Here is a 144179-nt window from a genome sequence, read left to right as displayed (position 1 = left end):
CAAGGTGTGCAATGTTTAAGTGAAGGGAGAGGGTCTTCTTTATTTGTCGTTTTATTGCATTTCAAAATGCGTTTCAAGAAACACGCTCTGTAATAGATGATGCTTTAAAATGCTTCGTTGAACACAAATTACAGAAACATGAAATGAATGTGGGAAAGACACAATGAATCAATAAATACGGTTGACAAATGTATCGTTTTTGCATTATTTGTTTTACACCTTAAGCAACACTGTCAAAGCGGTAAAGAAATGTCTACATGGCGGGGACCGTAAATGTGTGAGATATTTTAAGGAACAAACGGGCTGTTTGGAAAAGTCCAGAAAAATGTGGATCGACAACTGTTTAACCAGTTGGTGTTCCGTGAATCAAGACTAAATCATTTGTTAAATAAATTTGCACCATTCGTTACTCAGAGACTAAGTTATTTTCTTTTCTGGTCTATTGCAAAATGAAGCTTCGTTGCAAATCGCACTCATATTTCCTGCTGAATGTGAAATTCATTTCCCATTAGAGCTATTCAATCAACTCTTAGAATGGCGATCTACTGAGTGTGGTAAATATCGAAATGTAAATGACCTTAATAAACCAATTGCAATTGAAAACTTTGATAAAAACTGAACCACAACACATTTCCTTCTCGTTTAAAATGTGCATGGCTTTAAGGACCAGCTCAGTAATATCTGAAATGTCTATTTACTGTATTCAAGTGTCAATAAGTACAGCTATACTGTATTCCCAGCGAATCTATTCCCTTCATATTACGAGAAAAGCGAGTTGTTTGGGACTGGTTGGGGGTGGTGGTGGGGGGGGGGGAAACAATCTCTTGATTTTTAAAAAAATCCTTAGCAGAGTTACATTACTTCAGTAAAACTTGAGAGCAAAGCCAAAACCTCGCCACTTTAAGCAAGTGAATCGCTTGCTAAATATTTTTTCGCTCCAGAATCCCAGTCTAGCAAATTGAAGCAATGAGAGCATTCGCGATTTAACCCCTTTATTATTTAAATCAAGCGCCAAGCGTTTCAAGGTGGGTTTGAAAATAAAATGCTTTGATTCTCTTGGATGCAAAGTGACAGCTGTTCTTAAACATTTTTGAAGTAGAAACAAATGCAACGCCTTTATATCTTCGAACTACATTGCGCTCTGACTTCTTCACACGTCAGCACAATAAGCTTGGGAAAGTATTGGACAGGTTAAATTATCAGCCACTGCTTTATTTTTCTGTACCTCAAACTAATAGTGCTTGGGTCAGTGAATGCTTAGATGAGCAAATCATATGCTGAGCGTTTTTTTTTGGAAACTGATTTATATGAAAAAAAAGGATCAATTTCAAAAGGAGGGTCAGTCAGGGCAGAATCGTTTGGTCAGCAGTGTGAATGCACTCGGGCGATCTGGAGATGCTGTGCTCTTTCTGCTGCATATCACCCAGCGATTATGTCCTGTGTCTGTCTGCACATGTACTGGATCATAACTTCATGCACTGACATGTCAACCAGTTCAAAATATTCGGGGGGTGGGTGGGGTGGGTGGGGGGAGGGGGAATCACATTGATTTGGGGAAATAAAATCAAATCAAACCGAACTTCTTTTTGTTGACCTGTCTCATCCTCAGATGAACGTGAAACAGAAGAATAGCGTTCTTTTGTCTAAAATATTGGATAAGTAAGTGCGCTCTCACCTCCTTAAAATGCAGTTACTAACATACCAACATTACTTATTGTTATTGTACCAACATATTGTTATTGTATTGTATAATTAATAGCACCGCCTGTCATTCTGCAGCGATCACGATGATAAATGTTTCCATCAAATGTAAATCTCAGCAATGGTCCACCACAGCCCAAACCGAACAGCCTGTCAAGCATCAATTGAATATATTTTTTTCGTTGTTTTATTTGCAATCTTTTCATACCTTTTCTTTTGTTTTCTATCAAGATAAACTATTGTTTGACTGATGCGTGGAGCACAATCCAGAAGGTTATTATTAGCCAACATTATGGAATCCAGCTCGGGGAAAAAATCAGCTATTGATAATTGCAAGAACTATACAGCAGCTACTGTATCGATCGGCTTGTCCCTTATTCCCCTGGTATAGGAGAGATAAGAAGACACACTCTTTAGTGGAATATAATTTCTTTTGACCTATCTGCTTCGTACAGACTTATGATGAATAGCCAGAATGGCTGTAGTGCTTTATCATGAAACTTACTCCCTTTCTATTGCTGCCCCCACCACAAAAATGTCGACTATCCCAACATCATCAATATCATCACAAAGACGCCAGAATAAAGATCTACGTGAGATTAACGTGCTTCTTTATAATCTGGCCAGCTAATCTTTATTGGCCGATGATGGAGAAACTGTCATTTAAAGCAAAAAAAAGAAGAAAGAAAACGCCATTCAGACCCCCCCCCCCACCCCACCCCAACGCAAAATGAAGCAGTTATCAAAGTTATCGATCAGTTTCTAAAACCATTTGAGTAAGATATACCAGGCACAACAACAACGATTCGGTACTGTTCCAGGCTTTTCCCTTTTCTGACTGCAATAAAAAAACATTTGTCCCCTTTCACTTCACTTGTGATGTGAGCTTCTGGTAATAAACAAAAGTTCTCGTGTGTGGGGCTGAATTTTCGGTTGCCTCTCTAAAGCATTTCATCAGAAAAATTCAATGATGTCATTTTATATGTATTAATCGAAACTTCACCTTGCATTGTTAGCGCCCAGCATCGTTTTAATGTCATTGTGTTATTCCATCCATTAGTAATTACTGTACTAGTTTCCTGAGATTATGAATGTGAAAGATGGAATTGTAATAATCCCCATTGGAGCAATCGTGACCGGGGAAGGTTTGATATCAATGAACACAGTGCATACAGTATGTTTCCTGGTCACTGCTAAAGGATGTCTTAGCAGATAGTTACACTGACATGGGTCTGAAACGTAATTTTGCCGCGAATTGTGTTTTACAGAAAAAAAAGTTGCTTTGTACCATGATCAGATGCACGATAAGACAAAACCAGAATAATTATTATAGGTGACACGAAATAACAGGGTCTTCTTCTGGCTGGAACAGATAGATGTCTCTTTGTTACACACCAAAACATCGTTTTGTCCATTGCACAAATAAATCCCTGAATTCAGTCGGCAAAACATGATCAACTTTTTAATGTTGTACCAGACCAGCATTAACTGTGCCACTGTACTGCTACGTTAAGCTGCAGTTTGAATTCTGCAGCCTTACAGTTAGGCAGTTTTGTTGGTGTTAATGGCACACTGATACTCCAGAAACAAATGTTTCATTTACACAGTGAAACAAAGTCCGTCCTTGTGATACAGGACTTCACATCCCTTGAAGCAACAGACCACCGGGTATTTACACAAAATAATTTCAAGAAAATTAGACTTTCTGAAAGTAGATGGCAATTCCAAAAAAAATAGCCCGAAGAGCAAAGCTAAATGGCAAGTGCATTCATTCTCCTGAACCCTCTCCTCATATATTTCTCTAACTTTAGAACACATTTTTTCCCCCCGTGGGTGTGGGGTGGAGGGGGGGGGGGGGGGGGAACACACACTTATTATTTTGTTCAGTGTTAGAACATCGCAGCGATTCATGAGGCTACTCAATGCCTTATATTTCTGAGGAATTTAATTTGCTTCAGGAAATAGTGTGTCGGTTTTTCTTCCACTCCCTCTCACTCGTTTTTTTTTGGGGGGGTGGGGGGGTTAAAAAAAACACATAACCCAAGAGTTGGGAATAACTGAGGCCACCCTAATTACGTTTGTTTTCTTGATGTTCGTTACCAGGAGATGCAGGCAGCTCAGAGTGATACAGCCAGAGCACCGAGGACACAATCTGTCTGCTTCTGCAAGGTACTGTAAACTGTTATGGCAGGAGAAACGCTTTCGCTCTCAGAAGTATTGCAAATGATGCAACAAAAAAGGGTTCGTATGCACTGTGTAGTTTGGTCTAATGTGTTAACCATAGAGGGGAAAAGGCGATTATGAGTTGCATAAGCAGGCTGCATTATTAATGTCCAGATTGCAAGGTACAGTAGCAAGTGATACAGACAAAAGGATATTATGATGCTCTTTAGCAGGAAAAGTCACATTTGGAGCACAGATCAGTCTCCCTCAATCTATTCAGCCTACACGTTAAACATCTACTCAAGAATATGAATAGATGCAGTAGATTGCTGCTGTGAACAGACCTTAATAATCTTTTCATGGTTACAGTTATTCAGGCAAATATTTTACCAAAAAAAATCGAAATATGTATTGAATGTTACAGATTGGTTTCTGTTCAAATTACAGTTTTGCATTAAAGCATGTTTAGGCTAATTAAACTCATAATGAACATTTCACCCATAAAATATACAGTCAATTCACTTTACAGTATATTCCGTGAAGCGCTTTGAGATGTCACGAAGATGTGATAAATCGCTATATCAAAGGCAAGGATTATTATTATTATAAAAATAATGAATTGAGAATGAATTTTCAATTGTTTACATAACATTTACATGATAATAAAGGATTATTCCCTTTCACAAATCATCAGACTTTTAAAATCTATATGCCATTTAGGTAATAAAAAAATTCAGTAAAATTTCTCAGTTCTCTTTTTGAAGGTTGAACAGCAATGTTAAGTTACAAAAATAGAGGTGGAGTCCTGTAGCTTAGTGGTTAGAGCACTCGCCTCGCAAGTGAGAGGAGTTGGATTCGATTCCCAGGCAGGGTGAAACGTTAGGCAAGTTTCCTTACTCCACATGCCTCTGTTTATCTACCAGTAATAGGAATCCGTTTGTTAATCGATTGGTGGATCGGTTTTCCGTGGGTGATAATCCCTTCAAAATAAATAAATAATAATTGTTTTAAAAATGGTCACCCAATCCACGACTGTTTGTGGGACACTGCTGTGTGCAATTGGCTGCCACGATTTTCCCACAAAATACAGTCAATTCACTTTAGAATATATTCTGTGAAGCGCTTTGAGACATCTCGAAGACATGATAAGGCGCTATATAAAATGCAAGGATTATTACAGAGTTGCTTAATGTCAAGTAACTTTTCAATCATCTGGAAATTGCCTGTTGCCTGTGATATCAGACTACTTGTTATTCTGGAAGTGCAGATTACTTTCAATTGAAAGTATTTAGAAGTGATGAAAATATGATTAAATTCTGAGGTTCCTTTTTGCGTAAGTATGGAGTAATCTTAACAACGTACAAGATCCACAGCTGAAAGCTGAAAGTATTAAAGTAAATCTATCAAGAAACCATTTGCAACCCCTGTACTTGACAGCAAATCTCCCCCATCAAAAAAAGATAATATTTGAATGAAACTCCCCCTGAAAGAAATTAAAGATATTCTTTGAATGAAATTTTGTCAGCAAAGTATATATGGGTTAAAATTCAAATACATAAATTGTCACTCAAGGTTCATCCTCGGGTTTAAAGGCAGTCATCTGAACATTGTGCTGACCAAAACTAATCAGTTTTCCAGCATTCATAATGGAAATTATAAGTTAAAATTTAAATGGAAGCACTTAAACCTAATAACATGACAATGTGTTATACTCTATTATAATTTTGATTTGAACTGAATTTGAATTGCAATATTATTATTAGCATCATCACAATATCCATATTGTTGTCACAGACATTTTTATAATCACAGCCTTTATTTTGTTCCTATACTAAATTTAGACACATTAGATCATTCCCATTAATTTTCATTTGTACAAATAGCTTTCACATGGGTGTAGTTTTCATACTTGAACATGGATGTCATCTTTTGGCTCAGCAGCATTTGTAGTTTATCATAAATGGGAATACAATGATTCCACTTGTGAAATTAAATGTAAAATTAATTTTGGAAATTGGCCAAAAATTGATAATCAGAAAGTGCATACTTTTTTAGATTGAGTTTTGGTTGAGTGCAGCGGAAGTTCATTTGTAGTAAATTGATTGAATCATTGTAACACCTTGATTTGAAATATTACCTATATAGTTTGAAAACAAAAGAAATGTTTGAGCTTGCATTTGATTAATCATTTCAGATATTTAACAAGTTCCTTCCTCCTTTTGTATGTGTGTGCGCTTCGATTGAAAGTGCTGCTTGTGGTGGCAGAAAGCCTGTCACAGGCAGTTGCCACTCAGTGAAGTTTCACAAACATTCCTTCATTATTCATGCATGCTGTGCTTTATTACAGACACCAGGTGTGAGCTCTGAACACTCCACTACACACAGGCAGTTAAAAAAGGTCAAATGTCACTGTTAGAGTAATAACAATAAAAACGCAACAACAGAGGTGTGTTTTCACGTGACTGACCACATGTTTGTCACACAAATGTCCTCAAACTACCCTACATGTTTTATAGCAAAGACGAACATCCACCACTTCACCCAGGACCATGTTGTAATACATGAACGCATAACACTGAGATGTGGGCAAAGCCAAATTTTTGTGCACAATAAAAGTAAAAATGATTAGATTTAAAGAACTTTCCCATTCCTGCATTATCTTATGTTTAGTACATTTTATGATCAATTAACGTTGGACTTCACATACACATTTTGTTTGGCTAAAAACAAGTGAATAAAATGCCACTGTATGATAATTAGAAAACTAATCTTTGTGTTTCAGATGGGAAAATTATTCTTATGCTTTCATAAATAAATATAATTAATACTTGATAAAGCAGTTTAAGACAGTGCTTTATTGAAATGTGAGAGCATCTCATACAATGAGTTATCAAGAAGTGTAGTGACTTATTATTTGGGGAAAATGCAACAGCTAATCTTCACCAGCAATAAATCACAAGCAGCAATGAGATGAATGAACAAAGTTAATCTGTGTTTTGGTGAATTTGAAGTAAATCTAGTAATTAATCCTGTTGTTTACTAGATTGATATACAATGCTAGAAATAGAATACATATATTGTTGACCTATGTATGACCTTAAAGCATACACATTTTTCTTTTACGAAATAAACCCCTACATGTGCATGACAATCTCTCATTCTTTCGTCAAAGTTGGACCCAATTCCTCTTGAAACCACCATAGCAATTATTCATATAATTAGCCAGCGTCTTCTAGTGTGTTGTGTTTCTTCTGTGGATTTTGGCATGTTCTCAGGAATTAAGCTAGACAGGAGTTTACTTCTCCTTGAATATCCATTGTTGTTATGTCTCAGTTAATTTTGATAAATTCCCACAACAAACACCCATTTTAAGAGCACGATGCAGAGAAGATCATCCCACTTAAAATCAGATTTCAATACCTAAAGAGAATCCTCAGCCAATTTACTACCACAGTTCTGCCCTTCCGTTGGTTTCTAAATCCCCACTCACAATGAATAAGCTCATTCATAACTATTCAGTTGTTCTTTCACTCGTGTTGTGATAATTTGAAGTTATTACTATAATCTCCATTAAGACTTTGTTTTAAAGTCAGGAGACCAGGAAATTAGTAAAATGGGAGCCAAATGCTCTGTGCAGTTCAGCAGTGTTCTATGGTGTACAAGCCTGAAATATTGTCTCTTCTTAATAATGTAATAGTATAATATTGCCTGCACCTTTGGGCAGATAGTGCAGACTGCCCTGTTCAAATCTATACAAACTGTTTTACTCATGTATGTTCCTCCAGTATGTTTCCACACTGAGGGTATTAGGCTAGGGCTAACACACATGGCTAGTGGCAATTTTGCCCACAAAATACACATTAAATCCACTTTACAATATATCCTGTGAAACGCTTTGAGACATCTAGACAATGTGATAAGGCACTATATCAAAAGTGAGGATTATTATTATTTCTTCAGAGATTTTATCTCTCATGCACTCCAAATAAATTTCTTTAGTTTGTAAATGGATAAAATTTGTATTTTCAATATGTGAAACATTTCAATACTTTCTGAGTCACTTATATCTTATTATTATACAATTATACAATATAATTATGCAATATAATTGTATTATACAATTACTGTACATGTACTAGTTGGTAAATTTACTCCTTGATGGAGTCACACCCTTATTATTTTCTGGAAAATCTTATTGCTAACAAACAGTTATAATCTTAACAAAAAATCCATCTTTGCTCACTGTTGGCCTAGTGGGTAAAATATGTTACAGTACAGCACTAAGCCCCACTGAACCTGAAAGCTGCAGGTTTGAAACCTGTCCTGTGCCGAGTTAATTGATCCCAGATAGGGTGAAGGTAGGCGTGCTTAGTGTTCCTGGTTTAGGAAAGAGAATATCAGATATTGTTACCCTGATCCCGAGCTAGCAAACCGTGCTCAAGGTGTGAATATAAGGTGTCAGGTGAGGACAGGATCAGGCTCACTGATGAAATCCCTGACTGTTAAATAAACTGCCGACACTCGCTGTTTATATTTGCACATGAAGAATGGCCATTGAATTAGATGGCAATTGGCCCACTGTAATAGAATTCCAGAAAGGAATCATGCTTTAATGAGAGGGGAGAATTGGTGGTGAAAAATTCCTGAGGAATATAAAATCCATCTTTAATTTAAAGTCAAAGTGGTCAAACATCAGTTGGATGCTTAAAATACACTATCTTGTTAAATGTCTAGATATTAAATATCACAGTTTTCACACACCAAAGAGGCAGTTTTACTATTGGAACACTTTTGTAAAAAAAATTTGTAAAGAATTACAGTTGTCATCGTTATTTTGTTCCATCCATTTTTGTTGCTCATCTGAATGTTTTTGATTGAACAGTGAATAACGATGGGGTCATCGAGAGTTGGAGGAGATTTGGCTTCAAAGGGTTACTGAGGGTGAGAGAGCGAGAGCTGTAAATTAACACATGTAGTTGATGTGGATGAGTTAATAGTTGTACAATATTTTTAATGCTTCAACTTGTCTCAGTTAGTACCAATTTTGCCCATAGATCTGAAGGTTGTGATTTAAGCCTCAATTTGGGGACTCAAAATTTGCAGTCTAGGCTGACAATTCAGTACAGTGTTGGAAGATTTTCAGAGCTGCTGTCCTTCAGATGAGATCTTAAACTAAGGTTCTGTTTATTCAGGTGGTCGCTAAAGAGCCCATGACACTGTATGAAAAGAGTTTCCCTTGGTGTCCTGGCCAACAGTTCTCCAAATAATAAATTGGCGTTGACCTTCTTCTGTTTGTGGGATATTGCTGTGTGTAAAGTGGCTGTCATGTTCACCTACAAATACACTTAGTAGTAATTATAATTGTAATTGTAATTACTATTAAAGATATTGTAAAGTGCTTTGAGATTTTTCAATATTATAGGTACTTGAAATGCAAGATTATTATATTATTATAATGTTATTTATGTGCTTAACAATGTTGGGTAGTACATGCTCAAATCAGTACCTCCAATGATGAAATTTGCACTCAATGCTTATTCAAGTAATTTTTAAAATACACAGCAATTATTGAAATAAAACAAAATACAAATATTTCAGAATTCTTTGTCTGCATTTAGTTTCCTGTTATGAACTAAATGCATATAAATTTAGTATGATAATTGAAGCTTTTTTCCTTTTTTAAAAAAACTAGCATCTGGACCTCATTCATACTCCATTTATATTGGAGCTCTGAAGGAACTTAGCTTTCAGTAGCAGTACTGCAGCATAACAATGAGTTAATGATGCTCTGGAGTGTGATCCCACTGAAGCAAGTTATTTACATTATATTTACGCTGCAAAGACACTTTGGAACGTGATCTAATATTTGGAGGTTATCTTTCCTATAAGTGACTGTGGGGTAGGATCACCAACAGGCAACGTAAACATAGATATGACTACTTACTTCCCTTCTGCTTTGAGATGTTTCAATCTCTCCAAAGTAGTAAAAAGATAGGACCATTGCCCTTCTAGCCCCTGCCTTAACATTTTCAATGCTGCTACCCTTCAAATTGTATTTTGGGATCTATCTATGATTTGGTTCCTAGTGTAAATCTGTTTTCAAGTCAATGCACTTGTGTATGTGTGCCAGTCTGGCTCAGTTGGTAGCACTCTCACCTCTGAATCACAAGGTTGCGGGTTCAAGCCCCGTGTTGGGACTTTGAACTCATATAGTCATAGACACTCCAATGCAGCACTGGGAGGATGGTGGGTCATCTGAGGTGCTGTCCTTCGGATAAGACGTTAAACAGAGGCCCCGTTGAGATGTCTCAATGGCGTGAAAAGGTGCTATATCAAATACAAGTATTATTATTGGGTCATGGAGCCTGATGCTGGAAAGGACATGGGCTGCAGCGTTCTGGATAGTTTGCAGCCTGTGTAGGAAAGAAATGGGGAATCTGGTGAATGGAGCACATGAATAGTCAAGCCTGGACTTGATGAGTTCACAGCTGAGGGTCTCAACTGTCCAGAGAGAAGGATGCATGTTTCGGAGGTGGGGAATTCATAGTGATACAGTATGGTCACGTCATCTAATTTCAATCCCGTTTCCCAATATTTGGTATTATTTTATTTTTTACCACCCTGCACTCAGTACTCTGCGTGTTTATGTGCGTGTGTGTGTGTGTGTGTGTATATGTGTGTATGAGAGAGAAAAAGAGATTGATTGTGTTCCCGAGGAAGAGGATTAAGTTTAGGTATCAACAGAAAGGAATAAAATAAGCAGAACTAATTTGAGAAGAAAAACAAAGATGCTTGTAAACTGTATATTGTACATTTTAATCAAAATAAGACAACGAATTCTTCTGTAATTCAGTGTGAAAAATCCCTGGAAACACTACTATATGGCTTATGCCATAAATTCAATATACCTTCAGGATCCAGTTCACAAATTCAATAGTCATTCAGATCCGGTGCTACAAAATTCAGGTTCAATACGTTGCTGCATTTTGAAACAGCAACACTCAGAAAATAGCTGGATAGAAAATTCACTCTCTTTATTGTATACACATTATAAAAGGAAATAAATATTTCCTGGTGAATTTCAGGCAAACCCAATCTCATAGTTCAGTTGACTAACACAAAGCACTCAGGCTTTGCTCTTTCCTCTCCTGGTTTATGATGTCACCTGAACTCCTTAGTGTACTGCTTTGTCATCCATGGTCCTCTAGATATTCCATTCAGAGAGAAATAAAATATGTACATGCTTGAAGGAACTATCATAGATCATAATACCAGTGAGAGATTTACCAGTGTAGTGATTTTGCTACAACCGATGTATTAAATTACACACTTAAACTTACAAATTCAAAATTTTAAGTAAACTCAGGGGAGAACCTACTTATTTCCTCTCCCAAATAAAAATTTGGATTTGTACTTGTTTTACATGTATATTCCCACCCTTTTCTCCTACCCTCCCTACAATACAATCAATATGTTATGTGGGATGGCGCACATTCAATAGACTCAACAACATCTACAACAACAACTTGCATTTATATAGCACTCTTCACCAGGGTAGCGTCTTAGAGCGCTTGAAGTGTACTCACAGTGTAACTGAAGCTAGAGGAAGTTAGATATACACATGAGGGAGTAGGGTATGGAGGGAGTAAAGGAATGCGTGTAGACTCATGTGGAGTATAAACACTGGCATGGACTATTTGGGCCGAGTGGCCGGTTTCCATGCTGTACAATCCATGTAAATTGTATTTAATGGTGTGTCTTTTAACATAATATTATATCACATACTAAAGGGTAACCAATATATAATTTTAATGTACAGTGATATTTCCTACTGTGTAATTTTTGGAACAAATTGACTCCAATGAAATCCATTTTCTGTATTAGAAAATCTGTACCTTGAGGACAAAAAGAGCACAGAACACACCAGAGCATTCCATGCAATGATAATGTTGGACTATCTTACATGATAGATATTCCTGTTAGGGTTTTGCAAACATTTTGTAGGGTCAACAAATACACTGCAGTGGGGGTGTGATGTTGAGGGAAAGTGGAGCAGGATTAGAACTCAAAGGTGATAGCTAAAATATACTGCCTTTAATACTATAAAATTATTTTCAGTGAAATCAAATTGGGTGGAGGAGGATGGGATAGGAAGGAAATGTCCATTGGTCGGTAAAGATACTGATTTTGCAGGCGCCTGCTAAAAATGTGAAAATCTCTTACCAATGCACAATGCCAAGATTGATAACTTCACTGACCAGAGGAAATATGCTCCCAAAACGTCTAGTTCAAAAAACACTCATTAGTCCAATAGGTGTCAATATTTCCTTAGCGAATATGCCTGCTTCAGATAGAGGAGCTTGCTTTGTGTTCAGGATTTACATTTTATTTTGCTCACATAGTGTCAAGAGATTACATTGACGGGCTGGATTGCAATTGCTCTGTGGGCTTGACAGCAGTAAATGTCTTTGATGTCATGGGAAGCAGAACTGGACCCAAGTGTCAAAAGCTATCTGGGAGGTTTATAACCGAGAACTGTGGCATAAGTTCTTTAGTTCTGCTCTGGTTCGAATGGAATTATCTTCAACCAGGGTACTGCAGCCTTAGAGAATTATATCGTCTTCGGATGGAGGAAAGGAGAAAGGATTCTGTGAAGATCCTAGAAGAAAGAACACAGTAACATGCTCGTTGAAAGGGACTGTGGGTCTTACCCGTCTGCTGAAAGTTAGCATGTGTGGTTTAATTGGGGCAAAATGCATCTCAACCCTTTCTCTACCTTCTTTGAATCCCACTTTACAGTCTTCGATCACACCTATGTTCTGCTCCCCTCCCCCCTCCCTTCTCCCTTACACAGTGCCTGACCCTGTCATTGTAAAGTACCCCAAGATGTTCAGGACACTATATAAATGGAAGTTGTTGCTGAAATACCTTTGACAGTTCATAATAAATTCAATATAATCACATTAAATCTTTTATGAAATGTTACCCTTTTCACGCAAATTCTGTTTATTTGTAGCTGTCTCCAGTAAATGTTTCTTTGTTGCAATTGCCAGTAAATAAATATATAGTATTTAGTGTAGAATACCACCTGCTGCTCCCTGTTGTAGCTTCTTCCTTGCAAGAGACCTGACCAGATGTGGAGTGTGCAATTGTTCCAATAGCACAAGGCTTACCACTTAACTGGGTGACAAGATGGATGGTTTGGTCAAAGCACCAACATAAAGCAATGACGGAGATAGTTGGGGACATAGAAGTCCTTACACACAGCCAACTGAAGAATTGTTGGAAGAGAAATAATAACAATAATAAAATATGAAATAATAACTGGTTATCTGGATCAAAGACAAAAGACTGAATAGAAAAATAGTGACAATCATTTGATGAATGTCTTTATTTAACTACTGTAATATAAAAATAATTACTGTAATATGAAAATAATGGTCTTTTTTCAGGTTTGTTCCTTGCTCAATCTGACCCTTTTTAAAAAAAAGTTAAAATTCTTCCTGATGAAAATTCTCCCCCCAGCAAAAACTTTGTCACGATGCTTCGACCAAACTGCCCTATTGCGCCACTGAGCAATCCTCTCTGTAGAATACGGTCTTTCATTGCCATGTTCCAGGATATCATATCAACTCAACTTTAAAAACTAGACATTGACTGAAACTCTGACACAGATGAAAATTTCTATGATCACGGGTCACCCTCATATCAAATTATCAATATTAATAAATGATCATATCACATACCACAAATTCCCCTCCTTTCCACATCAAAGATGACCCCTTTTTTTATTTTTATAAACAAACGTATTTTGCTACGAGTTGGCATAAATGGAACTCACGCACTGAAACCAAGAACACATAAATAACATGATGTCATGAAAACCTAGGTCTAATTTGCATTATTTCTTAGTGGGATTGCATTGGAATGAAGGCTTCACACGACAGATGTCCACTTCACGGAACAAATCCTTGATTGGTCACTCAAATTCCTTTTGGAGGAATACCATAAAGTAGTGCCACAAATTAGATTCTAATATTAAGGCAGCAAATTATGAATTAACACTGTGAAGCCTAGTGAAAGGAAATTAGGAAAGACAACCAGTTGAAACACGTAAGCTTCATGATGATTTAGGATGACGTTGTGTTGATCCAAGTAACCACAGAAGATCAAGATAGGAGAGGCACGATGATTTATTTAGAAAGGGAAAAAGACATTTTACCACATGACACCGACAGCAGCTCTGGCAACCGAAATGTTCAAAATAAATAAAAGAGCGTCTTCTTGTTTATGAATCAGAATAACATTCTCAATTTTTATTTTGGTCAGCTGGTTATCTGACATGTGGAAACCCATCATCATGCTTATCATGCTTAACAAGCTAAACTGAGCGTTCCATGTATGCCACCTTTACAGTTAGAAATTTTTGTGTCTGGAATGGAATGCACACTATTAGTAGAGTACAAAAACAAAAACAGTTTACATTTATATAGCACCTTTTACATTGGGAGGATGTCTCAAATGGTTCAAGTACTATTGTCAACAGATCTTGACTTAAGTCATGTTTGTGCTTTACCCTCCAATGGTCTAATCCCGTGAAGGGGTTTCTGCAGGGTTTCATGTGGGAAGTGTGTTTATTTTCCCCTCCCTATCCCAGGGGCTCTCAGGCCAATTGTAGTGGCTCAAGTAAGGGCCCAAGACATACCTATGACTTTTGGGACTTTTTGGTTTGTATGGCTCAATCCTATGCTGCCCTCATCCACTATCGTAGTTCATTTATATTGAAACAGCAATGTTGGTGGGTTAAATGGAAAATTTTGCACTTACCATCAGCAGTAACCATAGTTCTAACACCTATATTTAGGTAACATTCATGGATTTGTTTGGAGGAATGATGCTATTAAAATGACAGATGTGAGAGGTGTAAATTGGAATGTCCTCATTTCTGGCATTGGATACATCGAGGTCAGATCTAATGGTTAGATGTAGTCAAAGCCTCCCTTACTTGCCTTCAACAATGTTCCATCCACCTAACCTCAAAAGAGCATCAAAGTGGAGTCCTGTAGCTCAGTGGTTAGAGCACTCGCTTTGCAAGCGAGAGACCTGAGTTCAATTCCAGGTAGGGCGAAACCTTGGGCAAGTTTCCTTACTCCACACGCCTCATAATAATCCCTCCAAAATCAAAAACAATAATAAATTGGTCATCTTCAATCTACGACTGTTTGTGGGACATTGCTGTGCGCAATTGGCTGCCGCGTTCGCCCACAAATATACAGTCAATTCATGTTACAGTGTGTTCTGTGAAGCGCTTTGGGACGTCCTCCTGACGTGAAAAGCGCTATATCAAATGCAAGGATTATTTTATTATTACTTGCTGCACCATTGTGATATTTTCCATTTTTCACACTAGCTACCTGTGAGCCCTTGAGAGAGAGATTGGGTCAATTTAGTGCTGAATTAGAGGCAGTTCAGTGCTGGGGCTGACACCCTCTGGCCCAAGGCTGGGAGTGTCCAGACCAATTTCACGTAGGACCCATTAAAGCCAGCAGACAGAGAAGACTTTCAGCCCAAAAATCTGGCCTGACTTGAGATATTTTGATTGAGCAGTTGCAGGCAAGAGTGAACAATACACAAAGTAGTGCATGGATGGATTTACCACAGGCAGTAACCTGATAACCCAATACTGAAAGAAAGTCCAAGCTTATGTTTCAGCCCCCAAACACTATTATTTGCATCAGAGAATTGCAGCTGGTGGATGAATATGTAGCTTTGTAGCTTGATATATAAAAGACTGAAATATATTTTCAAATTTGGTGTTGGATGATGTGCATTTTTGCCACTTGGATCTCACTGAACAGATTAAAATGACTGAAGCAAGACTGCTGCTGCAGAGGATTTTTTTTTGGTCAGTCGGGTATCTGATGGATGTAGAAACCCATCACCATACCAAACCAAGTGTCCAAGCCAAACTGAGATTTCCATGCAGCCCACCTACACATGCAAATTCCAGACATAGATTGTTGGAATGGAATGCGCACTCTCTCCCTGCAGTGATGAATCCTGTTTACCTAATTCCAGAAAGTAATTGGTACAGGTTGGCAAGAACCAATGCTTGCGGACCCCAGAAGGTGAGTTGGGGTACTGCTGGCGTCTAACCAGCTAAAACATTTAGCTTGCCATTGACATTGCTGTCTGGCAAGCTTTCCTGCTGCTTGTCCAGCTAGGAACACCCTACCCATTTAGGGCTTTGGCTTGCAGGATTAGCAGGAGCTGAGTGGGATGACTCCCTGTCCCCTGTGACTGGTCTGCTCTTCCAAGTCCTGCAGATGAGCCAGACCTGCTGTGCTGTCAGCAGCAGTGCCCTGGAATACTGCGGTCCTACCTGGCTCAGGAACTGGACTACCAAGACCACCACAGAGGGCCGGCTCGATTCCAACATTCCGTTACTAGGCATGTCACCTTGGAGCCAGTTCAGCTCCAAGGACACCCTGCTTACCTTCCCCCAAGGGGGAGATGATTGAATCCAAGCGAGCTATTGGCTATTTGTATGGGATATTTTTTGAGCCGCCCTTGTTTGGAGTAACCAGTTCATATCATTTAGAGTGTACAATAATCTGCCATTTTTTAAAAGATCTGTTTTTTTCTTTGTCACTTACCATTTGCTGACATTGATCATGGGTGTGGAAGAGGCTGCTAGACTATACAGCATTGAGGCTGTAACAAACTACAAGTCATTGGGTAACTTGCCCTTTAATCTTACCTTTGCCCCTCCCTGAGTAGATGTGTCTTGGCTTCCACATAGATTAAAAATTGAGTGTTTGCATGAGCCAGCTCTGAGTGTTCCCCTAGTGTATGGTCAATGCGTGCTAACACATGGTGGCACCAGGCTGCCCTGTGATAACTTGATTGAAGGGGTTTTGTGGACTGATTTATGTCATTAGTATTGTAAATAGGAGTCAGTCACTTGCAATTATTTAATCAGTTAAAGGGGCACTGTCTTGATGAAAAAACATTGGCTAACTTTTTATCATTTATCAATGGCAGACCAAAAGGTGATGATGTAACTCATGTTAAAACTCGCAATCATTGTAGATACAACGATGTAATTCATGTTAAAACACACAAGTTTTTTTCTAGAGGATGAACCTTACCAATCTTCTTTAGTCATCTTTTAAAAAAAAGGTAAAACTTACCAAGAATTTTCTCCCTTGCACCAGCAACATTAGTTAGCTGGACCAAAGAGGTTCACTGAAAGCATCTGTACAGATAACCCGACACATGTTAAGGATGCAGAACGTTAGCATGAATGTTGTGAAAGCAAACAAAATGGTGATTGTTTTTAAATGTACAGTATTTAGTTGTAACCTGTCTACTGTAATTCCCTACTCTTCAAACACTGAGCAAAACAAACTTTTTTGTCTGAGCTACTTTTTAAAAAAATCTTGTTCAAGCTACAAAATGTAATATAACAATCATACATTTACACACAAACACATAGACACACCTATGTGTACATACACACGCGGACAGAAGAATACCGGCAACATGTCTGCATCAACATACAGGCACATATACATGCTCAACATACTCACAAATCAAAAGAATGTGATAGTCTCACACCACTCCATTTTGCAATGAACAGAGACCTGTCTGAAATGAATTAAATTTAATTTTTCCAATGTTTCTAGACAATTATTCAACGATTGCAGAAAGGAAGAAATGGAGAAGTGGGGAGGGAATATACACCATAAGATGGTTTGCTGGAATTTAGCTGGCTATAGAATAAGCTCTGAGATTTAGCTGGGGACCCTGGTCACTACAGTAATACTATTTCTCGACTTCAGAACAATGAGTAAAATGGACTAAAACCCCTGCACTGAGGTTTAATCTCATTAGAATTCCTTGTCTGAGCTGACCTTGGAAAGACACTAACCACTGTGAGTGACATTGTTTGTTGGAACCTGGGTGCCAGGGGACCTTTACTATCACTGTGATGGTGATACCTGCTGTATGCTGGGCACAGAAGCAGTTTTACACACAAATACAAACACACAGCAAATGCAAGGAACAAAACCGGACATAACATCTAAGATTTATTTTTACAGAGTCTTGTGGCACGCGTAAAGAATTAAAGAAGATGATTTTTGTGATTATACTATTTACGTATTTGAAATGATCTGCAAAAATATATTTTAATTTATCAATCTCCATTAGATGCATATCAAGGACTTTCATCAACGGCTGCTTTGTTAAGTAATATACAGTTGTTTTAAAATATCAACCTATTGCTCGAAAACAGCTTTTTAATTTAGAGGCAAATGTAATGACCCACAGTATTTGTAATTGCGATTTTCTTAGTTTAAAAAAAATCATAATGACTTTTAAAATAAAAATTATATCAAACAAAATTGTGCAACATCACCATCTATGAGGAGCCTTTGAATGTTGGTGTTGCTTTTAAGTATACATTTCCTAAAGGCTGCAAAATAGCAAAGAGGTGTACAATTCAATTCCTTTATGATATTATTTAAATCAATATTTGCTAATAACTGTAGAAAATTTTTAGATGTTGGTGTCATACCATCTGTTAATCCATGTTCTGATTAAGAAAGTAATCCTAAAACCCATTATTCCTAATGACAAGACCATGATCCTTTGGCTATACAGGCTTAAAGCATTAGCTGTCGGAAGGAAAGGAGAAGAAATGGTGGTAGATATCAGTGATCTCGGCCACAATTGAGGAATTGGCTCGTCCTCCACACAACAAAAGTGATACAAAAGAATTACACCCTCCCTAAAGTCTATTTCCTCTGTATAATCACAAAATGATTTTTCTTAAATATGATAATAAATCACAGCAAAAATCAATGTGGCAGGGTCCAACTGCTATGGCCTGATAACACATCAATCAATATTTAGTATTTAGATTTTAATTAATACATAGCAGAGAGGATGCCTCTTAAGAGAGAAATATTATCTCAGATAAAAAATCCTGCACCAGTAGCATACAAAAGTTGTTTCCCGTATCTGTCATTGATCAATAAGCCGACACTCTGATTAAAAACCCTTTGAAAATATCAGGCGAGAGTATAAACAGATTGAGCTGGGTGTTCGTCTTAGACATCACTGTCTGCTTAGGATACTGGGTAAATTCAGATCCAGTAATCCAGTACAGGAGACTCTCAGTGCCAAAGTCCATCTGGCTTCAAGCATTTGGCATTTACCCAGCCTAGAGAAATCAATATATTTCAAGGTTTTCTTTACAGTAAAGAGTAAATATAATTAATTTCAAAATAAAGGTGAAAAACTAATAATATGTAGACAAAAGATGTATTCAAAAATAACGTGGATGGAAACAGTCAATAGGGAGGGTGTATGGAAAGTTAAGTCAGATATTTATAGTGAGAATGAATGAAATAGACATAAGAAAGCAGTAAAAGCCAGACATTGTTTATATCAAAATATCAGCAGATTTTATTCACAAGTAGATTTGATGCAACTCAAAAATTAACCTTTCTATATAAGACATGCCACACTTACAAGGTCTTGGATCAGCACAAAATTGATTCTATTTTATATCTGTTCTGCAAGAGGAAAAGAAACAACACAAAAGAATTGCGCAGACAGACACAGAGGAATTCCCTACCTCCTGGAGTACACTGAAATCTTGTGCGTGCAGCATGTGAGTCACAGTTCAAGAGTGACTCGTGTCCATTGAAACCTCTGATTGTAACATAAATGTTATCTGTGGTTTTTGGATCATTTGTCTAAAGGATGGCAGAGGTTTTTCGGATTTTAACTTGAGTAAAGCAGCACTTAAATATGCAATCATCAACTGTTGCACTGTGTGCCAGCCCAGAACACTAACAAGATTTTCTGCTCTTTTATTTTAAATAAAAGGATAAATGGAGATTGTCATTGAATGTTTCTTACAAGAAAGTTTAACGTAGATTTTAACAGGCTGTAAGATTCCAAAATGAACAGCAATGCTTATTTTCTTCAGATTAGCGGTAAAACATTTTCGATTTTTAATAATGATGGTCACCTTTTTTTATATAACAATAAAAATAATAATTCTTGCATTTGATATAGGCCCTTATCACGTTTCGAGACATCTCAAAGCGCTTCACAAAATATACTGTAAGGTATGTTGTATATTTTGTGGATCGAAAATAAATAAAATAAAAAAGGCTCTAATTTATGTTAACAGCAGCTAAATTATATTAACATGAGAGTATCTCTCGGTAAAAATAATAATTTTAAGGACGATAGAGCAGACGATACGCTGAGAAAATCAGTAAAACATCAGTAGATTTTTACCAAGTGTATACAGGAATACATGTGCGAACGTTTTGATGTTGGGATAGTTACTCTGGTAAACATGACTTGAGCTTTTAATGCTAATCTCATTGGCGTGTACAGTAATAATGTTTAAACCTCTAGCATGTTAAGAAAACACAGACTATTGTGAATTAATAAAACAACTCAATAATACCCAATATTTGGTGGGAACGCAAATCCCACAGATCTGCTGATCAAGGTTTTTTTTTAAATCTTAGAGAGCGCAAACACATTTTTGATTACAAAAGGCTTTTTTTTGTTGTTTTAAAATAAAAGTGTTTGCGTCTGGAGAAAAACGGCTAGAAGCACATCTGCTTGCAATATTTTCTTTCCAAGAATGAACACTTAACAAAATGTATCTGTTCACCTTCATGGATCTGGCTCTATATTGTTTTAAATTTAAAAAGGTGGAGATTTATCTGCTAGCACGGCATCTTTTGTGAGCGATCTATTCCCAGGCTTTTTTGTTGTGGACTAGTGAGCATCAGTATGAAGCCCTGCAGCTCACAAAACTCCAGATCAGTTTGTCTCCGTACCTCTCAAAAGAAACCCACTATTAACATCGCCTTTGACGAGCATATTTTCCCCTTTGTTCACCTTTGCTCATTTTTAACAAAAAGAGACCATGTTAATTCTCTTCCTCTTACCACTGAATTTAAAACCCATCAGTGATTTGAATAATTTAATAATTTAATAATGAGTATTTGAACTACTTCTCACCACAAATACATTTACAAAACTCTTCGATTTGCAAATAAAAATAAGGTCAAACGGATGTGTTTTACTTAAAACATGCTTTTTTAAATTTAAAAAAATAAATAAATGCAGTCAACATCACAGATTTGGTGATGTGTGTTTATTTACTGTCCCCCCTCCCCCCACCCTTAGATACAGTATCATGAAATCAGAATGAAAAATTCAGACAGATTTTTTTAACAAAAAAGACATGTAGAAGCATGACGGGCATTTGGGAGACAGGGTTGTTAGTTTATGTAGGCTGTAGGCTGAGTCAACTGGAAAATTTTGATCACTTTAATTTACTATATCCAGCGTGCCTGCTCTACTTGTCCACTACTTTTATCAAGCCTTGTGAGGCGGTATTGATTTTTTTATTTTCTATGTAGGATAAGAAGACAGAGAGTTAGTAGCAAGAGTGAATGAAGAACTTTCCTCAGATTACTGCTATTCTCCAGCTTATTGCATCCTGTCGTTTGTAGTTTCAGATGATGTCCAGTATGTCAGGATTACTTCAAGCAGGAAATAGGGTGAATAACAATAGAAGATGCTAGAAGAGAAAGATTGAAAAATAGGCAAGAGCAGAAAGTAAAGGGGGCACAGAAAAGAAGAGAATATGTGGTAGGAATGAATAACAGAGAATGCTACTAAATTGTCTCTGTAGCTCACTAGGATCTTCGTAGCTTTCCATGTAATCGAAAATCTTACATTCTAAAATTGGAAGATGTGCTTTGTGCAGTATTTTCATTCTGTTTTTGTCTTTAAACTAACTACTAAATTAGACCAAAGTCATTAACAGCTTAAAATGTAATTAGCAAAAGTATTTGCATATGTTCTGTTCTGACACTTCGGATTAGATTAAACTGCTTAAATGACGGGAATGATTCTGGGTGTATGTTTGTTGAAGCTCATAACATAATGTGTTTCACTCAAGGTAATCAACTGTGCTTAATACTTAGCTTTGCAAATGAAAAATAAGGTCAAGCGCAGGGATAGATGAATTTTAAATAAACACTCTTCAAATATAAAGCATGAAATACAATCAACTGTGTAACAGGTATGGAGGGACAATTATGAATCTAATTCACAGACAGTAAAAGAGTAAACTTTATTTTTCGTCTCCTTTGTAAAATAATTCTGTCAATATCTCTTGCTATTTGAATTGCTGAAATTTATTTAGAAGATGCAATTTCCTCCAATATTGCTATTTGATTGCTTTGCTATCTATTCTGCATGGATAGTTGTGTACTGTACGGTTATAAAAATTACTTGTAAAGAAAAATAGTTTCTTCTTGTATTAAGTTCACCTACAAAATACATAGTCAACAAATCCAGCGAAGCACTGTGAGACATCTTCCTGACATGAAAGGCACTAGACCAAATGCACAGATTCTTAATATATTAAGTGCACAATGTAGATTGACCCATCATTCAAAAATTCAAATAATTGCAGAGTTCTATTTAATTTACTTTTATTTCATGCTGAAATATTTGCCTAAATCACTGTTTAAACTAAGATCTCCTCTGCCTGTTCGGATAAAAGTTAAAAATCCCAAGGCACTATTTGAAAAGGGAAGGCAGTTTTTCCTGGTGTCCTAACCAACAACCCACAAATAAAATAGATTATTCACTTCATGGCTGTTTTTGGACATTGCTATGAGCAAATTGGCTGCTGAATTTACAAAAGCACTACACTTCATAATAAAATCCTGTGAAGTGCTTTGAGACAGCTCAATGTTGTGATAAGGTGCTGTATCAAAAATGCAAGGATTATAAATTGAGTGTACAGGGGTTTAATTGAATTGATATTCACAAATCAAATGACAAGATACCCAAAACACCCTTTACTCTGGGGTCTAATTTGCAGTATTTCATAACCGGATTAATTCATAAGGAATATCAGTCGTGTAAAGGGAGACAACTGCATCATGCAGACCGACAGGAACTCTGCTCCGATGCAATCAACCTGCGCAGCCAAATTCCCTTCAAATATCCTTATGATTTTACTTAACCCATGGGAACTGCTCTCTAGAAGCAGCTCAAGTTGAAACAGAACTCCTGCGGCTCAGTGTAATGTAACCCCAGTTCCTAGTAGTCCCTATTCACATGACACAAATCCTTATTAATGAACCTCTTTAAAATGTCGCAAATTAAACTTTTATTTATATCTCGTGATACAAATTTGCTTCCCTCACTGTTAGGCCCACACTTTGCTTATAGAAACAAACACAAGCTGAGTAAACAAAAAAAATATGAATAACTTGGGTTCCTGATTGCCATTATAAATCTAACGTTAACAAAACGTTGAAATCCACCCTTTTGATGGGAGTCAGAACTTCCAACAAGAGGCAGTGTGCCGATGACATTGCTTCCTCACCATCCCAGGTTGTGGCTGTGGTGGAGTGAAAGGTGAGTTTGAGGTGAGCAGAAAGCAAGGCCATTGTCAGTGCTAGCAACAGCTGGCTGACTGGAGGATGCTGCCTGGACTCAGTTGAGATTTTTATATGCAGCCAATCTTGGTCCACGAATTATGTGTCTATGAATCGAAGAAAAAATGATCTTGCTAAACTCAGTGCAAAAATAAAACAATTTTAATTTGGTTTTGGGGGTAGCAGCTGGACTGAATGTTTCAATGGTCCGACCGAGTCTCCTTTTGCCAAGCAGCATCTTGGAAAAGAGGGTGGTTTCTCAGGTCTCTCTAAGTACTGGTTTGAATCTGATTATGAGCAAAGTTAGGTGTCAGTCCTGGCAGATGACTCTCATTCAAATTCTGTCTTTTTCCTTTTCAAAGTGAAGCAACGAAAATGAGGAGAATCGCAGGAACCACACCACATGCAACTGTACTTTGTGCAGGTGCCGAAGCCTATTTCGACACCACAACACAATCAATGTCTTTAAATAATGAAGGGTATATTGCTTACCCAGTATTCACGTGACACGCACGCAGATTATGAAATTCATTTGCGTGCAAACTCTTTTCCTTGCTCATTACATTTTATTTATTGATTTCATATGTGGATACATGAGTGAAACTGAATAGTTTACTTGTTTCTATCTTATATTTACAGAGACAGAATAAAAGGCATAGAACTGGTTTCAAGTGCTTTCCTAACACTATTACAAACTTACAAGACAATGTTCAACAGCTATATAAATCGGCTCTAATTCTGCAGCAATCCTTAACAAATTTTGAATACGAAATGGTCAATTGTTAAATTTCTGAGCTAATTTGATGTTTTAGAAATTGAATAATGTTCTTTCTATTACGAAATAGTTAAGAAATGTTGCAAATTTGTAAACAACGTACGGAGAGAAATTTCACCTGGGTCTAGATTTACCCTTTTTCATTGTGAAATTCTGAACAATCTAAAACAGAGTAAATCTAGATGTAAAAGAGATTTGCCCCCATAGTGTCAAGTCCCTCCGTAATGTCAACTACAACTGCAACCTTTTAAAGTGCACGGATTGTGGATTGTCTCACTGAGCATCAAGCTTGTCTACTAACATGCTCTGAGCAGATGTTTATGAAGGCTCAGCATATTTTTGGCTTACCCATTGTTCTCTCGTTACATTGATGTAACATGTTTGTAATACTTGTATTAAATTCCAGAATATAAATAATAATTCTTATTATTATCAAGATCTATGCTGAAGAGTGATTTACATAATAATAATGATCCTTACATTTGATATAGTACCTTTCACGTCAGGAGGATGTTTCAAAGTGCTTCACAGAATATACCGTAAAGTGTAGTGACTTTATGTTTGGTAGACACGTGCATAAATGTACATAGAGTGAAAGGAATCATTCACCCCTGCAGGACTTTGGGATTATTATCTATTGTTTATGATCTTGGAATACAGAGGACAAAAAGAAACGACAGGAGAAAGACATTGCTTGATAAAAAAAAATTAAAATAGGTGAATGACAGATTCCCTCCGCGCCACTCCACCCCGCCCCCCCCCACCCCAGGGACTGTAAGAAGTGTAACAGCAGAAATATATTTGGGAGGGTATTTTGTTGCTGTTAGAGAATACCACGTGGAACAGTTAGCATGGTGATAATCCTGCTTTAAATTCTGTAGGAAAGTAATAAATAAACCTGCTGCAATCGCATATTTATTTGCATCAAAATGATTTTGAGAAAAAGGCCCAAACATGATTTGTAGGAAAATACACAAAAGAGGTTACGAGATCTGCGAACGTTTTCAGCATGCAACCCGCCAGCTCCCAAGTACTGGCACAAAGCATTCTTGTTAAATGCAACTCTGATTACAAGCAACTTGTTTACGGCCTCCGGCACATCTCTCTTGTATCAAGTGTACAAACCTAACAATATTACAGCTACCAGTTTTGAGTTTCAAACTAATATGATTCTTTTCATGTTTATAATCTTGTTTTCTAAATTAAACCTGTGTGATGAATTTATTTGATAATATTAATTAATTCAGGAAGCTTGCAATACAGGCTAAAATGTAAAGTAAATAACGTTGACAAAATGTTATGTTACACATCAATAAAAATAAGCCTTGCATTTTGATACAATGCCTTTCTCGTCGGGAGGATGTATCAAAGTGCTTTACGGGTTTTACTGTAAAGCGTAGTGGCTGTGCAGTTGTAGGCAAATGCAACAGCCAATTTGCGTATTCAATGTTCCCCCAAACAGCCATGATGTGAATGGCCAATTCAACCGAGGGATTGTTGCAAAAGCACATTTAAGTCAAAGGACATTAACTAAAAGCATGCAATAAGATCCAAAGTTTCAAAATAATTTTTCCCAGTCTCTAGGGTAATCCAAGGCTTATTTTAAGGGGACTCTGTATAAATTGAGAATAAAGGAACTTCAATGCACAATTTTTATTACTTTTTAAAACTACTTGTTTGCAATGAACACAAAATATCCTTAAAGATTTTTGTTTTATATACATTATGCTGCCAAAATCAGACTCTGGATAGCTTACATTTAATATAAAAACAAACCTATATCAGGGTAATGATTAAGATTTTATAGGTTTAAATAAACTGTCTGTAGAAAAACAGGAAAATAAATCTGACATGAAGTAAACATTTGTGTGCATGCCTGTTTTGTCTTTACGATTGGTAATAAAATAACCCCCACTCTTTGTTAAGAATTGTGTAAGATTTAGGACATTTTGTATCTGTTTTATGACTAACACTTTTTATTAAGTACAGAATGCTTATTATTCTCAACTTTGTAATTCCATGCAACTTAATATTCAGAACTTGTGTTGATTTTCGGAGGAGGTCTGCTTCTTGGTTGATATAAATTGGTGCATAAAGTGTTAATGTATTTAAATAACGCTGTTCTGTGGCACTGAAGACAAACCTGAAAACGAAGTGTGCACACTCCATGTGGGGAGGAAATAGCACTGTGCTATTGCCTGAGTGAATACTAGTAACGGTGTTACATATTTCATCTGCCCTTCCTTCCTTGGGACTATTTTTCCATTCAAGAAATGTTAGTTAATGGAAAGTTTACAGAAATGTTTAAACCATTTGAACCCAAGACATTACTTTGTGCTGAGACATTTAAAAATTAATCAAAGCATTAAAATGCAGTGTGGTATAATTTAATTTTGAAATATAGCCTGTGTCTTTTCAGATTTTTTTTAACACAATACAGTTATATTTAGTATTTTGAATAACTGTGAACATGTGCTGAATGCCATGGTATTTTCAGATGACTAAATATTTGTGTTTCAGAGGCCTGGAATTTCATCCAGTCTTTACCTGTGAGACCGTTTTGTCTTAACACTTAAGATTGCACAGAAATGTGGAAAATACTTAAATTCTTAAATTCAGTCTGAAATTAGAAGCTTTTTTTTTATAGTTCTTAAAAGGGTCGGGCCTCAAATGAAAATTTTCCAGAGGATGGAGTTGGAAAGTCCTACACTTCTCAAATGTGACCTTCTTTTTTTTATTTTTAAGATATAATAATACTCATTACATTTGGTATAGTGGCTTTCATTGTCAGGTCATCCAAAGGAGTTTACAGGATATACTGTGAAGTGCAGTGACTGTATTTTGTGGGAGATATGAAATGAGTTTTAAACAGTGCACTTATACTTGTGATGTTGGATACACCGTGGAGACTAGGAAAAGCTATATCTTTTTTCATATTTTGATAATTTCCATGAAGTGTAAACAACACATTCGTCCGATTACAAAAAACTGGTACTTGAGTTTATTGCACCAGTGTCTAGAAAACATTTCTACAAAGGTTCAATCGGGAAACAATTTCCACAGATCGGTCCACTCATACCTATTCATTACACATAACCTCAGTGTTACACAACCCATCAGATAGGGCGAATTCTGAAAACAAGATGGAACTAAAATATTATGCACATATTTGCACAATAATTGGCAATTCTTTCTTGTAAATGTTTAACCATCATCTTGAGAAACATATTTTGCAGTTATCGTAAAATAATATATTTGATAGCACACTAACAAATTGCAAGAATGAATTTCACAGAAAGAGCCAACCACGCAATAATTGTCCTTAATGACAAATAGCATGAATTAAACCCTAATCTACAGAAGCAATGTTTGTAGGAGATCAATTATGTCCTCAGTGTTTAGGGTGAATCTTGTTTCAAAATGAGCCAGTCATTTATCTGACACACTCAGCTTGTAAGGATGGGCCAATATATCAGATTATTCAAGGTACAAACAGTTTTACATAATTAAAATAAATATTTCACCCCAAAGTAATATCAAACAAATGTCCTCTTATTTATTGACATTTTCCACTGTATTTTTACTTTATTTTTGGCTGTTGAAAAAGTAAAAGATTTGAAAATATTTTTTACATTTTTTACAAAGAAACAGAATAATAAACATAATAATGAGCTTTTACTCAATAAATGGTAGGTTTATTGAGGGTTTATTGGATAGGTTTGCACAGATTTTTGAAAATAGAAATCTCATCTCTTGTTAAGTCATTTCCATTTTATTAACAAATGATATTTAACAGCCAAAACATACTTTTATTTAAATTGTTTCCACATCAAACACAAAAGAACAGGAAAAAACTATCACAGTGGTTCATTTTGCAAGTCTGTAAAACACGCCTGTCTTTATGGAATTTTACAGTGCAGAAGGAGGCCATTCGGCCCATCGAGTCTGCACTGCCCCTGATTTTGTTCCCTTCATTAATAAAGTTCAGATAACTCAGAAAAACAGATTGCTTTATATTTTACTCACCCTTTTATCATGGTCTTGCATCATAACATCGATAATATTCTCTGGCTGAGTTTTTTATTTTCGCTCAGAAGTGGATCAGGAAAAAATAGTGCATATAAACAGAGCATGTGGCTGCCAGCTGTAGTCAATGATGATTTTCTAACATTCAAATTTTATTAATAGCTTTACTTTTCTTCTTTCTTTTTCTCCTGAGGTTGGTGACTAATGCTGCTGGCCCACAGTTGCTGTAGCAGAGGCCTGTATCTCACCCTAGCCGTCATTTTTCATGGATTAGCCTGGGCAGTGAATGTTGGTGGATTATTTGCTCATAGATCACACAACAGTTAGACCTGATCCTTCCCTCACCCATTGTGTTAAAATCAGAACCAAGACAACAACAACAACAACGACATGCACTTATATAGCGAGCACCCTTCACCCTGGATAGCGCTTCGGAGCGCTTAAACAAGACCATTAGAACTGAGGTCAGGAAATATTTCTTTCACACAGAAGGTTGCGAATATATGGAGTCCTCTGTACCAGAAAGCTGTAGAGATGAAAACAATAGGGATTTTATAAGAGAAACAGCAGATACCAGGGTAGTGGACGTTTTAAGGAGTATGGCAAAAGGGTAGGGCGTTGGGATTAAATAAAACTGCTCAAATTTACTAAACTGGTAGAACAGGCTCGATGGGCTGAATAGTGTTGTCTTGTTCCTGTTTTATCAATATAATAAAATTTCTAATTCCCACCAACATAGTGATCACAAGTAAGAGCAGATGCCAATTTTTCCCACTCCCCAGTCCAGGGATGCTGAGGCCAATTGTAAAGCTGGAAATTTTGAGCTGTGTTACACTACACAATAAATTTACCTGCTGAGCTGTTGGCTTTCATATTGCTTGTGATCCAAACCATTATAGCACACTCAAATGTTGAAGGCTCATTGGCATAAAACGTGTACACTGCATTTGGCAGTCATGTATAACTTCATAACATCAGTAACAATTTAGTTCTCTAATGACATGAAATAATTTAATATCTGGCAGTTTCTGCATGACTACACTGATAATACAAAGCATTAAACGGTGAGATTTCTTATCAAGTGTGCAGCATTGAAATCTCTATGCTGATTCATGAATAAGAGTAACAGAATAAATGTTTGCTTGCCTACTTGCATGTGTTGGCCCTACTGAATAATGTAATTGTTTTAGAATACACTTGCATTTATATCATAAACTTTTGTGATACTAAAAAGCTTTGTTTGACCATTGATCCACTTCACTGTTATTCTGATAGCTTTGCTCATATTTTAATCAGAAGCTTTGTATAACGGCATTAAAATATGAAATGACTAGGTTAATCTAATTCAAGTAAAATTGCTAACTAAATTGCTATGGTGTAAAGATTGCTTCTCACAGTGGGAGAGTGTAAATCAGAGCAGAGACCAAGCGATCGGAGTTTGCTCTATGTTTTGTTGGTGACCAATTGCAGAATTGTCTTGATCTGGTCTGGAAGCACATGTCTATTCTGGTCGTTCCAAGGCCCACCAAGATCTAAGTAAAATCTAATACAAAAGAAAATTAATATTTTTTGTACATTTCATTTAAAAATTTAAAAGCATTTCAACATAAATTGGCGAAGCCATAGTTAGTTGTGACTATCCTCCTGGGGGTGTGGTAGGTAAGTGGGATCCCCTTTGAGATGAACTGGCTCCAAGGTGACATGTTTGCCGATGGAATATCAGAAGCAAGCCTACCCTTTGTAGCGGTCTCGGTAGTCAAGTTCCTGAGCCAGGCAGGTCCACAGTACTCCAGGGCACTGCTGATGACAGCACAGGCAGCCTGCTTCATCGGCAGGACTTGGAAGTGTAGACTAGTCACTAGGGGCAGGGACTCTTCCCACTTAGCTCCTGTTAACCCTGCAAGCGCTCTGGGACACTATCCTGCGTGAGGGGCACTACATAAATGCAAGCAGTTGTTGTTTTTGCAAGCCAAAGTTGGGTGGTCCTAGCTGGACAAGCAGCGGCAAAGCTTGCCAGACAATGCTATCAATGGCAAGCTATGTGGTTTTAGCTGATTAGATTCCAGTGGTAACCCAACACACATTCTGGGGTCCCGAAGCTTTGGCTCTTACCAACCCATTGCTCTCCAGAATTATGTAAGTAAGATGCCTCCCTCCAGTGCATTCCACTCCAATAAATATCTCAGAAATTTCCATGTGTAGGTGGGAAGCATAGAACTCTCAGTTTGGTTTGGATACTCTTAAGCATGGTGATGGGTTTCCACATGTGTCAGACACCTGGCTGACCAGAAAATAATAAATTCCTACAAGAACTTGCAGAAAAGTGGCTTCACAATTTAAAGCTGTGTTTAAGAATTTGACGAATTCTGAATGTCCTGAAATTGTAAGTGAATAGAGTCAATCTAGAGCCAAGTGAAATTTTTACCCATCTATTGTAAAAGCAAATTCAATTTTCAATTGTTAAGCACAATGATGATGAGTTCTGAATTCTTGCTTATGACAAAAGCATAGTTCAGTCTGCAGAGGGTTAAACATCCCACAAATCAATAACACTTTATCATACTACTAATTATTTTATATTATGCCATATGAATAATCATGATCATTTTGAACAATGATTTCTTGCTATTGCAGCCCAATCCATTACTTGCTTCAGTGAACCGTCCTGTAGCTTATGTGCAGTACTTTCACCCCTAGGTGATGGAAATACCTGCACTCACTCCAGTCCCCATTAATTATGGTTATCATTAATATGTATAATTCATGAGAAATTTTATTTGTCAAGCATTCCAGACCGGTCACTTAAATCCTAGATCAATTGATAATGTTCACACCAACGTGGCTGTGAATTAAAATGTACCTTCTCAAAACTTTCTATCCGTATTTAATCAACTTTCTTTTCCTCTTTTGGGCTGAAAGAATCAGCTTATTTATTGCAAAATAAATTCAAAGCAAAATTATGCATTACCTCCCTCAGTGCTGTGTATATTGTAGGACCTTCAGAAACTGATTTTAATGGAAATGACTATTGCATGATCAGTAATTAAAAATTCCAGTTGGAATTGCTGCAGCACACAGTGAATACTGATCATTGGTGATGGAATGTATTTAACAAGGTTACTGTACTGGAGCATTAGGTCAAACTGACCTGTATTTATCAATGTTTGTTTTTTAATTCATTTTTCAAACTGAGCTATAGAAGTTATCAATACAATGTCCTTGGAATAAGGAGACAAGGACAAACAACAATTGGACTTTGCCCCCTGGGATCACATTTGTTTAATAATGGCTTATGGACTGTTTTGAGCTGTTAAATTGTAGCTGTGTGTGTGGATGTGATTGTGTATTGGTGGTGGGGTGGTGGGGAGGAGTATGTGTATATATGTATGTCTGTGTGGCTGTGTGTATGTGTGTGTGTATGCATTTGGGGGTGGGGGGGTGTGGAGGAGGATTCTGTTTCTCACATAATGATTTAATGTGTGGATTTGCACAGTATTTTGGAATGCTGCAAACTAAGTATTTGTTATGACTATGGATATTTGAGGTAAAAGATATTCGAAAAAAGAAGGGAGTTTCTCCTGGTATCCTGGCCTCAGATAAAATTTGTCATTTACTTCATAATAGTTTGCAAATTGGCTGCTAGGTTCACTTACAAAATTCAGTCACTTTACAGTAAATTCTGTGAGGCACTTTGAGTTGTTTCACAACGTGATAAAACACTATAATAAATGCAAAGATTATTATTATGATTAAAAGCAGGTGGAATTTTGAGCCCCCAGTTTACAATATTGTACATTGGATCAGTAAAGCCCTTTTCACTGATCATCCCATGTTCCTGTTGCAAAATTAAGTTATCTTTTGAAGTGGACTTGTTTTCACTACAGCTCAAATGTTAAACACTCATAATAAAATATCAGTGTGGAGCCTTCATCACCGAGCCTGTGCACAATTCCCAACAAAGGAGTTTAATTTAGGTCAAAGAGTTAGACTAAAGCTTTAGGATCTGACTCCCAGATATTCAAGCTGGTGTAGCTCTATAATTATTGGGGTATATTTATAATCTTTCCTCCCCCCAAACACATAGTGAATAAACATAAAACTGTTATTGATATGGAAATCACACTAAGATATATAAGGGCCTGCCATGTAGGAGATATATCACAGCCAGGAAACAAAAGTGTCAACTTGATTTTACTAGGAGTTGGGAGCACTGCACCCAGTGTTCGTAAATGTGTGAAGGACACTGTATTGAGGCGAGATGGAATGGCCTGGCCTGATAAATCTCACAGGAGATTAAATCTTGAATGAGTTACAGTCATCCCATATGCAAACAATTTTTATCCATTAGCCAGTATTCAGCTTATGTCATAGCATCTCCGCTTTATTTTAATTAGCGAGAGTTTCTTACTAAATAAATTATAGAAAGGGACTCATATGCAACACCTTTGAATCAAATCTTTGTTATGTCACCTGAGCCATCTTGCATCTCTGTGCAGACATCTTAAAATCCTTTCAGTGGGTAGCTCAGGTGAAAGAGCATTTCCTACAACATATTGGGGGCGATAAATGCAGTGTTCCCTAACTGATTTGATGTGATAATTATTACCAGTGATGATTATCATATCAAGTCAGTTCTCATGCATATATTTCACCTTCTTGTGTCCTAGTTCAGATTTCTGTTCTGTTGTGCTGACCGTACCAGTGTAGTTTGCTGCTCCCTCTACAGCTCAGGATCATAGCAACTCACTGAGTGGTTTGGAGCATGTTTAACCTTCCAGTTCTGTGACTCGTTACTCCCTTAAGTAAATGACTGGTACTGCTCGATTCTTCATTTCTGCTTCATGCCAGTTCAACAAAGAGCAATTACTATGTAAACATATTGTATCTAAAAGCTTTCAGTGAGCTGCTGAAACATGACACTAAAGTAAGAATGGTGCTTCTCAAATTTAACATAAGTTTTACACACTTTTCAATATATAATCATATTAGACAGTATTGAGGCAACTTTTCTGTTAGTTTCTGTTGGAAATATGATATGAAACATTTTGGTTTGGTAACAGTACAGAAGATTTTAAGTCCTGTATTGTGTCAACATATTGCATATAATGTGCATTATTTATAGCATGCAACACAAAGTTTTCTTATGAAAGAACACAATTATCATGAGGAACACAATATAAAATGCCACAAATTCCAGCCTAGTGTTATAGGGCAGAGAGAGCATAGTTACTTAGTAGACGAGGTACATACTACAAAGTGTTCCTGGGCCTCGAGGCTTACGATATGAGAACTAGAAAAATGTTTTCCCTATTTATCCTTATGTACACATTCCACTGATATATGGAAAATATTTGCAGGGCTTACTTTCTAATACCTGTGCTATAAATACCCATCTCACATAAGCTAACTACTGTATTCCAGTGGGCTACCAGGCCCTTTTCCCAGATTCTGACTTGGTGATCTGGGATTGAGCTGCTGGAGCTGTATGCCCATCTCCTTGAACGGCTCACATAATTTTGCATTTGTTTTACTGGCTTTGAATTGAAACTCATTTGAATTAAACACAAAAACACTCATTTGAATTCTTGGTTTGCTCAATAGCTAACGTAAGTCACTGGGAGTAATGCAATCCTGTCATATTATGGCTGGTAACGTTTACTCACTGACAATGAAAGGAGGAAAGTCAGAGGTTCAGCGGTTGCAGGGAAATCAATTGTTTTAAAGTTAAAAGTTGCAAGTTTCTTAGCTGTTTCAACCGAGATACCAAAAGCAAGACTATAAACAGCATTTACGGCACTTAATTGATGCTGAAAGTTAAATAAATCTGGAAATCTACATGTACCTCTGAGGTTTACTGAACATGAGTGTATTTAATCATGAATACTTTACTTTGTGTCTGCTAACAGTTTCTCTTCTTGCCCCCGCACCATCATATGCAGCATTCCTCAGGACTCTGTACTCGATCCTCTCCTCTTTAATATCTACATGCTCCCATTCAGTGATGTCACCCCCATGCATGGGGTTAACTTCCACATATATACAAATGGCACCCAATTCTATCTCTCTGTCTCCACCTTCGATTCCAGAACCATTGCTGTTGTGACTGATTGTCAGTCAGACATCAAGTTGGTGGATGAGAGCTAACTCTGTCCAATTGAATGTCAACACGACAGAGGCTCTCCTGCTTGGCTCCCATCAGTGCTTTCTTACCTCAGGTGATGACAGCATCAATCTACAGGGATGCACACTTCATCTCATTGGGTCAGTGTGGAACCTTGGTTTCCTGTTCGGCTCTCAACAATCCTTTAAATAATAATAATAATAATCCTTACATTTGATATAGCATTTTTCACGTCTTCTAGACGTCTCAAAGCACTTCACAGAATATACTGTAAAGTGAATTGACTGTATATTTGTGGGAAAAAGCGGCAGCCAATTGCACACAGTAGTGTCCCACAAACACTCTTGGATTGAAGTGACCAATTTATTATTGTTTTTTTTTCTTGAGGGATTATTATCAGGAGTGTGGAGTAAGGAAACTTGCCCAAGGTTTCGCCCTGCTGGGAATCGAACCCAGGTCTCTTGCTTGTGAGTCGAGTGCTCTAACTACTGAGCTACAGGACTCCTCGTAGCTCCTTGTAACCCTTAATTAAACCCTTAATCGACTCCAAAATGCAAGGATTATTATTAGTAGTATAATAGTAGTCGTAGTAGTATAATACTCTCTGGAATTAAGTAATCATAGTGCAGTCCTCCAGGGAGAGAGTACACATTCCATTGCAGACATAGGGAAATTTCCATGTGTAGGTATGTAAACACTATCTTGTTAGAATACTATTAAGCATTGAGATAGGTTTCCGCATGTGTCAGACCTATCTCAATGCTGAAGAGCATTGACCAAAAAATAAACTTTGTGACATGCATATTCTTAAAATCCCTACAGTTGCTACTGCATATTCTTTATAACCCCCTAAATTAATTTAGTAAACTGAAACAAAATAGAGCAAAAAACAAAAGTAAATACTAAATACTTTAGCCTCAGTGAAATGTGTTTGCCTTTCCCACAAAAAAACTCCAGTTTGGTCACATTTTGTTTGTTATATGAACCAATAATATCATTAGCTGCTCACTATGAGGTAGTTAAGTGCTTCACACTGACTTTCCTGATTTTGTTAATTAAATTTTATGAACTGCAGAGGGCATGGACCTAGTCAATGGAAATTTGCAACTTTCCTGTATTTGGGAATCATGAAGGATTTTTAATGAATCAGGGTGGATTTTAATTCTAAAGACCTCAGCTATCAATCAAAGAAAATATCCCTTTGGTTTTCTTCATCCCTCCCCAATTTTCATCTGTAACCTGCTGTGTCCTGCTCTGCTGAAGGAGTTTGATCCTTTGGACTTCAATTCAATGGGTGCCAGTTGCTCTACTGCCTTGCCCAAAATGCCTTTTTTTATGTGTGAGCCTCAATGGTGACTATTTACAGGCTGTTTTACTGTTGATAGTGATTTTTCACAGATAGTCCTTATCCTGTCCTGATCTGACATGCACACCACTTTCCAAGAAAAATCAACAAAGCACTCAGAAACAGGAATCTTAGCTATTTTTCTTCTTGTTAACTCAGGTCTATTTAGGCCAATTGTAGGTTCTCAACCTCCAACCCAACTGAGATGAGCTGCCTTAGCACAGACCAGGATTTGAACATGTACCTTTTTGGGTCTGTAATACTTAGTACTGGACTTGAACAAAGCCTTTACTCACAAGGTTATCAGGGAAATCTTGATTTTCATTCCAAAATGTTGAGTGTAAGCCTGGCTCAGTTGGTAGCACTGTTGCCTCTGAGTCATAGGTTATTGGTTCAAGTCCCGCATCGAGAGTTTGAATTAAAAGTCTAAGCTGACATTCCAATGCAGTGTACAGCAAACCCTGCATTGTCAGAGACGCCATCATTCAGATGAGACATTAAACCACATTAAAAGGTCTATCTATTCTGGTAGATGTTTAAGATCTCATGGCACGACTCTAAAAGAGAAGAAAATTTCTTCCGACTTCTTGGTCAATATTCCTTCAGATAAAAATGATAACTCACTTCATAGCTGTTTATGGTACATTGATGTGGGCAAATTGCTGCCCCATTCCCCTGCTAATACAGAGTCATTGCACTTTATGTGAATCTTGTAAAGGGCATTTCAATCATGTGATAAGGTGCTCTATCAAATATAAGGATTATTAATATCTTGAGTTATGTTCAATACAAGGTTTGATACTCAAAGTAGTCGCGGTTTGGTTTTGGTGGTGATCTGAAGGGATTGGTGAGGGTGATTCCAGCAGTGGCCAGAGCATAGTGCCCAGCTATTGACTTTATTTCAGTCATCACAATCCTGACCAGACAAATCATTTTGATGTACTCCCTTTTTAGTTCTCTACACATGCGGAACAGATTGCCATCAAAAGCAGATCATGCTACTTTGATTAATCTTTTTTTATTAAAGTACTGGATGAATAATAACCTAAAATTTGATTGGAAGTTACAAAGATCAAATGCGACATGAGTTCTTGTGAAGGGTCACATCAAACATTAGCTGATTTTCAGCATTTGTAGTTTCTTTCAGTTGTTCCATGAAACATTAGAATTCTAATTCTGTTAGGATCCTGAAAGTATTATTTGCAGAGTATAACTGCCTGTTAAATTCAGTACTGCTTTTCATATCCTGACATTTTGCTTGACTATGTCTTAGTATTAGGAAGACATTTTTCAAGAGCTTTGCCTGGTAGGCGGGGATTCTTTGGAGTTGAACTAGCTCCAGGGTGACATATTTGGCAATAAACTGTCTGAATCAAGCCCACCCCAATCTTGGTAGTCCAGTTCCTGAGCCAGTATTACTGATGCCACTGCTGATGATAGCACAGACAGATTGGCTCATCAGCAGGACTTGGAAGGTCTAGCCAGTCCCTGGGAGGCAAGTGTTCTTCCCAATTAGTTCCTGTTAACCCTCCAAGCCAAAGAAGGATACATCACTCCAGTGAGAGAGTTATATTCCATGCCAAAAAATATCTCTGGAATTTCCATGTATAGATGGGATGCATAGAACTATGTTTGGTTTGGATACTCTTAAGCATGATGATAGGTTTCTGCATGTGTCAGACACCCGGCTGATCAAACAAAAACGTGTAGCACAATAGTGATATAAAGATAACCAGGTTATGGTTGCAGGGCACAATGGCCCTGACTAACAAAGAGATGTAAATAAACATCAAGGCTCCCAGCTCCTGATCAGTCTTTTACAAACACATTCTAACTTTAATCAGCTTGCCAAGTGTTAATAAGGACTAAACACTGAATATGTGGGAACATTTTCAAGTGCCTTGCAATTTTCTGAAATAATAAATAAAAACAGACTACTTCATGTGCTAGCTGGTTAGGATTAGTTGATGTCGGCTGGAGCAGCACTGCCCTCCCTTGTTGGTGCACATTGCTTCCCTGCTCACTGTTCATGTCCACCAGGAGAGCACAGGCCTGAAACAATGGTGTGGGGGAGGGCAGGAGCAAAGCAAATTCTAACATACAGGGATCCCTCAGTTATCTGTGATCCTGACTAAACTAACCATATAGAAATGCCATAAATTTGGCAGACAGATGCTATTTTGAATGAAAAGCTGTATGTCGTAGAATTGCAATGTGGCTCAACTAATCCTTGCTGGTGTTTATATTCCACATGAGCCACCCCATCCCCCCAAGTCCCTGTCTTACATACCTCTGTTCCCTTCTCCTTCATGTAGGTATTAAATTTCCTTTCAGGTCCAGCTATAAGGCCAGAATGTTTCTGTTCCCACTCTCTCTTACCCCCCACCCCACCACCCTCCCCTAATTCCCTCCACCTCAGGTTTTGAGCAGAAGGAAAAAGAAAGCTATGTTTATACGGGCAGATTCATGATGGGGCGATGGAACAAAGAAGATGGGCAAAGAATAAAAACGATCTGAGATTTTAATCAGTGCAAAAAGCAACGAGTTCTGCTGGTGGACAATATCACGAATAATGAAAAAAATCAACATCATAATGTAATGCTGTTAATTTGTAAGCCACATGTTTAACATTTTAAAAAAAGCTTGTGTTGGAATGGAATGAAAGGGATCATTGTGAGTGTGGATATTAGGCTGTGTAGTATTCTCCTTTCATCTATTTTACTTCATAATGAGGTCAAGTAAGATATCAATAGCTATTTTTTGTTTTAATGAACAGTCTTAACACACAAGGGCTTACTATCATAATTCAATTGTTTCAATACTTTAAATATGACATTACATTGTACTGTACATTGATTCAAATAATTATTAAACAAGACTTTTTTGTGACCATCAAATATTGTGAATGAAAGGAGACTAGCTTGCTAGATTAAACACATTGGGATTTGTGTGATTCTGGTGCTGTTGTTTTTACTCTGTAGCTTAGACTTGGAAATGTATTTAATTTCGTTTGCAACTTTTAAATGATGTGAATTGTTTCATTACATAATTTGTGCAAAATGTTCCATAAAGGTGTTAGTCAGGCTCAGTTGGGTAGCACTCTCACCTCTGGATCAGTAGGTTGTGGGTTCAAGTGAATTGTTGGTACTTCAATCATAGTCTAGGCTGACAGGTCAGTGCAGTATTGTGGATTGCTGAATTGTCAGTCAGTATAGTCTTTTGGGTGAGATGTTAAACCAACGACCTTCTCCCTGTGCAGATGAACATTAATGATCCTGTGGTATTATTTAAAAAGAGAAGGGAGTGTTTCCTGGACAATGATCCTCCAAATGAATTGATCATTCGCCTCACGGCTCTTACTGAGACTTTGCTGGCACAAATTGCCGACCAGGTTTGCCTCCAAAAATAGTCTGCTAACTCAGAAATTCCTAATGAAGCACTTTGAGACATTTCAATGTAATAAATTGCTATAAAAATGCAAGGTCTTTCTTACATGCCATAGATTTGCAGGTCTCAATATTATTAGGTAAGACAGACGAGGATAGGAAGTCACAAAATCTTTGATGATCAGCAATGTTCTCTGAATGAACTAAACTTTTGTAAAGTTGTAGCTCCTTTTTTTAAAAAAAATGAATGTGACCAATATCTGACTCGAACATTTCTGGAAAATCTACAAAGTTTATGTTTGGTGTCAGCCTGGAAGCTTCTGATGACATTTCAGATTGATGGGTAGAGCTGCTGAATGTGCCAGTTGCTTTTGAATTTATAAATGATGTATGATCTTGCCTATGAATGTGGTATATAGTTTGTTCTGTGACTCCTCGGCTTCATAACCTGTTTAAGGCAACATTGAAAAGACAAGCTAGAAAATGCAAAATAAATACTGCCCTTTTTTAATTTCCTGTCACTCCTTTATTTCTCCTCTTATTTTTAGGTCTTTCGGCAGCTGGTATAACTCCTCAGTCTTGTCAATGGGGAGCAGGTTGGTTCTTGGCCTTTCTACACAGGAGCATTTCAAGGTGAGTTATACTCTCTTCCTTCCTGCAGGGAAGCACATAGAGTGAGAAATTCTCTTAGATCATAAAGTTAGTGATGGTAACAAAGTCCTATTCTAAGTGTATGGCGCCAAGATGGTAACTTTACTGGTCTCACCCCCATTAGGTTCTGCGCTCATTTCCTCCTCAACAGGATGGTTTAGACTAGGAATTTGCTACAAACAGAATTCCTGGTCAACCCTGGTTCAGACTAGTTACATTTAACACCAGCTGCGGTGCAAAAAGTTATTTCTAACCAGTGTTCTATTCATACTTATCAATAGCGATAAGTATCTTTGTGCGCAATTGGCTACCAATTTTGCCCACAAAATATACAGTCACTACACTTCACAGTAAATTCTATGAAGCACTTTGAGACGTCTCAACGACATGATAGGGCTCTATATCAAATACAAGGATTATTATTGTTATTAAGTAGAGGAATTGTGCTTAAACAATTCCTAAATAGCCCAATTTTAAGCACTCTGAGATGTCCTTTTAACATGACAGGAACTAAATAAATGCAAATTGTGTTGTAATCTGAGGCAGAACATACCCTGACTTCATGAAAATTGATTAAAGAGAACAAGGATTTCTGACAGATTTTGGCAGAAAACTAATTTTAAAAGTAAAACTAATTTCAAAAGCCTTTATAGCAGGTGCCTCACTGAATTAACATAATGGTGGCATTGTTGCAATTTTTAAGAATTCACTTTATAGTATATTCTGTGAAGCGCTTTGAAGTGTCTCAACATCATGATAAGGTACTATATAAAATAATAATAATCCTTGTATTTGATAGAGAGCCTTATCACGGCTTCAAGACATCTCAAAGCGCTTCATAGAATATACTATAAAGTGAATTGATTGTGTATTCTGTGGGCAAAACATGGCAGCCAATTGTGCACAGCAGTGTCCCACAAATGGTCATGGATTGAGTGACCAATTTATTATTATTATTATTGTTTTTGAAAGAATTATTACCCCTGGCAAAGCGATCTGCCAATTGACTAACAACCAGGTTCCTACTTACTGCAAGGTAAACAGAGGTGTGTGGGGTAAGGTAACTAGCCCAACATTTCGCCCTGCAGGAAATCAAATCCAGATCTCTTGCTTGCGATGTGAGTGCTCATAACCACTGAGCTACAGGACTCCACGTACATCAAACACAAGGATTATTATTATTACGATCTGGAGAGAGATAGGGAGAAAAAATTCTCCTAAAGTCAGGGGACAGGGGGTGGTTCTGTCCCGAAGAACTTTCAGTTAATAAAGTGCTCCTCGTTTTATCATTATCAATAATTAAGATATCAGAATCCATTTAAGAACACTGCGGCCTGGATCCCGTATCTTTTTTAAAAAGAAATTCAGCATTTATCATATTTAATATTTTACATTTTATTTAATGGAATACAATTCTCTCAGATAATTGCTTCTACTTTGAGACCATTTTCTTTCCACTTCCTCCTTTGTAATAAAGACCCATCTGCCTAACTGTTCCTGTAAACAGCAGGAAATCTTGAGAAAACAGTCTTAAGCAAGAAGTAAGCACCCAGGAATGATATTACAGTATGATGCCCTACCGTAATAGAAATTTGAGAACACAAAGTTATCGTTGCACAGTTTCTAAGAAGGTACAGAGACATAAGTGGGGGAAAATTCCACCTAGGTTATTCTTATTGTTTTAGCTTTTCAGCACACCCAAAATTTGGCAAATTATTGAATTCAGTCTGATTTTCTGTGGGTTCTGGAGAATGTATGGAAAACTGGCTTTAACATTTTAAAACCATATGAAAATATGTCAAATTTGCCAAACAGCATGCTTAGAAATGCTAAGGAAATAGAATAAATCTAGGCCCGGGTGGAATATCGTCTGCCTCAAAAGTATTGTAAATAAATGTTGCATGTGAGGCGATGGCGGTGGGGAGGGGCGTGAGGCGTGAGGCAGAGGGCTGGATTTGAAGATATAAATATCTTAAAAAAACCTCTGTTGGTAACTAGCTAAAAGGCTATCAGGAAATGACGTTACTATCTGATATTTTAGCTGCAAGGGACTGATTTCTCCTTTCTCTAAAGCCATTTCTCTTAGTGAACCTGCAGGCAGCACTCTTGCAGGAGTGATCGAGGACAAACACTTCACAGTTTTACTGACAATCAATGCGTCATTCTTTGACAGACTATTAACAATCTGTTGACCTGTGTGAAATCCAGTATTTTGGCCATGCTAAAAAAAAGCCATCTTGTGTTCGTTATCAATAAGATGCTCACACTGCGTGGACACACAAATATTGAAGGGTTTGCAGTTAGCACACTCGAGAACCTGTTTATTGTCGATATCTGACCCAAAACTAATGACTTATTTTCCATGAAAAATGCTGCTTTTATATTTTCCGTCAGCCTGTACTCTCAGCCTCTGCAATTGATGCAGACCCAGTTGTCCTCCATTCTGCTCTACATCTGGGTGACATGAAAGATAATCACAGCACAGTTATAGTCCTGATAAACTATAGTTTCCTTTGCTCTAGAGCCCTTTGAAGTTGCAGTCAGTTCTGTGATACTTGATAATCTAATCTCTGCCCAGCATGGCTTTTTATGCTGCTTCAGAAGAAAAGAGTGGAAATATTACAGTATATGTATTGATTGCCATATGCATAGTTACATTGTGGTGATTACGTTTAACATTCAAAGGTGCCTGTCAGAGATTAAGAATCAGTGGCATTCTAATCATAACACCAGAATGTTAGTTTAATTTAAAGGGTGGAGGGGGTGGGTGGGGGAGAGGAGTGAGTGTTGGGAGCAGGAATGATTCCTGGTCTTGAGTAGCTGTAGGCTCTACCCTGTAATTACCAATGTAACAGCAATAAAAAAAGTTGTTAATTATGGGTTGTACATCTTTGTAGCCCAAAGAGGTGGAAAATAGGACTAATGGTTAAACAGCTTTTCATGGTAACCCCTGCGGAATATAGAACAAGACACGATTTTAACATTTTGATCAGGTTTATATAAAATTAGATGAAACCATTTGTGGATTATAAATAGAAGTTGTTTGCCTCAACTGCACTTTCCTTGCCATTCACATTTTATCAATAGTGCACTTAAGAAAAGGAAAAGTGCTAATGACTTTTGATCCTAATTTTGATATTTGCTGAGCAGCAGTATAATGAATGGTTGGGTGATGGTACATGAATAGCATTGTATTATGGGATTGTTTCACAAATTGCTTTACGCAAATTGGCTGCTACGCCACAAAATACACAGTCACTGCACTTTATAGTATATCCCATGAAGCTCTTTTGGATATCCTCCAGACATGAAAGGGGCTATCCCAATTGGAAGAATTATTATTAATACGTGTGTAGCCAATTTAAACAAGTTTATAGCAGTACAGTACAGGCTAGGATAAGTGTGGCAGTTCCCTACCAACCTGCCCACTTCCTCCGTTCAGCCTGCTCCATGTCTCCCTCCCGACCTGCCCTACCATTGGTGGCCGAGCTTTTAGCCTCTCTGCCCCCACACTCTGGAACTCCATCCCACAGTTCCTTCGCCTCACTTCCTCCCTTGCCTCCTTCAAGGCCGGTCTCAAGACCCTCCTCTTCAATCGTGCCTTTGGTCTCCCTCCCACCTCTCTGCCTTCCCTTACCCCTACACCACCTCTCCCCCATGCTCGTGTCCTGATCCCTGACTGCCCAGTGCCTTGGGACGTCCTCCCGACGTGAGACGCGCTCTTTCAATGTAATTTTGTTGTTGTTCTTGTTGGATTCTCCTCAGTCTATAAATGCTAATGTCATTTTAGAAACAAAGTTAGCAAATTTTATTGAGTACTTTTCTGTACCATCTTATTCATAATGATAGGACACATAATTGATTTGGGGATTATTACTATACCAATGACATAATAGAGTACATTTTACTTTTATGCTTGGTATATGTCACTTGTGTTTCATGGTGGCATGTTAACAATGAATATTACAATCAAGATATTTGTTGCCCACAAATTATAGAGACTGAGACTTGGGTGCCTCCAAGTGTGGAATCATTGTTCCGCACGGTTCAAGAAAAGATATCAAGGGTATTTATTGGAAGGTAGAAGGGACTTCAGTCCCAATTGTTGATTCTTATCGGTCCCTGGGGGTTGTGGCAGACAGCAACTTTTGCCTGGACACTGAGTTGGTGGCTGTGAGCTGCATGATTAAGAGTAGATGTTTTGTGTGTTGTAGAAGGAGAATGATTGAAAAGATCAATGGACTATTTCAGTGCCATGGTTAAATAATAATGATCCTTGCATTTGATATAGCGCCTATAACATCATAAATGTCTCAAATTGCTTTGTAATAATTATTGTCAAATGTTGTAATTTGTAAGTGAATTTGGTGGCCAACACGGCAAGGAGATGAATGACCAATTTATCTGGAGGATTGTGACTAGGACACCAGAAAAAATTCCCTTTGCATTTTCAAATAGAGTCATAGGAGCTTGAATGTCCACCTGAACAGGGAGCTAAGTTAATGTTTCATCTGAGGGATGGCATCTCCAGAAATAGAGCAGTTGCCCCATCACCGGCATGGAGCACCAACTCAGACTATTTCCTTATATTCTCTGAGAAAAACATCATGTTATTTGGTGACCAATCTGGGTAACAATAATTCAACCAGACTTTCTACATTAAAGAAGTTTTTGGTATGTTCAGTTCCAGGAATAGCCCCGTGCAATGTAACTAGATTTACTCCGTTCCATATTTTGTGACAGATGAGCTCAGCTTGATAATTGAGACAAATTGAAGGCAGGAAGCATTTGGAATAGAGTGTAGGCAACAAACAGATGCCTGATGAAGAAGATGTAATGAACAGCATGCAGAATGTTTCTCAGCTGGAGCTGTTTTAAACAGAAATGTGTAATGTGCTTTTTTTATTCACTGCAGCCAGGAAGTGCTGTACTGAATCCTTAGTGGCAGAGATTGGAGGCCTTGGCGGGTTGGAGCTCCAGTCAGTGCTGTGATGCAAACTTTTTTTAATATGAGTCCTGGATTACACCTGTTCTTAGATGCTAAGACTATGTTGTTTTAAATGTTAAGACGGGAAACAATTGTGCTTAGCTCTTACATTCAGTCTTCATTTAGAGGTTGATTTACCACATGGGAGTCAAAATGCAGCTCATTCTTACTTTTTCTTAATTTTGTGATGTGCCTCCAACTATTTGAATCCTTTATATCTGGCCTTCTTATATCTCTAACATTACCTGCTGGTGTACCGATCTCACCCCTTCTGCAGCCAAAATACTCATTCATACTTTTATCAAATATGTTCGGTTTCTGTACAATGATGGTTTCTTATCATCTTTCATAACGTCCATTTTCATAGGAGGTGAAAGGGTTAAACTATCCAGTAAATGTAATTATTTCTTATTTCTTCTGATTTATTTGAACATGTTCAACACAATATTTATGCTGCAGGAGATAGAATGTGTTAGAAATTCTTAAAGGACACATATATTGCCAACAAAATTAATGCTGAAACTGTTCAGGAAAGAATTAACATAAAACTGCTTTCCAACCAGAGGAGCTCAGTCCACTAAATAAATAAGATCATAGTAGGTTACAGAATTGAAGTTTTGCTCATTGGTTGTGGATGCAAATAGAAAGGAACAACTAATTAAAAGAAAGAGTCCAAGTCACCAGGAATACAGAGATTTGAAAGAAAAATTCTAGGAACCTTGGATGATGCGATTTTGAAAATTGTTGCAGGGCAAATTAGGAGGCTGGTCTGTGGCACCTTTGAAGAAGTGTTTAATCTGTAGTGCAGCGGTATGCTAAGCCTCTTTGCTTTTCTTCTTTTGATTTGCAGACTAATGCTGCTCCACAGAGCAAAGATGATCTCAACTCAGTGGGTGAGATGAGAGAACAATTAGGTGCAGTGATATTAAGGCAGCATTGTGAGAAGCAGAGTTGTGAAATAATTCCTTGATCATCCTGGTAGAAGATTTGTTCTGGAACCGACGAACACTCAGGGATCCCCAAGACCTGGCTCTTACCAAACTGCAACTAATACTCTGGAATTAAGTAAGCAGGATGGGTCCCTCCAGGAAGAGAAAGCCTATTTCATTCTAGACTGAGGGAAATTTCCATGTGTAGCTGGTTTATATGTGTGGAACTCTGTCTAGTTTGGATATTCTCAACTCTTAAACATGGTGATGTCAGACAAATACTTGAGAGATATTGAGAGGAAATTCCAGAGAACTCCCAAAATTCCATAGGGACTGAAAGCTATAACTGGCTATTATTATTCGGCCAAGAAAAAAGCAGCAGAATTGCAACATTTCCACAGTTCTTATGGTGTACTCCATTTTTGACTGCCCATTGAAGATGTTTAAAGCTACAGGAATATCTTGTGAAGAAAAACAGGAACTGAGAATTTGCTGTTTATTGTACATTCTTTGGTATGATGTTTTGCCACTCCAAATTGAAATACAATACAAGAAGAGAGGAATATGAGAACATTATTTGTACCATCCAGCTCACCCAAATGGAATAGGCTGTGTCTTTTCAGATCAATTCTCAGTTAACCATCAGCTTTGAGTGTCTAACAGTGTCATGTGGATTTCACGTAAAAAAATCCCAAAGTGGTTTAATCTGACAGTATTTCATACGCTACCATTTTTCATTTTTCCCCATCAGGAATCTAGATTGCTGTCAAAGGCCTAATCCTCACAGCTTGCCACCAAAGAACACTTGGAGACATCTGTCAGGAACATAAATGACACAGGAGGCAAAGGGTGTAAACGAAAATGGGGAATTAATAAAATTCAACAAGACATAAAGCATGGGTTAACCAGTGAATACTGATTTTCTTTTAACACTCAGCTCCTGGTTACTTTTATAGTTCTACACTCCAACCTTTTATCTTCGTCTGCATGTATCAAAAAAAAACTTTTTATGAGAATGTTGACTGAGGGTGGTCACCATCTGTGCAAACTGTCTGAAACAGTAACTTCCTCTAAGGCTTACACAAAGTCGGAGAACAGAGGAAATGTCTTAGAAAAAACTGGTACCAGTTTGATAGGAACAGGTTTATTATGTGCTTTCAGTAAGCATTTAGGTGAAACAAATTGAGATTTATTAACAAATTTGCTGATGTGCACCACAGTGAGTTTTAAAGTTAATGATATCTTCTAGTTAACGCTATAGAGATTCACAATTTCACACTTCTTTAAAAGGTATTTTCGGTTGCAGCCTGCTACAGACTAAACGTGAAAACACAAATTTAAGGAAACTGCAAATATTGAAACTTCATATATAAACAGTGAAAATATTGAAGTCCTAAAAGGAAAGAGATCAGTTACATTGTGTCGCAACGATTACGAGGCAGGGGAATCAGAATAGTTTCATTGGATGCAGTTGGTGACACTACTTTTAATGACCCATCTTATAAAGATGTACATAGATACTGCATGATAGGGACTACTGTGGGAACGTTCTCCTATAAGGCCTTTAGAAACAAATGGAAAAACTTGATTATTGCACCAACGTTTTGATACTTCTGCTGCTATACTTTAAAACAAAAAAACAAACAAAACAAACAGTTCACTCTGATCTGTTTTATGTGGAAAAAAGAAGGCAGCAATAGTCAATCATTAGTGTTCTTTTGCAGTAATAAAATGTCTAGACAGCAATTAACATCCATTTCCCCCAAGAATTTAACTGTGTCATCAGACTCTTCACAGCTTGCAGTGACCAATTCGAAGACGCTTCTTCATCAATCAATTTCCAAAATTGAACATTATTTGGTTCAAGAAAGCTTTGCCTCTGACATCTTCTTCCTGCCTTGACAAAAGTGCACAAAAAAATAAGGCCAGATACTTTTTAAGCCAGCTTCGATGATCATGCCCATATCAGATAAACTGTGAATTCCAAACACAAGGTGATACACCCAAGATGTAACTAGTTGCTATAAAACTTAATATAGTTTGATGCCAAAAGTGAGAAAATGATAATGTTCTCATTTGGTATAGCGTATTTCATGTTAGGAGGGAGTCTCAAAGCGCTTTACAGGATTTTTACTGTGAAGTGACGTGATTACGAATTTTATAAGTATTTGAAAATTCTCTTTATCTGCTGATTTTTGTTCTTTAAGTACCTTTGCATGGTGCTAATCCATTGGAACTATGATTCTATGAATGGCTGGTAATTCCACAATTCATTTCTAGGTGATGTTATTGAAATTACAAGTAAATGGCACAACATCACTACCAAAATCAACTTGCATTTATATAGCACCCCTCATGAAGGGTATCGTTCCAAGGTGCTTGAATGATAGACAAGACAAAACCATTTAGATCTTGAAGCTGACTACAAAGTTGTGATTACTTCAGAATTATCTGAGGTGAGAACTTTACGTTGGCAAATTTAATTTTCATCTCTTTTGTGCTATTTAAGATGTTTTTCATATATTTTATAGGGGCATTTAAGATCTACTGGCCCATTTGATAACTAGTGGAATCCTGTAGCTCAGTGTTAAAACACTCACCTCGTAGGCGAGAGACCTGGGTTTGATTCCAGGCAGGGCGAATTGTTGGGCAAGTTTCCCTACTTTATATGCCTCTGTTTACCTAGCAGTAAGTAGGAATCCGATTGTTAGTTGATCGGTAGATTGCTTTTCCAGGGGTAATAATTCCTTCAAAAAAATTGGTCACTTCAATCCATGCTGCTTGTGAGACACTGCTGTGGCTACCGCATTTCGCCCACAAAATAGACAGTCAATTCACTTTACAATATATTCTGTGAAGTCCTTTGAGATGTCTCGAAGACGTGATAAGGAGCTATATCAATTGCATTATTATTATTAGTGCCAGAAAAGAATTCAGAGATGGTTAATCATTAGACATAAATCCTGTTTCCATGTGAGTGCAATATTCTGTCTCCGTGAAAATGAATGTCAGATTCTATTAACTATATTAAACGTAATCACAGACAAGATAAGCCATTTTAATCATATGATGGCAACAACATGTTCTAGTTCAGCATTAACTTAATAAAACTCGTTCATTAAAATTGATGCCTCAAGGGGTAGACATTGTGTATATCTTGTATATGTTTTGCAATTGGTTTCTTATAGCACACAAACATCTCCACATAAGCTACACATTGATCATATTTCGACTACAAAACATACAACAACAAATTACATCTGTATAGCGCCTTTCATGTCAGGGGGACATACCGAGGCAACTCACTTTACATATATTCTGTGAAGCGCTTTGAGACAGCTAGAAGGTGTAATAAGGTGTTATATCAAACCAAGGATTATTATTATTATCATTAGTTGCTGAATAAAACCAGAACCAACTGTTCCAGTGACAGTGGTTGAAATCACGTTGGTTGCGGTTTAACTCACTTGATATAAATAGTCTGCCACTTGTTCGCTAAAATTGGACATAAAAGCAACATTTCCAAAACAAATGCTAACACGATCGCATAAGCCCTAAGAAAGTGTGATTTTGTTCAGTTTGAACAAAATAGCAGAAACTAATAATGATGCATCTACAACAAGGTGTTATTTACACTTCTAAAATAAGTAGTGAGACAACTGAATGGCATAACATGCAAAATGTCCTCAAAACAGCTGTGGAGTGCAGAATGCTTCAAGGAAACTGACTCAACCTCAAATGTGTAGAAGACAATTTTCTTAAGAATCACTGTGTGTGCTCATGCACACAATTATTGAGAGGTGCTCTGACATTTTGGTGTAGGAGGTCAGCCTTTTGACATGCAAACAAGGTGGGAAGTGTGGTAGTATGTGATGGATAGCATCAGTGGTGTTTAAGATACTCGGAGCACCTGCCAGCAGGTCCACAGGCAAATGTCTCTTCAGGTCACTGCTTGAAGAGAAGCACTGGAGTAAAGTATACTAATTGTGAAAATAATAGGCAAACGCAAAGAACATGTTAAAAGGGCAAAGTTGATGAGGTATAGTAGGCATTGGTCAACTCACAGTGCTTCATCACTACCCTTTCTGTGCAAAAGTAAAATTGTCCCGTATGCAAACTGAGCGATTGAACAGGGTTCACTGTTAATTTTGGAGTATTGGTACAACAACTTATGTTTATTTAGTCTTTCATTTAAAATGACATATTTTACCTCTTTTACACAGATCAAGCTCAGGAAGCAACTCAAAATGGCAGCTTTTCCCAGTGCCAAATGACAGATTGCAATGCAGCAACCCCGCCTCCCCCCCCCCCACCATGAATAAGATCTCCTGTTTGCCTCTGCATGCAGGAGAGATCCTGCTTTCTGATGAAACCTTAAAGTGTCAGAGTGACCAGAACCAGTGATTTATAGATATCAAAACATCATCAAGTATGTCCGGAGATGATGTCAACTTATTAGTGCATGTACAAACAGACAACCAATTTGTTTGCAACCTCCTTCAAGCAAACATCAGTCGTGAAATTGTGGATTAATCTTCCCTGGCTTCTACCAACATTATTTCAGTAGTGGAAGTCACAAAAAAATTCTAAAGGTGGTTCACGCATATGTAATACGATGCAATGTATTAATGTCAAGACCTCCTCGTGTGCATCACTGTGGGACGAGAAGCAAGGTAAAGTATTTGTGTAGGAAGAAAGATAAGATCATTTTGTTACTGCAGTCTATAGCGTTCGAAGGTTGTGTAAAGACTGCAGTGGCTTGAAAAGCACCAACGCCTGCAGATTGGTGGCAAAGTTGGGATGTTCTCCCGACATGAAAGGCGCTATACAAATGTAATTTTGTATTGTATTGTAAAGTTAGTACCTCTGGAGACTCAGAGTAAAAAACATATAAAAGCGTTTGACAAAAATTATGGTGCAGGGATGTATGACTTGGTTTCAAAAGATATGCTATCAGGATGTTTCGGAAGGCAGGAAGACAGGTAGCAAGATTGAATGGTTTATCATTAAAGAGATCAATCTGAAAAATATTTATATCCCTGCTACAATTTTCCGTAGATTATTCTGATGCAGTGTATTGTTTCGGCGCTTAACCAGGAAGAGGTGGGTTGCTGCATTGCTGTTTCAACTTCTTACATTTGAGTATTCCTGGTGCAGATGCAAAGTGGGTGGGATGCAGAGTAAAACTTTCCTTTCACTGCCACATTGGTGAGCTGATATTACTTGTGGAAATACTTACTCTAGATGAATTTGTCAAAGCTGTCAGAAATTGTAGCAGAAATGACCATGTGTTAAATTGAGCGTCCCACAGTGGCCGTTGCTCTTATACACAGAGAACAATACTGCTGGTGTTTCCTGACTAAAGCTCATTTTGTCCTGTGCAGGGACTTGTCATCAAATTGGGGGAGCAATTCCTGTCTTTCTTAACCTGTTCCCTGTTAAAATAGTATAAGAAACAGGTTAAGCAACACCACAAATATTACCCAAAATTCCATCTAGTCTTAAAGTCTACTTTGTCTTAAAAGTTAGAATTGCACAGAACTGTGAAAAAAAATTTCAATTCAGTACTAATTTAGATACAGTTTTATTTTAAGAACTAAGGAAAAGCAACTTCCAAATTAGGACATAAGTTTAAATAAATGGTCTTGCACACTAAGACTAGGTGGAAATTCAGGCCTCTAGACAAGGTATAAGAACAGTTATATTGTCCTTCTGTGCTGTAAATTTCTATGGTTTTATGGTTCTATGGTCTGATAGGTTGATAGGTGATCATTCCCTTACCTTTAGTTGCCATCCGGTCTCTCTTCATTGCAACCTTTTGAATCTTTATTTTCTTGTGAGTCTTATGGTTTTTTTGCTCCTTCAAAGATTTCCTTCTTTGCTTCTCCAAAGCTTTTTCATCTATTTGCTTTTTCTTCTCCCTGAGTTGTAATCAAGACTCATTCCACTTGTCTCTGACTCAAACTCATTTTTTCCACGGACCTATAGACTGATAACTTCTTCAATCGTTCCATTGCCATAAAATTTAATGAGTCAAACTGACTCAGTTGGTAGCACTCTCACCTCTGAGTCAGAAGATTGTAGGTTCAAACCCCAAATCAGAACTTGGAGTCCATATAGTCATTGAATTACCTTACTGTCCCTGATCTCTGAGGCATGGAGATTTCATCCACTCCCCCTTCATTCAATTAATTGTTTTAATGGAGACTTGAAGGTTGAATATCTCCAAATTGTGGACCCTTGTCCAGGCCAACTTTACTCTTCTGGGAAATCTGAAGGCATTCTGGTGACATGAGTCGAAGTTTAATGTTAAAATAAAATCATAAAACATTGAATGAAATGAAGATAGAATTCCAGCTTATTATTTATGCCTAATTATGAGGTATAGACTCTTACACTTTAACTATCAGCTGTTTGTCTTACAGACATCATGGTGGCTCCTTCTTATACATTGGTGAGAAGGCAATTTCAGTGTCAGAACAGGAGCCTCCCTTTGATGCCTGAATAAACAAACAATTTGAGGGTTCCACTTCTCTTGCCTCTTCACAACTCTGGATCACCTTTCCGAAACTAATTTGAAATGCGGTCAGCTCTGCAGGTTCAGAGCTACTGGCATACTATTAGCATGTTATTACATGCTATTAACATGGAGGTGGGGGTAAAGAGAGTGGATACAAAAAACAAGCGAGTTATCCTTTGTGGATACGTTTGCAACTCTGCAGTTTCCAACTATCAATGGCTCTTCTTCCTCCATAACCCCTCTCCCCACTCCCCCCCCCCACCACCCCCACCACCCCGGTCACCCACAGACAGCTGGCCCAGCAAGAAGGTTTATCATGATTATTAATTCTGCAGGAAGCATTCATTAGTTGTAACAATGAATGTATGTGTTTGCTGGGGAGGGGCCCAAGCAGTAACATCTCTTTGAAGTGGCATCCAGTGAACTTCCCAGTGACTAATTCCTTGCCAGAAAGGATGGGGGGATGGGGAGGGGAGCATCACATGGAAAGGAAATGTAATAAAGGCTTCCTTATGACACCAATTTGCACATTTACTGTGCTTTGATATGCTAAAGAGGTTTAATAAAACCCAACGCTAAATTACTACAAGGCCAGTAACAGTATATTTCTCAGGAAAGGCTATTACTCAAATGACCACAAAATGTGTATTGTCATTCAGCACCATATAGCTTCAAAACTGCAATATAGTCTCAGCCTATAGACCACTTTATCTTAAAATTTTAAAATTGCTCAGGATTGTAGAAAATTCTTAAATTGTGTCTTAATATGGAAGCCAGTTCTTTTTAAGGACTGCATAAAAACGATTTAAACTTTAACACTGAATGTAAGAATTTTCCGCAGTTCTGAGCGGTGTTAAATTGTAAGACAAATGTTGCTTGGCACCTAACCCCACCACCGTGAGACCCCATCCTGCTACTGGAAGTGTGTCTGTGTGCCTGTCTATAGGGAGGCGGATGTTAAATGAGGACATGGTTTGGTTTAGCTATGATAGCCCCCAAGCTTTATCACCCACTGGCACTTACTGATCAGAAGACAGGCTACTGTTTTGGGTAAACTGTTTGTGGAACTAACCCTTTCTCCTCAACCAACCCGAGTAGCTACCTTACCTTGATACTGGAAAAATATAATTGTGCTTTTCTCACGATTTGTTGCCAATTGATGTTTTCTGCACTGTGGTTCTATTATTGTGGAAATAGTACAAACCCTGATATCATAAAGTAGTTTAGTTAAGCTAAGTGTTGAGTTTTTAGGCAATAAATGTCTTCTCTGTGCTGATAAAAGATAAGGTTGGCCAAGTTGTTCGTGAATGGGCATGAACGATTTTTGCCAAGCAAACCGGTTGGCTTGTAACACATTTTGCGGTTTCCTGTCTATATTTTAGATGTTTTTGAGGAGGCATTTGCCTAACTGTAGAATTGCACGTGTCAGGCAGAGAACTTATAAATTGTCAAGGCAGTCATGATGAACACAGTTTCCTATAATGATTTTGGATAATACAGTATTTTAAAGTAGACTTAGATGAAAAGTAGATTTTTTTCTTCAAGTAAATACTATTACTACTAATAATAAGCCTTGTATTTGATGTGATGCTTATAATATTTAGTATATATTTTCATTTTAAGCTGTTTTTCAGCTTAAACATAAAACATTTGTGAATTTCTTGAACTTTGATCATATTTAAAGATCAATGGAAGCACAGAAATAAAGCCCAAAAATCTACCTTTAGCTTTGTCCTCAATTATACTTGAATCACCAACTTTTCCCACTGTCTGGAAACACAATGGCATCCCCATCATTACAGACAGCGGCATATTCAATTAAAAATTGCCTTAATATATATGAATATAGAATGTTGATCATTTAGTTGTAAACATCTATGTATGCTATTATCCTCCTCATTGTGAATCTGTGATGATGTTCAGTAAATACTTTGTATAAATGTTATTTTAACATTTTGCTCTTGGTTTGTAATAATTGTAACATTTCTTAACTTTTTTTAAAGCATTTTTAACATTTTGCTTTTGTAATTAATGGTGCAGGCCAGATCTCTCCAAGCTGAAACCCTTGATCCACTTCTGGGGCGTGATGCAAGTCAAAAGTAAATAAAAGTCTTAAAGCTTTGACATTCAGTGCTGTTTCCTCTTTCATGACACAATTCCAAACTCTGGATGATTATACAAAAGGGATATTATATCTTAAGTATTTAGATAAATTGTAGAAAGTTTTATTTTATTAATTTCTTCTGGGGTTAGTGTAACATAATTTATCCTCTTTATACAGCTTTTTTAAAATAACTTTATCCATTGATCAGCAATGTATATTTAAGGGAGTATGAACGATGGTGGAGCACACAAATAAAATCCATTCATTCTGGCAAATGATGTTTGATATTTATAATATTGCTTTCCGAGTTTTTTCTTTTTGAGTGTTCTGTCTCTGGCAGATTGAAAATTAGACATGGCTGGAGAGAATAGCAAATCAAAGATCTTTTCAGAACAAGGCTGTGACCCCGGATGAAGAAGCACTGAAGGTAATAATCACATTTGGGACATGTCTGCCCTTCATTATAGGGTGACCATATTTATAAACCAAATTCAAAGACACACGTAAAAAAATTGAACTCACAACAATTCCTGATGCAGTACTAGAGAAGCACATTGGATTAAGGGCTGTATTTCTCTGATGAGTGTATCTGTTTTGGAATGTTATTGTTCTTGCTCAGTTTGCTGCTGAACTCAAGACTGAGCAAATTTTGCTTGGGTCACAATATCTCATCCAGGGACTGTCCCCATAAATTGGGGACGTACAGTTACCCTACTTTATAAAGACTGAAATATAATCTTAAAAATAATGTGAATGGAAGGAAGGGTGTGGTGAAGGAGGAGGAGAAGAAGGAGGAGGAGGAAATGTCAACTCACTATTTTAACTGAAGGTCTTATGGAGTTCTGTAGCACTGTGTTTGGGTGCACAGTCAGCATTGCATAGTGCTGCCAAAGAAAGACTCAAGGGAGTGGCCGGTGCCTTCATAGTGTCCTGCCTGCAGCTGACGAGGGCTTTGAAGATCTGAAGACAAGTGCCAAGGTGAGATCAACACAATATAATGCTGTAAACAGAACCAATTTCAAGTAAACAAAGTATAACAACAACAACTTGCATTTATACAGTGCCCTTCACGCCAGACAGTGTCTTGGAGCTCTAGTAATTGTATGCCTTCCAAGAAATGGGGCACAGTACCATGTGGAACCATTCTAAAATCCTCATTTTCTTCCCAGTGGACAATCCTGCACAGGACTAGATGCAGGGGCCATGATTTGATGGTGGTAGAGGTTGTATAGAATCTCTAATCCCCACTCCGGAGAAAGAAGAGCAGTTGGGGTTGGAAGAGGCCAGGGAGCAGCAAGTAATCTGGTAATAAATAGCATGTACCTGTAACTGGTTGAATGCATGCAGTCTGTGTTCTGACTAATGGGATTCAAGAGGCAACATCTGCTTTGTTGCTCAATCTTGTACTTGTGATGCTCTTTTGTTTGATGCAGCCTCCCCGTCTTCCATTCCATTAGTTCCTGTGTATCTCCGTATGACAAACAGCAGCACGAGTAGTCTGAGTGAGATATTTGAGCTGGGTGTTATCGCCATTTTCCCTCTAGACAAGAAGGAGGAGCAGCTTGAGGAGAAGAAGGATAGAGAGGCAGAAGACCTGGGATGAGGAGATGGGAGAGCTATGGGAAGGGTGGCCTGATGACATTCACCAGTTCAACTCACCAACTCAGCAACAAGCTCTGCAACTGTATTTCACCACTTAGATAAAAGTACCACAGTGGATAAGGTAGTGTGGCTGCCCAGTGAGACATCTTCCAAAGAGGGAGTATTGAGGTGTAGCAGAAACGTGTTCCTGGGGAAATTGGAGGTCATTAACCTTGAGACACACACCATCTTTCAGCAGTTAATAGATACACAAATATGCCCACAACATATAGACAATTCATGTTACAGTATATTGTGTGAAGCGCTTTGAGATATCTCGACGACGTGATAAGGCGCTATATCAAATGCAAGGATTATTATTATCTAGGCTTGTGATATCAAATAAAAACAGACTCAAACACCTCTTGCGAATTTTCCATGTAAAATTAACACATATATTTTAGTTTATTTCCCCAAATTATGGCAAACATCTTAGTTTACATCATGAATGTTTGTACCTAATTTCAACCCTTACACGTTGAGATTGTAAAATTATATGTTCATACAAAAAAGACTCCTTACATAACATAAGAGAATAAGAAATGCTAGACGAAAAAAGAACAAAGTCCACCTAGTTCGCATTCCACCTTCCAGGTGGTCGCATGCACATATGTCCCAAACTACCTATGTTCTATATCCGACAATGTTATTTCCTAAAAGCAAACTATCTAATCTGTGTTTGAAAGAATCAACACCTCCTACTTCAAACTGAGGAGCCTATTCCACAGGTTCACTATTCACTCACTGAAATAGTATTTGAGTAGATTCGTTCTGAATTTAACCCCCTTCAATTGAGTTTCACAGAAATGAACAGAGGGATATTTTGTCTTGGCAAGTTCCAGCCTACAATGGGATTGAATGGAGGATGAACGTGCTGATGAGATGAACTCTCTTTCAAAAATAGATTTACAAAACAGCTTGCTAAAAGATTATTGTGAACTAACTTAAATATGAGAATTAATACTTCTTGTGGTCTCTCTCTCTTTATGTTACAGATCTTTAGTCTCAATTTTCTTTTCCCCCAAGTTGCTTCCTGGCCTCTTGCAGTTCTCGTGATTACAGGCAAAAAAAAAGGGGGAATACGGAGCATTTAGATTCAATAAAAATAACAGAAAAAAAACCTAGTAAATGGTTATCAGAGTGAACTTTACATCATGACTAATGTTGACATATTCAATATTCAAAGTCCAATTAGGAATACCATTTGTAACTGTAGCATTTAAAGCTACATTCCTGACTTGACTTTTACAATAAATTGAACCATTTCACTTATTTTTTGGCTAATTTTTTACTTCTGCAAGCATGTTCAAAGTGTGAGGATATGGAGTGAACAGACTAGAGTGCTATAAGCGAGAATAGACATTGTGCTTTGTTGTATCTATTACATGAGGTAAAAATTTTGATTTTCCTACCTGTATTCACGTAAAATTTGTAAATACATTAGAGCCCTGTTATAATGGTTGGTTGGGGGAATCGATCATTTCCCAACTAGCACTATAACGGGGTGCGATCTCCAGTCAGTGCTTCCACATTCACTGTACATACATGCAGAAAGATGACCAGTTCTATTGGTGCTTTAAAAGATTAGCCGGTGCACGCAAAGACAAAATAGTCAACTTTCGGATAATCAGGTGGCCTCTGACATCACTTCTTGTGCACTGCTTTATGACAGAGTTCTATCGTATTTATTGTGAGTAGTAATCAGAGGAATTTCGAGCCCCAATGTCCACACACACACATTATCCAGCAGGGCTGACAAGCATTGACAAGGAACAAGGACCCTGGCTGAGTTTGTCCTCCAGCCCAAGGGCATCAAGCCCAATTTTAGCAGCTCAAACATTACTCTGGCCTGAGCTCAGCTAATTCAGCATAGGCCAGGAATTGAACCTGCAAAATCTGGTGTGTGCACTACAGTGCTAGACCAGGAAGTATATTTTCTGGTTAGGCCATCAGCCAAGTCACTGTGATTCCTTTTTTATTGAAAACAATTACTGCAGTTGAAGGGCCAGAGCATATATAGTCCAGGAAACTGCCATGGTGAAATGAGTAGGAGAGAAGATGAGATAAATCAAGAATAGTTAGTGTTTAGGTAGTGCCAACCTTGGGGTTAAAAGCCTGAAGAATGTAGAAGGAAGGGGGAAATAAGGGAGGTATGGAGTTTTTCAGATTTGTGGAACATGTTCCCAATGTGAAAGGTGCTTTATATATATTAATTGTATTGTAAATTGCATTGTATCAGGAAGAATGACTTACAGCAGAAAACAGTGTGATGAATCTTGATTTTCATACAATGAAACAGGAAATGTGTATAATGCTTGTATAATCTGAAAAACATTTTTTTTTGGTCAGCTGGGTGTCTGACACTTGCGGAAATCCATCACCATGTTTAAAAGTATACAAATCAAGCTGAGATTTTCATGCTTCCCACATGGAAATCCCAAAGATAGATTGTTGGAATGGAATGCAACTCTCTCCTTGGAGGGATGCATCCTGCTTACCTAATTCCGGAAAGTATTAGGCTCAACTTGGCAAAAGCCAAGGCTTAGGGACACCGGAGTGTGCGTTGGGATACTGCTGAAGTCTAACCAGCTAAAAACGCATAGCTTGCCATTGATATTGCTGTCTGGCAAGCTTTCCCACACCTAGGACCACCCTATCCGTTAAGGCTTCAGCTTGCAGGGTTAACAGGAGCTGAGTGGGATGACTCCCTGACACAGTCACTGGTTTGCCCTTCCAGATCATTCCGATGAGACAGAATGGCTGTGTTCTCATCAGCTGTGCCCTGGAATACTGCGGCTCAGGAAACAGACTACTGCCACCGCCACAGAGGGCTGGCTCAATTCCGACATCACCTTGGAGCCAGTTCAGCTCCATGGACAACAATAACAATATGCATTTAATATAACACTCTTCACAAAGGATAACATCTCAGTGCTGCACAGTACTGAGGTTTGAGTGCAAGGGCGATGGGGAGGTTACCATAGGGGCGGCCGAAGAGGTAGATTTTCAGGTGGGATTTAAAGATAGATAAAGATCGGGCGAGGCAAAAGGACTTGAGTTAGAGAGTTCCAGAGCTTGGGGATGTAGAGGCTGAAGGTGCAACCACTGATACTGGCACAAAGGGCCATGGGGGATGTGCAGCTGGCTTATGTTAGCTCAACATAGTGGGCAGGCAGAGGAGTGCGGTACAAGTAGATCAGAGAGATAGGTGGATGCAAGGACGTAAACAACAACCACAACTTGCATTTATACAGGCAGAGGGATTGAAGGAGAGAGTTCCAGAGCTTTGGGGCATAGTGGCTGAAAGCATGACCTCTGATGGTGGGATGGAGGGTGTGAGGGATGAGCAGGAGGCCGGTGCCAGTAGAGCGGAGGCGCCAGGTACTGTATTGGGGAGTGAGGAGGTCAGAGAGATAAGAAGATGCCAGGGAGTGAATGGATTTGAACACGAATGTGAAGTCGATCCATTCGGTGATGGGGAGCCAGTGGAGCCAGAACTGGTGTGGTGTGGGTATGGAGTTTGGTCCGGGTCAGCATGTCGGTGGCAGAGTTCTGAATGAGATGAATCTTTTGAATGGTGGAGATGGGGAGACCGTTGAGGAGTGAGTTGGAATAATCCAAGCGGGAGGGACAAACACATGCACAAGATTTTTCGGGCTGCATTTATGGTAAGGTACGGTTGGAGGTAGGCAATGTGGTGGAGGTGGAAGAAGGTGGTCCTGGTCAGAGACCGGATGTGGGGGAGGAAGGACAGCTGGGGATTGAACTGGATGCCTAGAATGCGCACTGGTTCGGTGAGTTTGAGGGAAAGCCCAGGGAGATTGATGAGTTTAGATCTACAGGAGTGAAAATGTTGACGGGAAACAAAGCTTCCATCTTGTCTTTATTCAGCTGCAAGAAAAACACCACCACCACCAAAATTACATTTGTATAGCGCCTTTTAGGTCAGGAGGATGTCCCAAGGTGCTGGACAGACATAGTTACAGAACCAAGCTGAGGGTCAGGGTGGGGGAGGGGGTAGGTCATGGGGGGAAGCAGGGAAATCGAAAACACGGTCAAAGAGGAGGGTCTTGAGGTGGGTCTTGAAGGTGGCGAGGGAGGGGGCAAGACAGAGGGACTGCGGGATGGAGTTCCAGAGGATGGGTGCAAAGTGGCAGAAGGCCCGCCTGCTGATAGGGGGGCAAGCAAGGCAGGGGACATGAAGCAGGCCTGCTGAGCGGAGGGAGTGAACAGGGTGGTAGGGGGTTAGGAGGTCAGAGAGGTAGGGGGGAGCAAGACCGTGGATGGCTTTGAAGGTGAGGACTAGGATCTCGAACTGTATCCTCTATGTAATGGGAAGCCAGTGGAGTTGGGCAAGGATGGGAGTGATAGGGTCGCGGAGCCTAGAGCGGGAGAGGACACGGGCTGCAGAGTTCTGGTAGAGGGAGGATTTGGGGAGGCTGACCAACAGTGAGTTGCATAGTCGAGCCTCAATATAATGATGGCATGTATAAGGGTTTCGGCGGCCTGCGGTGTGAGCGAGTATCAGAGCCGGGCAACATTGTGGAGATGGAATAAGGCAGAGCAGGTCATGGTGCAGATATGGGGTAGAAAGGAGAGTTGAGGGTCAAACAAGACCCCAAGGTTCGGGACTGGCTTAGCAAGGTGGAGTGTGCAACCATGGATAGTGATGCTGTCGGCACCTGAGGTGAGGAGGCGCTGACGGGAGCCAATCAGGAGAGCCTCGGTCTTTTTGACGTTCAACTGAAGAAAGTTAGCTCTCATTCAGGACTTGATGTCTGACAGACATTCTGTCAGCACAGCAGTGGTCCTGGAGTCAAGGGTGGAGGCAGAGAGGAAGAGTTGGGTGTCGTCGCATACATGTGGAAGTTGACCCCATGTCTGTGGATGATGTCACCAAGAGGGAGCATATAGATGTTGAAGAGGAAGGGACCAAGGACAGAGCCCTGAGGAATGCCACACAAGATGGTCTGGGGGCTAAAAGAGAAGCCATTCTAGGAGATAAAGTGCAGGCGGTGTGAGAGGTACAATCTGAACCAGTCAAAGACAGCACCGTGGAGGTTGAGGTAAGAGGAGAGGTGGTGGATGAGGATATAGCGGTTGACGGTGTCGAAAGCAGCAGAGATCAAGGAGGACAAGGAAGCAGCGGGCGCCCGGGTTGCAGATGGACAGAATGTCATTTGTCACTTTTACCAGGGTGGTTTCTGTGCTGTGGGCAGCATGGAAACCCGATTGGAGGGATTCGAGAAGGGAGTGGTGGGAGAGGAAGGAGCGAAGCTGAGAAGCAACTCGTTCCAGGACCTTGGAGAGGAAGTGGAGGTTAGAGATGGGGCAGTAGCTCGGGAGTAGAGAGGGGCGAGGGAGAGTTTTTTAAGGATAGGAATGATGACAGGAAGTTTACATCATCCAGGCCCTGATGTCTATCAGACAAGCTGATAGAACATTGGCGGACCTGGAGTTGTTACTGGAGGAGGCAAAGTTTCTGTGTTATCCGCATACATGTGGAAGTTTACCCCATGTCTGGGGATGACATCACCCAGAGGGAGCATATAGATAAGGAAAAGTAGAGGGCCAAAGATGGAGCCCTGGGGTGAACATGCAAGTGTGGGAGGAGAAACCATTTGCTGAGATGAAATGGAGGTAGTTGGTTTCACTAGGAATCGAACCATACGGGTGCCATCCGATTTAAGTGGATAAGGAAGGAGAGGCGGTGGAGGAGGATGGCATGGTTGACTGTGTGGAATACTGCAGAGAGATCAGGAGAACGAGGAGGCAGAGGGAGTCCTGGTCACAGATAAAGAGAATGTCATTTGTCACTTTGACAAGTGGTGTCTCTGTGCTGTGGGCAGGGCAAAAACCAGACTGCAGGGGCTTGAGGAGGGAGTGGAGGGAAAGGGCCAAAGGAGTGTAAGGATGGCAGGAGTCATGATGGAGGGAGAAGGTGGTGTGGATGGTCTGCGTGGGGTAGAAGGAGACATGGTGGGGGAGGACGATGCATCCACGTGGATATTTTTAATTTTTGTGGTGAAGAAGTCTAGGAACCCTTCGCATTTGGCGTTTGATGTGAGGATAGAGGAGGCTTGAGGTGGTGTACGTGGGAGGTGATAGACGGTGGAAAACAGTATGTTTGGATTGTTGTTGGCCTCCAGGATAACTTTGGAGAAAAAGTCAGTTTGGGCTTGTTAAAGGGAGAGGTGGTAGGTGTGAAGGTGCTCGAACTACATCTGGTGGTGAATCATGAGGCTGGATTTCTGCCAACTGCACTCGAGCATCTGGGTTTGAATGAGTGGAGATGACTGTTGTACCAGGAAGAGTGGGTGGGTTTGGAAACAACCCTGGATTTCAGGGGAGCCAGGGAATTGAAGGTTGTGGAGATTCAGTCATTCAGCAGCTTGATGGCTGCATCAGGATTGCTGCGGGTGGTGGGCCAGAGGGAGAGGAGGTCCAAGGAAGAGAGAGCATTTGTGAGGGACTCAGGGGGAAGCTATTTCCAAGGGCGGAAAAAAATCTTGGAGGGTTTGGAAGAGGGGAGGGTTATTGGGAGGAGAGGGAGATGAGGAAGTGGTCCGAGATTGCCTTGTCCATGATAGACAGGTCGGAAATGTCAAGGCCATGTGTGATGTTGAGGTCGAGAGAGTGGCCACGATTGTGGGTTGGTGAGTTGATGTGGAGGTTGAGGTTTAGGGAGGAGAGGAGGGCAGTGAAATCCAAGGAAGTGGTGCAAGGGGAGTTTAGGTAGAGGTTGAAATCATCCATTATGAGCAGGTGCTCAGTTGCAGAGGGACAGGGATGAGAGGAGTGAGGCAATATCAGTGAGAAGGAACCAGGAGTTTTGAGGGGGCAGTAAACTAGGAGGATTTTGAGTGAGAGAGAGGAGGGATGGTAGAAGGTGAGATGCACAAAGGAGGAGGAACAGCCAGAGGAATAGGGGGATAGACCAAGGGAAGCTTGGGAGATAAGGGCCACCCCGCGCCATGTTGGTTGGGACCAGGGTAGTGGTGAAAACTCTAGCCAGGAGAGGAGGCTTCAACGAGGGGAACGGGGTCACTGGGGAAGCGACAGGTTTCTGTAAGCCCAAGAATATCAATATGCCCATCCAGGATGAGGTCATGGATAGTAAGGGCTTTATTTGAGAGGGAGCAGACATTTTGGAGGGAAATGCGGATAGGTTTGGTGGTGGGGGCAGTGATGGAAAAATGGTATAGAGAGGATTTGGGGTCATGAGGGAGAAATGACCGTGGAGTTTGAGGAGTAGGGAGAGTTGGAGAGGGTATGGCTGAGTGAGGGGGAAGGGGTGATTGCCTCTTGGAGGCGGTTGGTGCGGAGAGAGTGAGTGATGGGACAGTTGGGGTGGCTGCTCTGGGACAATCAACACTGGGAGCCAAGATGGGCCTGACGGAGGATGCCCACTCTGGAGCAGAGGGAGGTAATGGTGGGATCCAGGAGAGTGAGAAGGCGGGGAGGGTGGTGGGAGAGAAGGACAGAATGGGAGTAGCGGAGTGTGAGGGGTGGGAGCAGGAACATTTTCAGGGGGAGCGGCTCAGGTCGGGGCGGCAGCCGAAACGTGCACACAGAGACTGGGAACGAGCAATCAGTGGGGCAGCATCAACCTGTGGGCTACGGGATACAGCTGGGGGTTGGGGGCGGGGGGGAGAGACGGGACGGTGGTCATGGCTTAGGTGCCAGAGACCGGGAGGAAGGGAGGACAAGGTAGCAGAAGGTTAGTAAAATATTCACTATACTTACCCTACTTTGGCAGATTTTCGGAACACAAGGACTGTGTTTGAGAAACTAGACAGGAAGTGGTAAAAGAGTAGATGAAGATTTTGGAGTATTTGGCATGAGAAAGACAATATGGTGGAGATGGAGGAAAGCAATCTTGATCAGGGACAGAAGGTGGGATAGAAAGGACAGCTGAGGATTGAACCGGATGCTGAGGTTGTGCACTGGTTCAGTGAGTTTGAGGGATAGGCCGGGGCGGGTGAGGAGGTTGGAGCACAGGTCAGGAGGCATTGGTGCCAGCTGAGGAAGATGACTTCTGTCTTGTCCATATTAAGCTGCAGAAAGTTAGTGCTTATCCAGGCCTTGATGTTTGACAGCCAGATGGACAGAACATCAGTGGACCTGGGATCGTGACTTAAAAGGGAAAAGTAAATTTTGGTGTCCTCCACATGTGAAAGTTGACACCATGTCAGTGGATAATATTACCAAGAGGAAGCATGTTGTAGGTAAGGTAAAGGAGGGGCTGAGGATAGAGCCCTGAGGTACACCACAAGTTTATATGGGGTTAACAGGTCAAAGAGGTAGAAAGGGGCAATGCCGTGCAGGGCCTTGAAGGCGAGGACAAGGATTTTGAACTCTCAGTCAGTCAAGGTCTCACTCCTGATCACGATCCAGTGTTCCCTTGTTGGAGAAGTGTACATATCTGGACAGAATTGAGTTTGATGTTGATGTCCTCCATGGTTGAACAGCTTGCCAATACTCACTGTCTAGGCTCATACATTAAAATTGGCTACTTGGCTGAGATATTAGAGGTCTGTGCCCTGTGCAACTTGAGTATGTAAATGTGACCCAATTTTCAGTCTGACTTACAGACTTACTGATCTACAGAGTAAACAGTTTAGTTCATTTCAAAGCACACAATTAAATAGTGTAAATTTGAAAGGAGCAAACAGTAATGTAATTTTGTTGTTGTATTCCTTTTGCACCTAGTTCTCAATGCTACTGTAATATGAGTCTTGAAGAGAATATAAAGTTCGAATGTGGCAGAATTCTGAGTTATAGACTGACATCTTCTCACTGAAAGTGTTACATTTCAACAAAAAAGACCATTGATTCACAATGTCATCTGAATTATCTTTTGCCTTCCCCCCCCTACCAATCCCTGAATGATTTCAACATGTGACATAGTAAATGAAATGAATATAAATGGGATTTCAAAAGGAGATGCATGCCATAAGTTATTTAAAAAAACTAGTATTCTAACCTTTTCTGACATAACAACCTCAGCAAATATTCTTAAAAACTGTTCAAGTAATTTATGACCTTTACAGAGTGTAATCAATGGAACTAGTGCAGTTGGCTAGACTGTAGTTCCTGGAACAAGTAAACTTCTTCTCTCTGTTATGTTTGCATTCTGTCTGCCTTCATGTAATTATTGGACTGACTGCCTGTAATATCACATCCATCATCACTTTGCCCAAGCTTTTTCAGTGCACAGTTCAAGCGAACCCTGGTCATTTTCATACATCTACTTCTCTTCCTCAGCATTATGACTAAAGTTTCAAACAGATTGTATATGATAATTGCAGGGGCAGCAAAATTAATTCTTGAAAGTACTGCAAGCAAAACTGAGTTAACAATGACAAAAGGGTATTTTATTTTAATTCAGAATTACTGCTGGCACCATCAGAAACAGATTGTTAGAAGTACAGAAACTAAATAGAGGTGAGCCGAGAACAAAATGGGAAAAGAAGAGCGACAAAGGGTTTATTTTGCCTACAAAATACTTCAACAGTGTTAAATCCTGTGACGTGCTATGAGCCGTTTTGACAGCTTGATAATGCAAGGATTATTTTATTAATATAAAATGTACATTTTTTTAATCTATCATTTATTATTAACGTAGGTGGAGGGGGGAAATTTCACTCCTGGTGGAGTTTTTTTTCCATCTCTATTCACAGAAGTCACACCACTGCTCCTTCTCAGAGCTCATTCCTAATGTAGAAATATATGCTGGTTAATCTGCATTACCGAAGCTATGGTAGAAATGTGACCTGACTATGGTGGTGATTAACTGAGTCAAATATCCTCACATTAACAAGTGATCTTGGCAATCAGGCAGGATTATTGTTACATTCTATTAAAATTACAGTGGCAAGACAGCTTCCAAGGTATTTAGTAACAGATTTCACAGCAAAGATATGGCTCATGTAAAATGTATAGCAAATCTTGGGTTGAGGGGAAAAAGGGAGGAGGAAAAAGAAAGCATTTCAAGATCATTATGGAAAATTTATGGAGTGCAGCTGGCATAAAATAAATACTATTAACATAAAAGAATAAAATGAAGCTGGATCGGACTGGTTTGCCAAGAATCCATGAAAGTTCTGCCTGATGTTTATGAATTATTACTTTGTTATAAACTGTTTACTCTCTGACATGAGTCAGGTCATGAAATTTTGATTTGAAGGTGATTTTATTAGTAATTACCACTTAACTTCTTGCTCAGGAAGCTTAGCAACCAAATTGAGATAACATTAGGAGTGAAACATTAGGAGTGGTGCCCAGCTTCCGCTACTGCAGTGAGAATAATCACATAGATCAAGAGTTAAATATGTCCAACTGTACTGCACCATGTAGGCTGCAGGTGCCAATAAACCTTGAAAGAGCAAAATCAACTTCATTTAAATCTGGCTGTAACAACAATCATCTGAAAATGTTGCCACGGGAAGAAACTTGAAACAAAGTCTCAAAACATAGTTAAACTTGAATGCTTGTTTTTGTGTATGTATGGGGGGAGGGGGGAGAGGAACAACTTTCAATGAGTGGCTTAGACTTATGTGTTGAAAAAAAATACAATGTTCTTTGATATATTTTAGTTTACCCGGAATGTGATTCGACTTTTTCTTGCTCTGTAGACTATTTGTTTCTGTATTCCTGTAATTTAAAAGCAGAACAAAGCATGGAGGAAGAAAATTACTTTTGTTCCTCAAGCCCACACATTTCTACCTATTGTGGAGGTCATCCCATCCTCTGGCCACAGTATCTCCTAGGCAATGCTTATAATAGATAGTCCTTAATCCCTAAACATAATCAAGCTGCTGCACTACTCTCGTCTACCTATTTTCTCCTATAGCTACAACAAAACATTATGTGAACAATGAAACTATTCTGATATATTCTAAATAATAAAGAAACATACCTGGCCGTGGCTGCTGTACCTCATTAACCCACAAGTACCAATGGGTGTGATTCATTAAAAATTACTACATCCTGTTCTGTTTCATGTACCCTGTAACATCTCACTGCAATCTGTTTATGGGCTATTAATTCGACACTGGACACACCTTCTCTCTCTCCCTCGTATCCTTGTAGATTGCCAAATGTCCTTATTTTCCTGTCTGTGTTTTATACAGGAAACTTTGAAGTAAAATGCAAGAATGTGAGTTTCTGGTTTTAATGAAATATATCTGCAACCACAACAACAACCTGCATTCACATAGGATAATATCTTTGAGCACTTCATAGAGGTGTGGGGGGGGGGGGGGGGGGGGGGGGGGGGCAGATGCTGAGCAAGGGAGGAGGGGATGGAGGATGAAGGTGACATAAAATAACATAACATGTAGGAGCAGGAGTAGGCCATTCGGCCCTTCGAGCCTGCCCCGCCATTCAATCATGGCTGATCTTCTAATCTAACTCCAGATAATACTATAACCCTGCCTTATCCCCATATCCCTTAATCCCTTTTGCAATAAGAAATATATCTATCTCAGTCTTGAATATGTTCAAGGACTGAGCGTCAATAGCCCTTTGGGGTAGTGAGTTCCATACATTCACCACCCTTTAAGTGAAGAAGTTCTTCCTCAACTCAGCACGAAAGGGCTGGCCTCTGATTTTAAGGTTGTGACCCCTGGTTTAGTTTCTCCAACCAGGGGAAACAATCTCCCACTATCTACTATATCATGCCCTTTGATGATCCTATAGGTTTCTATAAGATCCCCTCTAATTCTTCTATATTCTAGAGAATATAGGCCCAAATTGGTCAGCCTATCCTCGTAACTCATCCCCTTCATCCCTGGTACTAACCTAGTAAATCTACGCTTGCACCCCCTCCAAGGCAAGTACATCCTTCTTTAAATAAGGAAACCAAAACTGCACACAGTATTCCAGGTGCGGTCTCACCAGCGCCCTATACAGTTGCAGCAAGACTTCCCTACTTTTATAATAATAATAATCCTTGCATTTGATATAGTGCTTTTCACGTCTTCTAGACGTCCCAAAGCACTTCACAGAATATACTGTAAAGTGAATTGACTGTATATTTGTGGGCGAATGTGGCAGCCAATTGTGCACAGCAATGTCCCACAGACAGTCGTGGATTGAAAATGACCAATTTATCATTGTTTTTGTTTTTTTGGAGAGATTATTATAAGGCGTGTGGAGTAAGGAAACTTGCCCAAGGTTTCGCCCTGCCTGGAATTGAACACAGGTCTCTCACTTGCAAAGCGAGTGCTCTAACCACTGAGCTACAGGACTCCACTTATACTCTAATCCTTTCATAATGAATGCTAACATACCCTTCGCCTTCCTAATTGCTGCTGCACCTGCAGACTAACTTTCTGTGATTGGTGTACAGGGACACCCACGTCCCTCTGGACACGAACACATTCCAATCTCTCCCCTTCTAAAAAATAACCCGCTTTACTGTTTTTGCTACCTAGGTGGATGACTTCGCACTTCCCTACATTATACTTCATCTGCCACCTACCTGCCCAATCACCTAACCTATCTATGTCGCGCTGCATTTTTTTAATATCATCCTCTGTGTTGACACTTCCTCCTAGTTTTGTGTCATCTGCGAATTTAAATATATTAACTTCAATGTCCTCATCTAGATCGTTGATGTAGGACTGATCCTTGTGGCACTCCACTAGTCACATCCCGCCAATCTGAAAAGAACCTGTTTATCTCTATTCTTTGCTTTCCTACACGTTAACCATTCCCCAATCCACGTTAATATGCTCCCTCCAATTCCATGGGCCCCTATCTTTTGGACTAACCTTTTATGCAGCACCTTATCGAATGCCTTCTGTAAGTCCAAACAGACCACATCCACTGATTCACCCTTATCTAGTTTACTCAAAGTGACCAAAGGCATGGTTGAAGAGATGATGGAACTAGGGAAAGCGGGGAATAATGCCTTTGAGAATGAGGGTTTGGTGCCATTTAGTATTAGATGGGGATGTGGGCAAAGTGGCAAAGATGAAGTAAAGGAATCTTGATCAATGATTAATAATAATAAAATAATAATAATAATCCTTGCATTTTGATATAGCGCTTTTCACGTCGGGAGGACGTCCCAAAGCGCTTCACAGAATATACTGTAAAGTGAATTGACTGTATATTTGAGGGCGAACGCAGCAGCCAATTGCGCACAGCAATGACCCACAAACAGTCGTAGATTGAAAATGACCATTTATTATTGTATTTAGTTTTGGAGGGATTATTATTAGGCATGTGGAGTAAGGAAACTTGCCCAAGGTTTCGCCCTGCCTGGAATTGAACTCAGGTCTCTCGCTTGCAAAGCGAGTGCTCTAACCACTGAGCTACAGGACTCCACTAAGAATTCTCCACTGAGAATGTGAGGAGGGAAGGTGTACACTGGTTTGGTCAGTTTGCAAGGCAGGCCGGAGATGTTAATGAAGTCAGAACCAGGAGAAGATATTGGTGTGAGCCAAGGAGGATGGCTTCTGTCTTGTCCATATTGAGTTGCAAGAAATTGAGGCTTGTCTAGGTTTTGCGGTCTGGCAATCAAGTGGACAGAACATCAGTGGACCTGGAATCAAGAAAAGTGGAATTTGGGTGTCATTTACATATATGTGGAGGTGAAAACCTTATAACATTTGACATAAACCAATGAGACCAGATTGTGTCAGCAAATTTAACAGACGATTAGACACCTTTGGTGAATAATTCAATTGAGGAGTGCGAGAATTATTTATTACATTTTACAACTGACACATTTTTCAGTTTGCGACTTGCCAGGTGGCCTGCAATGCATCTAGACTTGTAAATTCCTATGGTTCCTATGTTCTTCACTTTCATTTTCTTAATAATATCGATTTGCTAGTCCATTAAAAATTATCAATAAAGCGTAGCTGTGTGTGTATTCAGAGAGAATTTCTGGATTGATTTTTTTGATAGTATTTATTGATATTTATTTATTGGTGCCAAAATTACAATATTGATTTGTAGCCCTCAAACCTATTACAATATTGCCCAGCCTTTTGCCAGCAAATGTTCAGAAATATTGAAAGTATTTTTGATAAATATTGAAATGTATTCATTTATGTTGTTATTATTCCTCTGTTTCCCCCACACTAAGTTCCTCTTTTGTTCCCAGCAAGCTTGAAATATGTCTTCCCATAGACTCCATTTCTTCTGTAAATCTTGGGCAAGTTTCCTTGATCAGTGTCACATAAATCAGTGTTCAATAACTCTTTGCATTGTCTCCTCATACGATCGCAGGAGAGGTCTGGGTAAACAAGAATTCACAGTGCCATCCTCCCATTACAGCATCAAGCTGTCTTTTAAATGAGTCCAAATCCTGGGCTCAAACACCCTTCCTGGTAAACTATTCCAGTCATTAATTATCCATTGTCTCCTACTTTTTGCCTGCAAAATACACATACTTTACAGTAAATTCTAGGAAATGCTTAAGACTTCCTCCCTATTTGAAAGGCACTGGATCAAATGCAAGGATTATTATTATTGTTTGCCTCCCTCAGTTTTCCCTTCCTCACACGATTTGTAGTCTTTTAAAGTCCAAGCCTGGTGCTACCTAACCACTTTTAGCTAAAATCTCTGCTACACTTTTCAACTTTTTTTGTACGACTCTATGGACTATGAATGTTGTCCAAGGAGAATCAAAACTGATTTAAAAAAACCTATTGCTTGCTCTTCATTCTTTTCACTGCACATTGGTGACTGAGCCTTCAGCCTCTGTGCCCCTGACCTCAGGAACTCTCTTTCAAAACCAATTCACTTTGGTATGACTCTTCCTGCTTTGAAATACCTTCTACAAAAAAATAGCTTTGACCATGTCTCTAGATGACATCGTAACATCTCTTATTTTCCAGCATGGTGTTCACCACTATATTTATCAAACTCTTTGAGATGTTCCTTGGCATGAAATGCAGTGTTGCAATGCAAGTTGATGTTGTTGCAGTAGGACAGGGATCCACACCTACCTTTGCCACCCGATGAGTTCTTGGACTCAGCTAAGAATGAGGGAAAATGAGAAAAAAATCAGAACCAAGTCAATCTTGGCTGCTTTCACAGACTCCAGGCAGCTGATCATGGAGAAACTCAGAAGCAGACCCAGGAGTCAGTCACATGCCTTCCAACTAAGCAGAGAATGATCCATGGGATGGGTGGGATCTTAATTGGTGGGTGGAACAAAACAGATGTTTGGGGTTTTCACAGCAAATAGTTTAGATTTCACAAGATTCAAATGTTAGAATCAAGAACACCGAAGAAAATAACACAGGCAAAAACACAAAGCTGACACTTTACAAATTTGAGAAAAGTTTAAAAGGAAAAATACAAGTGGATTATGAATGTCTTCCATTATTCTGTACAAAGCCTGTATTAAACACAGGAGTTTTAACAAAACAATGCACCTATTCAGTTCACTGAACTTGACTCGCTCAGGTGACTCATCTAGCTAAACAAATTGTTAAGCAAATATTATGAGAAATAAAACAAGTGCATTAAATTTCAAAAACACATAAATTTTCAGGGCAGTTCACAGAGCTGTCTGGCGACATCACTAACATTGCTTTTAACCATATTAATGATTAAAATGCTGAACTCATGAAATGTTGAAAATTATATGGGGAACTTTGTAGCTATTTTGTCAATGATTCAGGTTAATAGGTTCTCCTCCCTCCCCTGCATTGCCATGTGCAATGTTCCTCAGTACTCTATCCTCAGTCCTCTCCTTTTTAATATCTAGATACTCCCACTCAGCGAAGTCATCCGCAGACATGGGGTTAACTTCCGCATGTTTGTAGATGAGACTATCTCTGCCTCCACCCTTGATTCCAGGACCACTGCTGTTCTAACGGACTGCCTGTTGGATATCCAGTCCTGGATGAGAGCCAACTTTCTTCAGTTAAACGTGGGCAAGACGGAGGCTCTCCTGCTTGGCTCCCATCAGCACCACCACAAGTGCTGATAACATCAAACTACTTGGATGCGCACTCCAAATTGCGTAGCCTGTGTGAAACTTTGATGTCTTATTCAACTCTCAACTGTCCTTTACAAGAGTAACAACAAAATTATATTTGTATAGTGCCTTTCACGTCGGGAGGATGTCTCAAGACACTTGAAACTTCACATTCATTCTCTGATCTGCCTTTCCCCACTACATAACATTCACCAACTTCACCACTACATCACCCCTCGGGCTGCCAAGACCCTAAATCATACTTGTATTATGTTCAGGCTAGATTACGCCAAACCTCTTGTCACCAGACTATAAGTAAATATAATCCTTGCATTTGATATAGCGCTTTTCACGTCTTCTCGATGTCTCAAAGCGCTTCATAGAATAGATTGTAAAGTGAATTGACCATATATTTGTGGGTGAAATATACAGTCAATTGACTACAGGACTACCCACTTCTATTCACAAGCTTTCCAGCAGACTATACTAAGCTCTGCAGCTTGTGTCCTTCTTGTGTTGTGATAGGCTCTATGATCCTTCCCCATTCTCCCTAGACTCCATTGGCTCACCAACCCCCAGTGGATGATGTTCATCTTCACGTCCTTCCGATTATAAATGTAATCCATTGTTGTTCAAAGTGCGTCCAGATTTATTTTAGCGTATCATGATCGTGCAGTTTCTCGGCAAACAATGGGATATTTAATGTCCATCTGAGCAAACATACCAGACCTTGGTTTAACATCTCATCAGAAAGACGGCATCCTCAACCATGCAGTATACCCCAAGCATCAAAATTTCAGCCTAGATTAGATGAGTTCATAGTCCTGACGAGGGAAACAACAGACTGGCTAAAACGTATTAGTCCTATCAACTGAGCAGGTCTAACAAACTAACAATCTTCTGCTTAAAAAAGGTTTTTCAAATCTTCTTCCAACCACCTGCTCCCTTGACCCCATCCCCACTCCACTCCTTATCTCCCAGCTCCATTTTCTTGCCCCACACATTACTGACATCATAAACCTGTCCCTCTCCTCTGGCTCTGTCCCCATTCCATTAAAAACTGCCATCATCACGCCCACCCTGAAAAAACCCTCCCTTGATGCGTCGCAGCTATCAAGCTACCGGCCCATCTCCAACCTCCCCTTTCTCTCCAAGGTCTTGGAAAGAGTTGTCGCCTCCCAACTGCGCTCTTTCCTCTCCACCCATTCTCTTTTTGAACCCCTTCAGTCAGGTTTCCGTGCTGCTCATAGCACAGAAACTGCCCTGGTCAAGGTCACCAATGATATCCTGACTATCTGTGACCAGGGCTCCCTCTGTCTCCTCGTCCTCCTCGACCTATCGGCAGCATTCGATACGGTCGACCACGCTATCCTACTCCACCGCTTGTCCTCCCACCTCAACCTTCAAGGCACTGTCCTTGAATGGTTTAGCTCTTACCTTTCCCACCGTCTTCACTTCGTCTCAACGAATGGCTTCTCCTCCACCCCCCGTACTGTCTCATGTGGTGTCCCTCAGGGCTCTGTCCTCGGTCCCCTCCTCTTCACCCTCTATATGCTCCCCCTCGGTGACATCATCCGCAAACATGGGGTTAACTTCCACATGTATGCGGATGACACCCAACTCTACCTTTCCTCCTCTACTCTCAACTCCACGACCACCGATGTCCTGACAGCCTGCCTGTCCGACATCGAGTCCTGGACGAGAGACAACTTTCTTCAGCTCAACGTGCGAAAAACCGAGGCCCTCCTGATTGGCTCACGTCAGCGCCTCCGCACCTCAGGCGCTGACACCATCAGCATCCAAGGCTGCACTCTCCACCTCTCAAAGCCAGTCAGGAACCTCGGCGTTTTGTTCGACCCTGAGCTGTCCTTTCTCCCTCACATCCGCACCACAACTGGCACCGCCTTCCATCACCTCCGGAATATCGCCAGATTACGGCACTACCTCACCCCTCACGCTGCTGAAACCCTGGTTCACGCCTTTGTCACCTCAAGGCTGGACTATGGGAACTCTCTCCTCGCCGGCCTTCCCGCCACCTCCCTCCACAAGCTGCAGGTCATTCAGAACTCTGCAGCTCGTGTACTGTCCCGCACCAGGCTTCGGGACCACATCACTCCCACCCTCGCTCGCCTCCACTGGCTCCCCATCCCCCAGAGGATTGATTTCAAGATCCTCATCCTCACCTACAAGGCCATTCACGGCCTTGCTCCCTCCTACCTCTCCAACCTACTATCCCCCTACCTACCTGCCCGTACCCTCCGTTCCTCTGGCTCCGGTCTGCTCCACGTCCCCCGCCCCAACCGCCCTACTATCGGTGGTCGGGCCTTCAGCCTCTCAGCCCCGAGGCTCTGGAACTCCATCCCCCAGTGCCTTCGCCTTGCTTCCTCCCTTTCCTCCTTCAAGGCCGGTCTCAAAACCTTTCTCTTTGACCGTGCCTTCAGCTCCCCTCTCGACTCTCTTCCTCCTCCTCGCTCCCTCCCTTCCCTCCCCTCACCCTGACCATTTCCCCCCTCCTCTCTCCCTCCCTTCCCTCCCCTCACCCTGACCATTTCCCCCCTGCTCGGGTCATGACCCAACTGTGCAGCGCCTTGGGACGTCCTCCTGACGTGAAGGGCGCTCTATAAATGGAATCTTGTTGTTGTTGTTGTTGTTGTTGTCAACTTTTCTGGTAACACCCATTTTAACATAGAGCAGGAAAAATATGTGTTTTTTTTTGCAATGTTCTTCACTCCGGGGGCCTGATCAAGAAATACATAGATGTGAACTTATTGCGAAGAAAGATTCATTGAAAGATTCAGACATCATAAGGACTGAGAACAAGCCTCAAACTGGAGGCTTGATCTGAACCTAACATGTATTGAATCCCTCAAGCACATTTCATTAGGAATTGATAAAGCTCTTGGTGGAAAACTGAGGTGTAAATGGTTTGAGAGATACAAATGTAAAGAATGTAAAGCTCTGCTCTGAGGTGAACTCAGCTTGGAGTAGAGTTATAATAAGTGGACGTGATGTGCATGGAGTTCTCTGTGCAAGATGCACTGTACGTTTCTCATTTACGTTGCAATTTTCATGTAAATGTGCTTCTTCATCCCCATCCTGTTGGGGTGCAGAGTGGTAATTTTATTCACTTTACTACAATCTTTTCTTTTACTGAGGTTGGATGTCATGGTGGAGAGTGATGGATTTCAGCCTCCTGTGACTGAATCCAGTCATTTGAACTGAAGTGCTGAGGTACTTACTCCAGGATTTGAACTGCACTGGGATAGGGATTATTTCACTGGTTGTCAAAGGGAATAGTCTACCCTGTACATATTGTAGGAGTGTAATGCTGCAACAAACCAGCCTGAATGTAGTGTAGATAAGAATCACTGTAATACTAATGTCTGTGAAGACGTCAGAATGTGACATTACATTTTGAAAGTAGTGAGCAAAGATCAGCAGGGTTCCCTTGCTTTCATTCTGCAAGACTTTCTCAAGGCAAGGAGAAGTCTTCTGTCAAGGAACTGTCAATGCAAATAATATGCTCGACAAAAATAGCAGAGATGCATCTCCTTACCGGATGTTCGCCTACAAAATATACACAGTCGGTACACTTTGCAATAATTCTTGTGATAGCGCTTTAAGACTTCACAACAATATGATAATGTATCATATCAAAAACAAGGATTATTATTATTATGTTGTTATACTTGTTAAGTATTCCAACATAATAATAAGCTATGTGTTTTAGATTTGTTCTCTTTCACTAATAATAATTTTGTGTAGATTTAATTAAGATTGAGGGAATTACAAAGTGTAATTTGCTTTTCAGTTCAAGCACTTTTGACCTTTGTGAATAATTTCATATCCTGATTCAGTTGATAGCACTCTCGCCCTAAGTCAGATGGTTGTGGGTTTAAGATCCATGTTGGAACTCATACTCTAGAGTCTAGACTGATAGTCCAGTGCAGTATGTGTAGTACCTGGAGGGGTGGGTGCTGCATTGTCAGATTTACCGTTCTCTGGATGAAATCTTCAAGTGGATGTCAATGACCCCATGGGACTATTTGAAAAGAGAAGTGTCTTACTCCTGTTCAACAATCTGCCAGATAAAAATAAATTGATCAATTGCTTCATAGGTGTTTGTGGGCATGATTGTTTGTGGTTGTTTGCCAATTGACTACTGCATTTGCTAGAAATACAGTAAACAGAAAAAATTCTATGAAGAGTTTTGAGATGATTTGCGCTACATCAAATGTAAGGATTATAAATATTTATTACTATCTTCCAAAGCTTAGCATTCTTGCTTGTAAACCAGAAAATGGGAAGAGAGATACACCACTAACCTTCCTGATCGAATGTACTGTGCTATTGATAAGCTCGCTGATGTGAAATCACAGATAATGTTTGCCTTGATGTATAATCACGATATCATAACTGATCGGTTGAGAGTGCAAGATCAGGTCTCAAATCACTGCGGCACTTGCGGAGCACACGTTCCTAAAAATATTATATTACAACTGCTTAGCCTATTCTATTGTTGAACAACCAGCAATCATGTCCATGTGAAAGTCAATTTACCGACCTTGGCAGGTAAGCTTATACAGTAAAGGGAAAATCCAACTATAATATCACGGGAACACAACACTTTACAGATAAGCCGAGAATCCCCCACCTCTGTATTTTGAGCCAGAGAGACAGACTAGATTGGTTCTCATTAATGCTTCTGCAGTGTGGTCTACAATGGGTGTATTTTACTGCTGTTAGAATTGACTGACTTTAATAAACAGATTTGTTTTGTTCATCTCGTTCTAGATAAGGAGAAAAACAAATATAGCATCTGATATCATCACCTGTGATTCCACTGATGATATTATGCAAAAGTGCAGTCAAAAGCAATCAATTGGCTTTACCCTCGTACCTCCCTCACCCCAAGCCAGTGGAACCAATTGAGTGGTTTTGCCTGTACTTTTGGTTGATGTGATAATTATCATTGATGATATTATCGCATGCTGCATTTCCCATTCCATGGTTTCAGTATTCGGCCTGGAGCGAGTCATCAAATACACATTCTGTTCAGCTGAAGTCACAGACTTGATAGTGATAGCTGTGGAACATTCCAGCTGCTCCAGGCGCATGGGACCAAGCATGATGCTTTGATTTTGGTCTAATAGTTGTCTCTCGCTCTTTGTGATTGCAGTCTCTATGCTCCCCCCACCTCCCCAACCCGGAATCTTAATAAGGAATCCCATTAAGAAATACCACACGTTACACCCCATCATTTCACAACAAGATGTGTGATCTTGTGATAGTTTAAAGCCTTGGAACTGACTTAGTTTTTCTATATCTTTTTTTTCACTTCCTTTTCTCCTGAAGTTGCAGAATAATTTCACAGCTACAGGTCACCATATATGTACATCACCCAGCTGGCCATTTACCATGAAACCAATCCAGGCCATAGAACTGTAGTATAAGTCAATGGGAGACACTTCTGTCTATTTTATCGTGTCGTTGTTTGTTCCTCCAAGAAGCCACCCATCCTAATCCCAATTCCCTGCTCTGTACCTGCAGCCTTCAATATCCTTCCTCTCCATGTGATTTTCCAATGTTTTAAATCAGCCAAACGACTGATCTAACAGCCTCCTCTGGCAAATCATTTCATGCTCTGAATTCTGGGAGAAGAAATTCCTTTCCATCTGAACCAATCTTGAATGGCCACAAAGATAATTTGCAGTGACCTTACAGCTGCCTGTCTAGAGATCATCTAACTCTGTACACTACTGGAATTAGGCCCCTGATCTGATCTGTTCTGTATGGTTTAGCAGTCCATCAAATGGAAGGATCATTATAGCAGTGGCCACTTTACCACCTGCAAAGCCCAGTGGAAGAAACTTTCTCTACCATAACTACCGTTCTTGTAACCTAACTGCACTTCTCCGTGGCACATTTAAAGGTCTATGAAAAAAAATCATTGCTGCAAGAAATTATATTCATTTTATACTGCACCTAATACAGAGATTCAGATCTGTCTGACAAGAGATTCAGTATTATCCATAAACTAGTACTTCCACACAAGTACTTGGGCTCATTGTTCTGTTCTGCCATGTAGAAAAGAGCATGAATCAAGAAGCGCAGAAGCCAAACAGAAATTATTATTGATTTAATCACATAATCAGCAGCAAACACTTCAGGCTAAGATAGTAAATCCATAACAGCCTGCCCACATAACCACCCTTACAAATTTTCCAGCAAACCACCGTGTACACTTAGCAAACAGGAGATCAAGGGTCACCTTCACTTGGCGGGGAAATATTGACATTCCTAATGCTTAAATATGTTTTGAGTTAAGTGTTATCAATCAGTGATAAGAGTTGACTGTCTGTTAAACATAAATACATTGGCAAAAGGATTATAGAATGCTTTCTTGTCATAATCTCGGCCAGATAGGTGCATCTATCAGACAAAACTCTGCATGAAATCAATTGCGTACAAGATGCTGCCTGCTGTGACTGTCCAGTACAATGAGGGGGGAAAAAAGGAGCTCTGTGATCTTTAAGCATAACTGGTTATCTAATGGGAATAAAGCTTTAATTTTTATGTTGAACATGCAATCGATGTACTGGGATCTGTAATGTCTCGGTAAACAGGCCGTTTAACTGTCCTTTCAGAGGACAGGCAATTCAGTCTTCATTTACAGGCCCCATTAACAGCAGCAAAGTGCTAGATCCCATCCCCGCATACTAATTCTGATTAAAGGCTGATGGGGGCCATTGTTTGAACACTCCACCAGCAATAACTGATTACCAGTCTAATGTTTTTAACTCTTTGCTCTCTCTGGGAGAACAGGACGTCAGAGAAGCTTTGACTGAAGTGAATATTTTTCTTTGCGAAAAGAGAAGGGATTTTCTCTTGGTGTCCTGGCCAACAATCCTCCTGATAAAAATTGGTCATGCTCCTCGTGATTGTCTGTGTGCAAAAATGGCTGACGTGTTGGCTTACAAAAATAGTCGCTACATTGTACAGTATTTATTGTAAAACGCTTTGAAAGGTTTTGATGTGATCAGGCGCCATAAAATGCAAGTTTTATTTCCTTCTCTCTTCTCAATAACAACAAATGATTGTAGCAAATATAGCTAACCTCTCTTTTCTCACCCCTCCTAACTCTGTACTATTTGAATAACTAGTAATAAAGTATTAAGTTGCCGTCAAGCAGAAGTGATATTGTAAAAGAACTGGCTGTACAACATTTGAAAATAGACAACTTTATACAGTGTGGGTGACTGGGAGGCATCTGTTCTTATTTTGAGTATAGGTGGAACGACTGTTTGTGAGTTGTGCTGAATGGGAGAATGCAAAGTCAGGGATAATGCACTGGATTCCACTTGTCACTTGTGTTACTGCCACTTCCTGCTTGTTGTTCCTATTTTCAAAAGTCCTATTTCTTTTCAGCTGATCTCCATTCATATCGTAATCCGAAAAAGCCACTTCTCATTGCCAATTTCTGCCCAGTGTCACTTTGTCACTCAAAGTCTTGCGCACACTTTATTACCATTTACCTGTCACATCTGTCAAACCTTAGCGTTAAGAGTGCCCACTAATTGGCCATTATAAACAAAATCTCCATAGAATTGTAATGGCAGAAAATGACCCACTCAATTTGCAGTAACTTTGTTATTTTTTCCCCAATTTTCTCTCATAATCCTTCCTCTTCTGAAGGCAGTGTCGCACGTTGAGGTTCATTTCCATAGTCTTCCAGGACTTTGCTCAAGTGCCCAGTCTTCATGTCTGAACCTAGGCAGGTTGTGACAGTAGGTTATTCAACCAGGGCGGGAAGGGAGTTTGGGGCAAAGAAGGGTCACCCAGTCCAGTTTGATCCTATCCTCACTTGAGATGTTAAATGGAGTCCTTGGCTGCCTGTTCAGGTGTACATTAAAGTTCCCATGACACTACTCAAAAACAGAAAGGCGTTTGCTCTTCCCTTCCCTTTCCCCTCGATAAAATTCACTTTGTGGTTGTTTGTGGGACACTGCACAAATTGTCTATTGCTTTTGCCCAAAACTACCCAGTCTCACCACTTTATAATATTTCCTGTGAAGCATTTTGAGATGTTTTGCTGACATTATAAGATCCTAGATCAAAAGTAAGGATTATTATGTGGAGACCTGTAGCTCAGTGGTTAGAGCTCTCGCTTTGCAAGCGAGAGATCTGAGTTCAATTCCAGGCAGGGCGAAACCTTGGGCAAGTTTCCTTACTCCACACGCCTAATAATAATCCCTCCAAAACAAAAAACAATAATGAATTGGTCATTTTCAATCTACGACTGTTTGTGGACATTGCTGTGCGCAATTGGCTGCCGGGTTCGCCCACAAATACACAGTCAATTCACTTTACAGTCTATTCTGTGAAGCGCTTTGGGACGTCCTCCCGACGTGAAAAGCGCTATATCAAATGCAAGGATCATTATTATTATTATTATTATTTTTATTGTGCAACACCAACTGTTAACTTGTGTCCCCTCTCTCCAACCCCCACCACACACATACATACACACACACACACTTCACCTTATTTCATATTAGGGAACTGGCAGTTTTCATGTCCCAACAGTAATAATCCTCCTGCAGTACGTGCAAGTCAGCCGAAAATAGAATTGCAACAGTTGTTTAAAGATTCCTATAGTTGGAATCTTTAAACAACAGATTTAAAGATTTGTCTTTAAACAGATGCTGTTGGCTATAATAACTTTAAAAAATGGAAGGAGTAAAAGTTACAGAATAGGGAGAGAAACGATGCTTACAAAACTGCAGCAAATGCTCACTCGAGTGTGTGCCGCAGCTCTCAAAAGAGTGTAACTGAGGTAGTCAGAGAATAAGCTCAGTGCCACAGTGTTTACTTATGGTTTGATGAAAAAAAAGCACCAACAATTGCAATTACCCTCTAACACTTGAGGTTACGCTCAGTCTAAACAGTGCATGGGAATATGTTTTAAACTTCACAGGAATGTTTTGCTAAAACAGAAATGAGGAGGTGGAACTCCTGATGGCCTTGAAACTAATTCTTTATTTACAATATGTTCTGAATAATACTCCTGCATAGCTGTACGACACGCAATTTAAAGGTTCAGAATGGCCTCCAAGAAAAAAGTCTGGCCATTGCACAACCAGTATGGACCCAACTCTGCAGGAATATTATCATCCAATAGGGAATATGTGTGTTGCCTCAACCGTTTTCTGAATCCTGGGTAGACTTTTAACAGTTTCATTAGAGGAGATAATATTGGAAAGAATTAATAAGAAATCATTTTGATAAATGTTCAGAAATTACATTGAATGTTAATGAAGTGTGAATAAACTAATTATTTTCTGAAAGAACACAGACTTGATTGAAAAAAACTGGAATTAAATGGGGGAAAGAAGGCCTATTGTAGACTAGTTAGCATTAATTAGGCAAAATGTAACATATCAAATGAGTTACAAACCTCTGTCCACATCCATGCACCATCAGCTTTGGCAAGGCTTTATGAGAGGTGTGGTTTATAACTGGTAGGCCAGAGAACGCAAGAACTAAACGCAGGGGTTAATTCTATAGGTGCCAGGCTGATTTAGTTTAGATCACTCTCGCCTCTGAGTTAGAAGATTGTGGGTTCAAGCCCCATATCGAGACTTTGAGCTCACAGTCTAGACTGAAACTCCATTGTGATGCTGGGATGCATTGTATAATAATAATAATAAATAATCCTTGCATTTGATATAGCGCTATTCACGTCTTCTTGATGTCTCAAAGCGCTTCACAGAATAGACTGTAAAGTGAATTGACTCTATAGTTGTGGGCGAAACTCGGCAGCCAATTGCACACAGCAGTGTCCTACAAACAGTTGTGGATTGAAAATAACCAATTTATTATTGTTTTGGTTTTTTGGAGGGATTATTATTAGGCGTGTGGAGTAAGGAAACTTGCCCAAGGTTTCGCCCTGCCTGGAATTGAACCCAGGTCTCTCGCTTGCAAGGCGAGTGCTCTCACCACTGAGCTACAGGACTCCACTGTATTATAGTGGGTACCATCGTTTGAATGAGGCATTAAATAAAGGTGACCAAAACTTGGTCGAAAAGTGCTTCAGGTGGGTTTTCATAGAGGAGAAGGAATTGGTGAAATGGAGGGACTGCTGGATGGATTCCAGAGAGTGGGGTAGAATGGCTGAAAGCTGTCAGCTTCTTCTTAATTCTTGCTGCTGGATTTCATTGCTAGAGTCCTGCAGCTCAGTGGATAGAGTGCTTGCATCGCAAGCAAGAGACCTGGGTGCTCCCCAGCAGGAAGAAATGTTGGGCAAGTTTCCTTACTCCACGCGTTTCTCTTTACCTAGCAGTAAGCAGGAACCCGGTTGTTAGTCGATTGGTGGATTACTTTTCCGGGAGTAATAATTCCTTAAAAAAATAGTAAATTGGTCATTCAATCCATGACTGTTTGTGGGACACTGCAGGATGCAATTGGCTGCTGCGTTTCGCCCATAAAATATACAGTCATTTCACTTTGCAGTATATTCCATAAAGCGCTTTGAGATGTCTCAAAGACGTGATAGGGCGCTATATCAAATGCAAATATTATTATTATTATTCAAGTTAAAACATTTATTGTTTCAATGTGAATATTTTTGAACTGGCTAAACCTCTCCCGACAGAGCAAAGGGATTTGCATTGGTCAGCTTCCCATGTGCTAAAAGATGGCCAACCTCCAGGTCATCAGATTACCTTTGACATTATTTTTGCGTGGGTTTGTCTTGAATTTCAGAGACACTGAATAGTGAACACACCCTGTTATAACACTGGTTGTGATTTTGTGTACCCCAATTATCATTCTATAACTTTTTTGTGCATTCCAACCTGTTAGAATTCCCGCTCTGGAACACTACCCCACACGAAGGGTACAATATAAATACAAGATATTGTCGTACTTAGATTTGTGGGGGGTCTCGGTAGTCCAGCTCCTGAGTCACGTAGGTTCGCATTATTTCAGGGCACCCATGATGACAGCACAGCCAGATTGGCTCATTAGCAGAACTTGGAAGAGTGGACCAGTTACTGGGGGCAGGGACTCTTTCCACTCAGCTCTTGTTAATCCTGCAAATCAAAGCCTAACAGGTAAGACCAGCAGCGGGAACCCTGTGCAGACAGTGCTCTCAATGACAACCCTATATGTTTTTAGCTGATTAGACTTCCGCAGTACCCTAACGCACAATTTGGGGTCCTCAAACCTTAGCTCTTGCCAGCCTACACCTAAGAAGGTAAGCAGGATGCGTCTCTCATTCCATTCCAATGTACAGAAATTTCCACATGCAGGTGGAATGCATGGAACTCTCTGTTTGGTTTGGATGCTCTTAAGCATGGTGAAGGGTTTCTGCATGTGTCAGTCACCCGGCTAACCCCCAAAAATTCTATTACATTCTATTTCTCGCTAGCTGTTATTTGGTAAAATTGTGATTCATATTCCTGAAATTTGTAATTGGTTGTTTTGGCCAGCATGTTCCAGGCAAATTGATCATTTTCCTCCAGGCTGTGGGATATTACTGTGAGGGAATTAACTGCTGTGTTAGCCTATGAACACACAGTTACTACACATAACAGTGATTGTTCTAAATTTGACATATTTCAATGTTATCAGTGGTATATCAAATGCAAGGATTATTATTAATATTGTTTTTATTATTATTTTTATGGTAGCACATTTGGCATTGAATGTGGTACAGTTTTGTGACATGGTTGCTTTTTCATTTACGTAATTTAAGAAGAATGAAGTTTCCTCTTTCAATGTGCGTTATGCCAGAATGTTTTATGTTGTTAAATAAATAGCAGGATTTATTATGCCAAGAGACAAATTTAAGTGTCTAAAATAATCCTGAGATTCATAATTCACCCTTTCGTCTCTTATTGCTTTTACATAATGCTTTTGCCCATTCAACAGCAATTCATTGGGAAATAAATGAAGCTTTCCAATGAAGTGTGATATGAAGTACATTCATGCACACCCACTTAGCTCACTTTGGAAATTATCTCCAGCATTATGAATGTCAGTGAAAAATAAATGCAATGTCATTAAAATTATAATGGTCTCTTTATTAAAATTCAGTGTGGTATGCAATTGATTTTTCATTTTCTATTATTTATTACTTTATGAACTGTATGATGCAGATGAGATTCTGCAATGAAGAGATCAAAGAGGAGTGGATTAACTCAGCTTTTCACGCAAAGCTGACAGTAAGACCCTCAATGGTTCACAGAATATTGGCCATTGCTTTTTTTGTAGCAGTCATAATATTCTAGAAAGAGAGATCAAAGAGGCAGAAACTGATAAATCTTGGAATTATGATCGTGTAGGTGTGATTGTGTTTTTCTTATTGATTTTAGTGGGAGAGTTTTATGATGTAGAGGCCAATTTAGAGTAACATTCAATATTCACCACAGTGAATGTTTTCTGGATTGGTTGAAGGGGAATCCCAGTACTATTCTCAATGGTGACATCTATGATGCGGGATTGGACGTCTGGCTCATTGATTGCAGCCTTTGACATCCGGCTGGTGGGACACTAGCCACTCTGAGATTCTATTCAGTAAAAAATTAGTGAGGAGTAAACTCCAGGGGTAATGAGAAAGGGTAGGTAAATGACACTGAAAGGACTGCTCTTTAAAAAGGCCAAAGCAGACACTATAATAATCCTTGCATTTGATTTATTACCTTATCACGTCTTCTAGCTATCTCAAAGAGCTTCACAGGATATACTGTAAAGTGAATTGACTGTACATTTTGTAGGTATGGGCCGAATGGCCTTCTTCTATGTTGTAAAAAATGATTCTGTGCTTCGGATGAGGTGTTAAACTGAGGTCCCGTCTGCCTGTTCAGGTGGCCATCAAAGACCCCTTAACGCTATTTGAAAAGAGAAGGGAGTTTCTCCCAATGTCCTGGCCAACAATCTCACAACATAAAATTGGTCACTCACTCCATGGCTGTTTGTGGGACAGTGTTGTGCACAATTGTGCTGCTAAGTTTACCTAAACATATTCCACTTCCCAGTAAAATCCTGTGAAGCATTTTGAAATGTCTTTCTAACGTAATAATGCAATATACCAAATGCAAGGATTATTATTATTATATTGCAATGTGGGGCTAGAACCTTCTGACTCAGTGGTGAGAATGTTATGAATTGAAGCAGGCTGATACCTTGTAAAAGAAAACCACAAGGAGTCATTTTGATATCAGTAATAGTATATTGTTCATAGTATATGACAATGCAAACCTTGAATATCTGATTGTCAGAAATAATAATGCTGTTATTGAGTGTCGAGCACAGTAGCCACTTACATGCTTGAATATAAGTGCACCAATGAATAGCTGTAAACATTATTGTGTGTCATCATTAATATTGTCAAGAAGGCAGAAAGCTAACAGAGTAGGTCCTAGAGTACTGCTTCATTATTAAAATGTAGTCATAGAGCTGAAGAGAAAGATTAAAATTATATTTTGTAGCAGCATCAAATCATTAGTAATGATCTTTATTTGCTGCTGTTTTTTCCTCTTATTTGTTGAAATAAAGAACATAGATCAGACTCAGTTGAGTATCATCTATGCAAATAATAGGAAAGGTCTGCATTAACTTGTGGAACCGAGAAGATTGATGGAGACCTGGTAGAATTGTTAAAAATTCTGGGAGGTTTTATAGACTGATTATTTTGTCTCAACAAAGGGAAGTATGGATATTACGCCCTGATATGCAGGAAGGGCGCTATATAAATGTGAGGTGTGGTAGTTGGATCTTGAAAGTCACCCTGAATAGGCAATTGCAACCTCAGTTTACTGGATCAACTAAAGAATGTCACTTCCAGTACTGCACTGGAGTGGCAGCCTGGACTGGGAGATCAATGCTGACTGGCTTGACCTCACAACCACCAGAGGCGACATTGCTAACAACTGATCCAAATGGTGATTGGATGTCTTTTTATTATAAAATAATAATAATAATAATCCTTACATTTGATATAGCACTTTTTACGTATTCTAGACGTCTCAAAGCGTTTCACAGAATATACTGTAAAGAGAATTGACTATATATTTGTGGGCAAAGTGTGGCACCCAATTGCGCACAGCTGGGTCCCAAAAACAATCGTGGATTGTATTGACCAATTGTTTTTTAGTTTATTTAGAACACATAGTCCTCCAAGGGTGTGGACTATAGTTTTCAATCTGTTCCTTGACAAACTCCGCTGTTTGAATTTTAAATGTAATTTTGTTGTTGTTGTTATTGTTGTTGTCTTCATCTGCAACAGAATAGGGATCAAATTTAGGATCTTTCTGGTCTTCAAACTGAGTGCCACAATGTGCAATATACACTACTTACTCACTCAGCCATGGGAAAATAATTTTTTAACATTCGTCACCCACTGACCATGTTAAGACAATACTGCACGTACCTGCACTCTACATGATGTTTGACCCTTAGTGTCTAGTACAGTAGTAGCATTTGGGATGAGTCAAGAGAATAAATACACCTGTAAACTTTGCTCACCTGAATACTTCAAAGCAAACTGATCAAATTGCACACAGAATTAATTTACTATGGAGTTCAATCACACTTACCATTTCTTTCCAGAATATGTTGCACGGAGAGCAGTGCTCTGATTTTTCGAGATTTTAACTGCAGATCAAATCTGGGACCTTTTTGGTATGCATGTCTCAGTCCAACAATAAAGTTGATATCAGATAGTCAAAATAATTCCATTACAACATTTGCTCGACTTGCAGAAAGAAAGGATCACATTGAAATTAATATCTCCTCTCAACAAAGGGAAGATTTGTTTCAGGGAGCTGATTTCACTCCGATAGAAGTAGTGCAGAATAAAATGACAAGGTTAATTCCCAGTGTCAGAGGGATGTGCTTAGAGGACCACCTAGATAAGCTTAAACCTCAAAAAGAAACATCTCAGGGGACACATCATAGAGGGAAAAAAAGGCTAAATGCGACTGAAACAGTAAACCCAGACCAATACTATGAAATTTGCTAAGGAAGCAAGACATGGAGGCACAGGGTCAGGATTGTGAAGGTCAATTTTAAAACAGACACCAAGAAGTATTTCTTTTCACAGAGGGTGGATAATACTATACAATACAATTTATACTTACGTAGCGCCTATTACGTCCAGAGAATGTCTCAAAGCACTTTACACTGCTGGAGCTGAGGGGTGGAAGCTGAAGCAGGTGGGGAGAGAAAAGATAACCCTAAATGCAGTCAAGAGGCAAGTCTTGAAAACATATATTGAAAAGTCTTGAAATAACAACTGGTACGCGTTACCATGAAATAGGATAGAGGCGAGAATGTTGGATATATTTGAGAAACAGCTTGATGCCGTAAGAGAAAATGGTGGGTATTCTGCAAGGATGAGATCAAATGCACTGAAGAGCCTTCTTCATCCAAACCTCTTGTGATTTGTGATCTTATGATCGTCCACTAAATTTATCTTCACAGCCACCTAGTTTCTTCTCCATCTAAACCATAGGGAATCCAGCATACTTAAATACTTTGTTAGACTCCTAGGAATAAAAAAATGGCTCCATGACTCAGTATGCTGCAGCCATTGTACCTGAAGGAGCTCTGTTCCTGAACTAGATCATGCAGAGCGGAGTTCCCATTTGCATGACTTGGATTCCTTATTCCTTAGTTCATGAATCCATGTTAAGAAACATAACAGCAGCTTGGACTTACATAATACTGTCCACATAAATATAAATGCCAAACTGCTATGCAAAATATAATTGATAAGAAACAAAGTGAATGTTGTTAAATAGACAAATGCAGGAACTAATCTGCACTAGTCCAATGAAATAACAATGAGATGAGCAGCAAAATAATTAGAATTGAGGTAAATGTGAGATTAGAAGGTGAATGTAAGCTTTTTCTTTGAAATAGCAATAGCAGAGCTGTCACTTTACATCCACCTGAATCACAAGCTAGATGAGAATTAAGAGCACATTAAACAATGGGAGGATGATCTGGAAAAATAATAAAATTGCATATAGAATATTGTTATGTCAGTAAATGAGCAGCGAATCTGTGCCAGTACAAACAACATGTATTACTTAGTATTGGGAAAGAAGAACAGGTGTCAGTCTGGCTCAATTAGTAGCATATTTGCTTCTGTGTTACAAGGTTATTGGTCCAGCTCCACGTCAGGAAATTGAGATCATAATCTAGCCTGAAACTCCAGTGCAATGCTGGGGGTGTGTTGCATTGATGAAGATATCATCCTTCATATGAGATGCCAAACAATAGTCCAACCTGCTTGTGGAGGTGGTTGTTAATGACCGAATAATAGAATTGCATTATTCGAAAAAAGGGAGTTTTTCCCAGTGTTTTGGCCGAGAAGCTATCCTGAGTGATGGGCACTATATAAATGCAAGTTGTTGGCCAATACATGGTGGCCAACACTTTCTGTATTGAAATTGGCTACCCCACTTACCTACAAAAACATTCACTGCACCTTACAGCGAAATTTTGTAAAGTGTTTTGTTGATGTGAAGGCACTCTGTCAAATACAAGAATTGCTATTTCCTAGCATATGAAGAAACTATGGATAACCCCAAGTATCACTGCTTAGGTATCCAGAAATTTGGCTGACAGATCTTCATAGAGAAAGACATGGATTTATAAATAGCGCCATTGAAAATGTGATACGCTATATCCTTTGAAATGAATGAGATTTAAGATGCTAAATTAGGATGAATGAAGTTTTTTATTTTGACTTGCTGGCTGAGTGCTTTGATGTGGCTACTTTGATGTTTCCATTTTGGGGGTGATAAAATGAAAATACAGTATTACTATTGTAATCTTCATAAAATAGATTACACGATCTGATGAAAATGCTACAGTGAAGGATTATTTTTTTGCAAAGTAGATTAAAAAATGTTTTAAAGAGGAAACAATCTAAGGTCATCAGGGATTGTGGTTGCTCAACTGCTTGTGCTTCTGAGCATATGCTGACAATTCACACACTTTAATGTCAACCTTCACTTGACAGAAGATGTTCACCATTAGGTCCTCAATGGATTTATTTGTCCCATTATGTTCCAGCAAACAACAACTACAACAAATTCCATTTCACCTTTCACATTGGGAAGACATCCCAAGGTGCTGGATAATCAAGGAATTGAATGTCACAAAGTGGAGGTTCTGTTCACCACAGAACCTATGCAGTGAATTAAACATTCACCAATTTGAGTCTTGTGTTAGTTGCAGGTGCTTAAATTTGTGAGACTCCTTAATGGGACTCCTGTAAGGAACGTCCATTTTGGCGGTAGGTTGTGTTGGATGTGAAATTTGCAGGTTGCAGTGATGCAGTTCTGCTTATCAGAAGGAACCCATTTGTATAATTTAGATTAGTTTTAAGCAATCCCATTATGAAACATTGCAAATTATGGCCTATTGAGCATCACTTTAAGGTACCCCCAATAGCTCAGATGATGGAATAGGGTTTAATTTGCACAATCCACAAACCACACCGATTATGCAGACCAGGAAAGTCCCACATTTGATCCATTATCTGTGCTTAATTAGCCTATGTCAGGTTGGGTGCTAAAATCTGCTTCAGTATTCTTGGCCAATATAAGACATCCATAACTATACTCATGGTGAAATATTCATATTGCACTTGCTGTCTAGTCTCACATATGAAAAAAACATCTCTTGATCAAGGTATTGTAATGCCAGTGCCTGTTGAACTCATCATCAGTGACCACCTGAGTGGGATTGATGGTTACTAGGGAATAATGGATTAAGGTAAATGAATAGAGAAAAATAATGGATCAATTTTGAAGTGATTACATGTAGAATAAAGGATCCCTGGGAGTAGTATGTAAAAATAATGCATCACTGGGTGTGATTACATATGGAATAATGGATATCTTAAAGGGATGATCTCATGTATCATGAATCGCTTGTGTTATAATGGGATAATGGATCACTATGAGAGATTGCATAGACATCCATGGTAACTGGTAATAATTACAGCAGGAATGGCTGAGAGGGAGTGATTACAAGTTAGTAAATCTAATGAAAGAATTCAAATGATGTCACAAACCATGAAAGCAGATTCTAACACAAAACTTCCAAAAACATTACATTACTGCCTTCAAATCACTTCAGTTTATTTTAATATTACATACAGTGACCCCCTGATAACTTGACTCTGTCTTAACTTCTCACTATACTTAAATCATCATGCTGTCCATATCCCAGCTGCGTTAATTGATGTAGGTATATTCTTCCTCCCTGACCCCAGCTCGGGTCTGAAACGCTGTACACTGTCCAGCGCCTTGGGATGTTCTCCCGATGTGAAAGGCACGATACAAATGTAATCTTGTTGTTGTTGTTCTACATATGTCTAATTCACCATTCCTTGTCACTGAGCTCTTTTCCCTTGGAGCAATAAGTTATCAGCTTACTGTTAATTTTAGGAAGGTTCAGTCTTGTCCAACAGTGACTATGGAAATTAACTCGCTGTAAATGTGTGGTTGGTGTTCACACTGAAACATCGTCAATTATAGCACCATTACTGTAAGTGTATGGAGAAATAATTGGGATGAGTCAGTGTTATATGAGTTCATTTAAATAATGTTGAACGTTAGTAATTTGACCTTTTATTTTGAAATTGCCAAACACAACCAGTGCACTGGAGGATCATTTTCCAGCTATGTTTAGCTTTGCTGCCTCTACAACAATGATTCTCAAACAATTTTTTTTTGATGGCCTCAGTGTGCGGCCAGGGAGCAGCTGTAGTCACAAAAAGCCACCTGGGTGGCACATGTAGCGATCGTGGGCGTAATTGAGAAACACTACTTTGGAGGCAGGTAGAAGAACTGTGGGCATAGATGCTCCGGAGTCAGAAGTCCCATTTTACTTATATTGCAGTGCAGCTGCCAAACGAAGGATTGCAATATAAAAGTCTGCATCATTTGAATTGTACACTAACACGTTGATCCTTCAGGGCAGCTAAGCATTTTAGTTGTACAGTATTTAAAGTTTTGTTACCATCCTCTGATAGTAAAAGTACTGTTGTGATACACTGTAGTTAAATCATTAATTTTTTAGTGTATGGAACCAATAGGCTGAAAACCATGACATTTCATAACAGATCCAATGTGATAATTGTTTGTTGCTACATGTCACATTGATTGATTTAGGATCTGAATCATAGAATTTTTCCACCTGTTTTTGGCCCACTATTGCTGGATGGATATTCAAAAACAACAACAACTTGCACGAATGTAGCTCCCTTCAGACAGATTAGAGTCTCAGGGCTATTTAAGATGATGACTGGAAGATGGAACAATTTTGAAAATCAGTTTTGGACCAAACCATTGTGCATTTTTAAAAGATTCAATGGGGATTATTATCACATTGAACCTATTATTAACGTTGAATTTCCATGCCCCAAGCACTTTGAATACTAAAGAAGTATGCCAGTTATTATAGTGTATGCCAATTTAAACATTGGAAATAGTGGAATTCAGTTTTAAAAATAGACAGGATTGTAAATGTTCCCCTCTGTTACCAGGGATCAAATCCAATCCTTGTTGATGGGATTAAATGCTCTGTTGACTGCTAACATCTAGAATCAAATGTGAAGTCTCAACCAAGCCCTATTGGTGATGAGTTAACAGCATAAAATCGCTTGTAATTTAGTGCAAATGGTAATTAAAGTGTCTGCATCTCTCACTTGGCCTGAATTTTCACCAAGTCTTAGGTTGTAACACCAATTTGTCTTAAAATTTAAGATTGTGCAGAATTGTGCAAAAATTCTCAAATTCAATCTTAATTTGGAAGCCTACTTCCTGCAGGTTTTAAGAAGAGCTAACTTATACATTAAGACTCAATTTAAGAATTTTCCACAATTCTGTGTGAAATTAAATTTTAAGACTAAATGGTCTTACATATGGGATTGCAGGCAGAGAATTGTTGGAAGGACAATCAGGATTTTGCAGCTGAATTTTGTTTCAAGATTTCAAGATTTTCAAGCTGTCAAGAGGATGCAGTATAAGTTCACAAATGTGATACAAGAAATAAAAAGCTACATATATGAGGAGAGAAGAGAGATCATGACTCTTCCCTTTGGAGCAGAGAAGGTTGAGGGGTGATACGAGAGAAGTGTTGAAGATAATGAAAGGTTCTGAGAGAATTACTGTAAAAAAAAACCTTTTTCTGCTGGAGTAGGGAATTCAAGAACAAGAAGATATGAATTGAAGATTGTGACTAGAGGAGTAAGAGCAGAGAGTTATCAGAGTATTGAATGATTTGCCAGAGATAGCTGTTAGAGCCATATTGATTGAAACAATACAAAAAGTATAGGATGAGCACAAGAACGGGAATCTTATTGGTGTAATAGTAATCTTTGTATGTCAGGGGAATGTCTCAAAATAAGGTTACTGTAAAGTATAATGACTGTATCTTTGTGGGCAAACAAGGTGTACACTGCAACATCCCACAGACAGCCATGAAGTGAATGACCAATTTTTATTTCTGGAATTGTTGGCAGTGATACAGAATAGGGCCATGGGATCTTTAACATCTTTAATATCCACCAGGACAGGTTGACGGGACCTTACTTTAACATTTTATCTGAAGTTCCCCCAGCATCATGTTGAATCCACATTCTTCTTGACTTGGAAGTGAGAGCACTACCAACTGAGCCAGGCTGGCACACATGAAGATGGCAGAGAAAGGGCAAAGAATTGGGATTGGCTTCTTGGAGAAGCAAGAAGGTAGATCTTTTAATCCCAATGCTCCACCCATTTGCCATATCCCTTAATAACTCTACCATCTAAACATGAGTCTATTCATTTTAAACAGCCCTACTGATTCCACTTCTAAATAATTCTGGCTCAGAGCATTCCATATCTTCACAACCCTGTGTGGGAAACCAAAACTTCTTGACCTCAGTTTTGACTGTCTTACTCCTGATATTAAAGCTATTTCCCCTTGCCATGTGTCTGACTTCCAAAGAGAATAAATCACAGCTTGGCTGGTCTCATATCTTCTAAAGGTCTGGGAGAAACTTGGTTATCACTGTAAGAAGCACTGTGGGCAATCTTGTGGATGTTAAAATTTACTGAAAAATTTAATGTTCTTATTCAGGTTCCTACACGTTTGCAATTTTTCCGCATGTTTGTGAAAAGTTAGACATTATTTACACAAGTGTGTATTTTAGGTTGTATGATATCTTGTGAAACAATTATCTGGGTGAGAGCACACTCCAATATGGTGGATCACCAAAGCTCCTTCACCCTATTGGGGCACTTTATAATATATTCTGCTTCTCTTGAAGGTGGTCTTTCAACCAGAGGTGAGATGAGGAAATGAGAAATATCGATTTATTTTGCCAGATTTTCAATAGTTTTAATAACATACACTCTGATTTTTACATGAAAATGCTGTATTATTGCATTGTAAGCATGGAGGCTGAACAATGCAATTACTTTAATTTAAAAATTGATTGTAACCTATGGCAGTCTGTAACATAGTGAGTGAGTAAGGCAATTGCTTCATAACTCTGACCCCATTTACACTGGGAGATCGAATTCAGTTTAATCTCTTATCTGAAATGAATCCGATCTCCCTGGCGCTTACACTCACCTTTGCCCCCAAAACAATACATGCGGGGGATGGGATCACAGCAGAAGAGCTCTTTCACAGAAGAATTCTGTTATGAGCGACTGAGATGAATATCTATGATCATTCGTTTTCTACAAAACAGCCATTGCACAATCCCAGCATTCAAAGAGAGGATCATGGGGGTTACACAATATGTTTGTTTGTTATTAGGATGATCTCCCATCCATTTAAGTTATTTTCTCAATATCTATATCCTTTTTCTTGGGTTTTCCTGCATCGCACACCTTCCCAGGCTCACGACTTACTTACAGGTCTCTGCCCAATATTGCTCTGAGGTTGGTCATTATGTGACTTTTCTTTTTGTTTTACCTGCTCATCAGAAATAGTTGATGTCTGCCTGGTGTTTCCCATACCTAATAATGACAATTCACTACCTGGAGGATTTTACATAGTAAACTGCATCCAAGCACTCTTTTGTGCATTACAAAAGGTCTCTGATGCACTGTGTGTCCTCCCACTGTCTATGCTACATTGTGTTTTACCAATTTTCTTCCCTATTTTCTCCTCCTCCTGATCATTGACTCTTTCTGGACTATTGTCTCTTGTTTAGGACAAGCCAGGTTGTCATCAATGTTCTTTTTAGTCCTGTACATAATAATAATAACAATAATAATAATTATTATTATTATGTTATTACAGTTTAAATCACTTTTTAGAGGTAATTTCTAAATATTTTTCAGTGATGGTCCACAGACCAATAACACTGCCATTTTACATATGAATGGATGTTACTTTTCTTAATATATTTGTGCTTCCTAAAATAGTTACTTTTTGCAAGAGGTTGATATATTGTTCACCAGGAATTTGGGAAGTCACCTTTGCATAGTCTTATTAACAGTCCCAGTTGCACAGATGACTATAGGAACTATGTTTGTTTTACATTGCCACATACAATTTGTAGATTAATATATTTCCTTTTATTATTATTGATATTATTATTATTATTATGCATACTGGAAGCACTTGCAAGAGCAGTTGCAGTTGACCACTGGCTTCCCGTGTAGGAAACTGGGCAGTCCTTGCCGGAGGTGATGTCAGCGTCAAAGTCATGATCCCAAAAGCAGGATTTGTGGCCAATTTTTTTTGGAAGATCTATTATAACCATCCATTAGGAGTCCTGTAGCTCAGTGGTTAGAGCGCTCGCCTCGCAAGGGAGAGACCTGGGTTCGAGTCCCGGCTGTGCGAAACCTTGGGCAAGTTTCCATACTCCACTGCTGTGCGCAATTGGCTGCCACGTTTCGCCCACAAATATACGGTCAATTCACTTTACAGTATATTCTGTGAAGCGCTTTGAGATGTCTAGAAGATGTGAAAAGTGCTATATTAAATGCAAGGATTATTATTATTATAGCATGATGTCTAATTTTATGGACCCAAAACACTGTGTTTTGACTAGGACACACTATACGTTGTGGATCGTCTGCTGCCTTGCCAAGTTATCGTTCTTTATGGATGAACATGAACTGGGAATAACTACTGGTTATTGGACTCTGAAGACCATCACAGTCAAGCCTGATCCTGTTTTCAATCAATGCCAACACAAGCATGTGTTCAAATAGGAGGTCACCGGAGACCAGGAAATCTGGCTGATTTCTTGTCTTTTTAATACAATGGGCATAGGCCAATTCCAGTGCCCAATTGCCACCCAATTAACTTCAAATTAAAATTAGGACTTTCTAAATTTCTGTGGCATTTCACTGTATTAGTACCTTTAACAACCTGGATGTAATTCCCAAGTCTAATATGCAGAATTAGAACTACATACCAGAAAGAATTGGTCAATTACATAATGTGAAACCAATCATCAAGCATCTACTGCCTCTTTTTGATTTGCTGGAAATAGGCTGATTCTTCTAAATGTGTGTGGGATCTATATATTGATCCTTCAGGACAAATCCAACACTAACCGGATTGAAATCCACTACCTTTGGATGAAGAAGCTTGTGTCATTTATATTTACAGAAGGAAGATATATATTTTCCAATGTCTGACCTCAGCTTCTAAGTTGGCTTTGGAGTCACCTCATAGGTAAGTCTCAGCCTGGAATTTATTTGGACGCATGTCAATACAAACAGGGACACACCAGATAGACAACAATGTGTACCTTGTGACTTGCCATCAGGATCCTTGTCACTCCTGGTCTCTTGTTTGCCATTCCGCTTCTTCCCTTCCTTACTGCCACGATCCCTTACAGGCCTAAACTTGCAAGAACAAAACAAAATATAGCTGAACACATTAGCTTTAGATGAGAAACTAACCATTCCAAAACTAAACAAAAGAAAGCAAGACAACAAACGCCCATATATTTAGCACATTAAGTACAATCTCATGAATTAGGGAATTAAGAACCCAATGCAGTTAGTATCCACATATATGATCCACTCTTGGCTGCAGACTCAAATCTCAGGCAATAATCTGCTGTTGCTGTTTGAATTTTTTCAGTGAGAGATAGGGAAAGTTAAAGTGAGATGGAAAGTTAGAGGGAAAGATGCTCATAGAGAAAGAAAAACAATCAGGGAGAGAAAGAGAGAAGAACTGGCACATTTCGGCAGAAGTTTTTTTTATTGAGTACTGCAGCCAATTTGTATTTTGCCTTATAAACTGTTATCTACATTGTTTCCATATCCACAACTTGGGCAAGGCTCAAGTAATGTGAATAAAGGGTTCTCTACTGTACTGTAATTTCATAATAACATGAATTAAAGAAATCTGCCTCGGGGATACCATCATATTTTAACTTGGCAACCGATGTAACAACCTTTCGAATGATCCTTTGAATCCAGGAAAATGTTTCTTGGAGCCGATAAATTGCAATCATTGTTTTGCTTTACTCATCTCAATCTGGTCGTTCCATTAGTGGTCTTTATTTTTGTTTTAAATCAAAGTGGAGGAAACATTTAGTGTTATCTGTTCTGCGACAGCTGTGGAGTGTCGTGCCAGTGTAAAGGTACAGTTGGCAGAATAGATGGTTCCACTCCACTCCACATCAAATCTCAACATCTCAAAGCGCTTCACAGTTTACACTATAAAAAGATACACTGTAAAATAGAGTCACTGTGTAATTTGTAGGCAAATGAGAAATGAGACTGCAACACTGTGATGGTGAATGAGGTGGGGAGTGGGGGGGTAGATGGAATGTGTACCCTGGTAAGGCAGCCTCAATTGAGTAAGAAGCTATTGCTGGGGAGGAGGGAAGGCGGGAGTGAGGTGTCAATAAGGCCCTTGATATCAATGCGTTCATTGAGCCTAAGATTGTGGATTGGGAGAGATTTGTTTGTGAGGGAGTGGCCAATTTTGGAGGGTGATGTGTAGGGAGATGGACAGTGGGGGAATCTGTGGGGAAAATTAGGAGAGGTAACAATGGGGATGAGTGAGGAGAGAGTCACTCCTGGATTGGGATGGATTGATAATTCAGATCAATACTTGGATGCCAATTAAGAATGGGATTGATTCTAATTTCTGATTCTGAATTAAATTTTTTTCCGAATTCTGTTTGACTCTGAATCATAACACTTGAGTTCATCTCAAATCCAGTATTAGCTGTTCAAAAACACTCAATTAAACTGGCCTGCTATCAGCTGAGGTAAGGTGATGAGATTCATTTATTTAAGTCACCTGAATCATTGGACCAAGCACTGTTTCACATAACCCCTCCCCTCAAAAAACATTTTAAAAAAACCTGACATTTCCACAGACAATATTTCAATAAATGTCTGCCTTTCTAAAAAAAACATAAAATCATTTAAAACATGGGAGGGAGGTGTTTGTTCAAGGCGTGTATTACCTTTGACCATGTTGGTTTTTAATGGGATTTCCCATTATAACTATGAACTTTGTGCAATTAGTGCAAAATGCAAAATGGTGCATTATGTAAGAAGAAACTTTTTGCTTCTTTATTACTTTCCTAAAATGCTTGTCATCCTAAACTGCAGCATTGAGCAGTCTGCTCCAATGAATATGCATTTTAACAGTTAAGAAATGTAGCGATACCTGTGGACTGTTTTAACGTCAAACTATGCAAAGCTTCAGCTACTTGTGGAAAGTCTAGTGTTGCTGTGTGTGTGTGTATGTGTTTGTGTCTGTGTATGGGGAGGGGGGAGAAGAGAAGATAGAGTCCAAAAAATAACCTTGGGAAAAAAATCTTAAAAAGCCTGAGATTATACAACGCATCTATTCTAAACTAAATTTTTTTTAACAATCCGGTGTTGTGTTCAAAACACAAATCTGAGAAAACTTCTCAGAGGAGAAAACAAAGAGCAGCTCTAGCCATACATCTGTGAGTTTTTTAAACAAAGGTTTGTTTGTACGCCTCAATCACTCTTGCCCATGAAAGTAGACACTTACTTGAAAAACTTTTCAGGGAAACACTCTAAACCAACATCCTGGTATAAATTTGCAAAACGCAATACAGACTTGATTGTCTTTGGAGTGGATGCAGCTCGCATACGAATAGTCCCTTCTGAAACGTAATGTTCTTTGCATGGCTCAGTGGCTAATGTACAATAAATCAACAAAGAAAGCTTCAATACTGCTATTGGGCAGCAGTAAGGGCCACTGTTATTTTATCTTTTTACTGTATTTAATTGGAAGGTGCTTTCCCCCCTGAAACTTAACCCAGCATTCAAATTGCTAGTTCCTCTCTAAGAAGAGATTGATAAGGTGATCTCCCTCCCCACTCCCCCCACGCTCTCCACCACACACATTTTTTTCGTCTTTACGAGAGGACAAGTATTTTTTTCACAGTGAGAATAAAGTTACAAGTGTCTAGCTTTCTGCTGAAGGAGATTGAAATTAGATGCTGAATGGAGCATACAGGAAAGGCTGGGAAAATGCGAATTTGGCAGTCTTACTGGGTCAATCTGGAGCTCCCACTGCCCTCCTTACTGCACCAGGTGTCCTCTGGCATTCAAATGATACCATTATTCATACCACTCTGAGAACCCGAGTATTAAAACTGCAAAAAATAATTTGCAACTGAATAAAGATATAATCCTGGAAATATAACTCACAATTTAAAGTCGCCGCTGAGCAAGACAAGTGCCCTATTGTTAGGGAGTTATGTATATTTATCAACCTTTTTTTNCTCGGCTTCCAGACTGTTTACATGTTAATGGAAAACTTTTACAGCCATGGCCTAGGAACTAGTTATGCATAAAACGCAGCTCAAGTCTACAATTCTTCTGCAGACTGCTTAGTTATGCTAACACATGCATGCCATGCTGGCACAGACTTTTATTATGTGATAACCATTATTTAATTATTAGATTATGGATGGTCAGGTAGGAGCATTCAGATTGACAGAGCACTGTGCCCAGTGCCAAAATATATGCGTAACTTGGGATGGCACACAAATACTAAAACGGAACCAGATAACTGTGTAAAACAAGATTATTTTTAAAAATAATGAACCCAAAATATGCACTCACTTCAGTGCACTGGAAGCCAATTTGGTCTTGTACCTCATGTCAAGATGGAACCAGGCATTCTGAAACAGGCAAATACATTTATACAATTATTGATTCACTATTTGACTATTTTAATTACCAATTTTGTGTGTTTTTCATCTGAATAATATTTAAGTACCATTCTCAGAATGATGTCGATCAAAATCATCTTTTTTTTGAAAAAGAGCTTCTGAGTGTGAAACAAGATGATATGATTTTTTCAGAACTTAATCTGGATATGAAAACACGGCATCGATGGCCAGAAATCAAATGACATGATATGGACCTGAGCTGATCATTCCCTACTTGTTGCATCCCCAATTTTGGCTGTGCCATAAAAGCTGGAAGGAATAGGCAGAGTGAAAGCTTTTATTTGTTCAATTTAATTAATATACATCCTTGCATTTTATATAGTGCCTTTATGTTAGGTGGACGTCCCAAACCCCTCATAAGATTTACTGTGAAGAACAGTGAGTGGGTATTTTGTAGGTGAATAACCAAGTTGCGCAAAGCAATATCCTACAAATAGCCATGAAGTGAATGATCAATTTTATATGGGGGCTGTTGGCCAAGACACTGGGAGAAACTCTTTATTTTGAATAGTACTATGAGGTCTTTCATGCCCACCTGAACAGGCAGACAGGATTTTGGTTTAACGTTGTATCCGAAAGACTTGAAACTTGGTGTCTTCCCAGAAAAAAAAAGGGGAAAATCAGTAGAAACATTAACTTGGACCTCTCCCTGTGCACTTCCAAGCAGTCAGTTCAATGCAGTGTTGCCAGGAGCAGATAGTCTGACCACCCTGTTATGCAGGATTTGTACTGCTAGGCCTCTTCGTCATCACTTCCAATAGTAAAGCGATTTGGAGCGAGAAACAGGATTTATATTTCCTGCTCCCAAATCATTCTCTTTGGAGAGCTTTGTGCAGAAAGCGACACAACATGTTTGCAGTGTTCTGCGGTTGCCAAGCCACATCTAATTTTTTAATGTTATTAAACAGTTGGTTACACAACAAGAGTAGCTCCTTCTGTGGCCCATTGAGTAAAGGCCCTGGCCAGTATAGCACAAGACCATATATATCTGAAAAGTTGCGGATTTGAATCCCAATCTGTGCTGAGTTAGCTGATCTGAGCTCAGTGCAACAGTTGGGGCTTCACACTTGTCAAAGAGCCTCTAAGTTACAAATTCCCAAAGTTTCCTGCTGGAAGACACATATTTGTTAAGATCTGAGGAGAAAATTGTATCGCTAACTAGAGCTTGTGGAATTGTGCCCCAATAGAAGGAAAATTAGTCCAAAACACTTTCAGTAGGAAAATGGCGAAATGGAGGGTAGGGGTGCGGGTGTGGGAGGGGGGAATCTCAATTGTGATTTAACTACTTTTAAACTTTCTTTTTCAAAATAGTTTTAAATGTCTTTGAAAATGGCTGCAATTGAATGAAGGAAACTGGGAGAGGGATTTGGAATTAATTCAGCGGCTTTTTAAACTGGGATGTATGCTGCATTTTAGCATTGATTCAATGTAAAAACAGCATTGCAGCTTGGCTAACTGTATGAACAGGGCATTAAACATGTGGACAAACTTGGCATCTAAAGAGGTGTGTAAAAAAAATCAATTTGAAACAAACTAAGGCATCACTGCCCTCAAAATGATGGACTGTGAAGAAAATACACAAAGTGAATTATTCATACAGCTGACTGATGAAATGTATTATATGATGCCATCTACAAGGGTACAGATGGAATCATTTTACAGCAAAAGATGCCTCAATTTAAGTAACTCCTTGGCTGTTTATCAGCGATTGTCTCTGATTATTTCAATGGAAGAAACCCAAAACATTTCAGGAATAGCTTCAAGAACTTCTCATCAAGCAGACCATTGTGTTTTTTCTCACTTGCTCTTTTGATTTTTCTGAAGAAGGTCAAGGTGGGGCGGGGGGCAAGAGGAGAAGGAGACATGGGGGAGTGGGGGCTGACTTAATCTACCTGCTTGGACAAATTAAATTCACACTGTTGTGTGAGCACACGGCAAGTAGTATAAAATTATGAAATCTTGTTGCCTGTACCATGGCAACTGAACAAACAGCTCCTGCAAAGAAAGCAGCTCATAGAAAATAGCAATATTTCTCTTTGTGTTCCCACACTTGACATTTTTATCCCTTCATCTGTTTACCGCTCGCTGCATGATAGGCTTACTCAATTTCTAAAGTGCTCTCCTCTTGTAGATGACTGTTTTTTTTGAGAAATCCTGAGTTTCAGTCCACTACATCTGTGATACATTAATAAATGTTTAAGAAGTAAATGATGTATGATTTTCCAATTGATGACAAGATACAAAGGGTTTCTTTCCTCTGCTCAACACGAAACAAACTTTTTATAACATTTGCAAGTTAATTTAAATTTTCTTTCCTTTTTCTCATGGTGACTCACTGTGTCATTTATCAGAGTTGCAACAGAATGAGAAGCCAACCTACTCATAAGCTTAGTCTGTGACATTTTATGCCAGTTGCTAGCAGGTGTGTGATACAGGATGCAGGCCTGACCTGCTCCTTTGCGCTTTCTTCACTCTTTCCCTGGGAAAGAGAGAAGAAAGTGCCTTGTATGTTTTGAGGTTTATTTTTGTTACTAGACACAACTCTCACTGAAATCTCTGACTCAGTGCACACTCGCTGCCACTGATGTGTGGAGACTCTCGCTGTACATGAACAATGGCAGTGATTACTGCAACTTGACTGCAAAGCTATTTGCAGTTATTTAGGATCTGGCTTCACAAGGATATACAATATCGGAAACATCACATGGCTGGTCACAAAATGATTTTTTAAAAAAAATCCTAGGCTGCTCTTATGCTTATTTCATTCAATTGAATTATTTGCCTAATACCTATCTAATTTCCTCTTGAGTCTGCTCACACAGTTGACTGCTAGGAAATTTTATGAGCAGTTTATGTATCAATTAACAATTGAATATTAAGCATCAATTTTAGGATTCATTAATTTGAAACGGTGAACAGTTTTTGAATGTTTCTTTATAACATTAACATGTCGAGTTTTCATCTGGGGGAGGGGGAGGTTAACCTAGTACAGTGTTAGGTTGTTCAAAAAAGCAATTCAACATGGCAGTTTTAGAGAAAAATGGTTGGTAAATATAAACAACGTGGACTGGTTATTTGTCTCAACAGTAAGTCTAGCAACGAGTCTCGGGTTCTTTTAAAATTGATACTAAGGAAGACTAGTTGAGTACTTGTGTTAACTACCTGTAAGGCCTTATTGATGAAGGGATGTGAAGCTTTAATTGGAGTCAATACAATGGAAAAATCAACCTGGTAAGGCTATAACAATTGATCTCAAGATCCCAAAGCTATGGAAGTGAATCTCAGTCTGAAGCCCGTACCGGAAATTGTAAATTGTGGGTTCAAGATCTGAGGCTGACACTCCAATCCAGTGCTGCATTGTCAAAGGTGCTGACTTTCAGATGAAATGTTAAACCAAGATCCCATTTGCATGTTCAGGTGGATATTAAGCATCCCTTGGCACTATTCAAAAAGAAAGGAAATATTTCCTGGTGCCCTGGCCAACAATTACCCAGAAAAAATTGGTTGTTCAGTTCAATGGCTGTTCATGTACAAATATCGAACATTGCTGTGCACACACTGGCTGCAGAAATCACCTACAACAACAACAAGATTACAGTTGTATAGTCCCTTTCATGTTGGGAGGACGTCCCAAGGTGCTGGACAGACAGAGTTACGGACCCGAGCTGAAGATCGGTGTGGGGGAGGGTGGAGTGCAGGGGAGAAGCAGGGAGATCAAAAGCACGATCGAAGAGGAGAGTCTTGAGGTGGATCTTGACGGTGACGAGGGAGGAGGTGAGATGGAGGGACTGTGGGATGGAGTTCCAGAGGGTGCAGAGTAGCCGATAGTGGGGCGAGCAAGGCGGGGGACGTGAAGCCCGCTGAGTGGAAGGAGCGAACAGGGTGGTAGGGGGTTAGGAGGTCGGAGAGGTGGTGGGGAGAAAGACTGTGGAGGGCTTTGAAGGTGAGGACCAGGATCTTGAACTATATCCTCTGTGTGATGGAAAGTCAGTGGAGTTGGGCAAGGATGGGGGTGATAGAGTCGCGGAGCCTAATGTGGGAGAGGATGCGGGCTGCGGAGTTGGGGAGGCCGACAAACAGTGAGTTTGCATAGTCGAGCCTCGATGTAATGAAGGCGTGTATGAGGGTACAATAATAATAATAATAATCCTTGCATTTGATATAGCGCTTTTCACGTCTTCTAGAAGTCCCAAAGTGCTTCACAGAATATACTGTAAAGTGAATTGACCGTACATTTGTGGGCGAAACGCGGCAGCCAATTGCGTACAACGGTGTCCCACAAACAGTCATGGATTGAAAATGACCAATTTATTATTGTTTTTTTTTGGAGGGATTATTATTAGGCGTGTGGAGTAAGGAAACTTGCCCAAGATTTCGCCCTGCCTGGAATTGAACTCAGGTCTCTCACTTGCAAAGGGAGTGCTCTAACTACTGAGTTACAGGACTCCACACAAATACAGTCACTGCATTGTACAGAAAGAAACTGAAATGCATTGATGTTTTGATGTGATGAGCATCTATATCAAATGCTAGGATTATTTTTGGGTGGGGACAGGATCAAGCTCACTACTGGTGAACTTCCAAGGTTAAATAGTTTGTTATTACTCACTGCAGGCTCACATATTGAAGAATAGGCTTTTGGGTGGGTTACTGGAGAGAAAACAGCAGCCCATGGAGAGGGGTCAGAAAGGGGATTGGGAAGAGAAATGTATTTCATTCTTGTAACTTTCTTGGGTGGAGACTGAAACTGTACCTCAGGTGTAAATCTTGGTAGAACACCAGTGGGCAATAATTTACCGATTTTGCTCTGCCAGCATTAATGAAGCGTATAAAGCAGTCAGCAATTGGATGTACTGCTGGCATCAATCTATCAACATCTGCCTTGAGGAGCATCTGGGCTAGGATCTGGCTTCATTGTTAAGTCACCAGTGCTGCAGCTCAAAAGGAATCATACAGTAATTCTTTCACAATTGCCTCAGACCGCAAAACAGACAGTGATTTATTACGATATCACTGTGGAAAACAAAGTAATCATTAAGTAAGCATAAAATAATCATCTGTAATGAAATAATAGACAGTTCCTTTTAAAGTATAAAGTCTTCTTACGCTGGCATTTTAGCTCAGAGAATAACAACAACAACTTGCGCTTATATTGCGCCCTCCACGCAGGGTAGCTTCTCAGAGCGCTTAACTGTGGCGGAGCCTGACTCCGAGCCGGGGAGAGGGGGTAGGTGGCCATAAGAACAGTCGAAGAGGAAACTTTTCAGGTGTGACTTGAAGGAGGGGAGAGAGGGGGCAAGGCAATGGGATTGATGGACAGTGTTTCAGAGTTTTGGGGCATAGTGGCTGAAAGCACGACCTCCGATGGTGGGGTGGAGGGTGTGAGGGACATGCAGGAGGCCGGTGCTGGTCGAGCGGACGTGGTGGATTGGGGAGTGAGGAGGTCGGAGAGGTAGGGAGATGCCAGGGAGTGAATGGATTTGAACATGAGAGTGAAGATCTTGAATTCGATCCGTTTGGTGATGGGGAGCCAGTGGAGCTTGGCCAGAACTGGTGAGATTTGGGTACGGAGTTTGGTCCGAGTCAGTATGCGGGCAGCAGAATTCTGAATGAGCTGGATCTTGTGAATGGTGGAACTGGGGAGACCAGCGAGGAGTGCATTGGAATAATCCAAACAGGAAGTGACAAACGCATGAACGAGGGTTTTGGCTGCATTTGGGGTAAGGTACGTTAGGAGGCGGGCAATGTGGCAGATGTGGAAGTAGGCAGCTTTGTTCAGGGACCAGATGTGGGGGAAGAAGGTCAGCTGGAGATCGAACTGGACGCCTACGTTGTGCATTGGTTCGGTGAGTCTGAGGGAAAGCCCAGGGAGGTTGAAGAGTTTAGATCCGCAGGAGTGAAGACGTTGACAGGAGCCAAGGAGTATGGCTTCTGTCTTGTCCATGTTCAACTGCAGGAAGTTACATTTTATCATGCGGGTTGGGGGTGGGAGGGTAGTGAAGGAAGGAAGCATTTATCTATTAAGCAATTGCAGAATTGTTTTAAAGTACAACAACTATCATGGCAACTCTTTTCCCCTTTTGAATGTTGCTGTACCTCATGGCAAGTCCTTCAAATAATTTAGTAATTGTAAAGAGAAGAGTTATAAACACGTCACATGCAAATATAAACTAGAAAGCTAGTGTTGTTCACAGCTCCGAGATTGAACATTGCTGACAGCTGGGGGTGCTGCAGCAGTCCTGAATTAAATGCTAAAATTATGATGCTGATTCTTTCTGTCAGATTAATATATCACATAAATAGATTACTGTAACAAATGGTATTATCAATATACTATTTTGTAGATGCCAGTGACTTGATAAACTAACTGAGTTTGACATAGGCAGTCCAACGTATTAATAAAACTATTTGATATAAAATAATCTGAGAGATTGATTGCTAAACTCCTATAGTATAATATTTTAGCTCTTTTTCATATTTTTGTTATATTTGTTGTTTACATGCTTCACACATAAAATAACTTTGCCTACAAATATACAGTCATGCCACTTTACAGGAAATCCTATGTATCAAATATGCAATAAGGTGCTATGCTTCAAATGCAAGGATACATAAATGTAGTTGAACTCTCAAAATGATATTTGTAAGTTTCTAAGCACTAGCCTAATAAATGATGATAACTCAAGAGGTACATCAACATTCAAAGGGGTTTCCATGCCCTGAAGCTTTGGAACTACCTCCCTCAATCCCTCTGCCTTGCACCCTCCCTCCCCACTTTCAAATCCTGCCTAAAGACCTTCCTTTTTGATCGTGCTTATGGTTACCTCCTGTGGAGGTACCTCCTATGGTTGTCCTGTGGACCAATGGTTGCATCTAATGTGAAATAGCCAGGTTTCAGCACATTAAAAGACTTCTGGGTTGTCAGGTTACTGCCAATTTCACTTCCTGCAATGTGTTGGAAGTGCCACTGACTCTAGTTTGAACAGAAAGTGAAATCAGTGGCACTTATTGTGCTTAGCATACATGCAGCAATATGCAGGAAATGACATTGATGGCAACCTGACATACGGAAGGCAGCTATTTTTCCACACATTGGTATATCATGGGAAACGACATTGACTCTGAAATAATAGGGTTGTTCTATAAATATTGACAATAATCCTTGCATTTGATAGAGCACCTTATCACATTGTTGAGACATCTTAAAAGTGCTTCCCTACTGTAAAGCGAATTGACTGTATATTTTTGTGGGATAAACGCAGCAGACAAATGCACACAGAAGTGCCCACAAAGAGTCGTGGATTGAGTGACCACATTTTTCTAAAAAGAGATTAGTACCCCTGGATAACAATCCACCAATTGACTAACTGTTTCTTTCTCCTTGGTAAACAGAGGCATGTGGAGTAAGGAAACTTGTCTAACATTTCGCCCTGCCTGGAATTGAACCCGGGTCCTCTCATTTGCGAGATGAGTACACTAACCAATACACTAAGAGATTCCAGACTAATTACAACAAATCTAAATAAGAACAGAATACTGTAGAGGTTTAGTGGGTCTCAACCTTCTCCTTTCAGCTCTTAGGATTGGATTTGTATCCAGCCGAAAGTGATGGAATGAAAGTCTCCTCTTTTTTGATGGCTGAAGGAACCAAACTCAAATTAGCTAGCAGTCTCCATCAAGCTCTGAGCAGCAGCTAGGGTTAATAGGTACTAAATTGACAGATTCATTCAGAGCGCCTGCCAGTAATGGCTGATATGGGAAATGGAAATGTCACAATGGCGCAGTTGGGAATATTTGTTTTCGGTTGGATGTATATCCTGTAGCTCAGTGGTTAGAGCACTTGCCTCGCAAGCGAGAGACCTGGGTTTAATTCCCAGCAGGGCAAAACGATGGACAAGTTTCCTTACTCCACACATCTCTGTTTACATAGAGTAAGTAGGAACCTGGTTGCTAGTCGATTGGTGGATCGCGTTTCCAGGTATAATAATTCCTTAAAAAATATAATAATAAATTGGTCACCCAATCCATGACTGTTTGTGGGACACTGCTGTGCACAATTGGCTGTTGTGTTTTGCCCACAAAATATACAGTCAATTCACTTTACAGTATATTCTGTGAAGCTATTTGAGATAAGACACAGAAAGGCACTCCAAGACCCTTTTTAAATGTCATTGAACCTAAGGTTTATCACCATTTCTTGGGCTAGTGCTAAGGAACTTACAAATATGATTATGAGCCCAGTTACATTTATGATATTAAATAATTGTTTTATGTGTGAGGCGCGCAACTATATAGAAAAAAAGTTAAATTGAAAGATATTCCATCCACTACAATTAACATTGATCCAAAAATTGAACATGGAAAATCTTTGCATTTGATATGATGCCTGCACTTAAGGAAGTCATATAAAAACGCTTCACAGGATTTACTATAATATGTAATTATTATTTTGTAAGGAAAACTTTTGTTATCTCTCCTCAGAGTCTGTTATATTCCTCTATACAGTCATTTCACATTGGTTTTGTACTCATCACTTTCCATTAGTTCTACCTGCCAAATAAGTCAGTCATCTGTGTGTCTGTGCAGTCATATGGAGCTTCATTTGGAGCTCTGAGAAACTAACCAAATTTTAGTGAAGAAAAAAAATACATCCTATCACTTAAATAACAAATGCTTTTGGCAGGAATGATATTCAAGGAATTAATATTCAGAGAAGCAAGGTACCTAAAATCGAACTAAAATGGTAACTAACATTAAAGCAATGGTGCGTGCGAACTATTATCTTTACTCTACCAAACTTTTGTCTAGATTTACTTTTTCTGGAATAACATGTTACTTTGCAATATGTCACAAACGACAATTTTGCAACATTTTATAAAGCATAATTTTTAAAATTTTACATAGTTCTCAAAATCTTCTGCCAGTACACCATCTATAATAATTGTATTTGTGAGGGCCAATTTGTTCTACTTCACCCAAGTGACTAATCTACTAGCATGAGCCCTAAGATTGTGTTTCTCAGTCACATCGCCTGTCACAGCCTTGTGTACACTTGGAAAAATGTTGAGAGTGTTCCAAACCCAATTCCATTTTGGCCTCCTATAAAAGGAGAAAATTTTCATCCTTTCAGTCTGGGTGCACTCAATCTCAAATCCTAGAGTCAAACAGACAATAACAACCCCTCCTTGTTTCTGTTATTTTTTTCCACCAAATGTGTTAGATTCTGATCTTTTATTCCTTGAGATAAATTGTATCACACCCCCCCAACTTGAATATATAAAAGATCTGTTGAAATACCTCGATGGGGATGAGTGAATAGACAAGGAGAATGGCTTGGTTTGATTCAATCTCTAGTACCATTGAAACTGAACATACCTCAATTCGATTGAAAGTACCTTCCCCTCACCATGGCTCAACTCTAAGGATCCTTTCACATCGTCATCTGAGAATAAATTAATCCAAAATTCTTCCTGCTTAAACTGAGGAAAGCTTGGGCAGAATATATTTTCACTGTAAGACACTCGTGTGAGATTCTCCTCCTTCCATTCCCTCACCCAGCACCTTCTCCATCAACGGTAAGGTAACCTGCTCCCAGACCTCTATCAATGTGGCTCTGTAATAGACCTCTAGGGTGAGCATAATTTAAGGCCATCTGCTGACTCTTCCTTCCTCACTGAGGAGACATGCTTGCTTGCGTCCTTTTGTTACCTCATTAAGATAGCAATGGTGAAGGTGATAATTCACTATGTTGAGCATCTCTCCATTAATCAGCTTTCATTGGTCTTGTAACTCCTTTTGTTAACCTCAAATTTTTCTTCTGATTTTCTCCCCTTGACTTCCCTTTCCTCTCCGATAAGTTCAGGCTCATTACTGGCTCTCCAGGACTCTGGGCAAGTGGCCATTCTTCATGTGTGAATCTGGGCAGTGGGACTTGGTGGGCTATTGCATCACGGGAACTATCACAAGTAAACATGATTCTGTTTTCACTTGCTGTCCACACTTCTAACAGGTCACTGGATAATGATCTGAAAAAGGAACCCTAGAGAATTTTCTCTCTCTCTAACCCAGGTACCAAGAATTGACTTTTAGCATTCACTTGTCTTGCTGATCAGCAGTTAATTAGTTAGTTAAACTCAACCAGAGATTGAGCCTGAAGTATTACTGCTCAAACCATGCCACACACCATAAAGTTACCATACAGCCTACAAAATACACTAGCACTACCTTTCACAGTGTAGTGTTTTGAGATGTCCTTGCAATATTAAGAGCACTAGATCAAATGGAAGGATTATTATTTACACACTGAGCCTTTGGTGGAGCAATTGTAACTTTTCTCTTCATAGTTTTCAGATTATTTCTACACGTTAAATAGGAAATATAATCATTGTTTTACGATGTTGCACAGAGCAATTTATTTCTTAAGAAAATATGGTTCTCTGAGGTGCATAAATCCCTAGCAGATATGCATGGAAATACCTTCACCCATAAGGAGTTTCTTCCTCTCTTTCAGGCCAATGATCCTCCAGAATAATTGGTATCCATAGCTGTTTGTGAGGCCTTGCTGTGTACAAAATGTCTTCCATGTTTACCTATTAATTAAATAATAACCCTTGCATTTTATTTGGGAACCATAATCTTCACCACACTTGACAGCAATTACCTGTCAAGCACTTTGAGACATTTTTAAATCATAGACACAATACCAAATGTAAGGGATATTTATTGTTCTTTACTTGATAGTACAGAATACAACTTCATGCCCACAAATGAAATATCACTCTAAGCCTCAGCAGCGGACCATAAAACTCAATAATCTGGTCATGCCATGCTGCTCACTTCTATGTGATTTATTTGTATGATCGCTCTTGCCAAGCTCCGAAGGGGCTGGAGTGAGGTAGGAGGGGGAGAGGCTGGGGCAGTTGGAATTAAAAAACATACAATTTACAGTTCCGAAACAGGCAATTTCACTTGTACAGTTTGTGCCGATGTATATGCTCCACATGAGCTTCTACCCATCCTAATCCCCCTTCCCTAAGTTCCCCCACATCTCTCTATTTCCATTCTCTTTCATGTAAGCAAAAAATGTTTGTTCTTTGTTCTCCAGATCAGTAACTGGTTTCACTGGGGGAAGAGATGGTGAGGCCTAATGCTACATGGCATCTGCAGATTCAGCAAAACTACTCCAAAAGACAAATGTGTATTAAAGGACGTGATACATAAATTAAATAAAGCTTTGCAAACATGCAATCACATACATTTAACTAATTCTCTCTTTTTCTGTTTGGTCACTTTACCACTGCACATTTGGGAGAATGGGATGATCCATTCTAATCTTCCATTGACCCATTCCATTCCATTGCTGCTCAACCTTAACATTTAATGAGCAAATCATTCAACAGTTAATGAGCATGTTAATAATAACAATCCTTATATTTGATATCGCATTTTTCACATCGGGAGGATGTCCCAAAGAGCTCACAGAATAGACTGAAAAGTGAAGTGACTGTATTTTGTGGGCGTACCTGGTAGCCAATTTGTGCACAGCAGTGTCCCACAAACAGCTGTGAAGTGAGTGACCAATTTTATTTATTGGGGGATTGTTGACTAGGACGCTAGGAGAAACTCCTTCACTTTTTGTATAGTGCCATGGGATCTTCAACGTCCACCTGAACAGGCAGACAGGTTTATTTGAAGGACGCACCTCCATCAATGCAACACTGTCCCCAGTACTGCATTGGAGTGTCAACCTTTAGTGTAGGTCTGAGTGAAGGTTCTCAAGTGCTGCTAGTGTGGGTCAGTCCAAAAGTAATTAAAGAGATGATGGTAAGCCAGACTGAGTTAAGGATTGTGTTTTTAAATGAAGCATTGAAGAGTTGTTGCCGTTCACATCAACACAATAATTTGACTTATTCAATAAAAATGTTTATAACACTGAGCCAACGTTAATGGTTTATTGCAATGAGCTTGGGTATATCTGGGGGGATGATCTAATTATTCCAGAACTGCTGGTTTTATTTCTCACTGTTGTTTTTTGAATACAGTGTTTATTTCCGTTAATGGTGAATACAATCCGATTACAACTGAACTGAATTAACTCTCTGAGGCATGAAAATACTTCTATAAAATATGGACCTCCAATTCAAGATTTCTCAAAATGATATTCTTGTCTATATTAATGGAAAATCTTTAAGAGTCAAAATTACAGAAACATACTCACTCGCCATCTGTGCCCTACTCAGGGCGGACATTAAAGATCTCCCGTGGCACTGTCGGGCCGTCGGGGGTGGTGGGGGGAGAGAGCAGGGTAACATACAGAATCACTAATTATTCCTATGCAATGTTCTGAGAATAATTCTGGTCCTGTTTACTCATAATTTGACCACTGAGCACAAAGCTAAGCTTGATCCTGCTCTCTCCCAACCTCAACACATTTGGACTTTGCAGCTGGAACCTCTGGATCATGATGATGAATAACCACTGATGAATGGCTGATTTTTTTCCTCATTAAGAGACACGGTTGCCCCAAGTACTGCAGAACGTTGCAGGATTAGATGCAAAACATCAGATGTCCAAGTTTGTGCAGAATCATTGGTTTTGATCCCAACCATATCAACTTATTTGAATGGATATCCAGAGGTAATGAAAACCCTGAAAAGAGTTGTATGAAATTCAGCCCAGAGAAATCAGCTGCTTTTCACTACAAGTATGAGTTGCCTGCGGAAGTTGTGTAGCCTCTGTGAGCAAGCTTCCAGTATAAACACAGGATCAGCTTCATTCAGTTAGTACCACTCTTGTCTCTGAATCAGAAGATCTCAAAAAGAGAGAAGGAAGTTTCTTCCGGTATCCCAGCCAATAATCCTCCAGATAAAAATGCTGTTTGCAGATTGGCAGCTGTGTTTGCCTACAAATACGCAGTCACTACACTTCACATTAAAAATCCTTTATGACGTGCTTTGAGGTGTCTTAATGATGTAATAATGCCCTGTATAAAATGCAAGCATTATTATCATTATTATTAATGTGAAGAACAATATAAACTTAAATCAATTACAGAATCAAGGTTGATAATCCTTACAGAAATAAGAGTTAAGAATCTGATTGAGAGAACAGGTGAGAAGTGATTGAAGCATTATGTTAAATGAGCTCTGGCCCCTCGTCACTGACTCCCTTACTAGGGCAAATAACTTCTCAGTGCTCCGAGATGCTACTCACATAAAGGGTGCTATATAAATGCAAGTTATTGCTGTTGTTCTCCATATATACCCAATTAAATCCCTTATAATTTCACCTAGTTTAACCTGGTGTCCTGGCCAAAAATCCTCCAGTAAGCATGTTTGTAGGACATTGTTGTGCACAAATTAACTGTTATGTTTGCTTGCAAATACAGACTCCACACTTGCTAGCAATTATCTGTGAAGCAATCTTGACATTATAGGAGTGATATCCAATACAAGGATTATTTTTACTAGTGTGAGAATCTCTGCTACATCAAACACTGTAGTACCACTGCAGCCTACTGGAAGGGTGACACTGGGCCTGCTACAACAGTTGTATTTTCCATTTTGACTTCAATGTGTGCCCCATTAGTCAGCTTTATTTTTACATATTACAGAAAATAAACTTTTCTCCCCAGTACTCAAAACAGCTGTTCTGTCCTGTTACAATTTCAGTGCCAAAGACCAACTGCAATCACTTTGTTACTGCAACAATCAACAGGTTCCACCAGCCATTGTCATTTGAATGATCTGCGTCTGAAACACATCCGCTTCTGCGGATAAAAATTCATATTATTGTCTTCATCATCACAGTCAGCAGGGAGAGAGGAGGAAAAAAAATGAGCCTGAAAGAAAAGACGATCTAATCTCATTCACAGAAGCACATGGCGGGTTGGGAGTGTGGTCACCTGAATTATGCATGTCCATTGTGTTGTAATATCATAAACCAAAAAGCAATGAATACCCTTAGAAGCATTTGCAGCACCTCAACATCTATTACACCAAGCCTCAGCACAATGTCTGCACTGCAAAGACAATTAGCCATATTTGTATGCCGGAATTAATTGAGAGTGAGATGCAGGAGGTATAAAGAGAGAACAAAGAATACTCTTTGTCAATTCTTCCAACTGACAGGGATAATTAGATATATGAAATTGAAATTCCTCAGCAGGAGGTTTCTGTTGACAATGAATTTTCTTTTATTCTATTCTGTTATTCTTTTGTGCTGTCATTTGTGGTAATTTGTTATTCAGCCTGAAACATAAAAAGCTAAAGCAGTCTAAAACACACACACACACACTCTAACACAACCTCCCAGTTCAGATGAAATCATTTTGTACACTGCAGAGAAAGGGTTGTTAGTTGCATGTAGCTTAAACATCAGAAATGTGCAGATGTCCTGTATTCTATACATTCTCCCAACCCCCAGACCTCATCTCCCACCCCCGTCTAAATTCCCAAATGACCGACTCACCAGTCCATATCATCTTTCAGAGTTTGAATTGAAAAGTGAAGGACAGACTGTGTGGTCAGTGTTTTCAATATACCCCCTGCTAACAATTACATCACCCATGTAAATTCTAAGAGGATTTTCAGCAGGCTTGGCTCTGGTATTAAAATAGTAATTAATTTTTCCCTCTTCACCAAGTGAAATGCTTTCAAGAAGGTTCAGGAGCGAGGGCAGCTTTGCAAAAGACTGGTCTTTTTTTGGTAAAGCTATAATCAGCTCTAAACTTTATAGTACACATACAAGCAGCTAAATGTGATTAGAGCTACTGGACAAAAAGGCCTTTACACAAAATTAATTCTGTTTGAAAAAAAAGTTTGATAAAGTTGTGCAATGCTCTAGTGACATCGCATAATAGGAGTCCCAGGTTTGATCCCCTTGAAGGATAAGCGAACAGTCACAAAGGTCCAGTGGTTCCCAGAGTAAAATACATCTGCTTCAGCTAATTCACTTTCCATTTTCCCCCCTGGTGCTGTTCTTTCAAATCACAACGTGGAAAAATAAAAATAAAATGATAAAAGATTGCAGTTGGAAAGGAAGATCTGATGAAAAGTTATCATTATTAGATTTAGAGGCTATTAAATGGGACAATAAAAAAAAGGAGCTGTGATATGAATCTGGAGGTTTTAGGTATAATACGTGCTCCATTAGAGCTGAATGGGAGACTAATTACGGAATTGTATTTCTTGCATGTGTTCCCATGTCTCAGGCACTGAGCTCTGAATAGCCAGCTGCTGCTTCGAGTACTCACAGGTATTTTGGGGTAGCAGCTCAATCGCTTGGCAAAGATGAAAGAGCAGGAAACGGCTGTCATAGCCATACAGGAAATATTTGCTGAAAAACAGCACAACAGCAAATAAAGTGCTAATTAATGCTCCGCTCCACTAATGATAGAGACCACAGGAGTAGGGCACGTCTTGTGGAGCTCTCATCAGCTCTTCACCTCCCAAAGACAGGTCCTGGCAGGTTTAGTCTGATGGCTGAAACTTTTCATTGTGTTTCGCTCATTCTGCCTAAAAAGCAACCAGCTTTGACGGACGTTAGGTTTACAACTAATAGGCATATTTCCATCAACTTCTCTTTTCTGAAATGGCTGCAGTGAGTATCAGGGGATAGGGAAGAACAAGTCTCCAAGATATTACCGAGTGAAAGACATGATATAAATGCAAGTCGTTGTTGTACAATTTGAAGTGTTGCAAAGTTGGGCAGAAAGGATGCTGTAGGTACTGGATGAGTAAGTGCCCATAACTACCAAGATTCTGATATGTTTGCATGGGGCTTTCTGTGAGAAGAGAAGCACGCCTGAGAATTCTACCTTTTTGATGCCAGCCTGGATCACTTGGTGGCACTCTTACATCTGAGTCAGGGGTGGGTTCAAGCCACATATCGGGACTTTGAACTCACATAATCTAGGCTGACACTCCAATACTGTCTTGTGCTTCGTATGAAACCAAAGTTAAAGCAAGATTCCGTCTGCCTGTTTAGATGGATGTTATAGATCGCATGCTAAAATTGATCATTGTCTTCAAGAATGTTTGTGAGACATTGATGTGTGTAAATTGGCTGCTGCATTTGCCTACAAAATAAATAGTCACCACAATTTGCATCCTGTGAAGCGCATTGAGATGTCTGACCAATGTGAAAAGGGCTATGTTAAATGCAAACTGCAAGGATTTTACTAGTACTGCTAGCCTCGATGTCCCTGGACTGAAGGGTAGGGGGGGCTAATAAAGATGGCCGAAAGGGTGTTCGATAAACAACAACAACAACTTGGATTTATGTAGCGCCCTCCACGCCGGACGGCATCTTAGTGTGCTTCACAATAACGGATCTCGGGAGTTCCAGAGTCTCGGGGTGTAATGGCTGAAGGCACGGCCGCCGATGGTGGAGCGGAGAATTCGCGGGACAAGGAGGAGGCCAGACCCGTGGAGTGAAGGCAATGGGCACTGTTGTGAGGAGAGAGGAGGTCAGAGAGGTAGGGGGGTGCAGAGGAGTGGAGGAATTTGAAGACAAGGGTGAGGATCTTGAAGTCGATTCTCTCTAGGACAGGCAGCCAGTGCAGTCAGGCAAGGACTGGGGTAATTGGGGAGCGGAGTTTGGTGTGGGATAAAGATGGAAAGATAAAGATGGAAAGGATTTATCCAACATCAGTCATTGCTTTTCAAAGAGGAGGAAAGGAATCTTGGAAAAGGAGACACACAATAATTCATGCTTTACTTGTATCTGCTATGGGAGGTATTATCACTGAATGTCAACTGTAACACTTTTGACCTGGTGTTAAAAGTCAAAGGAACACCCCGCAGAATTCTTTGATTTGACCTTTAGTGGTTGTCATTCCAACACTCTGCGAATGATTTATGCTTTTGATCACATTATTGATTGAGTGCACTGAATTTTCTAGATTACTGTACTAAGGAGAGCATTATTCTACAGAGACCATGAAATAGTCAATTGTAAAGTGATATCATATCAGTACGAGGAAGTTCCACTTAATATTTTCTTTCAGTGAGGATTTATGGGCTGTGATACTATTATATTAGCACTAAAGAGCTTGGCTCCAGATATTATCGAGTTAAAAGCCCTTGATACCTCCTAATTATGGGGGAGAGAGGGGAGGGAGAATTATTTTTAACCGGAGAACTAAAAATAGGCTAAGTCTGAACAGAGAAGTTATAACGGTTAGCATAGAATTCTGTTATTTTCAGTGGAATTTACAAATATCAATCTTGCATACCTGAAACCTAAATTCCATCTAGTCTTAGCCTGTAAGATGATTTATGTTAAACTTTAAGATTGTGAAGAATTGAGGAAATTGGCTGTTCTGGGTGTTGGCTGTTTGTGGGGCCGGCTTTGCTCTGGGCAAATTGGTAGGACGTTATATCAATCCAAGTTGTACTGCACTTTACTGCAACTATCGGTTTTTGGTGTTGGAATGTTTTGGGTGCTTTATCAAATGTAGAGATTATTATTATTAATAACAGAAAATTGGAGGATCTGCACAGCTTGTTATTAAAGGGCACTGTCTTGATGAAAAGTGTTTGGTGAGACTGGATATTTTGTGAAGGAAAACAATCACAAAGTAATCTGTCAAATTTTATCCTCATAATATTTTATGCAATAACATGATGATCTTCTGTGTCGCTTTGTTATACATTTTCAAACATATGACATAAGGTTTGCAGAAAGATATCATTAAAAAGGTGTTTGGCTAATTTCCCCCCTCGTCTCAGTAACACAAGATGCCCTGAAGTAATTCACCATAATGAAAATAATGTGTGACTCTTCAAACTCTCCACAGAGATCAAAGTGCGGATGATCCTTTTGAATGGAAACTTGTCCTTACCTAGCAGAGTGGACCTTTTATAAGTGAGCTCCTCTGCAGTACAAACATATCTTAAATGGGCAGCAGGCCATCATAAGGGGGAATGCGAACACAAAGTATTTACTTAACAGGAATTTACAGCTGAAAGAGGTCAGCAGACAGCAGGGAAAACAATAGGTAGATATGTACAATGGATTTGGTGTTCTCCATTTCTATTCACTGAAAAGGAATATTCATTGATGGGACATTCAGAATGGAATTGGTTTCAGTTTAATGGAAACTGCATCCTGTTCTATTTGCTCCTTAAATCTCATGGGCAGTATTTATATACTCAGAGATAAATGGGATGCAGTGCATTTGTGGGGGGAAGAGGGGAGGGCGAAATGGAAGAGAGTAGAGGCAATTTATCCAAAGGAATGTAATTAGTCGATAGTCACTGATAATTCCAGTTGTTTAATCCTGCCTCATCATCTACAGATATGGAGGTTGCTCCTAGGAAAAGTCGATCATGTCAATAGCAAAACAATTAAAACTGAAGGGATTTAAATAAAATTATTTCTTTTATCTCCCATCTCCCCCCAACTTTCCACAGACTAGGCTTGAAATATTTAATAGTTACAATATCACTCAGCTTCCTTTTACAGTCATTTGGGTGACGTGCTTAAACAGCTACAACAACAACTTGCACTTATATAGGGCCCTCCACGCAGGGTAGTGTCTCAGAGTGCTTAACAATGGCAGAGCCTGACTCTGAGCCGGGCGGGTGGGGGGATGGGGGAGGTAGCCGTAAGCTTGAAGAGGAAGCTTTGCAGGCAGGACTTGAAAAACGGGAGAGAGGGGCCAAGGCTCAGGGACTGAGGGAGAGTGTTCCAGGTGGTGGATTGGGGAGTGAGGAGGACGGGGAGGTAGGGAAGTGCCAGAAAGTGAAGGGATTTGAACATAAGTGTGAGGATCTTGAAGTCAATCCATTCGATGATGGGGAGCCAGTGGAGCCTGGCCAGAACTGGTGAGATGTGTGTATGGAGTTTGGTCTGGGTAAGTATGCAGGCGGCAGAGTTCTGAATGAGCTGGAGCTAAAGAATGCAAGAATAATATCACGTATATTCTGCGTAGAGTGCTCGAGGCAATAAGTGGTCAGAGCCGGAATGCGAAGTCACCTCATGTTTATCTGTAGTGATTTAGTCAGCTGAAGACATGAATAAGAGCTTAACTAGAACAAGCAAACAGTTGCTTTCCTCTTCCATAATGTTGTTATTCCACTGTGCATGGCTTGGGACATAAATTTTTCCTCTGTGTCAACCAGCAACTTTTTAGAGGCACAGAGCTAAGAGGAGCATTGCAGGCCAATTTGGGTGAATCCCCTTCCCCTCCCCCCAGGCTAGACAAGCACCCACAATCCTTCTCAAGACAAGAAGGACACAATACTAAAATGGTTCAGTGGAAAACAATAAAGGTCTATAATTCCTCCTGTGAACTAGCCTCTGACTAATATCTGGTTGTATAAATGACTTCCTACCTATTGTGCTGCCCACAAAGTGGAATATGGGAAAGATTAGCAACTTGAGTAATGAATTACAGTTATAGTTACAGCATGAGTGAGCCTGTAACTGGTGCTAAACAACAGTGTAGGAAAATTGAGACATGGGAACACAGTTGAGAAATCTGCTTCAGAAACCTACCTGGTGCTTAAACCAAGCTACATTTCCTTCAATTCGTGACAGTACAAATTGCAGTATTAATCTGCAGTGGCCACCGTTTTTGTATTTTTATAGCTTTTAAAAAAATGTTGCATTAATTTCTATGCATCCAGCCCATTATCACTCTTCAACTCCTAACTACAGAAATGTTTGTAACTTCCAGAATGACTTGAAGATGTAAACATTTTTTTACACACTGTTATTCAGGCCACAAATTTCAAAGCAATTTAGATTCCCCATTGGTAAATTTGGTGAAAAACCTTGCAGAGCAGTTACTGACATCCCGAATAGCTCAGTTAGTAAAGTCATTGCCCAGAAAAAACCTAAGCTACAGATACCCAGAAGATTTTGATTCTCAGTCTTAGCTGCATTAGCTGCTTTCAGCTGGGCCAACAAATTATTTTTAATAATAATAATGATAATAAACCTTACATTTGATATTGGGCCTTCCCCATTAGAAGGACATATCAAACTAATTTATAAGATTCCTGTAAAGTGTATATTTTTATTTATTTATTTATTCATTCATTCGTTCATTCATTCGTTTGTTCATTTATTTATTTATTTGAAGGGATTATTATCCCCGGAAAGGCGATCTGCGTGCAAGGTGAGTGCTCTAACCACTAAGCTACAGGACTCTATGTTTGCACGCAGCAGCGTCCCACAAACAGTTGTGGATGACTAAGAAATGAAGATTGTAAGTTTTTCTCAATCAGTGATAACCTCATTGATTTTCAACAGATTGTGTATAAGAATTGGTGAAAAATAATCCAAAATAATGTTATCCTTTTGCATCCCTCTTTACCTCTACCTCAAAAGGTTAATCATAAAGTCCAATGTAGCACAAGACTATACAGACCAGAAAGTCACAGGATTGAATATTGGTTTGCGTTGAGTTACCTGGTCTCAGCCAGGGCAGCAGTTGGGATGTTACAATTAGCTATGAAGCCTTTAGGTTAGAGAGAAGAAAAATAACTAATGTTCCCTCTCCTGCTGATCACTCCTGCTAGAAGATGGATGTGTGGACGTCATGTGAGCATTGGCTTGGTGCGCTGCTTCCTGAGGTTCACTAGGCTGACAATAGTCTCACTCAACAGTCACTTGGGTGAGACACCTGAAATAGCCAGTATCTGTGGATTTCAGTAGAAGGAAATAGGAGTCAAATGTGTTTAGGAAAGGATATCACGATTGATCCTATTCACCTCCAGGGACAGAGTCACCAAGAACGAGAACCTTGACTATTTTTGGCTTTTCCCTTCATCGCTCAAACAACTGAGGTCAATGGTAGATCAATTGAGCGCTGGCTAAGACAGACTGGACCAGGGACTGAACCCGGAATCCAACCTTCTCTTTCAGATGCTGGTTGACCTGAAAAAGAAGGTTCGATTCCAGGATTAGTTGAATTCTGTTTCATAAAGTAAGCGACTGGGAAACTAATATAATATATATAAAATTATATAATATTGTATATTTTATATTAATTTCCCAGTTGCTTATTTTATGAAACAGAACTCAACTAATCCTCCCACTGAATGAGTTTCTAAATCCATGCATTAATCTCAGTGATTTATGTAGAAAACATTAAAAAATGAAAAATACTTATATCAGATCAAAAACAACGTTTTTTTTAACTGGTTGACTTAATGTACAAAAGAGCAGAAAAATGAAATGATAGCGTTGCTGTATCTCAATATCAAATTGTTGGGAAAATACACCAAACCAAATTTTAGAATTGTCCTTCATAGTCCTCCAGAGTCCAATAAATACACAGCAAACCATTTTTCCTGTACAAAGCTACAACTGTAAATGCAGCACTCACCCAGGATTGCAATGGAATGTCAGCCCAGGTGCTGAGCTCAAGTCTCAAAATGATGATCAAATCCTCAACTCTCTAACCCAGGAGTGAGAGTGCTGCTGACAGAGCCAAGCTAACAATATAGCACTCCCCAAGGGTGTCAGCTTTAGCTTTGAGATCATGTTCTGACATGTCTTAAAGTCCCTCCTTGCAACCTACCTCTTCGACCATGTTAATAATAATAATAAATTGGTCACTTCAATCCATGACTGTTTGTGGGACACTGCTGTGCGCAATTGGCTGCCGTGTTTCACCCACAAATATATAGTCAATTCACTTTACAGTATATTCCGTGAAGCGCTTTGAGACGTCTCGAAGACGTGATAAAGGATTATTAGTATATTATTATGTCTATTGTCACCTCCCTCCTTTCCTCCAACCACCCCGCGCTCCCCGCCCCCCATCCCCATTCCCCTCACACTGTTCGGCATCTTCCTGCCATTGTTAAGCGCTCTGAGATGTTATTCTATCTGAAGTTCACTATATTAATGTAAATTATTGTTGCAGTTACTCCATCTCAGATTTGGGAGTTCTAATAACTGAGTCAAGCTGACATATTTTCCTGGTGAAGTAAGCTCTTGCAATTCACTATACTATGTGAGATAATGGAGAGGGATTTCATGTTTCCACAAGCTACAGATCATCCAGAATTCTGCTGCCCACATTCTCTTCCATATTAGGCCCAGCAAGCCATGAATCCCACCGTCGCCCACTAGTTTACAATTCCCTAGGGTATCAACTGTAAAATCATCATCTTCACTCTCAAATGCCTCTACACCCTTGGCACTGGGTTTGGTCTCCTCCTTGTCCCCCAAATCCTCTGCTCCACCATCAGCGGCCATGCCTTCAGCCACTACGCCCCGAGGCTCTGGAACTCCCTTCCTCACTCCCTTCGCCTCATCCCTTCTCTTCCTATTTACAAGTCTCGGCTGAAGATCTGGCTCGGCCCGGGGATCCGTTACTCTGAAGCGCTCTGAGACGCCGTCCGCCGTGGAGGACCCTATATAAATCCAAGTTGTTGTTGTTGCCCCAATCTACCTCTGCTATCTCCTGCAACCCTACTCCCCCATGTATCCACTCTGGTCCATCCACTCTGGCCTGTTTCATTGATGGCTCCTACTCCCATATTGTTAAACTGGGCTTTATATTGAATTGTGAATGTCCAGTGATCTTAATCTATCTCCAAATTCAGAATGAATTTAATGTTGATTTTACATATATTTACACTTTAAAATTCTGCAAATAAAGCTCACCTATAAGAAGATTCAGCCAGCATTTTCATGGTAGTTATAATTTTGAAGCACTATAATGTCCTCTCTAAAACAACGCTAAAGGCAAAACACGATACAATTTATAATGCAATTTACATACATATAGCACCTTTCTTGTTGGTTGGACGTCTCAAAGCGCTAAAATGTACTCTTGTTCATTTCTATAGCAGTCTGTTCGGTTTGGTGCAGAATTGTAAGTCATTTGCAGTGTATAGTTTTATTATCTGTAGACACAGAGCAGATGTATGAAGAAGATTAATTGCCCCATTTTCATTTATGCAAATAGTAATTTGTTAATTGTTTATCTAAACAGGTCGCCTTAACAGCTCATTATTCACTAACTGGTCTATCAATGTAAATCTCATACTTCAAACTTCTCTAAACTGTCTTATTACTGTGAACCAAAATCAAAATTGTTCTAAACAAATTAGTTCTTGGGGGTCTTTCATGTTAGATACATTTCACTTAACCTGGATAATTGCATAATAAATTTGTTGAGGACTACTTCAAGGCTGATTAATGGGAAATGTATTTTATTTTGTGGTAATGGTAATCATCACATCAAATCTGTTTAAACTTATCACAATTTTCATTCCTAATAATAATCTTCCATTTGGTAAAACATATGTATATTACTTTGGAATGACAGAGAATTTTACAGTAATTAATTTTAAATGTATTTGTAGGTCAATGCTTCAGCCAATTTGTGAACAATGATATTTCACAATGAGCCATGAGGCGATTGACCAATTTATTTTTTGGAGGCTTATTGGCTAGAAACTCTCTTCTTGAATAGTATCACAGGTTCTTTAATGTTCCTCTGAACATCTCCTCCAAAGGAAAGCACCTCCAAAAGTGCAGCTTTCCCTCATTACTGCCTTGGTGTTTTAGACTTTGAGCACAAAGTCCCGATACGGAGCTTGATCTTTCTAATTCCGAAGCAACAGTGCTACCAACTCAGCCAATCTAAAGTCTGAACATCAAATAAAGTAAACAAATCCAGTGTAATACATTAAAAGGATATTCATTGGAGAACTATAGGTTATGGATTCTGTCTTGTACGGATGGCTAAAAATAGCAATCATCACATTTTCAACAAATAGGAAGGCCGCTAATTTTCGCTATGTGCAGTCAATGCATAATGTAGTGCTACATATACATTCAGTAGGAAAGTGAGGAATGCAGAAATTATTCTATGATTCAGATGATGAAACAGTTAGGAGGTACAAGTGTACTACAGAATAATGGTTTTCCACATGAGTAGAACTTGTTCTGTGTTTCACAATTGCTCACTGAATTCTTTTCACATCCCCTTAAAAATAAAACAACAAATTGCATTTATAGAGTCAGTTTCACATCAGGACGATGACCCAAGGCGTTGGACAGTCGAGGTTTGCATCCATAACGGAGGGTGGGATTTGGGAGGGGTGGGAAGATAAAGGCCAACATCCCATTAGACTTTGTGATAACTTTTTGTACCTGTGAGCTTGTTTTTAGTATTTGTTTACGTGGACACACAAATCCATTTGCTCTTCCACGGTTCTTAGTTTCTCACCATTTAGAGAATATTCTGTTTTCCATGTCAGAAGGATGTCTCAATGCACTTCACAGGATTTACTCTGAGGTATAGTGATTGCATTTTGTAGGCAAAAACAGCAGCTAACAAACAGCCATGATGTGAATGATCAATTTTATCTGGGGAATTATTTGCAGGGACACTGAGAGAAACTTCCTTCTCTTTTCAAATAGTGCCATTATTTTAATAGTGTCAAATCATTAGATTTTTAAGGTCCACCTGAATAACTCACCAAGGCATAAATCTAACCCGACACATGTCACCTCCAAATGCAGCGCTCCTCCCAGCACCGTATTGGAGTTTTGCCGTGGACTGTGAGTTCCAAGTCCTGACGTGAGACTTGAATCCACGATTTTCTGACTTAGAGCCAAGAGTGCTATCAACTCAGACTGACAAGTAAACAGGATTAACTGATCTGATGCAGTTAAAGGGTCGCTGGACAGGCTAAAAAAAATGTTCAACAAACTTTGCGTTAACTCTCTCCAAGCGTGCAATGCAGTGATGCAATTGATATTAAATACACCATTGTGTTTTCTGGCACTATTGTTGGCATTCCTGGCGCTTCTTTCTCTAAACAACAACACAAACAGATTTATCAGACTATTGCCAAGGCATAAAGACGGTGCCCTTTTTAATGCAGGACCATGATATCTGTAGGGCTGCTGCTTTGTCATCATGCAAACACACAGAGCAACTTTCAAAAACAAATGGTGCTTTTGTTACTTCAGTGGCGTTCCTGTCGGTTCTTTTCTCCAACAGTGTGAATTTACTAATTTAATTGAATATACTTTCCAGCACTCATCACCTGCCCAAAGAAATGCAAGCAAACATTGGCTAGTGGGAGAGGTCATTTTACAGTTATCTCATCAAGCAGTGTTAACCCTCTTGATGAATTAGCTGCCTTTCTGTATTCATAGAACACACCTCTCATAATAAATGATCTGTTGACTTGATTTGGTGTGCTGTACTTTTACATATTCATTTTCAATTCACAATCCAAAACAGTGTGAGTAGCTTAGCCATTTGGATGAGAAAGGTCCCAGATGTATGGAAACCCTGTTAGACTGCATCATCGCACTGCTATCCTTCTATCACTAGTGCACCAATACGGTACACCTGGCTTCTGGTGCTGACTAGGTAGTACCTGAAAAATCAAAAACTTCTAAAAATTGGGGAAGAATTCTAGATCATCAGTTTGTCACTGGCATCACTTATTGTTAGGGTTGCCATTATTTGTATTGCCTTGCTCGTTGCCGGCAAAAAGATTCAATGAGCCATTTTTCTCCAGTTCCGAGGTGCCGTACACATGTGTGTGTGAGAGGGCACCCGGGAGGGAGCAAACTTGGTGACAGCTGGCACGGCAGTGGGTGGAGGCTACAGCGTGCGATACGAGGAGGGTGGGAGAAATTTCAATGGGCTTTTCTGCGTCTCGGCGGTGGCAACTCTACTTCGTAGGCATGCGCACTATGCATTTAGCACGACTGACATCACTTTATGTATGAACTGGTATCAATGGCGCTTCTTGCATAAAGGAAGTGATATCAGCAGTGACATGAAAAGCTCAAAATAACCTTTTTTGAGCTTCACTTACATGCAGCCTCTGAGAGATTGGACCCAGAGGATTGTGTTATCACAAGGTTGCTACGTATTATTCCCTGTGTGTTTTCACTGATCTCAGAAAGGATGAAGGTGCTGGTGCTACAATTAACCTCATTGACTGTGTAGTCAGGGTAGAAATCACACAGGGTGTGGTTCCGCATTTCCACTCAGAGACTGGTGGTGCAAGTGTGTGGATGATGGGGTAAGGATTGGAGCAAAGTTAGCTGTGACATCATCAGCAATTCAATATAGAGCTGATGTTCACTGTCAAGGCTCTCATCTGCCCCTGCTCTCTGGAAATCTGCAGTCCCTCCAATTAGCCCTCATTCCCTAATTTCGAAGCTCGCCTCAAGACGTTCCTCTTGGACCACACTTTCAGTTACCTTTTCCCCTCTTCTCTGTCCTCCTCCGCTCCCCTCTACACTCCTATTTGGATAGCCAGCCAGCAATATGAAGCTCTTTGAGACATTCCCCTGATGTGAAAGAGCTACCAGCAGCTTGCATTTCTCCATCCACTTCATTTCCTTATAAATGTAAATTGTATTGTATTGTGTTAATGGCCACTGGGGAGAGTTACTGGAGGGCACAGGTGATGGAGGGACTGTAGAGGCAAAAAGGAGTTGAACGTCTTCAGATGGAAATGAGAAGGGGAGAAAATTGGCAATGGAAAATAACAACGGCTACAAAAACCTTCTAAAAAAATAAAATCTCCACTAACTTCTTCCTTATTTCCCTGAAGGCTGTAACACGCCTATTGCAATATTCTGCTTTGATTTTTTACATTCACCAGACCTTTGTTTTTAAAATACGATCCATAGGCTAACCTGTAGTAATGGTTTAAAGTGGGTCAGGGAGCAAGACAGGGGATTAACTGAATTGCTGTGGGCCCACCCCTATGTTTGCAATTGGCTGACTTTCCCTGAAAACAGAGGATGGTGGTGTCCAGGTGGCTGCATTCAGGTCTGTTTCAGTGCCTCTTTATTGCCACCGTCCACATGACTCCGATTCATCAATCTCACACCCTTCTAAATGTGTATGTTCAGGAAGGCCGGCGAAGCAGAGCTACCAGCAGCTTGCCTTTCTCCACGCACTTCATTTCCTTAGACCCTCCAGCCTGAGCCTAGGTTGCTCGATTAATATCACTGTATTCTCCCTGACTGCAGACTCCCATCTGCTTGCTCAACATCTCAATTTAACCAGGCATTTTGTTATAATTTTTAAAAACAACTCTTATTCTTACCTTTGTTTCGGTCACTGTGCGCCAACCACCACCTTTCCCACCCCCTCCATCACCCTCACAGGTCAAGGGTTCAGACAGGGTGAATTGTTCCCAGAGCTCTGAGATTGCTCTTCAGTAACTGGTCACTAGGAGGTGGACAAGTGTAATACACTGGGGCTCAAGTGTCTGCTTCAACTGCACTGACCTCCCTTTGGTATCTTATCCATTCTTTATGTGTGAGCCAAGACAATGAGTAAGGTACATTACCCCGATTCTGTCCTCAATGCCATTGTACCTTTCAGCAGGGATCACTGGAGTGAGAATCTCAGCTAATTTTACATCTGAAACATGCAGGTCATTCTTCTCTGGGCCATCTGTAACACAATGTCTTGTTGTAGTTTGGTTGCCCAGTACTAAGGTCAGTTTTGCATTATTTTTTAAATAAGAAATCTGAGTGCCGACTCTTTCTGTAAACCAGACTAGGAAGAATCCCGCTTTAAAAATAAATTGAGTTGGAAGGTTTAATTGGCATAATAGCCTTCTGGATTTCTCCATCCAGGCTCTAATCCACTTTGCTTTCTGCCATCCTTGTAACATCCACCATTTTGTTGGTACCTAACCACGACCGAAACCTTCACTCATGCCGTTGGCACCTCCAGACGCGTTTATTCCCAACATTCTGTTCATTGGCCTCCCTACCCACACTCTCCAAAAGCTTCAGACCAGCTCCAGCCCATATTCTCTCCCACACTTGGCTCTATGAGCCCAAAGTCCCGAATCTCACCCTGATCCACTGGCTCCCTATTTCCCAGTACATCTTTGTTTTTATGTTCATACACCTCTATGGCTTTGCCCAACCTATTTCTGTGATCTCCTGCAAGTCTCCCCCAAGCCACTCCCTCCATTCTGCTAACTCTGGCCTGATGCGTTCCCTCTATATCACCATCCGTGGGCAAATTTTCAGGCATTTTGACCCTTCCCACTGGAACGCTTCATAAATTCCTCCATCTCAACTCTCCCTCTCTCCTTTCAAAACTCATCCAAAAGCCTATCTCTTTGTGCATTATAACACCTTCCCATCCTCTTTCTATCTCCTCCCAGGTCAGGCTCTCCCTCAGTTTTGTAAAGTGCTTTGAGATATTCTCCTAATGTGAAAATTGTTGCGTAAGTTGTTGTTTCTAACACTAAAACAGTAAATGTAAATAATTTGGTAGAAGGAGGCAGGAGAGTTATTTTATATAAACGTGTCCGGCATTTCATATTCTGTCTAAATATCTCAAAATACTTCACAGGTAATTGCTGTCAAGTGTGTATTTGTAGGCTGTGCAGATAGAGCTGAACTCACCATCTTGAACCCTAGCTAGTCAACGAGTTAAGATGGTCAATGGATTCTGTCCTTTGGGACTGCGGGAAAAAGGACACTCTGGTCATTATTGTCTCTCTTTAGAAGAGCAAAGTCCCAATACAGGTTACACTAAGAGAAATTTGCTTCTCTTTTCAAATAGTGTTATGACATCTTAAATAACACCCACCTGAAAAGCAGACAGAAATTTGATGTTTCATGCAAAGGATAGCACCTCTGAAATTGTTGTTCTCTCCCAATACTTACCTAATATATGAAGTCTACACTGTGAGCTCAAAATCCCCAATGTGGGGTTTCAAATCTAAATAATTTAAACTGCATTTAAAAAGTGCGATTTCAGCATCCTTGCACTGTTTCATCCAAGTGCACCAGTGTGTCTCATTAATATTCAATTGAATAAATAATGGTGGTGGGGGGGGGGGCAATAACACAATTCCTCTGGTGTTCCCCACACACCTTTTCAAAACTCAAGCATGCTGTTGATGGAGATACTCAACAGAGGGAAGAACAAGGAGTCAAAATTGCAGGGAATCTTGTTTAGCTGCTCTCAGACAGCAGGGGTTAAGGCAAAGCACTGGCAGACGTATGGGGCAACATGATCATAAAGATCGCCTGAGGCCTTAAGTTCCTCATAGTCTTAAAAGAAAAACAGGCTTCCAAATTGTGAATGAATTTAAGGAATTTTCCCAAATTCCAAAATCTTACATCATATGACAATATTCTTATGATTAAGATCATGAGAACAGGTAATGTCTGGCAAACAAATATTGGATTTGAGTTGATTCTCTGTGATAGATTTCAGGAGTCCGTCTCCTAAGCCAGGCTGGGCACAGTATGTCAAGCTACTGTTGATGGCAGACCAGCCAGCCTGGCTTCTCAGCAGGAACTGGGTAGACAAGACACTGCGAGTAGGGATTCTTCCAACTCTTCTCTTCTCAACCCTGCAAGCCAAAGCACTAATTGGTAAGGTGGCTCTAACTGGCCAAGCAATGGGAAGCTTGTCAGATAATGCTCACTTTGGCAAGCTATGTGTTTTAGTTGGTAGAATTCCAGCAGCATCTCTACTCACACTTTGGGATCCCCAAGCCTTCATTCTCGCCAACCTGTGCCTAATACTTTCCGATATGAGATAAAGCAGCCTGAATTCCTCCAAGGACAGTATGCATTCCATTCCAGACACACGGCCATTTACTTAGCTAGGAGGGATACATATGTGGCACTCACAGTCTGGTTTAGATAATCTTAAACTTGGTGATGGATTTCTGCATGTGTCAGACACCGGGCTGCCCCAAAAAACCACTGTATAGATGTTTTGTCTTTTTGGAGAGCTTTACAGTGAGCTCAGCTGCAGTCTACAGCCAGAGTATAATAGCCTATGGATGGTGAATTCTTTCTCACACTTGGCTTTAGTGAGGCAAAATACTGGAGATATGAAAATTTAAGGATGAGTGCAACACATCTGCCTTTCATTTGGTGGTAATGTACATGATATTCTACTTTGTGTTGCCAAATAGTTTTTTTCTTGAAGATTGAACGCCATAAATTGTCATATTGCAAGTTTCCACCATTTGCTCCAAATGGCCTCTTTCTTTCAATCTGCTTATCTGTACCATGAAGAATGTTATTTAATAAGGGACACAATCGTGGTTACACACTGCTCCCATACACTTTAATAAAATGTGAAGTTTCCTTTCTAAAATAAAATTTAAAAGATTCCCGCTGTTGTTTAAAGCTAATTTGTCCTCTGCCACAGGGAAGCACAGGAAAAATACTGTACTATCTGCCAGCAGCAACTCTCACATTGATCAGGTTGGCAACAGCCAAGGCTTGGGGAATCCCAGAGTGCGCATTGGGATCCTGCTGGAGTCTAACCAGCTAAAACCGCATAGCTTGCCAGTGAAAGCACTGTCCAACAACAACCACAACAAAATTACATTTGTAAAGCACCTTTCACGTCAGGAGGACATCCCAAGGCACTGGACAGACAGTGTTTTGGACGCGAGCTGGGAGGTCGGGATTAGGGAGCTGGAGGGCAGGGAGGGAATCAGCGTGATCGAAGGCAAGGTCCAAGAGGAGGGTCTTGAGATGGGTCTTGAAGGAGGCAAGGGAGAGGGTGAGGCAGAGGGACTGCAGGATGGAGTTCCAGAGGGTGGGGGCAGAATGGCTGAAGGCCCGCCTGCCAATGGTGGGGCGGGCAAAGAGGGGGACGTGAATCAGGCCGGAGCCCGCTGCGTGGAGGGAGCGGGCAGTTTGGTAGGGGGTTAGGAGATTACAGAGGTAGGGCATGGAGCAAAGCCATGGAGAGCTTTGAAGGTGAGAATCAGGATCTTGAACTGTATCCTCTCTGTGATGGGAAGCCAGTGGAGTTGGGTGAGGATGGGGGTGATAGGGTCGCGGAGCTGGTGTGGGGGAGGACATGGGCTGCAGAGTTCTGGATGATCTGCAGCCTATGGAAGGAGGAGTTGGGGAGGCTAACAAGCAGGGAGTTTGCATAGTCAAATGTTATGAATGTGTGTATGAGTTTCGGCGGCCTGCAGTGAGAGACAGTGGCAGAGTCGGGCAATGTTGCGGAGGTGGGGTAAGGCAGAGTGGGTCATGGCACGGATGTGAAGTAGAAAGGATTGTTGAGGGTCAAACAAGATGCCAAGGTTCCGGACTGGCTCAGTGAGGTGGAGACCAGCAAGCTTTCCCGCTGCTTGTCCAACTGCGACCAGCTTACCCATTCAGGCTTGGGTTTGCAGGGTTAACAGGAGCTGAGTGGGAACAATCCCTGCCCCTAGTGATTCGTTGGCCCTTCCAAGTCCTGACAGTGAGCCACTGGGCTGCCATTTGCAGTGCTCTGGAGTACTGGCTCATGAACCGGACTACCGAGACCACTCTAGAGGTTTGGCTTGTTTCTGATATTCTGTTACCAAACATATTACCTTGGAGCCGGTTCAGCTCCAAGAAAATCCCACTTACCTACCCCCACCCCCATGGAGGATAGTCACTAGTTAGTCATTTGACATCTGAAAAGCAGGGAGTCTATTCTTCACTAGTTGGACGATAGGTGCAAGGAACTCCATGCAAGCTTTATGGTGGGCAGCACAGCTCATCATGAAATGCATAAGAGCATTGTCACCATGTACCTGCCCACAGCTCAGACACACATCGCTTCCCATCAAGCGATGGTTCCACCAGTTAGAGATGTGGAGCTTGAGCAGCAGCTGATAACTTCTCTGCAAACCAATCAAGGTGGATTCCAAGTGCTGGATGAATGAACACATGTTCACAAACTCAGACTCTACGTAACGCCTTACTGTAAGGTCCAGAGTTTCCTCATCAGCTATCTGACAGACATCTGCCTTGAATAGTCTCCTGGCATTTATTTTCTTGGCCGACACATGAAGAATGGTCATGCGCTGGGGATGCCAAGCATCATAATGCTGTCACTGAGCTTTCTAACCATTGCCCAAATTATTTAGAATTAAAAAGAAATCCTGCAAAGGTGCAGATTTTTCTGATCATAGGTTTTAATCACCTTTAGTCACCCAGCATTTTGAATCCAATTTTTATATATTATTTTAAGTGCTCTGGGATGCTACGCCGTGTGAAGGGTGTTATATAAATATGTTATTGTTGTTGTTATTTTAACTTGGTTTGATACATCTCCAATTACTCTTCCTGAATTTATCCAGCCCAAGAAAGATTTGGATAATGTAATCTGCAATGTATCAAAGCAAAACTCAAAATAAAATGTAAAGGAAGGTCTTGTACAAAATGTTGGAAGCGTGGTAAATCCCAGATCAAAATGATTTGCACCTTTGCTGTCTTTTTTCCCTGTCTCTACATTTTATTTTTTCTCTTTTCAGAGACTTATGGATTTTTTTCTCTCTCTACTCAGTGGTCTGAGAAAGGTCATTAAGGGCACAGCCGTGGTATGGAATGATATAAACAGTCATCCGAAGACCACAGTGAATCAATCATAATTAACACTCTCAGCTACTTCCTGGATACAAAACCTTTTGAGTAAAAGGTCAGTGGAAAGGATCAACGGACAATGTGCAGATATGGAGCAAACGGATTTTATTGCAGCAGGTCTGCACTAGGTCACCCTTAGCCCCCTGCTGCTTCTCACACTTAACCCACATGCTGAAGAGTGTCATAAAAAAGGTTGTAGAAAAGGCAGTGCATGTTGAGATTTTCAAATAAAGTCACTTCCTGTTAGGTGAACAACCTGTTTTCCGCAATTATTTTTTGTCAGGAATACTCACCTGGTTTGCTGTGTTCCTCTCACCAGACCACCTTTATTGATACTGCTCAAAGGGCTGATAGTGCTGAATGGTGCCAATTAAATACAGATAATGATAATGCTGATAAAGTAAAGATTGAGTGATATAAATGATTTACATCTTGAATGCAGCCTTCCGAGCAACAACGTCGGTGGAAAGGTTATCAATAATCCAGTAAATCAACTTCATTCCTCCATTTTTCTATCTTTTCTCCAAACTGACACTTTGGAAATCATGCCCAGTGTAAACAAGCCATGCAGTCGTTTTCAGAATTCCCATGGTGTTGGAGCTCACCGCTGGCTGATCGACAAGATGTTCGTGTTTAAAGGATACATTTTGTTGCAGTGTTAAGACAATACTTTATTAGTAGAAATTGTGTAACAAAAGGAACTCAGCCAGAAAAGGCATTTGTTTTTTTTGAATAATTTTTCCCATAAAGTTAAGGGATCGACCCGGCGAGTCTGCGAAATGTATATGTTGGAAACAATGGAGTGCACAGCAGAGGTACAAGAGTCTACTAGGTTCTGGTGTTAAAAGGCAACTTTATACAGAGATTGAGTGAACAGTTCGCTCTGAGCTGGCCCCAGCCCATTGAGCCTGATGCCAAATCTGAACCATTGTAATTGTTGAACCCAAGTGCTACATTGGTCCCAACTTGTCTGAGTTCCAAATGTTGTGTTGAGAGCAATGTTCTCTGGGCTTTCTGTATTTTACATGAAAAGGAGGCCATTAGATCAATGTGAATGAAAACTGTGAACCCACCATATTAGTACGTTCCTGTTTTTTGACTTTTCCCAGATTTTGTTTGATTTGAAGCTAGTTGCCTCATTATGTTTCCATGTTCTCAAATGATGCCAGGAATTGAATTGTGTGTGCCATTTAAAGGGAGGTTGCTTTTTGTGAAAAGGTATTTGACAATTCATTTTTTGGGTAGGGATAAAGCAATGAGCTCTCAGTAACCGTGAAAAGCTTATATAATAATCATAATCCTTGCATTTTGTATAGCACCTTTCACGTTAGGAGGGCGTCCCGAAGTACTTCACAGGATATACTGCAAAATGGAGTGATTGTCCTTTGTGGGCGAATGTATAGGCCAACTTATGCACAGCAATGTCACACAAACAGCCATGAAGTGAGTGATTAATTTTATCTGGGGGATTGTTGGCCATGACACCGAGACAAACTTCCTTCTCATTTCGTTTAGCGCCATGGGATGTTTTAGCACCCACCTGAACAGACCAAAAGAATGATATGTAAATGCGAGATATTATTATTATAATGATTATAGTGTATTGTTTATTATCATTATATAGTGGATTTGAACATGAATTACATCATTGTGTCAGCTGTTTGTAAACAAACGAGAAAAGACCTAAAGACCTATCTTTTTAACTATGCTTGCAGTCATCTTTCCATCCTCTATTTACCTACTTAACCCTATCCCTGTTCCTATCCATACTTAGCTTGAGTGCCCAGTCAGCTGTTTGAAGCACTGTGAGATGCCCTAGTGACGTATAAAGTGCTATATAAATGTAAATTGATTTTTTTCATGAAAATTGCACCTTTTAAATGCTGTATTAATTGGCCAATATTTTTAATGGTTTCCTAAATTGGTATGTTTTCAATAACATGTGTACAGAAGCAAATAAAAATACTAGACAAAACTGTGCAGTGACCCCAGCCAAAGCCTGTCAAAAAAAGCAAATAAAGGGTCGAAATTGCAGTGTTTCTAAATCATAATAATAATAACAATTTACTTGCAGTTTTTTATTTACCCTCCTCTTCGACCGTGCCTTCGGTCACCCTCCTACTCCTATGCTCCCACCCTCCACCTCTCCTGATCCCAACCACCAGCTCGGGTGCGGATTCCTGACTGTCCAGCGTCTTGGGACATCGTCCTGACGTAAAGGGTACTATACAAATGTCATTTGTTGTTGTTGTTGTAGAGTCCCGAAGTGCTTCAACAATAACTTGCATTTATATAGTGCTATATATACAGGATAATATCTCGAAGTGTTTAACAGTAGTTGAGCTTATCACTGAGGAGGGGAGGGAGGTGACTGTAGCTATGGTCGAAGAAAAAGGTCTTCAGATGTGATCTGAAAACAGGCAAAGGGAGAGCAAGGCGAAGGGATTGAGGCAGAGAGAGTTCCATAGTTTCAGGATGTAATGGCTGAAAACACGGCTGTCAATGGTGGAGCACAGGGGCAGAAGGCTAGCAGGAGGTCAGAGCCAGCTGTGCGCAGGAGGCAGGCAGTGGAGTGGGGTGTAAGCAGATCAAGAGTTAGGGAGGTGCCAGGACATGAAGTGATTTGTGTAAGGAACTTGCAATAGATCCGTTCTGCACTGGCTCTCAGAGTAAGCTATTCATTCGATCTCACTGTCCCGTCTTATTCTCCATAACCCTTTCAAGCCTCTATCTTTTATATACTTTCAATTTCCCTCTTGAAACCCCCAGTGGACTCTGCCACTATCACCTTACTTGTAAAGGTATTACACACCCCAATAATTCTCTGAGTAAAAAACTCAAATGCAAAGATTATTTATTATTTATTATATGCAAAGCTTGTTATTGAACCAGTTCAAAAGTAACCCTTATAAGATATAGCAATATTTCCAAAAGTATCGCCTACATAACACACAGTCACTGCAATTTACATTACAATCCTGTAAAGTGATTTGAGATACCCTTCTGATCATGAAAGATGCTGTATCAAATGCAAGGATTATTATCTCTGATTTTACAGTGTGGACACTGTCACAGGGATAATGGATTAAGTTGTTCCGGCCTGTTAATATGATCTGACTACACTGTGCCCTATAATATCAAAGTTTTCCTAAACAAATCATACAGATGAGTGTGGATGGATCAGTCTAGAATACAGGACAATTGAAGAGATTATCCTGAAAATTCAGTTCACATTTTGAAAATTACGTGTGGCCTTAATGTAATAAATCTGATTGTTAGTATAATTAAATTAAGTAAAACATCTCATAACAATAACAGCTTGCACTTATATAGCAACTGTTGCTTAGGAGAATGTCTCAAAGCTGTTTCCAAAAGCAATGTTAGTCACTGAGCAGATGAAAAAGGAGGTGAAGTTTAAGCATGGAATCAAAGAAATGCCTTTCAGCCCATCGTGTCTGTGCTAGCTCTTTCAAAGAGCAATCCATTCAGTTCTATTTACCTGTCTTTCCCCATACCCCTGCAGATTATTTCTCTTTCAATATCAGTTGAATTGCCTCTTGAAAGTTATATGGATCTTGCCTTGAACACTGCACCCGGCTGGTCATTTCACTTTCTGAAACCTCTCTGTAGTTTCTGCCTATTTACTCTATCAAAACCCCTCATAATTTTAAAAAGCGAGATCAGATCTCCTCTCAACTTTCTCTGTTCCAATGAAAATACACCCAGTAGCTCCAGCCTCTAGGATGCTGATCAAAGGTAGAATCAAAGGTCTAGGTATTGTGTATAGGAGGGCTTTGAAAGGCAGGGAGAGAAGACCCAAGGCAAAAGGGAGAGTTCGAGAGAGTGGGAGCATTGTGTCTGGACAGGGAACATGCTTACATAAACCTGAATATAACTCTACTCCTTTCAATGTCTACTTTTCTCATTTTAATTAAACAGAGCCTTCAGATGACCCCACAAATCAAAGCTGCACAGAAATACTGGATTTAAAATGATTACATTCTCCAAAATTGTTTCTCTTCGTTTTAAAAAAAATCTGCTGACCTAGTTGATAGCACTGAGGTGTGAATTTGTGCTTTCAAAACAGAAAGTACACCATGCAGGACCAAAACACAGTGATAATTTGAAATTCTATATGTGTGGAGTTTTCTCAATATCCTTTTGGTGGAACAAAATCATTTCCTCAGAAGTTAAATTGTAATCCACTAACTCACCAGCTTTCTGCAGCACTGATCAGGATTTAGGTTCCCATGACCCAACACACTACAGTGATGTATTATTCATTCTATAATGTATGAAATTCCTGCACATAAAACCTTTGTCCTCAGTACTGGCTAATTATTTGCCAGATTGGAGCCCTGGTGTGTCATGTTACAGTGTGGAGTACCAATATCCCTCAAAGCCCCCTCCCCCCTCCCTAAATTAGAGGCCGCCACTCACTGCAAATCCCTTCACAGGCCACAGAAGCCTTTCTGCTATTCTTCTTCAGAAGAATATCTATTTTTCCACTGGAAAGTGAAAAGAAGCAGGAGTTCAGCCTGGGAAAGTCAAGCTGTAGGACGGTGACAGCAGTCAGATGAGATCTTTTCAAGGATGTTTTCATGCATAAATATTTAATCTCTTCTCATCCCCTGGTGTGAAGACATTTTTTTAACATTCAAATCAAAGTTTATTGAAATGCACGTCACAGAGATATTTGATCTATGACTCCTTTCCCCCTGTGTAAAAAAATGCTCTAATCATCCATTAATGCACACTATAAGTTTTCAGGTGGCTGCATACCTCATTAAACAACCTATCGTCAGTCTTACTGCTCCTCTGATGGCTCAGTGGATAAATACACTCTTTACTTCATCACATCAAGGCTCGATTATGAAAACACCCTCCTCATCGGCCTTCCCAACTCTTCCTTTCACAAGCTGCAGATCATTCAAAACTCTGCAGCTTGTGTACTCTCGTGCATCAGGCTCCGTGACCCCATCACTCCCAATCTCGCTCAACTCCACTGGCTCCCCATCCCTCCGAGGATCGAATTCAAGATCCTCGTACTCACTTTCAAGCCCATCCATGGCCTTGCCCCCTCCTACCTCTTTGACCTGCTGACTCCTTACCAACCTGCCCACTCCTTCTGTTCAGCGGGCTCCGGTCTGCTCCAAGTCTCCCGCCCGATTCGCCCTACCATCGGTGGCCGGGCTTTCAGCCTCTCTGCCCCCACACTGTGGAACTCCATCCCACGGTCCCTTCACCTCGCTTCCTCCCTTGCCTCCTTCAAGGCCGGTCTCAAGACCCTCCTCTTTGATTGTGCCTTCAGTCGCTCTCCCACCTCTCTGCCTTCCCTCACTCCTACCCTATCCCTCCCCCATGCTCGAATCCTGACCCCTGACTGTCCAGCGCCTTGGGACGACCTCCCGACATGAAAGTCGCTCTATAAATGTAATTTTATTGTTGTTGTTAATGTCATACAGGTGCCAAAGGCTCATTACTTTGTGATCTGAGAAACTTTCAGCAGGAATCATGTGTTTTCTGTGGTGCTCTGCCACCAATACGACTCATTGATCTTGTTTGCCAGATCAAGCGTCCACGACATTACCCCATGTGAAGGACGCTATATAAGTGCAAGGTGGTGTTGTTCTATATGACCACTGCCTCAGTCAGAGTGGAAACTCTCCATTACTTTTAACTTCTATAATAATAATAATAATAATAATAATAACTTCTATTCTACTTCAGCCACAATCTTCTGTTCTTTTCTGTCATGTCCACTGTTATTGAAAGTCCTGTCTTGCATAACAAAGAGACACAGATTTTTCTTGTACTTTCCTGTTCATAGCTTTGCCAAACCTCTATGGGTGCCGTCCTGCAGAAATACTTTTGACCAGATATAAAGCCATGTAAGGATGCAAACATCGTGCGTCCTTTCTTCAACCTGCTGATATCCTGAACTATGGATTCCGACCCTTCATCTCATTTTCGCAATGAAGAAAAAGGGTGTAAAATGTTGAAACAGAAGTGGATGAATGTGGCACAATGGGAGAGGTGACTCAGTGGCCTGAGGCACTGCCTGTGCACATTGGTGATACAAGCAACACCGCTCTAAACAGTGCTCTATCAAGGCACTGTTTATTTGTCAGGAACTTGCAAGCCAGAAAGCTTTGTGTACCGAGGGAGCAGTCTGATTTGGATACGCAAACACGCATCGCAGCAGTTACTACAAAGTTTTGTTTTGGGAGGGGAAGGAAGAGTTTAAAAACTCTTCCCAATTAGAAAAAAACTTATACTTACATAATGTCTTTCATGTAGGATAACATCTTGAAGCATTTTACAAGATGATGTGGTTCTCTGACCAAGGTGAGAAGAAAGGGAGCTTTGAAGATGTTGACCAAAAACATGGTTCAAAGGGCTAGGCTTTTAGGAGAGTTTGGAAGACCGGGTGAGAAGGCGCAAGGTGAATGCATTTTGGAAGAGTCCCATAGAATGACTGAATGCCCTGCTTCTAAGGGTGGAGTGCAGGGGCACAATATGGATGGAATGGAGATTTGATGACAGACCACATTAATTAAGGAGCATGAATGAACATCACCTGACACTTAGGACAGTAAGTCTGAATGTTGTGGAAGGTAATAATAATCCTTGCATTTTCCATGCTGAACAGGTAGATAGGTTTTGACCTGGTTTTATATCATCCAAAGGACAGCATTTCTGACAATGTAGCATGTCCCAGCACTGGATTAGAGTGCCCACAACAACAACTTGCATTTATATAGCACTCTTCAATGCAGGGCACTATGGATGTATAGAATAAAATGTATAGAAACAACTATCACAAGGAAGAGATGGTGATTGGTCTCTTAGTAGATGGATACTCAGTTTCTGAGCAGAAACAAGGGAGGTGGTTGTTATCCTTCATTCTCAGGAGGTCACAGATCATCTGGGGATGAACTTTTCCATTCATGAGAGTGAACCTTGAGTCATGTTAGGGCAAGCTCACCATATCTCCACTTTGGTAAGTATCCTCACCTCACTGAGCCTGTCCGGAATCTTGGCGTCTTGTTTGACCTTCAATCGTCCTTTCTACCCCACATCCATGCCATGACCCACTCTGCCTTCCCCCACCTCCGCAACATCTGCCACTACCTCAACCTTCAGGCCGCCAAAACCCTCATTCACACGTTAAACATGTCTAAGCTCGACTACATCAATTCCCTGCTTGTCAGCTTTCCCAACTCTTTCCTCCGCAAGCTGCAGATCATTCAGAACTCTGCAGCTTGTAACTTTTCCAGGCTCTGTGACTCCATCACCCCCACCCTTGGCCCCATCATCGGTGGTTGGGCCTTCAGCATCACTGTCCTTTCGATCCCACAGTTCCCTCCCTTGCCTCCTTCAGGGTATATCTCAAGAGCCTCCTCTTCGAAACGCATTTGGGTACCCTCCCCCTTCCTGATCCTAATCAACACCCCACTCCCCAGCCGCTTGGATCCAAATCACTGACTGTCCAGTGTTTTGGGACGTTGTCCCGACATGAAAGGCGTTATACAAATGTAATTTTGTTTTTTTTGTATTTTGTATCCTTTCATAAGTACGTGTTTGTGCACATTTCACCATCAGTTAGATGGCTTCATAAATTGCTATGCGCTTCGCAGTGAATACTTACAAGTTGAGGGCCTTTGTAAGTTGTGGCAGTGGTGACTGACAAGACTTTTAATGGCTGTGTGTTTGACATTTGACATTTCCAGATGAAGCTTGAGGATGTCGTTCAGATGTTTGTGCTGGGCAGTGACAGTCACAGAAGAGAAGCCCATTTTGAGTAGTGGAGATGATCTTATGGGACACAGTCTGTGGTCCTGCCCTAATAGGATGACATAAAGTCTTCTAGGACCTACTCCTACACTGAGATTTGATAATAATAATAATAATAATAATAATAATAATCCTTGCATTTGATATAGCGCTTTTCACGTCGAGAGGATGTCCCAAAGCGCTTCACAGTGAACTGTAAAGTGAATTGACTGTATATTTGTGGGCGAAAGCGGCAGCCAATTGTGCACAGCAATGTCCCACAAACAGTCGTAGATTGAAAATCACCAATTTATTATTGTTTTGGGTTTTGGAGGGATTATTATTAGGCGTGTGGAGTAAGGAAACTTGCCCAAGGTTTCGCCCTGCCTGGAATTAAACCCAGGTCTCTCGCTTGCAAAGCGAGTGCTCTAACCACTGAGCTACAGGACTCCTGTTGGCAAACGAAAATCACTGCGGTCAGTTTGCTGAGGCTAACACTAAATTGTTGCTCCATACTGTATTAACTTTAAAGTCTACTTAGTCACATAGCTTAGTCACATGCTTTCCCTCTAAAGTTATATAACCAATCTTTCCATTGTAATAACATGCTGCTGTGCACTGTCTTTGAAGGCTTGAATTCTGAAGCAAAACAGGCTTTTTTACCAAATGTTCATTCATATAGATCACTCAGCCAACTGTCAACCCTAGCACTGTGGAAATGGAAGTTCCCTTATCTAGTATTTGGGATGTGCCAGCAGATTGTAAGACTTGATTGATCCGACACTGGGATGCTGCTCATCAATACCAAATTCTGAAAGGTTCTGATTTTGCAATGCTGCCCTGGAGGCATCTGAGAATTGATAATCCTTTTTGTTTCATTTTCTTTTCCTCTCCATTTTCACTCCAGATGTTTGCCCATACTCCTTCCCTTTTGAATGGAGCAGGTTTTCTTTGGTCAGCTGTTCTGACAAATGCGGAAACTCCTCACCATGCTTAAAAATATCGAGACCAAATAGAGTTCCATGATTCCCACCTGTACATAGAAATTCCAGAGATATTTATTGTAATGGAATGCATTCTCTCCCTGGAGGAACATATCTTGCTTACCTAATTCAGGAGAGTATTAGTCACAGGTTGGCAAGAGCCAAGGCTTGGGGACCCCAAAGTATATATTGGGATACTGCTGGAGTCTAACAAGCTAAAACTGCATAGCTTGCCTGAAAGCACAGCATGGCAAGCTGATCCACTGCTTGCCCAGTTAGGAACATCCTACCCATTAAGGATTTGGCTTGCAAGATTAACAAGAGCTGAGTGGCAAGACTTCCTGCCTCAGTGACTGGTCTGCCCTTTCAAGTTCTGCTGATGAGCCAGGTTGGCTGTGCTGTCATCGGTAATGCCCTGGAGTACTATGGATTTGCCTGGATCAGGAACTAGACTACCAACAGTTAGCTTGATTCTGACTTTCCATTGCCAAATATGCTAGCTTAGATCCAAGGAGAACCTGCTTACTTCTCTCCGAAGGAGGATAGTTCATCATTAGTGGTCACTGAATAGAGCAATTCTTGCACAATGCCATCAGAATGATAGGCGTAGGAGCAATATTTGTCCTCAGTTGTGTTAAAATTCCAATCAGCGTTATGTATAGCACCTATAGCAAAGAGCGATTATAATGGAGCAATGGCCAACATTGACAAAGGCATTAAACAAAATGTTGATCGGAATTTCAGCCTAGGTGTCTCTGGGCTAGCAAGAGAACGCAGATTGTTATCCTTGCAGATAGATAGCATGTAGATTTATTCATGGATGAACCTGGGTGGTGTAAATAGCAAACCATTTGACCATAAGGATTATTACTGTATATATCAGCAGAATTTCACATAGGCAGGGCTGAGGTTGGGTGTAGGCCTTGGGGTGGAGTTGGGGTATGCAATGGTTGCCATTGGACATTTCCCTGCCTTTTCCCTAAACCCTTCAAAACACTTAATTCCCAATATATCTATCTACCTTCCGATTGAAGATCCCTGTTGATTTCCTCTATGAGTTCATTATAATAAAAATAATAATCCTTGCATTTGATATAGCACTATTAAAGTTTTCTAGACATCTCAAAGCGCTTCACAGAATATACTGTAAAGTGAATTGACTGTATATTTTGTGGCACAGTGCAGGAAGGTCTTATATTGTGCATAATTGTGGATTAACACCTTCTTGCTGTGAATACTAATAAATGCCTGGGTTTGTGCATTGCTGGAGTTGCCATAAAACAAAAGAACTATAGAAATGTACAGCACAGAAGGAAGCTATTCAGTCCATTGTGCTGAAAGAGCTGTCTGTTTTGTCTGTGCACAATTGACTGCCGTGTTTCGCCCACAAAATATACAGTCAATTCACTTTACAGTATATTCTGTGAAGCGCTTTGAGATGTCTAGAAAACTTTAATAGTGCTATATCAAATGCAAGGATTATTATTATTATTTTATCTTTCCAACGGCAAGCTAGTGCTTTGAACGGCCAGTGGAACCAACTGTCTTTCTGTGCACGTGCTTAGTAAATGTAGAAATATTGACCTGTTTTAAGGCTGATTGCAATTTTTAAGACCCACCAACTATAGGGTTTCATTGGTATTTATCTAGCTTCCGCTTTAAAGGTACTATTCCTTTATAATCGTATACTGTATAAATTGAGATCAGGAATAAAACTTTCTTCAGTATTTGGACTCAGAAGGCCCCAAAATGAAGTCCTAATGAAGTTAGAAAAAGCAAAAGTGGAGCTCACAGTCTAGTTAGACACTTGAATAAGGTGCTGGGGAACACTGCACTGTAGGAGGTGCTGTCCTTCAGATGAAATGTCAAACCATCTGTCTGTTCAGGTGGATGTTAAAAATCCCATGGCACGATTCAAAAAGAGAAGGGAGTTTTTCCTTGTGTCCTTGCCAATAATCCTCTGGATAAGATTGATCTTTCACTTCAGGTCAGTTTGTGCGACATTACTGCGTGAAAATAAGCTGTTGTGTTTGCCAACAAATACACAGTCATTACACTTTACAGTAAAATCCTGTGAGGCGCTTTGAGACATTACAATGACATGATAAGGCACTATATCAAATGCTAAAATTATTAGTATTATTTGATCATGGAGAGCACTGGAGGCAAGCCCAGAATTGTCCTTGCCCAACATCTACACACATGTACTTTTCACCAGAGGCTGCTGGATTGCGATCACCAACATTGATTGTGCTCCTTCCATATTCATTTGTTCTCGCACTGACAAATCTGGCAAATTTACTTAAATCTCCAAAATGGAGTAAGCTGAGCTCAAGGATATCTATACATTTTCTGTAGTTCCACCATGAACACTTCCTCCCAGCAGTACAGACCATTATCTCAATTGCCACCTGAGCATATGGCTATCTCTGTCTATTAATATCTCTATCGCCCTCAATCCATTTCCACAAACAGATATTTATCTAGTTCTTTCTTAAAGGTGCTAATCGACTCAGTATTAATTGCTTCATCCGGCCCTTCTGTTCCACATATGCACTACTCAAAAGAGCATCAGAAAGCTCACTTGTCCTCAGCTGATGTGCTTCCTGAACTTATAACTGTCTGCAGACCACGCTGCTGGAAGTATTGCACTGTACTTTATTGAGAGCCATTCAAAGGCCAGTGTGCAGAAGGGCATGCCAATAACAGCATGCTGCAATCCTAATTCCCTTTGGCTACCATCATGATCCTGAAATAATACATTTGGACATCTGTCATAATTATAAGGATTCTAAAGATGTGGAATGCAGTCTTTCCCTTTAAGGCATGATGGGTGTTGTAATGCAACCAGCAGGGGCACTGCTCCTGGGAACAATTCACAACTGGAAGGGGCAGCTAATATAAAACTGAGAACACGAATGACCTTTGTGTGAAATATACAAGCAAAAAAAAGTTTTAGAAAGTTGCTTTCCTAAAAACCCCTGAAAAGTCATGACCCTCCTTTAAGCTTTGTTGTGCTTCAGGAGTACTATGATCAGAAATAATGCAGTTTCATTTGTGTTTCTTTCTTAATATATTTCTTAATAAGAAATATCATATAATTGAACTTCTAAAAAAAAATAATCGTTGAATATCTAAAGCTCTGAATGTGAAGGACGCATTCATTTATTATTAAGAAACGTCTTCAGCATTAGTGCAAATTAGATTTTAAAATATGATTGTGGAGAAATTAACTAAGAGATGCTTATGGAGAATATACAAGTGAACCTGCACTGCTTGTTGCTGTGGATATTTCAGTTCTGCTAGGACTTCTCTATGCATTCTTCCTTCTTATATGCAGATCAATCTTCAAAAGTGTCTCACTAACCTGCTGCCTTTTAATGCCATTGTTCCTTCCACAGCAGGACACACATTTCAGTAAGAGTTAGATTTATATTAATCTTAAGTGCTGTTGCTCCCCTAACCTCTGGAACACCCTTACTCTACTTCTATGTCTCGATCCTCTAAATGTTTGTCTTTAAATCCTATCTAATAATCTACCTTTTCGACTGTGCTTACAGGCAATTCCCCCTTCACGCTTTCACCTCCCTCTCCTTTTTTTTGGCATCTGACCCTGTCCCTATGAAGCGCTCTGAGAAGTTATCATATGTGAAGGGTGCTAAATAAATTCAAGTTGTTGTTGCTATTTATGAAAACATGCTTGAACTATTCAGAGAGAAAATTTGGGGTACCTGTTGCAGTATTTCTTATTGGGATTTCTTAATTACCCTCAAATTCACTTACATTACTTACCAACCTTTTCAGTGGGGAAAAGGGAAATGGCAGAATGAAAAAATATCAAAGTGGGTGAAAGCTTAAGTAAGAGTCAAAATACCAGTAAGGGAGCAAAAGAGATTGAAGGAAGCACCAAATTAAAACAAATACCAATCAAGAAACTGAGAGAAAGAGCAAGCAAGTATGAGAAAGAATGAATGCAAAAGAGCAAACGGCTATGAGTGAAAGGAGAGATTGAGTAAAAAAGTTTAAAAAGGGT

The sequence above is a fragment of the Callorhinchus milii genome, unplaced genomic scaffold (genome assembly GCF_018977255.1).
Source record: "Callorhinchus milii isolate IMCB2004 unplaced genomic scaffold, IMCB_Cmil_1.0 Scaffold2, whole genome shotgun sequence".
Classification (NCBI taxonomy): domain Eukaryota; kingdom Metazoa; phylum Chordata; class Chondrichthyes; order Chimaeriformes; family Callorhinchidae; genus Callorhinchus; species Callorhinchus milii.
Note: the sequence above shows the minus strand (reverse complement) of the source record.